Source organism: Hyla sarda, chromosome 2, assembly GCF_029499605.1.
Source record: "Hyla sarda isolate aHylSar1 chromosome 2, aHylSar1.hap1, whole genome shotgun sequence".
In the NCBI taxonomy this organism is placed as follows: Eukaryota; Metazoa; Chordata; class Amphibia; order Anura; family Hylidae; genus Hyla; species Hyla sarda.
This window is the reverse complement of record NC_079190.1, coordinates 47,740,600-47,884,778: the sequence shown is the minus strand read 5'-3', so window position 1 is coordinate 47,884,778 and position 144,179 is coordinate 47,740,600. Positions and strand designations below refer to the sequence as shown.

Sequence of the window (144,179 nt, the reverse complement as noted above, 5' to 3'; positions counted from 1 at the left end):
GCTGCAGCGCAAACTCCTAGCAGGGAGCTCACTGTAAACCTCTGCCAGTGCGAACGTACCCTAAAAACACTACACTACACTAACACATAATAAAGGGTAAAACACAACATATACAACCCCTTACACTGTCCCCCCAATAAAAATGAAAAACTTATTGTAGTGTTTCCAAAACGGAGCCTCCAGCTGTTGCAAAACAACAACTCCCAGCATTTCCGGACAGCCACTGACTGTCCAGTCATGCTAAGAGTTTAACAACAGCTGGAGGCACCCTGTTTGAGAATCACTGGCGTATAATACCCCTATGTCCACCCCTATGCGATCCCTAATTTAGTCCTCAAATGCGTATGGCGCTCTCTCACTTCAGAGCCCTGTCGTATTTCAAGGAAACAGTGTAGGGCCACATATGGGGTATCGCCGTACTCAGGAGAAATTGCACTACAAATTTTGGGGGCCTTTTTCGCCTTTTACCCCTTATGAAAAGGAAAAGTTGGGGGCTACACCAGCCTGTTAGTGTAAAAAAATGAAAAAAATTATACTGACATGCTGGTGTTGCCCCACACTTTTCACAAGTGTTAACCCCTTAAGGACCAGGCCATTTTACACCTTAGGACCAGAGCGTTTTTTGCACATCTGACCACCGTCACTTTAAGCATTAATAACTCTAAGATGCTTTTACCGAATATTCTGATTCTGAGATTGTTTTTTCGTGACATATTCTACTTTATTTTGGTGGTAAATTTTCGGCGTTACTTGCATCCTTTTTTTTGTGAAAAATTCCAAAATGTCATGAAAATTTTGAAAATTTAGCATTTTTCTAACTTTTAAGCTCTCTGCTTGTAAGGAAAATGGATATTCCAAATACATTTTATTTTTATTCACAAATACAATATGTCTACTTTATGTTGGCATCATAAAATGGACATATTTTTACTTTTTGAAAAAATTAGAGGGCTTCAAAGTAGAGCAGCAATTTTCAAAAATGTCATGAAAATTGCAAAATCTGAAGGGACAGATGTTACAGAACTACAACTCCCAGCATGCCTGGGCAGTCTAGGCATGCTAAGAGTTGTAGTTTGGCAACATCTGGAGGGCTACAGTTTGGGCACCACTGTAACAGTGGTCCCCAAACTGTGACCCTCCAGATGTTGCTAAACTACAACTCCCAGCATGCCCAGACAGCCTTTGGCTGTCTGGGCATGCTGGGAGTTGCAGTTCGGCCTTCCTAGTGGTTGCCACAGTAAAAATCACTTTACTTTCAGTTTCATTTCTCCCCCCCACCGTCGATTCCCTACCTGAGCCGGGATCTCCGGTGAATATCTGCGATGATTGCCGGGCCCCACGAGTCTTCTCCTCCAGGTACCGACCTCCATGTTCTCCCCCCGTTCTGCCTGACATCCAGGGGTGGGCAGAACAGGGGGTTTCCATGGCAACCCACCGTCCTGCTCTGCCATTGGTCAGAATCAGTTCTGACCAATGGCAGGGGATGGGAGGAGATCGCAGCATTGTGACCTCACTCCTACCCTGCAGGATGCAGGGGCCTGTCACTGACAGGTCCGAGCATCCCTATTTTCCGGGTGATCGGGTCACCAGAGACCCGATCAGCCCGGAATAGGAGAAAATCGCATGTCTGAATTGACATGCAATTTTCTGCGATCGCCGACATGCGGGGGTCCCGGGACCCCCCTAGGCACTTGCATGGCATGCCTGCTGAACGATTTCAGCAGGCATGCCATTCCGATCTCGGCCCGGCGCGCGGCAGGGACCGGAAAACGCTATGGCGTGTGTTTACAAAGCCCCCATAGAGCCAGAACAATGGAACCCCCCCCCCACATGTGACCCCCATTTTGGAAACTACACCCCACATGTAATGTACTAAGGGCTACAGTGAGCATTTATGCCCCACAGGTGTCTAATAGATTTTTGGAACAGTGGTCCGTGAAAATGAAAAATTTAATTTTTCATTTGCACAGCCCACTGTTCCAAAGATCTGTCAAACGCCAGTGGGGTGTAAATACTCACTCCACCCCTTATTAAATTCTGTGAGGGGTGTAGTTTCCAAAAGGGAGTCACATGTGGGGGGTTCCACTGTTCTGGCACCACGGGGGGCTTTGTAAATGCACATGGCCCCCGACTTCTATTCCAACCAAATTCTGTCTCCAAAAGCTCAATGGCGCTCCTCCTCTTCTGAGTATTTTAGTGCGCCAGCAGAGCACTTGACATCCACATGTTGGGTATTTCCATACTCAGAAGAAATGGGGTTACAAATTTTGGGGGTCATTTTCTAAAATGTAAAATTTGGGGGAAAACCAGCATTTTAGTGAAAAATTTTTTTTTTTTCATTTACATATCCGATTTTAACAAAAAGTCGTCAAACACCTGTGAGGTGTTAAGGCTCACTGTACCCCTTGTCGCATTCCTTGAGGGGTGTAGTTTCCAAAATGGTATGCCATGTGGGTATTTTTTGCTGTTTTGGCACCATAGGGGCTTCCTAAATGCGACATGCCCTCCAAAAACCATTTCAGCAAAATTCGCTTTTCAAAAGCTAAATGTGACTCCTTCTCTTCTGAGCATTGTAGTGCGCCAGCAGAGCACTTGACATCCACACATGGGGTATTTCCATACTCAGAAGAGATGGGGTTACAAATTTTGGGGGGCGTTTTGTCCCATTATCCCATGTAAGAATTAAAAATTTGGGGGAAAACTAACATTTTTGTGAAAAAAAAAATCTTTTACACATCCAACTTTAACGAAAAGTCGTGAAACACTTGTGGGGTGTTAAGGCTCACTGGACCCCTTATTACGTGACTTGAGGCGTGGTGTAGTTTCCAAAATAGTATGCCATGTGGTTTTGTTTTGCTGTTCTGGCACCATAGGGGCTTCCTAAATGTGACATGCCCCACAAAAACCATTTCAGAAAAACTCACTCTCCAAAATCCCACTGTCGCTCCCTCCCTTCTGAGCCCTCTACTGCGCCCGCCGAACACTTGACATACACATATGAGGTATTTCCTTACTCGAGAGAAATTGGGTTACACATTTTAGGAAGATTTCTCTCCTTTTACCTCTTGTAAAAATTCAAAAACTGGGTCTACAAGAACATGCCAGTGTAAAAAAGGAAGATTTTGAATTTTCCCCATCAATTTGCTGCTATTTCTGTGAAACACCTAAAGGGTTAACAAATATTTTGAATGTCATTTTGAATACTTTGGGGGTGCAGTTTTTATAATGGGGGTCATTTGTGGGGTATTTCTAATAAGAAGGCCCTTCAAATCCACTTCAAAACAGAACTGGTCCCTGAAAAATTTAGATTTTGAAAATTTTGTGAAAAATGGAAAAATTGCTGCTATACTTTGAAGCCCTCTGATGTCTTCCAAAAGTAAAAACATGTCAACTTTATGATGGAAACATAAAGTAGACATATTGTATATGTGAATCAATATATGATTTATTTGTAATATTCATTTTCCTTATAAGCAGAGAGCTGCAAAGTAAAAAAAATGCAAAATGTTCAATTTTTTTCATGTAGTAAATTTGAGTAGCCATATTAGTCCAGTGATGCAGATGCAAATCAAAAAATGTTGCAGTATCTGTTAGTCCAATAAAAAAGGTATTACAAGATACTGCAACATTTTTTGATTTGCATCTGCAATTTTTTCATAAAATTTTGGAATTTTTCACCAAGAAACGATGCAAGTATCGACAAAATTTTACCACTAACATAAAGTAGAATATGTCACGAAAAAGTCGGAATGAAAGGTAAAAGCATCCCAGAGTTTTTAATGCTTAAAGTGAAAGTGGTCAGATGTTCAAAAAATGTTCGGGTCCTACAGTGAAAATTGGCTGGATCCTTAAGGGGTTAATATTAACAACATTTTGTAACAAGGGCTTGTGGGGGAGTGTTTTTTGGAATGAAAGTTTTTTAAATGTGTTTTTTTAATTTATTTTACAGGCTTAGTAGTCGAAGCTGTCTTATAGACAGAGTCCATTACTAAGCCGGGGCTTAGCGTTAGCCCCCAAAAACAGCTAGCGCTAACCCCCGATTATTACCCCGGTACCCAGAGCCAAAAATGACGCTCCTGGGCCTAGGCGGTAACAGGCTTTCATTAGTTAGGCTGGGGAGGGCCGGTAACAATGGTCCTCACCCACTCTGGTAATGTCAGGCTGTTGCTGTTTGGTTGGTATCTGGCTGAGAATAAAAATACAGGAAACCCTATGCTTTTTTAAAATTATTATTTAATTATTTACCCAAAAAAATACAAAAAACGCATTGGGTTCCCCATATTTTCTTTCTCAGCCAAATAAGAATGAAGCTGCAACAGCCTGACGTCACCAGGGTTGGCGAGGACCATTGTTACTTGCCCTCCCCAGCCTAGGCCCAGGAGCGCCATTTTTGATGCTCCGGGCCTGTTGGTACCGGCTCTACCCGGCACCCCTGTGGCGGTGGGTACCGGGGTAATAATTGGGGGTTAGCGCTAGCTGTTTTTTGTGCTAACGCTAAGCCCGGGCTTAGTAATGGATTCTGTCTATATGACAGCTTCTACTATTAAGCCTGTAAAGTTAATAAAAAAACAACATGTTTAACCCCTTAAGGACTCAGGATTTTTCCGTTTTTGCACTTTCGTTTTTTCCTCCTTACCTTTTAAAAATCATAACCCTTTCAATTTTCCACCTAAAAATCCATATTATGGCTTATTTTTTGCGTCGCCAATTCTACTTTGCAGTGACATTAGTCATTTTACCCAAAAATGCACGGAGAAACGGAAAAAAAAATCATTGTGCGACATAATCGAAAAAAATACGCCATTTTGTAACTTTTGGGGGCTTCCGTTTCTACGCAGTGCATATTTTTGGTAAAAATTACACCTTATCATTATTCTGTAGGTCCATACGGTTAAAATGATACCCTACTTATATAGGTTTGATTTTGTCGCACTTCTGGAAAAAATCATAACTACATGCAGGAAAATTTACAACTTAAAAATGTCATCTTCTGACTTTTTTATTTTTCCACGTACGGGGCGGTATGAGGACTCATTTTTTGCGCCGTGATCTGAAGTTTTTATCGGTATGAGTTTTGTTTTGATCGGACTTTTTTATCACTTTTTATTCATTTTTTAATGTTATAAAAAGTGACCAAAATACGCTTTTTTGGACTTTGGAATTTTTTTGCGCGTACGCCATTGACCGTACGGCTTAATTAATGATATATTTTTATAGTTCGGACATTTACGCACGATACCACATATGTTTATTTTATTTTTTTTTTACACTGTTTTATTTTTTTTATGGGAAAAGGGGGGTGATTCAAACTTTTATTAGGGAAGGGGTTAAATGACCTTTATTAACACTTTTTTTTTGCAGTGTTATAGGTCCCATAGGGACCTATAACACTGCACACACTGATCTCCTATGCTGATCACTGGCGTGTATTAACACGCCTGTGATCAGCATTATCGGCGCTTGACTGCTCCTGCCTGGATCTCAGTCACGGAGCAGTCATTCGTCGATCGGACACCAGGGAGGCAGGTAAGGGCCCTCCCGGTGTCCGGTCAGCTGTTCGGGACACCGCGATTTCACCGCGGCGGTCCCGAACAGCCCGACTGAGCAGCCGGGTCACTTTCAGATTCACTTTAGAAGCGGCGGTCAGCTTTGACCGCCGCTTCTAAAGGGTTAATACCGCACATCGCCGCGATCGGCGATGTGTGGTATTAGCCGCGGGTCCGGGCCGTTGATTAGCGCCGGGACAGACGCGATATGATGCGGGATCGCGGCGCGATCCCGCTTCATATTGCGGGAGCCGGCGCAGGACGTAAATATACGTCCTGCGTCGTTAAGGGGTTAAAAAAACTTTTATTCCAAAAAACACTACCTCACAAGCCCTCATTGACCATTTTATTAACATTAAACAAAAACGAAAAAAAAACTGGTGTCATCCGGAATCTCAATTTCTTAAGGTCCCAACCACTGTCAATCTCTAAGAGACTGTTCCTGTATAGAGACTGTTTCATTTATGAAACTTGCATAAAATCTTCAGTTAAATTTCCGAATGTTTCAGCAAACTCTCCACATTCAATTATTCCCTACCTCCCTATCGCTCTTGGGAAGGGCGGCGGTAGGACAAGCATTGCAGAGGAGCCCTCACCCTGGCGTCACGAATAGAAAGGGTTAATCACCCTTTAATTACCGCACAGCTACACCCCATATACCCTACTCCCCCAGGCTATCACACTTACACTTGCGACTTTTTAAAGGGGGTTTGTGACTTCTATTTGCTTACGTGCGACTTTCGCAATGATAAATCCTGGACCACTGCAAAGTAAAAACTGAAAATTGCTTAGTTAGGGCAGATTGATATTTTTTTGCTTACCCACAAAAGTCGGACAAAAAATTGCTTAGGCACACGTGTGACTTTTTGTGCGACTTTTTTAAGCAAAAAAAGATGGTTTAATCCCTTGATAACTCTCCCTCATAGACCATTGCAGAGTGGTAACATTTATGCAGATTTTATCTAAGGTTCCAAATAGGTTTCAGCACAAAGGTTGTGCAATCCCACTGGCAAGAAGCATTTTACTGGCTCCTAACCCTGACATTTCAATGATGGTGCAATAATATTACACAATTTTGGATTACTTAAATTGTAAGTAGTATACCATCACATACTTTATCATAAAAGTGGTATCCAGTGCATTCCAAAATAGAAAGGTCAGGGTATCTGAGAATAATAAACTATACATAATGCATGCAACTCTCCATCTTGGCATGTCAAGTGGCCATTAATAGTAAACGTATGCCAATGTAAGATCACTTTTGAGCACCATTTTATAGTTTACCTGTAGATTTGAATAAATAGTTAACCCCTTAAGGACTCAGCCCATTTTGGCCTTAAGGACTCAGACAATTAAATTTTTACGTTTTCATTTTTTCCTCCTCGCCATAACTCTTTTATATTTTCATCCACAGACTAGTATGCGGCTTGTTTTTTGCGCGACCAGTTGTCCTTTGTAATGACATCACTCATTATATCATAAAATGTATGGCGCAACCAAAAAACACTATTTTTGTGGGGAAATGAAAACGAAAAACGCAATTTTGCTAATTTTGGAAGGTTTTGTTTTCACGCCGTATAATTTATGGTAAAAATGACATGTGTTCTTTATTCTGAGGGTCAATACGATTAAAATGATACCCATTATTATATACTTTTATATTATTGTTGCGCTTAAAAAAAATCACAAACTTTTTAACCAAATTAGTACGTGTCACGATTCGGCTTACAGGTTGTGGATCCACTGTGTCAGCGAGGGATTGGCGTGGCTACTGGTGTTCACCAGAGCCCGCCGCAAAGCGGGATGGTCTTGCTGCGGCGGTAGCAACCAGGTCGTATCCACTAGCAACGGCTCAACCTCGCTGACTGCTGAGAAGGCGTGGGACAGAAGGATTAGGCAGAGGCAAGGTCAGACGTAGCAGAAGGTCGGGGCAGGTGGCAAGGTTCGTAGTCAATATGGATAGCAGGAGATCAGGTAACACAGGCTTGGACAACACTAAACGCTTTCACTGGCACAAGGCAACAAGATCCGGCAAGGGAGTGCAGGGGAAGTGATGTGATATAGCCAGGGAGCAGGTGGAAGCTAATTAAGCTAATTGGGCCAGGCACCAATCATTGGTGCACTGGCCCTTTAAGTCTCAGAGAGCTGGCGCGCGCGCGCCCTAGAGAGCGGAGCCGCGCGCGCCAGCACATGACAGCCGGGGACCGGGACGGGTAAGTGACTTGGGATGCGATTCGCGAGCGGGCGCGTCCCGCTATGCGAATCGCATCCCCGCCGGCAATGTCAGTGCAGCGCTCCCGGTCAGCGGGTCTGACCGGGGCGCTGCAGGGAGAGAGATGCCGTGAGCGCTCCGGGGAGGAGCAGGGACCCGGAGCGCTCGGCGTAACAGTACCCCCCCCCCCCTTAGGTCTCCCCCTTTTTTTGTCCGGCAACTGCTTTACCTGGGACGAGGACACCGGGAGTGAATGTAGGGTTTCCTCAAAGGCAGGCAGTACAGCAGGAGTGGGAATGGGGAGGGAGGGCAGAGGGTGAAGCTTGGCACGGGGCAGGGTGTCACCAGGACGGGGGCCATGAGGAGGCAAGGCACAGTCCAGATAAGCCTTGGGGGGACCAGGTGTAGGAGGAGGCACTGAGGCTTGCCTGACGGGACTGGGAGGGGGGGAGAGGCATCTCTTGTGGCAAGCAGAGTCCCAGTTCTTGATCTCCCCGGTGGTCCAGTCAAGGGTGGGAGAATGAAGCTGGAGCCATGGCAGACCGAGGAGGACCTCAGAGGTGCAGTTGGGAAGGACGAAAAATTCAATCATTTCGTGATGGGGTCCAATGCACATTAAGAGGGGTTTTGTGCGGTAACGCAATACCAAATATGTCTATAAAATTTTTTTTTACGCTTTCTGGGGGTAAAATAGGAAAAAACAGACGTGTTACTTTTTTATTGGGGGAGGGGATTTTTAACTTTTTTTTTACTTTTACTTTTACATTTTTTTACATTTTTTTTTTTTACACTTGAATAGTCCCCATAGGGGACTATTCATAGCAATACCATGATTGCTAATACTGATCTGTTCTATGTATAGACGAACTGCTGTAGCTGGAAAAGTCACCAATAGCTATGAAAAAAAGATATCAGAACACATAGGGCATCACAGCTTGCTGTGTATGGGGCTTCATAGTTACAGACTGGTCAGAGTCCCCATACTGACCGCTGTCTGAAAGTATCTATATTAATAGGACCATGGTGCAATAGAAGAAGGTGGCCTAGTTTGATGAATCACATTATGTGGACAGCCAGATGCTCGCGCTTTGCTTACTTGGGAAAGCAATGACACCAGGTTGCACTATAGGAAAAAGACAAGCCGGAGGAGGCAGTGTGATGGGAAACCTTGGTTCTTGGCATTCATGTTTGTGTTAAATTGACATGTAATGTACCACCAAATTAAATATTGTATCGATTAATTATTCAGCTGCATTCTCTAATGGGACACACTGCAAAAAGTTGTTCAGGAATGGTTCCCAGTCTAAAGCCAATGTAACATCTGTGGAATGTCCTAGGAAATCAAGTCCAATCCATAGAGGCTTCACCTTACAACTAAGAGGGCTTAACCCCTTAACAACCAATGGATTTACATGCATCTTAAAGCTGTTAAAGGTGCATGGAGCGGACGTGGCACTCAACTCCATACTTGGAAAGACCCGTCTCGACTGGAGTCCCTAATAACCGGCATTGAGCAATCTCTGCTGCCAACTTTTTTTTATTTTTTATTCTTTATTTTTACAATATATAAATCTACATTCTCAAAGTTTCATTCATAAATTATTAAAATACATTGATTAACCCCCAGTCCCTGTCCCTCCCACATATATATCCTAATTCCTTTAATTATAAAAAAAAAAATTCCATTCCCCTTCTCTTAGTTGTCCTGACTTGAGTACCTGAAATATATTTTCATAGTTTCCTTTAATATTTTCTATTATGTTCTTAAATAGCCCAAATCTTCTCCATTCCACCAAAAAATACATTTGAATTGCTAAATAGCATCCTTGTATATCTGGGAAATTTAAACCACCCTTTTCTCTCTCCTGACACAAATAGTCTATTTTTATTTGTGTTCTTTTCCTTCCCCATATTAGGGCATTAAACATGGCTATTATTTTACTAAAGACCCCTTTCTCACACCAGAGAGGGGCTGCTCCAAATATATACAGAAATTTTGGCAACACTATAGTCTTAATCATAACGATCCTGTTACGCCTAGCGCTCCGGGTCCCCGCTCCTCCCCGGAGCGCTCACGGCGTCTTTCTCCCTGCAGCTCCCCGGTCAGTCCCGCTGACCGGGAGCGCTGCTCTGTCATGGCCGTTGGGGATGCGATTCGCACAGCGGGACGCGCCCGCTCGCGAATCGCATCCCAGGTCACTTACCCGTTCCCGTCCCCTGCTGTCATGTGCTGGCGCGCGCGGCTCCGCTCTCTAGGGCGCGCGCGCGCCAGCTCCCTGAGACTTAAAGGGCCAGTGCACCAATGATTGGTGCCTGGCCCAATTAGCTTAATTGGCTTCCACCTGGTCCCTGACTATATCTATCCTCCTCCCATGCACTTCCTTGCCGGATCTTGTTGCCCTTGTGCCTAGTGAAAGCGTTTTGTGTGTTTAAAGCCTGTGTACCAGAACTTCTGCTATCTCCCCTGACTACGAACCTTGCCGCCTGCCCCCGACCTTCTGCTACGTCCGACTTTGCTTCTGCCTACTCCCTTGTACCGCGCCTATCTTCAGCAGCCAGAGAGGTGAGCCGTTGCTAGTGGATACGACCTGGTCACTACCGCCGCAGCAAGACCATCCCGCTTTGCGGCGGGCTCTGGTGAAAACCAGTAGTGTCTTAGAACCGGTCCACTAGCACGGTCCTCGCTATCCCTCTCTGGCACAGAGGATCCACCTCCTGCCAGCCGGCATCGTGACAGTAGATCCGGCCATGGATCCCGCTGAAGTTCCTCTGCCAGTTGTCGCTGACCTCCCTACGCTGGTCGCCCAGCAAGCTCGTCAGATCGCCCAACAAGATCACCAGCTGTCGTACTTGACCACCATGACACAGCAACTCCAGTCACAACTACAGCAAGTACAGTCACAGCTACAGCAGCAACAACCATCTCCTCCGCCAGCTCCTGCACCCCTTCCGCAGCGAGTGGCCACTCCTAGCCTCCGCCTGTCCTTGCCGGACAAATTTAATGGGGACTCTAAGTTTTGCCGTGGCTTTCTTTCGCAATGTTCCCTGCACATGGAGATGATGTCGGACCAGTTTCCTACTGAAAGGTCTAAGGTGGCTTTCGTAGTCAGCCTTCTGTCTGGAAAAGCTCTGTCATGGGCCACACCGCTCTGGGACCGCAATGACCCCGTCACTGCCTCTGTACACTCCTTCTTCTCGGAAATTCGAAGTGTCTTTGAGGAACCTGCCCGAGCCTCTTCTGCTGAGACTGCCCTGCTGAACCTGGTCCAGGGTAATTCCTCCGTTGGCGAGTACGCCATACAATTCCGTACTCTTGCCTCTGAACTATCCTGGAATAATGAGGCTCTCTGCGCGACCTTTAAAAAAGGCCTATCCAGCAACATTAAAGATGTTCTGGCCGCACGAGAGACTCCTGCTAACCTGCATGAACTCATTCATCTAGCCACTCGCATTGACATGCGTTTTTCTGAGAGGCATCAAGAGCTCCGCCAGGAAAAAGACTTAGATCTCTGGACACCTCTCCCACAGTCTCCACTGCAATCTGCGCCTAGGCCTCCCACCGAGGAGGCCATGCAAGTGGATCGGTCTCGCCTGACCCTGGAAGAGAGGAATCGCCGTAAGGAAGAGAATCTTTGTCTGTACTGTGCCAGTACTGAACATTTTTTGGTGGATTGCCCAATCCGTCCTCCACGTCTGGGAAACGCACGCTCGCACCCAGCTCTCGTGGGTGTGGCGTCTCTTGATGCTAAGTCGGCTTCTCCACGTCTCACGGTGCCTGTTCGGATTTCTACTTCAGCCAGCTCTTCCCTCTCAGCCGTGGCCTGCCTGGACTCTGGAGCTTCTGGGAATTTTATTCGGGAGTCCTTAGTGAATAAATTCCGCATTCCGGTGACCCGTCTTGTCAAGCCACTCCACGTTTCCGCGGTCAACGGAGCCAAGTTGGATTGCACCGTGCGTTTCCGCACGGAGCCCCTCCTAATGTGCATCGGACCTCATCACGAGGAAATTGTATTTTTGGTCCTTCCTAATTGCACTTCTGAAGTTCTCCTTGGACTACCCTGGCTTCAACACCATTCCCCAACCCTGGATTGGTCCACTGGGGAGATCAAGAGTTGGGGCCCCTCTTGTTCCAAGGACTGCCTTCAACCGGTTCCCAGTACTCCCTGCCGTGACCCTGTGGTTCCTCCTGTATCCGGTCCCCCTAAGGTCATTAAGGACTCTGCCTGCCACAGGAAATGCCTCTCCCCCCCTCCCAGTCCCATCAGGCAAGCCCCTGTGTCCCCGCATGGCCCTCGTCCTGGTGTCACACTGCCCCGTGCCAGGTCTCGCCCTCTGCCCTCTCTCCCCATTCCTACTCCTGCTGTTCTGCCTGCCGTTGAGGAATCCCTCCATCCTTTCCCGGTGTCCTCATCCCAGGGGAGGCAGTTACCGGATAAAGAGAAGGGGAGACCTAAGGGGGGGGGTACTGTTACGCCTAGCGCTCCGGGTCCCCGCTCCTCCCCGGAGCGCTCACGGCGTCTTTCTCCCTGCAGCTCCCCGGTCAGTCCCGCTGACCGGGAGCGCTGCTCTGTCATGGCCGTTGGGGATGCGATTCGCACAGCGGGACGCGCCCGCTCGCGAATCGCATCCCAGGTCACTTACCCGTTCCCGTCCCCTGCTGTCATGTGCTGGCGCGCGCGGCTCCGCTCTCTAGGGCGCGCGCGCGCCAGCTCCCTGAGACTTAAAGGGCCAGTGCACCAATGATTGGTGCCTGGCCCAATTAGCTTAATTGGCTTCCACCTGGTCCCTGACTATATCTATCCTCCTCCCATGCACTTCCTTGCCGGATCTTGTTGCCCTTGTGCCTAGTGAAAGCGTTTTGTGTGTTTAAAGCCTGTGTACCAGAACTTCTGCTATCTCCCCTGACTACGAACCTTGCCGCCTGCCCCCGACCTTCTGCTACGTCCGACTTTGCTTCTGCCTACTCCCTTGTACCGCGCCTATCTTCAGCAGCCAGAGAGGTGAGCCGTTGCTAGTGGATACGACCTGGTCACTACCGCCGCAGCAAGACCATCCCGCTTTGCGGCGGGCTCTGGTGAAAACCAGTAGTGTCTTAGAACCGGTCCACTAGCACGGTCCTCGCTATCCCTCTCTGGCACAGAGGATCCACCTCCTGCCAGCCGGCATCGTGACAGATCCTTTCTGCCCTTGATAGATTAATCTCATTCCACACCCTGACCTTATTTTCCATCTTTTTTTTTATTAGAGGAAGGGTATTTATTTTATGGTATTCCTTTATTACCCCTGGTATTTGGATACCCAGATAGGTAAATCTCTCTCCTCTCTCCAGGACCCTTAAATCTTTCACTTGCCCTATTTCCCCTTTTCCAATGGGTAACAATACTGATTTTGTCCAATTTATAACCAAGCCCGCATATGTTCCATATTCTCCAATCACCTTCATTACTCTATTCAAGGATTTTCCTGGGTCTTCTAAGAAGAACAATATATCATCGGCATATAGGGCTATTTTATTCCCTCTACCCCCTATACCAAAGCCATCAATCTGTTGGTCTGTTCTGACTCTTATTGCCAGCGGTTCCACTGCCAATGCAAATAACGGGGGGAGAAGGGGCATCCCTGTCTTGCGCCTCGTGTCAACTTGAAATTTTTGATGTTTTCCCCTCAATATTTACTTTTGCCTCTACCCCTGTGTATAACAATTTAACAAGGTCTATATATTCCTTCTGAAACCCACATCTATCAAGTACTCCCCATAGAAATTCCCACTCGACCCTGTCAAACGCCTTGCTTGTGTCTAATGACAGGATGGAGTGGGTCCCTTCATTACCTTGAATATATGTTGGCCAGGGTTCTGTAGATGTTATGTTTGGTCATCCTGTTTGGGATTAATCCACATTGATCTTCATGTACCAGATCCCCGATTATACTTTGCAAACGTGTTGCCAGAACTGTATTGCTTCTCTCATTGATTTAGGGGGAATTCCTGCTCTTAAAGAACTATTTATGGTTCTGAGTAATGCCGGTAGTAGTATTTTTTTAAACTTTCTGTATATTTCAAAGGGGAATCCGTCTCCCCAAGGAGACGTATTTACCTTTATTCTATCTAGTGTCATTTCTAGTTCGCCCAACGTTATTGGTTCGCCCAATGCCTTTTTTTATTGTTCTGTCAGCCTGGGTAGGTCCAAATCCCCCAGATGTTTTGTTATATCTTCTTTTGAGTGTTTTATTTCTGATGTATATAACTTTTTATAGTATTGTGCAAACTCCTCCCTGATCTCATTGGGGGTCTTTACATATCCTCCCTGTTCCACTTTATATTTTTGCAATATAAGATTTATTTTGTTGATTTTGAATTATATTCATCAATCACCTATTTGGTTTACCAGAATCCAGTATCTTTTGTTGTCCCAGGAATTTTATCTTGTTTTTGCTTTTTTCTATTAGGTATCTATTCAAATTGTCTTGTTTAACCCTCCATACTTCCTGCTTTTCAGTTTTAAATGGATCTAAAGTATGATTATCTTCCGCCTCCCTCACCTCCGATGTTAATTCTGTTTCCCTTTTCCTGAATTCCCTTCTCTTCTTTGATATAGCCCACATTACTTCTCCCCTTAAAAATGACTTTGCTGTATCCCAGACCATCTGATCTGATGCTGTGTCCCAATTAAATCGGAAAAACTCTTCTAGATGGTCCTCTATCATTTTTAAATCTATCAGTTCTAACCAATATGGATTTATTTTTTTCTTTCCATTAATTATCATTGTTTGGGTATTAACCATCATTTCTAATGGTGTGTGGTCTGATATACAGCGATTCAAATACCATATATTTTCTATTTTTAAACATCCTTCTTTATTCGCAAGACATAGATCTATCCCTGATAGGGGTTGACATGTTTTGTTCCAGCAGGAGTAGATTTTCTTCTCTTGATTTTTCATTCTACACCAATCTACCAGTCCCGCTTCTTGACAATATTTAAATAAAGGTGAACCCCTATAATCCCCTTTAGTGAAATTAATTCTAAGCCTATCTATTTTTACTTCCATTACACAATTCATATCACCCTGTATAAATATTGGACATTTATTTTTCCTTCCGCAATATTCAAATATTTCTTCCAAAACCCTATGTGAATATGGGGGTGGTATATACACAAACTCCATTATACATATTAAACCTTCTAAATTACCGTGCAATATTACATATCTTCCATATTTATCTATACATTTACCAAATAATTCCCATTTTATCTTTTTGTGTATCAGTACTGACACTCCTCTAGCATGTGATGTAAAACATGAGTGAAACCACCAATTCTTTTTTAATACGTGTGTTGTTTCATTTGTTAAATGTGTCTCCAATAACCCTATAACCCCTGGTAGATGACTTTTTATAACCTTCATAATTGCTATCCTCTTTACCCTATATCCCAATACTCTAATATTCCAGGTCAACAATCGTGTGCCCATCTGAGTTTCTTTAATTATCCTTTACTGGGGGGAGCAATCTTTACAAAGAAAAGGAAAAAAGGTGTGAGGGGTTGAGAAAACGGGAGAGAGGAGAAAAAAAAAAGCGGGGTACCCCAATCCCTCCCCCCCTTATGACTTGCCCCAAAATTGGCAAGTCTCTTGCCTTTCATGATTCCTGGTGGTCGGCCCCATCTCTATTCTACCAATGTATTTTTAAGGCCTTGTTTATCCATCCATTCGGATGCTTCCTTTATTTCATTAAAGAAAAAATTCTGCTCATTGTACCTGATGCGCAGTCTTGCTGGGAATAATAGTGAGAATTTGACCCCATTTTGGTGCAATCTTTTTTTAACCTCTTTATATGTAGCTCTTTTCCTCTGTGTCTCCACTGTATAGTCGGGAAAAACCATCATTCGTCTATTTTCATACATTACCGTATTTTTCGTCCTATAGGACGCACCGGCGTATAAGACGCACCCAATTTTTAGGAGCAAAATCTAAAAAAATAAAGATTTTGAACCCAATAGTGGTCTTCAACCTGCGGACCTCCAGATGTTGCAAAACTACAACTCCCAGCATGCCCGGACAGCCGTTGGCTGTCCGAGCATGCTGGGAGTTGTAGCTTTGCAACATCTGGAGGTCCGCAGATTGAAGACCACTGCATAGGATTTAATACTCACGTGTCCCCGCCGCTCCGGACCCTTCACCGCTGCCCTGGATGTCGCTCCATCGCTGTCCCCGTCGCTCCGGAACGTCTCTGCTGCCGGCCGGGTATCCTCGCTCTCCGTCGCCGTCATCACGTCGTTACGCACGCCGACGCATGTACGCGACGACGAGGAAGGAGAGCGCCGGCCATACAGGGGATCCCTGAACGGAGAAGACACCGAGGAGGAAGGTAAGGTCCCTCCCGGTGTCCTGTAAGCACTAACCCGGCTATTCAGTCGGGCTGTTCGAGACCACCGCGGTGAAATCGCGGCGGTCCCGAACAGCCCGACTGAACAGTTAGTGTCACTTTCCCTTCAGACGCGGCGGTCAGCTTTGATCGCCGCGTCTGAAGGGTTAATACAGGGCATCTCTGCGATCGGTGATGTCCTGTATTAGCCGCGGGTCCCGGCCGTTGATGGCCACAGGGACCGCCGCGATGGGGGTGTATTCGCCGTATAAGACGCACCGACTTTTTCCCCCCAGTTTTGGGGAAGAAAAAGTGCGTCTTCTACGGCGAAAAATACGGTATATCCTTTATCTGTAAGAAAATATCCCTATCTCTGGCATTTAACAGCTTTACAATAATTGTCCTTGGACGACTTCCAGTTTGGAGAGGCTGGCTGGGTACTCTATGTGCCCTTTCTATATGGAAAAAATTACGAACGTTTTTGCTCTCCACAAAGTGATAGCATCCATTTTTGCAAGAAATTTGCTAAATCGTTGCCCTCAACTCTCTCTGGAAGTCCTATAATTCTCAGATTGCTCCTTCTGGAGCGGTCTTCTAAATCTGTTGTTTTTTCTTTCAGGGCTTTATTTTCACTTATCATTTTTGCTACCTGATCTTTCACAAGTTGCATTTCATCCTCTACTGAAGATATCCTTTCTTCCATTTCAGAACACCTCTCTTTGATGTTTTTCAAATCATCTTTAATTATAGTTATATCTCTAGTTGCTGCCAACTATTTTATCTTAAGATGTCATTATCAAAGCTGACCATTGTATTTAAACGGCCAAAATAATACCATTCTTGGTGCAGTGATTTCGGATCAGCTCCCCACGATGTGATCGCAGGGAGCTGACCCATTGTCTTGGCCTAACTGCTTAGACTCTGAACGGAGATCTGATGCGCAAATTTAATACATGGCTCAAAAAAATAAATAAAGGGAACACAACTCAATGTAACTCCAAGTCAATCACACTTCTGTGAAATCACACTGTCCACTCAGGAAGCAACACTGATTGACAATCAATTTCACATGCTGTTGTGCAAATGGAACAGACAACAGGTGGAAATTATAAGCAATTAGCAAGACACTCCCAATAAAGGAGTGGTTCTGCAGGTGGTGACCACAGACCACTTCTCAATTCCTATGCTTCCTGGCTGGTGTTTTGGTCACTTTTGAATGCTGGCGGTGCTTTCACTCTAGTGGTTGCATGAGACGTAGTCTACAACCCACACAAGTGGCTCAGGTAGTGCAGCTCATTCAGGATGGCACATCAATGCGAGCTGTAGCAAGAAGGTTTGCTGTGTCTGTTAGCGTAGTGTCCAGAGCATGGAGGCGCTACCAGGAGACAGGCCACTACATCAGGAGATGTGGAGGAGGCAGTAGGAGGGTAACAACCCAGCAGCAGGACCACTACCTCCGCCTTTGTGCAAGGAGAAACAGGAGGAGCACTGCCAGAGCCCTGCAAAATGACCTCCAGCAGGCCACAAATGTGCTTGTGTCCACTCAAACGGTCAGAAACAGACTCCATAAGGGAGGTGTGAGAGCCCAACACAATGCAGGACGTTTGTCATTTGCCAGAGAACATCAAGATTGGCAAATTCGCCACTGGCGCCCTGTGCTCTTCACAGATGAAAGCAGGTGCACACTGAGCACATGTGACAGACGTGACAGAATCTGGAGAAGCCGTGGAGAACATTCTGCTGCCTGCAACATCCTCCAGCATGACCGGTTTGGCGGTGGGTCAGCAATGGTGTGGGGTGGCATTTCTTTGGGGGGGGCCGCACAGCCCTCCATGTGCTTGCCAGAGGTCGCCTGATTGCCATTAGGTACCGAGATGAGATCCTCAGACCCCTTGTGAGTCATCCCGGCTAGCTTAGTGGGCTTTTCGGAACTGCCACATTGAAATCACAAACCACTGAGAGGACGGCGGGAGGGCCCTTACCTGCCTCCTCGCCGTCCAATCGATGCTCTTGTGCTCCATTCAGCCATGGTAGGCTGGAGCAGTCGAGCACTGATAACACAGCATTGTTTAGTGTATGCAACTTAAGGATTGCATGTAACATTCCCCTATAAGGACTAAAAAATAGTGTAAAAAAAATAAATATGATTTAAAACCTTCTATAATAAAAGTATGTGGTTGCCCAGTACAGGAGTTGCACCCCTGTACCCTTGCTGCCCTGTTAGGCAGCCTCCCTACAGTGTCTCCTTGGCCCCCTTGCACCTTTTCCCCTTGTACAGTTATCTTTATGCTGTGTATTGTATATAAAAGTGTTATGCCTTTAAGAATAGTTAACATGTGATTAACCTGTTGTCATGTGATTGTAACCCAGTGAGATATCAGTGACCATGTGACCTAAGGATACCTATGGGACCAGGGGTCAAGTCCTGGGAACAAAAGTGTGGGAACTCACCCAAGATTTCCACTTAAAGGGGTACTAGACATCTTATACCCTATCCAAAAGTGCAGATTTCAAAGGATAGGGATAAGATGTCTGATCCCGGGATTCCTGCTGCTGAAGACCCCCACATTCTCCCTGCTGCACCCGGCGTTCGTTTAGAGCATTGGATGCAGCACCGGAGGCTCATGACGTCACCCCCCTCCCATAGACTTGTATTGACAGGGCATTACTGGGACATCATGAGCCTCAGCCCCGCATCACCAGTCATCCGGCACGGAGCGAAGCTCGCTCCGTGCACCGGATGTCTGGGGTGCCGCAGCCGAGATCGTGGGGGTCCCCAGCAGCGGGACCCCGCGATCAGGCATCTTATCCCCTATACTTTGGATAGGGGTTTAAGATGTCTAGGGGCGGAGCACCCCTTTAAGGGTATGTCCTGCAGGACTCCTACTAATGGGAACTGTGTTCCTGCTCTGCAAAAAGTGCAAGAACTCTGTTCCCATGAATTCCTGCAGGACTTGAGCCCTGTATGGGACCCCTCCTAGTCTCCCCCATATAAGCCCTGGGTGGAGCTAGCTCTCTCTCTTCCTGCAAAGCTGAGGAACAGTGAGGTCAAGTCTTAGGTGTGTGTCTGGAGTCCAGAGGAGGCCTAAAGTCAGTCAAACAGCCACGGATTCTCAAGTCCATTGACCCACAGGTCAAGTCAAAGCCTGGAAAGCTACAGAAGGGGTGAAGTCAGTCATAGCCTGTCATAGTTAAGTCAGTCCAAGTCATCCTGTCTCAAGTCAGCGTGGCCTGAATCCAAATTGTCCAAGTCCACTATAAGTCCTAGCAAGCCCTAAGGTCTCTGAAGTATTGAATTGTATGTAATAAAAGTAATTTTTTAGGGAGGGCACATTGTAGGGGTATAAGTCACTCCGGGCTTCGTATTGAAGACCTATCAAGGAAAGGCACCGTTCGGTCGCGCCAGGCATGTACCAGACTGTCAAGAAAATGCTGGCCGACATGAAAGAGGCAGACGTGATCCAAGAAAATCAGAGTCCCTGGGCGGCGCCACTTGTCCTGGTCAAGAAGAAAGATGGAACCATCCGCTTCTGTGTCGACTACAGGAAACTGAACAATGTCACACATAAGGACGCTTACCCTTTGCCAAGGATCGAGGAGCCATTCACGGCCCTCGGATCAGCTGCTTACTTCTTCACCCTGGACTTAACCAGTAGATATTAGCAAGTGCCCAAGGCCGTGGAGGATCGGGAGAAGATCGCCTTCGTGACACCCATGGGGTTGTTCGAGTTTAAAAGTATTTCGTTTGGGCTATGTAATGCCCCCGCTACGTTCCAGCATCTGATGGAAAGGTGCCTGAGCCATCTGAATTTTCAAAGTGTCTTAGTGTACCTGGACAATGTCATTGTGTATTCCAAGTCCTACCAGGAACACCTCAGTCATCTGTCAGACGTCTTTCAAGTTGTAATCATGCATGGATTGAAGATTAAACCGTCAAAGTGTCATTGGCTGAAACCTCAAGTCCATTACTTGGGTCATGTTGTTAGCGCAGAGGGAGTCCAGCCAAATCCTGAAAAGGTGGATGCTGTCAAGAACTGGCCTACCCCACGCACAGTGAAATATGTCAGGAGCTTCCTGGGATTTGCCGGCTTATGCCGCTGCTTCATTCCCCACTTTGCCCAGATTGCGGAACCCCTCACAGCTCTCCTACGGTCTAGGGCGAAGGAGAATTATAATGGAAGACTTCCTATTGAATGGGCCAAAGAGCAAGAGACAGCGTTCCAAGCACTTATACATTTCTTGATAGAACCACCCATCCTGGCATATCCAGACTACAATCAGCCATTCAGGCTATACACTGATGCCAGTTTTGAAGGTCTGGGAGCTGTCCTGTCCCAAGTCAAGGATGGACAAGAGCGAGTAATTGCTTATGCCAGTGTGGTGTCCCGGTACAGGACCTGGTCCTGTCCCTGTCTAAAGTCCCCTCAGCCAGAGTCCCTTCATTTCCATAAGGCTCTCCGATGTTGATATATTATTTAATGTATAGGAAATATAAATGTATAGGACCTTTCCCGGGTCATGTGATGTACAGTTGTGATGTATAATTGTTTAAGGACCTTACTGGGTCATGTGATGTACCCAGAGTTCACTGGGTTCAGGACTTACAGGTTTGCTGGCCAATGAACTTAGTTCCTGCTCTTGAGACCTGGACACTAAAGAAACACAATCAGCATACCTTAATTCAATTCATCTAGGCCAAAGCCTGAAAGAACCAGCAGCCACTAAACTGTGAGTTACAAAGCTCAACCTATCAAATCCTGTGTGACTACTACCAGCTAATCTTATAATTAGTAGCACAGTGGCCTGCATGAAAAAGCTCATTATTTCAAGTCCCAGCAAAACCTGTGAGGAACCTGCATCCTCCGAAAGACTGCATAATCTCTTGCGAAGAATAAATGACACTCAGAGTAGCTTTGAAAAGCAAGCCAAAGAACTCACCACACGACTGCCAGAAAGAGGTTATCCACCTCTGATTCTACAGACAGCTTAAAATAGGCCCAACAGACAAAATAGAAATTTCCTTTTACAAAATAGTGGTTCACAAAACTCTAAAAAAAAGCCAGCAAAAATTAAAAAATAACAATAGAAGATTTTGCTTTACATTCACACATAGCCCGATGGCTGAGAAGATAAAGCAAAGTATCCACAAGCATTGGTACCTAATCCAGAGTGACCCTATTCTTGTCACGATGCCGGCTGGCAGGTAGTGGATCCTCTGTGCCAGAGAGGGATTGGCGTGGACCGTGCTAGTGGAACGGTTCTAAGTCACTACTGGTTTTCACCAGAGCCCGCCGCAAAGCGGGATGGTCTTGCTGCGGCGGTAGTGACCAGGTCGTATCCACTAGCAACGGCTCAACCTCTCTGGCTGCTGAAGATAGGCGCGGTACAAGGGAGTAGACAGAAGCAAGGTCGGACGTAGCAGAAGGTCGGGGCAGGCAGCAAGGATCGTAGTCAGGGGCAACGGCAGGAGGTCTGGAACACAGGCTAGGAACATACAAGGAACGCTTTCACTGGCACAATGGCAACAAGATCCGGCAGGGAAGTGCAGGGGAAGTGAGGTGATATAGGGAAGTGCACAGGTGAAGACACTAATTGGAATCACTGCGCCAATCAGCGGCGCAGTGGCCCTTTAAATCGCAAAGACCCGGCGCGCGCGCGCCCTAGGGAGCGGGGCCGCGCGCGCCGGGACAGGACCGAGGGAGAGCGAGTCAGGTACGGGAGCCGGGGTGCGCATCGCGAGCGGGCGCTACCCGCATCGCGAATCGCATCCCGGCTGGCAGCAGAATCGCAGCGCCCCGGGTCAGTGGATCTGACCGGAGCGCTGCAGCGGAGAGAGTGTAGCGAGCGCTCCGGGGAGGAGCGGGGACCCGGAGCGCTCGGCGTAACAGTACCCCCCCCCCTTGGGTCTCCCCCTCTTTTTAGGGCCTGAGAACCTGAGGAGCAGACTTTTATCTAGGATGTTGTCCTCAGGTTCCCAGGATCTCTCTTCAGGACCACAACCCTCCCAGTCCACTAAAAAAAAAGTTTTCCCTCTGACCTTTTTAGAGGCTAAGATCTCTTTGACAGAGAAGATGTCCGAGGAGCCGGAAACAGGAGTGGGAGGAACAGATTTGGGAGAAAAACGGTTGAGGATGAGTGGTTTAAGAAGAGAGACGTGAAAGGCATTAGGGATACGAAGAGAAGGAGGAAGAAGAAGTTTGTAAGAGACAGGATTAATTTGACACAAAATTTTGAAAGGACCAAGATAGCGTGGTCCCAACTTGTAGCTAGGGACACGGAAGCGGACATATTTAGCGGAGAGCCATACCTTGTCTCCAGGGGAAAAAACGGGAGGAGCTCTTCTTTTCTTATCCGCGAACCTCTTCATGCGTGAAGAAGCCTGTAAGAGAGAATTTTGGGTCTCTCTCCATATAATGGAAAGGTCACGAGAAATTTCATCCACAGCGGGCAGACCAGAGGGCAAGGGGGTAGGGAGGGGGGGAAGAGGGTGACGGCCGTACACCACGAAAAATGGGGATTTGGAGGAAGATTCAGAGACTCTGAAGTTATACGAGAATTCGGCCCATGGAAGGAGATCTGCCCAGTCATCCTGGCGGGAGGAAACAAAATGTCGCAAATAATCACCCAAGACTTGGTTAATTCTTTCTACTTGTCCATTGGACTGGGGATGATATGCAGAAGAAAAATTTAATTTAATCTTGAGTTGTTTACAGAGAGCCCTCCAGAATTTAGACACAAATTGGACGCCTCTATCCGAGACGATCTGCGTAGGCAACCCGTGAAGACGAAAAATGTGTACAAAAAATTGTTTAGCCAACTGAGGCGCTGAAGGAAGACCAGGAAGAGGGATGAAATGTGCCATTTTGGAGAATCGATCAACGACCACCCAAATAACAGTGTTGCCACGGGAAGGGGGTAAATCAGTAATAAAATCCATACCAATCAGAGACCAAGGCTGTTCGGGGACAGGCAGGGGATGAAGAAAACCAGCGGGCTTCTGGCGAGGAGTCTTATCCCGGGCACAGATAGTGCAGGCTCGCACAAAGTCCACAACATCCGTCTCCAGAGTCGGCCACCAATAGAAGCGGGAGATGAGTTGCACAGATTTCTTGATGCCCCCATGACCAGCGAGATGGGAGGAGTGACCCCATTTGAGGATTCCGAGGCGTTGGCGTGGAGAAACAAAGGTCTTTCCTGGAGGAGTTTGCCTGATGGAGGCTGGAGAAGTGGAGATCAGGCAGTCAGGTGGAATGATGTGTTGCGGAGAGAGTTCAACTTCTGAGGCATCCGAGGAACGAGAGAGAGCATCGGCCCTAATGTTCTTATCGGCAGGACGAAAGTGAATCTCAAAATTAAATCGGGCAAAGAACAGAGACCACCGGGCCTGGCGAGGATTCAGCCGTTGGGCAGACTGGAGGTAGGAGAGGTTCTTGTGGTCGGTGTAAATAATAACTGGAAATCTTGATCCCTCCAGCAGATGCCTCCATTCCTCAAGTGCTAATTTAATGGCTAGAAGCTCTCGATCCCCGATGGAGTAGTTCCTCTCCGCCGGAGAGAAGGTCCTAGAAAAAAAACCACAAGTGACAGCATGCCCGGAAGAATTTTTTTGTAAAAGAACAGCTCCAGCTCCCACTGAGGAGGCATCAACCTCCAATAGGAAGGGTTTGGAAGGGTCAGGTCTGGAGAGCACGGGAGCCGAAGAAAAGGCAGACTTGAGTCGTTTAAAGGCGTCTTCCGCTTGAGGAGGCCACGACTTGGGATCGGCATTTTTTTTGGTTAAAGCCACGATAGGAGCCACAACGGTAGAAAAATGTGGAATAAATTGCCTGTAATAATTGGCGAACCCCAAAAAGCGTTGGATAGCACGGAGTCCGGAGGGGCGTGGCCAATCTAAGACGGCAGAGAGTTTGTCTGGATCCATTTGTAGTCCCTGGCCAGAGACCAAATATCCTAGAAAAGGAAGAGATTGGCATTCAAACAGGCATTTCTCAATTTTGGCATAGAGTTGATTGTCACGAAGTCTCTGAAGAACCATACGGACATGCTGGCGGTGTTCTTCTAGATTGGCAGAAAAAATTAGGATATCGTCCAGATATACAACAACACAGGAGTATAACAGATCACGAAAAATTTCATTGACAAAGTCTTGGAAGACAGCAGGGGCGTTGCACAGGCCAAAGGGCATGACCAGATACTCAAAGTGTCCATCTCTGGTGTTAAACGCCGTTTTCCACTCATCCCCCTCTCTGATGCGGATGAGGTTATAGGCGCCTCTTAAGTCCAATTTAGTAAAGATGTGGGCACCTTGGAGGCGATCAAAGAGTTCAGAGATGAGGGGTAGGGGGTAGCGGTTCTTAACCGTGATTTTATTAAGACCGCGGTAGTCAATGCAAGGACGTAGGGAGCCATCTTTTTTGGACACAAAGAAAAATCCAGCTCCGGCAGGAGAGGAGGATTTACGGATAAAGCCCTTTTTTAAATTTTCCTGGACATACTCAGACATGGCAAGAGTCTCTGGGGCAGAGAGAGGATAAATTCTGCCCCGGGGTGGAGTAGTACCCGGGAGGAGGTCGATAGGGCAATCATAAGGCCTGTGAGGAGGTAGAGTCTCAGCTTGTTTTTTGCAGAAAACATCCGCGAAGTCCATATAGGCCTTAGGGAGACCGGTTACTGAGGGAACCACAGAGTCACGGCAAGGGTTACTGGGAACCGGTCTTAGACAGTCCTTGGAACAAGAGGGCCCCCAACTCTTGATCTCCCCAGTGGACCAATCCAGGGTTGGGGAATGAAGTTGAAGCCAGGGAAGTCCAAGGAGAATTTCCGAGGTGCAATTGGGGAGGACCAAAAGTTCAATCCTCTCGTGATGAGATCCGATGCTCATTAGAAGGGGCTCCGTGCGGAAGCGTATGGTACAGTCCAATCTTTCATTGTTTACACAATTGATGTAAAGGGGTCTGGCGAGACTGGTCACTGGGATGTTGAACCTGTTGACGAGAGAGGCCAAAATAAAATTTCCTGCAGATCCAGAGTCCAAGAAGGCCACGGTAGAGAAGGAGAAGGCAGAGGCAGACATCCGCACAGGCACAGTAAGACGTGGAGAAGCAGAGTAGACATCAAGGACTGTCTCTCCTTTGTGCGGAGTCAGCGGACGTCTTTCCAGGCGGGGAGGACGGATAGGACAATCCCTCAGGAAGTGTTCGGTACTAGCACAGTACAGGCAGAGGTTCTCCATGCGGCGTCGTGTCCTCTCTTGAGGTGTCAGGCGAGACCGGTCGACCTGCATAGCCTCCACGGCGGGAGGCACAGGAACAGATTGCAGGGGACCAGAGGAGAGAGGAGCCGAGGAGAAGAAACGCCTCGTGCGAACAGAGTCCATATCTTGGCGGAGCTCCTGACGCCTTTCGGAAAAACGCATGTCAATGCGAGTGGCTAGGTGAATAAGTTCATGTAGATTAGCAGGAATTTCTCGTGCGGCCAGAACATCTTTAATGTTGCTGGATAGGCCTTTTTTAAAGGTCGCGCAGAGGGCCTCATTATTCCAGGACAATTCTGAAGCAAGAGTACGGAATTGTACGGCATACTCGCCAACGGAAGAATTACCCTGGACCAGGTTCAACAGGGCAGTCTCAGCAGAAGAGGCTCGGGCAGGTTCCTCAAAGACACTTCGGACTTCCGAGAAGAAGGAGTGTACAGAGGCAGTGACAGGATCATTGCGGTCCCAGAGCGGTGTGGCCCATGACAGGGCTTTTCCGGACAGAAGGCTGACTACGAAAGCCACCTTAGACCTTTCAGTGGGAAACAGGTCCGACATCATCTCCAGATGCAGGGAACATTGGGAAAGAAAGCCACGGCAAAACTTAGAGTCCCCATCAAATTTATCCGGCAAGGATAGGCGTAGCCCAGGAGCGGCCACTCGCTGCGGAGGAGGTGCAGGAGCTGGCGGAGGAGATGACTGCTGAAGCTGTGGTAGTAACTGTTGTAGCATAACGGTCAGTTGAGACAGCTGTTGGCCTTGTTGCGCTATCTGTTGTGACTGCTGGGCGACCACCGTGGTGAGGTCAGCGACAACTGGCAGAGGAACTTCAGCGGGATCCATTGCCGCATCTACTGTCACGATGCCGGCTGGCAGGTAGTGGATCCTCTGTGCCAGAGAGGGATTGGCGTGGACCGTGCTAGTGGAACGGTTCTAAGTCACTACTGGTTTTCACCAGAGCCCGCCGCAAAGCGGGATGGTCTTGCTGCGGCGGTAGTGACCAGGTCGTATCCACTAGCAACGGCTCAACCTCTCTGGCTGCTGAAGATAGGCGCGGTACAAGGGAGTAGACAGAAGCAAGGTCGGACGTAGCAGAAGGTCGGGGCAGGCAGCAAGGATCGTAGTCAGGGGCAACGGCAGGAGGTCTGGAACACAGGCTAGGAACATACAAGGAACGCTTTCACTGGCACAATGGCAACAAGATCCGGCAGGGAAGTGCAGGGGAAGTGAGGTGATATAGGGAAGTGCACAGGTGAAGACACTAATTGGAATCACTGCGCCAATCAGCGGCGCAGTGGCCCTTTAAATCGCAAAGACCCGGCGCGCGCGCGCCCTAGGGAGCGGGGCCGCGCGCGCCGGGACAGGACCGAGGGAGAGCGAGTCAGGTACGGGAGCCGGGGTGCGCATCGCGAGCGGGCGCTACCCGCATCGCGAATCGCATCCCGGCTGGCAGCAGAATCGCAGCGCCCCGGGTCAGTGGATCTGACCGGAGCGCTGCAGCGGAGAGAGTGTAGCGAGCGCTCCGGGGAGGAGCGGGGACCCGGAGCGCTCGGCGTAACAATTCTATCCGAACAATTTGACAATAAACCGCTCATCTCCTACAAAAGAGTCACAAATTTAGGCGACATCTTAACCAGTAGCAAATACTCCAGTAAGGAGAACATGAGCTGGCTAAGTGGCCCCAGAACGTGCGGAAATTTCCGCTGTGGGAACTGCAAATGGTGCCCTAAACTCAAAGTAGGAAAAATCTTCACTATTGGAGGCATACAAATTAAAGTGAGGGAATTTATCAATTGTAAAATGAATCATATCATTTACTGTATGTTTTGCGACTGTGGTCGCTACTATATAGGTAGCACCACAAGATCGCTAAACATCAGATTCAGAGAACATCTTTATTCAGTTCGTTCAGGAAAGGGGTGCCCTCGGGTCCTGGAACATCTCAAAACTACCCATAATAATGACCCGGCTGCATTAAAATTCTTTGGGATAAAGAGAATAATGCCCAAAGATGGGATTGATAGGAAAAAGCTATTACTGCGCACGGAGGCGGAGTTCATCCTGCGCACGGATGCCCAAGGTAATCTTGGACTTAATGACAAGCTAGATTTTAGTGTATTTCTATAAATAGTAGTTGTAAGTTCATATATGTCATCGATTTTTGCAGAGAGTTGTTGATTTTAAAGGTTTTTCTACTTTTCTAAGGTTTTAAGTCACTTATCTGTGTGCAACGCTCCTCTGCTGACGTAACTGTGGGTGTGTATATAACCTGCGACGCGTCATCAGGGGGGCGTAGTCTGACGAAGCGGGCTGCGTTCCTGTGAAACAGCTGTAACTACACCTCCTGTCCCCTGGCGTTCCTGCCGACCACTAGTCCTTCTGTGTTCAACGTTTTATGTTCAACGGAATAAAGAAACCTGTGCACGTTGATCGGGTGAGTGCGGTCTATTTCTACATTGTTCCGATTCTGTCAAGCGATATGTGCTTTCCTAACCAACACCCCGACATAGCACACACCGTCTATTCTCTACCTATGCCTGACATAGCGGATACCACATGACTCAGTATATTGCCTTCACCTGCATAGCAGTGCCGGACTTATACTCTTTCTACTTGATCTAATTGTAAAGACTGTTGCATACCAGTTAAAGTAAAGTTTTTCTTGTTACTTCATAAAATCTGTTGTGAACATTCTGTTTATTATCCCTGCCATCTGTGGGCAGGAACATTACTATCAAGCAAACCCCACCCTGGCTTCACGACGATTAAGGGTTAATATCACCAGACCCTTCATTCACCATTGCAACACCCCAGTCACCACACCAGTCATAAACTGCGAGGAGCAGAGAAGAACAATGCTAATTACAGCTCATTCACATTGGAACTTCTCGTCCTGGTGTGGGCCGTGACTGAAAAGTTCAAAGACGATTTGGCTGCCACGCCATTCACTGTCTACACGGATAATAATTTTTTGGCCCACCTGAACACTGATAAGTTGGGTGCCATTGAACAGTGATGGGCTTCAAGATTGGCCAAATACAGCTTCACTATCAAGTACAGAAGAGGCAAGTCAAAGGTCAATGCCGATGTATTATCGCAAATGACTCCCGGCGAAGAACCACCTGTCGAAGACTTGTGGGAAGACGTGGAGATGACCCCATTTTATCAACGGTTTGTGCACCAGAATATTGTGACCGCCCTGATGGACCGTGAACCCAGGTCCGAAAGAAGACCTATACACCTGGAAGACTCTTCAAGATGAAAGTCGAGTCATGGGGGATCTGTTGGACTACCTTCCGGCGTAAAAAGGTACCAACCCGTCTACGCCAGGCCCAGTGTGACTATGAGCTGAAAGATCTTTATGCTGTGTATTGTATATAAAAGTGTTATGGCTTTAAGAATAGTTAACATGTGATTAACCTGTTGTCATGTGATTGTAACCTAGTGAGGTATCATTGACCATGTGACCTAAGGGTGACCTATGGGACCCCTCCTAGTCTCCCCCATATAAGCCCTGGGTGGAGCCTCTGCTCGCTCTCTTCCTGCTAAGCTGAGGAACAGTGAGGTCAAGTCCTAGGTGTGTGTCTGGAGTTCTCAAGTCCATTGCCCCACAGGTCAAGTCAAAGCCTGGTAAGTTACAGAAGTGGTGAAGTCAGTCATAGTCTGTCATAGTCAAGTCACTCCAAGTCATCCTGTCCCAAGTCAGTGTGGCCTGCATCCAAATTGTCCAAGTCCATTTTAAGTCCCAGCAAGCCCTAAGTTTTCTGAAGTCACTGGTCACCTCCTTTGGCTTAGCCAAGCTGTATAGACGGTTACATCTATCTAACTCAGTAAAGCTGACGTTGTTCCGTAACTTGGTGTCGGAGTCATTATTTGCCCCTGTGCCTAGCCCAGGATCCAGCGGTATTCCTTCGGGTGGTGTAGAGAATAAACCATGCCCTGGTGTCACGAACACAAAGAGTTAATGTCATCTGCCCCTAGGGTAGTTCCATCTGCCTGCATCACACCCTCATCACAAGTATGAAAACCGCAAGTTTTCCCATTAAAAAAAACTAACAAAAAATAAACAAAATTTTAGAAGGTGAGGAGGAAAAAAACAAAAAGTGTAAAAATGAAAAAAAAAATGTTGTTTTTTTTAAGCAGTACAATAATAGTAAAGCATGTAAACATGTGTATCTTTTTAATCGTGCTGACCCACAGGATACAGAGAACCTGTCAGTTTTACCGTGAAATACAGTATGTAAACACAAACTACCCCCCCCCCCCCCCCAAAAAAAAAAAAAAAATTATAATAATAATAATTTGCAAAATAGCGGTTTTAATTTCCCACCACAAATAATATTTTTTATGGTTGTGCCTTACATTTTATGGTAAAATTTGTGATGTCATTACAGAGTATAATTGGTCGCACAATACACAAGCCCTCATATGGGTCTCTGGATGGAAAAATATAAATTACCTGAGGAAAAAACAAAAACGCAAAAATTCTAATTATTTTTTTGCTGTAAGTTTATTGTCCCACTAGATAAAGTGTTTTCCAAACAGAGTGCCCCCAGTTGTTGCCAAACTACAACTCCCAGCATGCCCGGACAGCCTTCGGCTGTCCGGGCATGCTGGGAGTTGTAGTTTGGCAACAGCTGGAGGCAGCCGGGCTAGGAAACACTGCACTAAAGGACTATCGATGTGCAGTCAATAGGTAATTCCCGTGCATACAGTGCCGAGTGTCACTAGTACACCGTCAAGCTATCAGGAAAGCACAGCCTCACTCCTCACACACACGTGACTGATCACATGGTCATGACATCAACGCAGGTCCTTCATCTTTCTCCACAGTCCAGCGCAACCCTCAGTCAGGGCCCCGCCCCTTGTGAGCCTCGTCCAATCGTCGCCAGGCAGTGAGATGACGCAGGGAGCACTGGACACGTGATCGCAATGGAATGCAAACAATGCGGTGAACGTCCAAGTCCGTCCTGCTGTTGTGTGTGCGCGCTGTGGGGGGAGAGCAGAGCGGAGACCCCCGGGAGCCCGGAGCCAGCGGCGGCAACAGCAGCAACGTGGACCGTAAGGAGCAACGGCCGAGCTGCCGGTAATAACCCGCGTCCCCTCCTACTTTACGGCGGACTCATGTACGGCATGCACGGGACACGTAATAGCAGGGAGGACGTGCGGCATGGATCATGGGGAGCAATGCTGGAGGGGACATGGAGTATAATACTGGGGAGCAATACTGGAGGGGACATGGAGTATAATACTGGGGAGCAATACTGGAGGGGACATGGAGTATAATACTGGGGAGCAATACTGGAGGGGACATGGAGTATAATACTGGGGAGCAATACTGGAGGGGACATGGAGTATAATACTGGGGAGCAATGCTGGAGGGGACATGGAGTATAATACTGGGGAGTAATGCTGGAGTAGACATGGAGTATAATACTGGGGAGCAATGCTGGAGGAGACATGGAGTATAATACTGGGGAGCAATACTGGAGGGGACATGGAGTATAATACTGGGGAGCAATGCTGGAGGGGACATGGAGTATAATACTGGGGAGCAATGCTGGAGGAGACATGGAGTATAATACTGGGGAGCAATACTGTAGGGGACATGGAGTATAATACTGGGGAGTAATGCTGGAGGAGACATGGAGTATAATACTGGGGAGCAATGCTGGAGGAGACATGGAGTATAATACTGGGGAGCAATGCTGGAGGGGACATGGAGTATAATGCTGGGGAGCAATACTGGAAGGGACATGGAGTATAATACTGGGGAGCAATACTGGAGGGGACATGGAGTATAATACTGGGGAGCAATACTGGAGGGGACATGGAGTATAATACTGGGGAGCAATACTGGAGGAGACATGGAGTATAATACTGGGGAGCAATACTGGAGGGGACATGGAGTATAATACTGGGGAGCAATGCTGGAGGAGACACGGAGTATAATACTGGGGAGCAATGCTGGAGGAGACATGGAGTATAATACTGGGGAGCAATACTGGAGGGGACATGGAGTATAATACTGGGGAGCAATACTGGAGGAGACATGGAGTATAATACTGGGGAGCAATACTGGAGGGGACATGGAGTATAATACTGGGGAGCAATACTGTAGGGGACATGGAGTATAATACTGGGGAGCAATACTGGAGGGGACATGGAGTATAATACTGGGGAGCAATGCTGGAGGGGGCATGGAGTATAATACTGGGGAGTAATGCTGGAGGGGACATGGAGTATAATACTGGGGAGTAATACTGGAGGGGACATGGAGTATAATACTGGGGAGCAATGCTGGAGGGGACATGGAGTATAATACTGGGGAGCAATGCTGGAGGGGACATGGAGTATAATACTGGGGAGCAATGCTGGAGGAGACATGGAGTATAATACTGGGGAGCAATACTGGAGGAGACATGGAGTATAATACTGGGGAGCAATGCTGGAGGGGACATGGAGTATTAATACTGGGGAGCAATGCTGTAGGGGACATGGAGTATAATACTGGGGAGCAATACAGGAGGGGACATGGAGTATAATACTGGGGAGCAATGCTGCAGGGGACATGGAGTATAATACTGGGGAGCAATGCTGCAGGGGACATGGAGTATAATACTGGGGAGCAATGCTGGAGGGGACATGGAGTATAATACTGGGGAGCAATACTGGAGGAGACATGGAGTATAATACTGGGGAGCAATACTGGAGGGGACATGGAGTATAATACTGGGGAGCAATGCTGGAGGGGACATGGAGTATAATACTGGGGAGCAATGCTGGAGGGGACATGGAGTATAATACTGGGGAGCAATACTGTAGGGGACATGGAGTATAATACTGGGGAGTAATGCTGGAGGAGACATGGAGTATAATACTGGGGAGCAATGCTGGAGGAGACATGGAGTATAATACTGGGGAGCAATGCTGGAGGGGACATGGAGTATAATGCTGGGGAGCAATACTGGAAGGGACATGGAGTATAATACTGGGGAGCAATACTGGAGGGGACATGGAGTATAATACTGGGGAGCAATACTGGAGGGGACATGGAGTATAATACTGGGGAGCAATACTGGAGGAGACATGGAGTATAATACTGGGGAGCAATACTGGAGGGGACATGGAGTATAATACTGGGGAGCAATGCTGGAGGAGACACGGAGTATAATACTGGGGAGCAATGCTGGAGGAGACATGGAGTATAATACTGGGGAGCAATACTGGAGGGGACATGGAGTATAATACTGGGGAGCAATACTGGAGGAGACATGGAGTATAATACTGGGGAGCAATACTGGAGGGGACATGGAGTATAATACTGGGGAGCAATACTGTAGGGGACATGGAGTATAATACTGGGGAGCAATACTGGAGGGGACATGGAGTATAATACTGGGGAGCAATGCTGGAGGGGGCATGGAGTATAATACTGGGGAGTAATGCTGGAGGGGACATGGAGTATAATACTGGGGAGTAATACTGGAGGGGACATGGAGTATAATACTGGGGAGCAATGCTGGAGGGGACATGGAGTATAATACTGGGGAGCAATGATGGAGGGGACATGGAGTATAATACTGGGGAGCAATGCTGGAGGAGACATGGAGTATAATACTGGGGAGTAATGCTGGAGGAGACATGGAGTATAATACTGGGGAGTAATGCTGGAGGAGACATGGAGTATAATACTGGGGAGCAATGCTGGAGGGGACATGGAGTATTAATACTGGGGAGCAATGCTGGAGGGGACATGGAGTATAATACTGGGGAGCAATGCTGGAGGGGACATGGAGTATAATACTGGGGAGCAATGCTGGAGGAGACATGGAGTATAATACTGGGGAGCAATGCTGGAGGGGACATGGAGTATAATGCTGGGGAGCAATACTGGAGGAGACATGGAGTATAATGCTGGGGAGCAATACTGGAAGGGACATGGAGTATAATACTGGGGAGCAATACTGGAGGGGACATGGAGTATAATACTGGGGAGCAATGCTGGAGGGGACATGGAGTATAATACTGGGGAGCAATGCTGGAGGGGGCATGGAGTATAATACTGGGGAGTAATGCTGGAGGGGACATGGAGTATAATACTGGGGAGTAATGCTGGAGGGGACATGGAGTATAATACTGGGGAGCAATGCTGGAGGGGACATGGAGTATAATACTGGGGAGCAATGCTGGAGGAGACATGGAGTATAATACTGGGGAGCAATGCTGGAGGAGACATGGAGTATAATACTGGGGAGCAATGCTGGAGGGGACATGGAGTATTAATACTGGGGAGCAATGCTGGAGGGGACATGGAGTATAATACTGGGGAGCAATGCTGGAGGAGACATGGAGTATAATACTGGGGAGTAATGCTGGAGTAGACATGGAGTATAATACTGGGGAGCAATGCTGGAGGGGACATGGAGTATTAATACTGGGGAGCAATGCTGGAGGAGACATGGAGTATAATACTGGGGAGCAATGCTGGAGGAGACATGGAGTATAATACTGGGGAGCAATGCTGGAGGGGACATGGAGTATAATGCTGGGGAGCAATACTGGAGGAGACATGGAGTATAATGCTGGGGAGCAATACTGGAGGAGACATGGAGTATAATACTGGGGAGCAATACTGGAAGGGACATGGAGTATAATACTGGGGAGCAATACTGGAGGGGACATGGAGTATAATACTGGGGAGCAATGCTGGAGGGGACATGGAGTATAATACTGGGGAGCAATGCTGGAGGGGGCATGGAGTATAATACTGGGGAGTAATGCTGGAGGGGACATGGAGTATAATACTGGGGAGTAATGCTGGAGGGGACATGGAGTATAATACTGGGGAGCAATGCTGGAGGGGACATGGAGTATAATACTGGGGAGCAATGCTGGAGGGGACATGGAGTATAATACTGGGGAGCAATGCTGGAGGAGACATGGAGTATAATACTGGGGAGCAATGCTGGAGGGGACATGGAGTATTAATACTGGGGAGCAATGCTGGAGGGGACATGGAGTATAATACTGGGGAGCAATACAGGAGGGGACATGGAGTATAATACTGGGGAGCAATACAGGAGGGGACATGGAGTATAATACTGGGGAGCAATACTGGAGGGGACATGGAGTATAATACTGGGGAGCAATGCTGGAGGGGACATGGAGTATAATACTGGGGAGCAATACTGGAGGAGACATGGAGTATAATACTGGGAGCAATACTGGAGGAGACACGGAGTATAATACTGGGGAGCAATGCTGGAGGGGACATGGAGTATAATACTGGGGAGCAATGCTGGAGGGGACATGGAGTATAATGCTGGGGAGCAATGCTGGAGGGGACATGGAGTATAATACTGGGGAGCAATACTCGAGGAGACATGGAGTATAATACTGGGGAGCAATGCTCGAGGGGACATGGAGTATAATGCTGGGGAGTAATACTCCAAGAGACATGGAGTATAATACTGGGGAGCAATGCTGGAGGAGACATGGAGTATAATGCTGGGGAGCAATACTGGAGGGGACATGGAGTATAATGCTGGGCAGCAATGCTGGAGGGGACATGGAGTATAATACTGGGGAGCAATACTGGAGGAGACATGGAGTATAATACTGGGGAGCAATGCTGGAGGAGACATGGAGTATAATACTGGGGAGCAATACTGGAGGGGACATGGAGTATAATACTGGGGAGCAATACTGGAGGAGACATGGAGTATAATACTGGGGAGCAATGCTGGAGGGGACATGGAGTATAATACTGGGGAGCAATACTGGAGGGGACATGGAGTATAATACTGGGGAGCAATGCTGGAGGGGACATGGAGTATAATACTGGGGAGCAATGCTGGAGGGGACATGGAGTATAATACTGGGGAGCAATGCTGGAGGGGACATGGAGTATAATACTGGGGAGCAATGCTGGAGGGGACATGGAGTATAATACTGGGGAGCAATACTGGAGGGGACATGGAGTATAATACTGGGGAGCAATACTGGAGGGGACATGGAGTATAATACTGGGGAGCAATGCTGGAGGGGACATGGAGTATAATACTGGGGAGCAATACTGGAGGGGACATGGAGTGTGAATACGAGTAATTCCAGTTGACTGTCTGCTCGCGGTCATGGCAGCTCGTGTGTTACAGCGCGACTACAGTCCCTTTAAGGAATTGCTATACAGGAGCGCCATGCTGCGTTAGTCCTGGCCCTGATCACATGTCATTGTCATTTTGTGCTGTTTTTGCTTAAATTGTTGTCAATCGGAAAATGCTGCAGTTTGGTTGTGATGTTGCGAAAGTGGTGGGAAAATCTCTGCGTCATGACTGATGGGCGACTATGGGGGATAGTCGTCATAACCTGTGAAGAGGAAGAGTGGTGCAGTTGCCCATAGCAACCAATCAGATCGCTGCTTTCATTTCTAAATAGGACTCACAGGAAAGAAGCAATTTGATGGTTGCTTCCCCAATATCTTTAGCCTGTGTACGTTCACGCTGGACCCGTCTCCACCACAACTTACCGTCGTCGGTGATGTATTTTGCCGCACTGTCGTTTGCTAATATTACGTGCCACGTTGCTATGCGATTGTTTGTGCATTTTTTAACATTGTGTAGATATTGGATACATACTTACATGTTACTTAGGTATTGTATGGATCCGTATTCCTTAACCCAGTGTTTCCCAACCAGGGTGCCTCCAGCTATTGCAAAACTACAACTCCCAGCATGCCCAGACAGCCTTTTGCTGCCATTGACTTCAATAGGTCTGAAGGAAAATCTGCAAATCTGCCTCTATAACAGATTTTTTGCTGACACATTGAAGTCAATGGTAGTAAAATCCGCGGTGGATTTTCCTCAGTAAATCCGCAGCGGAAAATCTGCAGGTAATCCATCCGTGTGAACGTACCCTTAAAATGTACCCGTCAGATCAAACAACAATTTTTTTTTTTATATATCACTCAGTACCTAATCCTGACCATGTACATCTAATTTTTATGTGTCTAGCAACTTTATTTATTTATACATTTTTTATTACATTTTTAATTTAGTTCACTAGTCTGAATTCCTCTCAAAGCGAGGGGGGTGTGGCCTCACTGTGCAGGTCTCCGCCCCCTCCCTCAGTATGCTGTCTGCTCACATCTCCCCTAGAGAGGGGCGGGGGGAGAGATATGAGGGGCGGGGGGAGAGATATGAGGGGCGGGGGGAGAGATATGAGGGGCGGGGGGAGAGAGGGGGGGGGCAGAGATATGAGGGGGGGGCAGAGATATGAGGGGGGGGGGCAGAGATATGAGGGGGGGGCAGAGATATGAGGGGCGGGGGGGAGAGAGGGGGTGGGGCAGAGGCTGAAAGTGAGTGGCAGAGCGGGCAAAGTGAAAGTATAGTTTATTTAGTAGTAGAGTGTCAGCCCCGGCATAGGGATACAGTATAGAGTGTCAGCCCCGGCATAGGGATACAGTATAGAGTGTCAGCCCCGGCATAGGGATACAGTATAGAGTGTCAGCCCCGGCGTAGGGATACAGTATAGAGTGTCAGCCCCGGCGTAGGGATACAGTATAGAGTGTCAGCATCGGCGTAGGGATACAGTATAGAGTGTCAGCCCCGGCGTAGGGATACAGTATAGAGTGTCAGCCCCGGCGTAGGGATACAGTATAGAGTGTCAGCCCCGGCGTAGGGATACAGTATAGAGTGTCAGCCCCGGCGTAGGGATACAGTATAGAGTGTCAGCCCCGGCGTAGGGATACAGTATAGAGTGTCAGCCCCGGCGTAGGGATACAGTATAGAGTGTCAGCCCCGGCGTAGGGATACAGTATAGAGTGTCAGCCCCGGCGTAGGGATACAGTATAGAGTGTCAGCCCCGGCGTAGGGATACAGTATAGAGTGTCAGCCCCGGCGTAGGGATACAGTATAGAGTGTCAGCCCCGGCATAGGGATACAGTATAGAGTGTCAGCCCCGGCGTAGGGATACAGTATAGAGTGTCAGCCCCGGCGTAGGGATACAGTATAGAGTGTCAGCATCGGCGTAGGGATACAGTATAGAGTGTCAGCCCCGGCGTAGGGATACAGTATAGAGTGTCAGCCCCGGCGTAGGGATACAGTATAGAGTGTCAGCCCCGGCGTAGGGATACAGTATAGAGTGTCAGCCCCGGCGTAGGGATACAGTATAGAGTGTCAGCCCCGGCGTAGGGATACAGTATAGAGTGTCAGCCCCGGCGTAGGGATACAGTATAGAGTGTCAGCCCCGGCGTAGGGATACAGTATAGAGTGTCAGCCCCGGCGTAGGGATACAGTATAGAGTGTCAGCCCCGGCGTAGGGATACAGTATAGAGTGTCAGCCCCGGCGTAGGGATACAGTATAGAGTGTCAGCCCCGGCGTAGGGATACAGTATAGAGTGTCAGCCCCGGCGTAGGGATACAGTATAGAGTGTCAGCCCCGGCGTAGGGATACAGTATAGAGTGTCAGCCCCGGCGTAGGGATACAGTATAGAGTGTCAGCCCCGGCGTAGGGATACAGTATAGAGTGTCAGCCCCGGCGTAGGGATACAGTATAGAGTGTCAGCCCCGGCGTAGGGATACAGTATAGAGTGTCAGCCCCGGCGTAGGGATACAGTATAGAGTGTCAGCCCCGGCGTAGGGATACAGTATAGAGTGTCAGCCCCGGCGTAGGGATACAGTATAGAGTGTCAGCCCCGGCGTAGGGATACAGTATAGAGTGTCAGCCCCGGCGTAGGGATACAGTATAGAGTGTCAGCCCCGGCGTAGGGATACAGTATAGAGTGTCAGCCCCGGCATAGGGATACAGTATAGAGTGTCAGCCCCGGCGTAGGGATACAGTATAGAGTGTCAGCCCCGGCGTAGGGATACAGTATAGAGTGTCAGCCCCGGCATAGGGATACAGTATAGAGTGTCAGCGCCGGCGGCCGCAACAAACAGGAGGACGAGGAGGGCAGCGCTTGCGGATGACGTGATGGGGACAGTGCGGTGCTGGGCTAATAATTAATTTTGGAGGAGGGGGGGAATACCTTTATATACCGTGGAACCGCCATAAGTTACAAAAATACTGCGATACACCTATTTGGCCATACCGCCCAGCCCTAAGAAATATTCTACACTTTTTTTTATTCTATTTTAGGCTATAATGTCTATTATTATTTTTATTCGCTCAGTATCCCGGCCACAATCTTCTATCCGTAGTTTGCGGTTAAGAAAAAACAAACAAACCCCCAAAAATTATAATAAGCGGCCTCGCTTCTCTCTTTTGGGCCCAGTTCATTCCTGCAGCATGAGATGCACATGGGGATTTTTTTTCCCCTTTCCTAAGACTCTCTGATCGGACTGTAAATTCTCCCCAGCTTGGAATGCGCCTCTGTGACTGAGTAGTTTGACGCCAAGAGGAAAGAGGAGGAGGAGGAGGTGAAGGAGGAACTTTAAGCAACTTCCCAAAGAGAAAAGGAGGTGTCCTATTCCTCTGAATTTTTTTTATTTATTTTTATTTATTTATTTATTTTATTTCCACCACCCCCCCCCCCCCCCCCCCCACTACTTGTCACATAGAAGTCTCGAAACAGTGTCCCTCTATGAAGGAAGACTAAGCATGCTATTAAGGGGAAAGTGGCGCAGCCAAGACTGGGAGGCGAGCCAAGGTAACGCGTACGAGGTAGCTTCGCTGTTCGCTATGTTTTTTAGGGCCAATTTGTCAACACGCCGGACACGTCCTCGGACTTCTCGGCCATGGGTTAACGGAGGGGTGTCACGAGGCCACTTTTTATGTGGAGCAGAGTAAACAGGTCGGGGTTGTTTAAGGCTGGTGCGTGACGGTCGTGAACGCTACGTAAGGTGACGAGGGAGGAAAGAGGAGGCTTTTTATGGGTCTGGTTTTTACTGTGGGAAAAGGTAAAGTGGACTTGGTACTTTTTTATGATCCTTTGGTGTTTCTCAAGCAGTGTACCTCCAGCTGTTGCAAAACTACAACTCCCAGCATGCCCGGACAGCCTTTGGCTGTCCGGGCATGCTGGGAGTTGTAGTTTTGCAACAGCTGGAGGCACACTGGTTAGCAAAACACTGCTGTAGAGGAACTGCATAGTAAGAAAACAAGGGTTGGAGAATTGCCTCATGCTGGGGGTTGTAGTTTTGCAACAGCTGGAGGCACACTAGTTAGCAAAACACTGCTGTAGAGGAACTGCATTGTAAGAAAACAAGGGTTGGAGAATAACCTCATGCTGGAAGTTGTAGTTTTGCAACAGCTGTAGGCACACTGGTTAGCAAAACACTGCTGTAGAGTAACTGCACAGTAAGAAAACAAGGGTTGGAGAATAACCTCATGCTGGAAGTTATAGTTTTGCAACAGCTGGAGGCACACTGGTTAGCAAAACACTGCTGTAGAGTAACTGCACAGTAAGAAAACAAGGTATGGAGAATTGCCTCATGCTGGGGGTTGTAGTTTTGCAACAGCTGGAGGCGCACTGGTTAGCAAAACACTGCTGTAGAGTAACTGCACAGTAAGAAAACAAGGGTTGGAGAATAACCTCATGCTGGGGGTTGTAGTTTTGCAACAGCTGGAGGCACACTGGTTAGCAAAACACTGCTGTAGAGTAACTGCACAGTAAGAAAACAAGGTTTGGAGAATTGCCTCATGCTAGGGGTTGTAGTTTTGCAACAGCTGGAGGCACACTGCTTGGGAAACACAGTTTTTTTTAATTTTTTTATCATGCTCGAAATTGTAGTCGTACTGCATCTGTTTTGCAGGTTTATCGTCCTGTTATGGCGGGTTTCGTACTCGCTTGTGAAGCAGATGTGCATTTTTTGTTCATAGAAAAACAAAAAAGACAAATATAACATATGATTCACTGGAATAAGACTTTAATCATCCATCTGTTGGAGTGGCGACCCCTCTGTGACCACATGTATGTGGACTACCCAGACCCTGCAGAATGCTGCCGAGTTCATTTGTCAGAATCCTCGGGTTCTCTTTGGGCATCTGATAATGTTTTTATTTGGGTTTTAATCATTTATGCTGCGTTACCTGTTCCCATTGGGGCTCACAAACGAAATCCCAAAAGTAGCCTATCGGTAAGTTTTTGGAAACTGGAGTACCTGAGGGGAAATCCCACACAAAGATGGGGAGAACATATACAAACTCCATGCAGGTCAAAGTTCAAAAAAGGACCCCACCGCTGCAAGGTGATGGTGCTAGCTACTGAGTTGCAGAAAATACAAATTGTAGAAGGTCTATTCTAGAGATGAGCGAAGTTACAGTGATTCGATTCGTCACAAACTTCTCGGCTCGGCAGTTACTGACTTTATCCTGCATAAATTAGTTCAGCTTTCAGGTGCTCCGGTGGCTGGAGACTCTCTCCTAGGACTGTATCCACCTTTTCCAGCCCACCGGAGCACCTGAAAGCTGAACTAATTTATGCAGGATAAAGTCAGTAACTGCCGAGCCGAGAAGTTTGTGACGAATCGAATCACTGTAACTTTGCTCATCTCTAGTCTCTTCTTTCTCTAGGCTTTTAAAGGGGTACTCTGATGTTAAACTTATCCTCTTTTCACAGGACCTCTCAAGCCTTCGGAGACACGCTTGTCCTTTAACATTAGTGATGACCCGCTAAGCAAATGACAGGTTGGGATGGGCCCCATCTCAGCCGGTGATTGACTGAGCAGGGCATCACTCCTGGTCATCACGAGTACATCTCCGAAGTTAGGGGGAGAAGAAGATGCGACTGGTGAGTTGAGTGGACAGAGAAGGGGCTCCGTTCAAGAGATCATTGAGGGTCCCAGTGGTCACCCCCCTGTGATCAGACACTTATCCCCTATTCTGTGGGTTGCCCCTCCCGCGATCAGTCACTTGTCCATTATTCTGTGGATCGGCCATCTGCAATCAGACACTTATCCCCTATTTTGAGGGTCTGCCCTATGCAATCAGTCACTTATCCCCTATTCTGTTTGTCGACCCTTCAAGATCAGACACTTATCCCCCTATCCTGTAAGTCGGCCCCTCACATTCAGACACTTATCCCCCTATCCTGTGAGTCGGCCCCTCACATTCAGACACTTATCCCCCTATCCTGTGAGTCAGCCCCTCACATTCAGACACTTATCCCCTATTCGGTGGGTCGACCCCTCGCTATCAGACACCTATCCCCTGTGGATAGGGGATAGGTTTTTCTAAATCGGAGGACCCCTTTAATGTGGGGGATGTAGGAGGCCTTGGTATCCAGGTTTTTATCATATTCCAGCCCAGATGTGCTTTTAACCCGATTCCTTGACCCCTTAACAAGTGAGTGAAACACCGCAATCGGTTGTAATTGGAAGAAGATGCGCCTGCGCTTATCTCCGCTGTCTTGTACTGTAGGATTCCTGCAGCATATGTTCTTGATATTTCCTACCAAAACTTCAATTAAACGTTTCCTTGCAGGGAAGCCGCCCCCGCAGTGCTTAAAATCCTCCCCCCCTACCCTGACACTGCTGATATCATTTTATTATTTATATTATTTATAGGGCACTCATTGAAAACAGGAATTCGGGAGCAGTGACTGACAGGGTCAGACTTCAGTGTTCTATTTTTATATGCAAAACTATAGAGCAGAATTTACCAACCATTGTGCGTCCAGCTGTTGCGAAACTACAACTCCCAGCGTTGGTTATCTGTAAGTCGGTAAGTTATCCCCTACCAACAGTTTTGAACTTGACAATGGTGTAAAGTCCCTTAGTAAATGAATGGAGCATCTCCTTTCACACAGGGGACGAGGACATTCTTGTGATCGGTGGAGGTGCCAGCAGTCAGACCCCCACCGATTAGCTAGGTATCCCCTGTTCTGTTGCTAGTGGATAACTTTTTAAACGTTTTTTAACCTATGAAATAGTCCTGAGGGTAGTAAACTAGACCATTCAATTCTTTGTTTTATGGAAATGAACCTTAAAGGGGTACTCCGCTGCTCAGAGTTTGGAACAAACTGTTCCGAACGCTGGAGTCGGCGCCAGGAGCTCGTGACATCATAGCCCCACCCCCTCAATGCAAGTCTATGGGAGGGGCCGTGACATCACGAGGGGCGGAGCTATGCCCGCCACGCCCCCTCCCATAGACTTGCATTGAGGGGGTGGGGCGTGACATCACGAGGGGCGGAGCTATGACATCACGAGCTCCTGGCGCCGGCTCCAGCATTTGGAACGGTTTGTTCCAAACTCTGAGCAGCGGAGTACCCCTTTCAAACTCTAAATGATATTTAGTGATGTTAGTTCATCATCATCATTATTATTATTATTTTATTAATAATTATTTTTATTTTTTTTGTGTCTGTATGTGTGATACCTTTTATTTGGAGTTTTTACTATATAATTGGACATACACTTAATATTGCTTTGCACTCCCAAGTATCGCAATCTAGCTTTATAAGTATATTTTTATGTCTGGGACATTGTACAAGCAGGGTTAATAGTGCTAATATATGATGAGTGGCTCATGACTAGTCTGGTTTGGTGGCATGGCTATGTCATTAGACCTAACCATAAGACAGCCCCGTTTTTGGTATTCTTGTAGTCACACCTGAAACTAGGTACTTGAGGGGAGACAAATTTTTTACTCCTCCTTCCGTGCTTCTGCTCAGATTTTGTTTTGCTAAGATGCCAGTGGATTTTTTTGACACTTAGCAGATTCAACGTGGTGCCCCAGTAATCCGCAGATTCGCTCCTTGCCGGGTTACTGTCGACCATAGCATGAAGCGGTGGATGTCCAGTTCTGAAAATATATTTTCAATTACCCTATTTAAATCTGAGTAATTGGAGGGGTTCTGTGCAAAAATCTTTGAATATCAATAAAAGGAAATATAAAAATGTAAAATGTAAAATTTTATTTTATTTTTATTTTTTTTAATATGACTTCTATGCTGCATCCTCTTGCTTTGGAGGACTAATCCAGTCCTACATTACTCAGACAATATACAGTATTAGGGATCGACCGATTATCGGTTTGGCCGATATTATCGTACGATATTCACGATTTTGGACGTTATCGTTATTGGCAATTACCTTGCCGATAATCCGATAATGCCTTCCCCATCCCTGGTTTTATAATTACCTGTTCCTGGGGTCCACGCTAATTCTGGCTCCTGCGGCGTCCTGTGCTACGCTGTGCGCTGCGCAATGACGAGTGACGTCCTCAATGCGACATCACCGTCAGTGCGCACAATGACAGCTCAGGAGGACGCCGCCGGAGCCAGAATTAGTGCGGACCCCGGGAACAGGTAATTAGAAAACCGGGAATGGGGGAGGCAATGGGGCAGCGGCGGAGGTGGTCTCTCACCGGTGCGGTGTGGTGGTGGGGGGGGGGGGGGGGGCGGTGGCGGTGATAGGACTCAGGAGGACCCCAGGACAGGCAGGGGGAGAGAAGCGGGTGGCGACGGCGGTCTCTGGCACTGCAAAAGCCACTGCAGTTCATTGATTTAAAGCGCCCGCTTTGCAGCAGCAGTGTCGCCGGGGGGGTTGGGGAGGGGGGGCATAAATAGGCGATAACTTATGCCGATATTCTGGTATAAGTTATCGGCTATCGGCCCTAACCTCCACAGAGTTTCGATATCGGTCGATCCCTATACAGTATGCAATGCTTCAGAGAGATGGTACACCTACCACAGATTACAGCTGATCACTGGGGATCCCATCAGGACACTTCATGATCCGCTTCTTCTCAAGGGTGTAGGAATTTGTTGTTGGTCGGAGAACCCTTTTAAATGTTGGGTATTTTCGATTTTCTCTCATGTCTGTGATTGCGTGAATTTTTTTTTTCTTAGGGTAAAATGTTTATTGTAGTGTTTTCCAACCAGGGTGCCTCCGGCTGTTGCAGAACTACTGCCCCCAGCATGCCCGGACAGCCGTAGGCACACTGGTTGGGAAGAACTGATTTTAATATAATTAAGATCTTGAATTTCATGTAAAAAAGGACTGCCCCTCTTGGACTGCGTCCTTCTAAAGATTATTTCTGTTGCTGAAATCCCATTCTAATGCTAGAAGATAGAGACCTAATACCGTCCTAAGCAACGTCTGCCTTGGGTAGAGGTTAAACAGATTGCATGCTTGGAAGGTTTAGTTTAGTATAAACACACAAGATATTTCAGGTATGTTATTAAGCACATTGGAATACACAGACTTGGCTTTACTTGCTCTTTCCTATTCCTGAAGGCATGTATGGGAATCCTTTAACATTCCACTGGCTGCAAATATCATTGGGCTGCTCAGCGTGACAACCCCTCTTCTGTTCGTGAAAAACGGCGAGAAGTCACTGTTCCTAGCGTCGGTACATGGTGTCCCTGTCTTCCATTGTTGCATACTCTGCCTTGACATCAGCCCTTCATCCAATACAATGCCCCCTCAAGTTACAATACGAATTGGTTCCAGGACAACCATTGTATGTTGAGACCAGAACTGTATGGAAACCTGGTAATTGGTTCTGAATCCCCAAAATGTCATCCAAAAATAGGAAAAAGTGAGGATTAAAGAAAAATAAGTAGATAACTAATACAGATAACTAATCCAGTCTATGTAGAGGACAGGAGCTTCTTCAGGGTCCTGTACAGTACATTCAGTGTCCTAAAAAAGTAACATGGAGCCGCCCTCACCTGGTGTCCAAAGGAGCAGCTAAGGCTGGGTTCACACCATGTTTTTGCAATACAGTTCCCATATACGTTTTCAATGTGAAAACTGTACGGAACTATATTAAAAAAACGTATGCCAAACAATGCATCTGTTTTGCGTCTTGTACGGTTTTGTGCATTTTTTTTCCCCCGTACCCAAAACCGTAGCCTACCACAGTTTTTGGTCCGGGTGAAAAACCCGTATTAAACTGTATGTTTATTAATTTTTTTTTTTTTTAACATAGGAGTCAATGGGAACCGTACAGAACTGTATGTGCGTAAGGTTCCATCCGGTTTTCACCATAAGTTTTTTGACTTTGCACCGTTTTTTTTTTCTTGAAATTTCAATCAAACAAGTGAAACTTTATTCATAATGGAGTGAAAAGTTTAAAAACGTTTGTGTTTTGTTCTTAAAAAACGGATGCAACCGGACATCATTTTTCAAACCGTATACGTGTTCAAATTTGTACACATGTTTTGATACAATTAAGGGTGGGTTCACACCATGGTTTCTCAAGTACGTTTCCCCTATACGTTTTCATTATTGAAAATGTATGGAACCGTATTGAAAACCATATACATAGACAAATAATTGAAAACCGTATGCATCCGGTTGCGTACGGTTTGCTTGCAATACAGTTTTCTCCCGTTTTGTCTCCGGCTTAAAAACTGTACTGCAGCCGCATACGTTTTTTTTTAACATGGATGTCAATGGGAAACGCACATGTATACAGTTCCATATAGGAAAGCATGTATGGTTTTTACTTTGCACATGCGCATTTGCATCCTAAAGTCCCCACTTAAGACCCCTCCCATTATAAATGGACAAAATTTTCAAAAAAGTTTATTCTTTTTTTTTTTATAAATAAAATGGACGGAACTGTACGCACTAAAAACAGTATATGGTTTTAAAACGCATATGCTTTACTTTTTCCCATACTGTTCCATCAGTTTTTTTGCCATACGGTTTTCTTTAGAAAAACGGATTGAAAACGGTAATGGCAAAAACGTGATGTGAACCCAGCCTTAGTCCAGTTTTTAGGAATCCGGTATTTAATCAAAAACCTGATACGGGAACTGTATTGCTAAAACGTGGTGCGAATGCACCCTAATTCTGGCTCAGGTAAAGAGTAGTACAGAACATGTAATACCTCCCTGTACTGTAGGGGGCGCTACCAGACACCAGTCAGTGCATACACTTCAGTAATAAAGGTGTTTTACCAGTAAATTTCCATTCTGATTGGTCAGATCCTCCAGCCATGGACATGTTTTGCAGATCTGGACTGTCTGTAGCATTGTATGGTGATTATCAAGTTGCAATGGTCCAGAAAAGACCATTGTATGTGGAAAATCTTACCAGACGCCATTGTTAGCAGAGAGATCACTGTACATCTGTCCTTATTCTACTAGTGTCTTCCTCCTCTATTCCGTGCTGTACTTTCTTCTTTCTAGAGGATAGCTCATTTTCATACTCCCCCCCCCCCCCCCCCCAGATTATTGACTAAAATACTCTATACACAATTAGATCTCCAAAATGAGAAACAGTACCCCAAAACCCAATCAGAGCCATCTTATCGTGCTACCGGCACCCTTCTCTGTACTGATGAGCAGCAAGTACCCCAAAATGATTGTGTGCTAATGGAGGTCTCTTCTGTTTGGAGGATCTGGGTTGACCAGTATTCCTAGTCATGTTTTAAAGGGGTATTCCTATCTATGAATGCTCAATAGATGTGGGTCCCCGCGCTTCCCTTTTGGCCGTCTTGCATTAGTGAAGTTAAAAATGGACTGGGTGTATTTACATTTGATACACAGGATTTGAAGCTGCAGATTTGAAGCTGTAGATTTCATTGTAAACGAAATGACTGAACACAGCTTCGAATATGTGCAGGATACTGTACGTGTGACCCTACACTTAAGCAGTTTAAGTCGCTCACATAGAAGTTAACTGGAGTTGCGGAAACTACATAGCACCTCCTAGCTACAAGTTACGTACACAGCGTAAGCTTGCGGTTCTACACTGTTTAAGCAATTATTTCCCAACCAGGGTGCCTCAAGCTGTTGTAAAACTACAACTCCCAGCATGCTGGGAGTTGGTTTTGTAACGGCTGGAGGCACCCTGGTTGGGAAACAATAGTTTAAAGGGATATTCCAGGGAATTATTTTTTTTTTTTATATCAACTGGCTCCAGAAAGTTGAACAGATTTGTAAATTACTTCTGTTTAATAAATCTTAATCCTTCCATTAGTTATCAGCTGCTGAAGTTGAGTTATTTTCTGTCTGACCACAGTGCTCTCTGCTGACACCTCTGTTTGTTCAGGAACTGTCCAGAGTAAAAGAAAATCCCCATAGCAAACCTCTAATGCTTCGGACAGTTCCTGAGACGAGCAGAAAAGAACCCAACTTCAGCAGCTGATAACTATTGGAAGGATTAAGATTTTTTTTAATAGACGTAATTTACAAATCTGTTTAACTTTCTGGAGCCAGTTTTTTCCTGGAATACCCCTTTTAAGCAGTTGCCATTATTGTGAGTTACGCAAACTGTTTAGAACAGCTGCCTCAGCAGTTTTTGGCTTCTCTGGGGGACAAATAAAGGCTGGAGTGGGCAACAGGGGGTCCACAATCTCGAGATCGGTATGGGTCCCATAAGTGGGACCTGCATCTATTGGAAATTTATGGCGCATCCTGTGGGTATACCTTAAATGTCCAGATAAGAGTAACTCTTTAAAGGCGTACTCCGGTGGAAAACTTTTTTTTTTTTTTTTTTTAAATCAACTGGTGCCAGAAAGTTAAATCTATTTGATAGATTTGTAAATTGCGTCTATTAAAAATTCTTATCCCTTCCAGTACTTATTAGCGGCTGTATACTACAGAGGAAATTCTTTTCTTTTTGGATTTCTTTTCTGTCATGACCACAGTGCTCTCTGCTGACACCTGTGCCCATTTTAGGAACTGTCCAGAGCAGCATATCTTTGCTATGGAGATTTTCTCCTGCTCTGAACAGTTCCTGACATGGACAGAGGTGTCAGCAGAGAGCACTGTAGTCGTGACATGAAAGAAATCCAAAAAGAAAAGAATTTCCTCTGTTGCATACAGCCGCTAATAAGTACTGGAAGGGTTAAGAATTTTTAATACAAGTAATTTACAAATCTGTTTAACTTTCTGGCACCAGTTGATTAAAAAATAAATAAGTTTTCCACCGGCGTACCCCTTTATGTCTCTGATATGGGTCAGACATTGACTTTCAGGGTGGCACTGCAAGGAGAGCAGGTTGGCATAGTTTATTTTTTTCAATGGATCAGTGCCTGTAGGACTCTCTACACACCTGGATCTTCTTCATAGATACAGTGCTGTTGATAGTTCTTCTCTTCTGGTCCCCGTTTCATATGTTTGTCACAAAATCTGCTACTATGACATTTTCTCTATACTGACGTCATGTAATGCGGTTGATGATTGGTTGCCAATATGAAGTGCCACCAGAGACAGAAATTTAAAGGAGTAGTCCAGTATTAAAAACGTATCCCCTAACCTAAGGATTGTGCAGTAAGTTTCAAATCTCGGGGTTCCGACCGCTGGGAGGCGATCTCCCGTACGGGTCTGGTCTTGGTTCTCCGGCCAGATGGTGTGTGTCGACCACCGCATTAACCAGCGACCGCCCCGCCCCCTCAATACAGGGCTATGGCAGAGCCAGAGATTGCCGAATGTAGCGCTCCGGCTCTCCCATAGAGTTGTATTGAAGGGGGCCCCGTACGGGAGATTGGGGGGGGGGGGGGTCCCTGCGGTTGGACCCCCTGCGACCTGAAACTTCTCCTCTATCCTTAGGATAGGGGAAAACATTTTCAGTACTGGAGAACTCCTTTAATCTTGCCTCCATGTTTCTGCACTATTACTGTTGGATTGCTTACACCTCTTCATTTCTATATCTTCCCTTCCAGGTTGAGAATGTTGATCTCTTCACTGTTTGGGAATGGTTGCACCATAATACATGGAAACCCTTTGGTAATCAAACCTGATAAAGCAACTACCTGCTAAACACCATAAACTGGATTCACCATGAGGCCAAAAACTTTCCCCACAACCACATACTCCGGAAACAGCAGGCAAAGACTGCAGGAAATCCGCGAGGGATTGAAACAGCCATCCAAACCATTGGCTCAGGGTATATCTGTGGGACCTGCCAATGATGGTTTAATGGACTCTAAGGTTCTTCTTGGCAAAGATGCAGGAAGACAGCAACAACAGCAGCAACAGCTGCGTCAGCCGGCCAAGTTTGCACCCTACCAGAAGGCTCTACGGGAGATCCGCTACTCCCTTCTACCCTTTGCCAATGAATCTGGAAACTTGGCAGCAGTGGAGGTGAATAGACAGATGCTGCAGGACCTGGTGAAAGTGGGTTGTGATCAGGTAGGTGACAGAAAAATCTAGGATAAAGAATAATGATATCCAGACAGGGATTGAGTAAATTTGACTTCTTTAAAGGGGTACTCCGCTGCTCAGCGTTTGGAACAAACTGTTCCGAACGCTGGAGTCGGGAGCTTGTAACGTAATAGCCCCGCCCCCTCAATGCAAGTCTATGGGAGGGGGCGTCACGCCCCCTCCCATAGACTTGCATTGAGGGGGCGGGGCGTGACATCATGAGGGGGAGGGGCTATGGTATCACAAGCTCCGATGTTCGGAACAGTTTGCTCCAAACGCTTAGCAGCGGAGTACCCCTTTTAAGGTCTGTAAGTTACTTGCTGGAAGTTTATGATGACTGGTGGTCATGGGCCAACAGGCAAACTTCCCAGTAAAGCTCTACGATCCAGCTGGTTAATGAACTAAGGTGTATTGGGGCACGATTCTTGGTTCAGGGCTGTCCGGCATTGGCTTTTGCTGATTCGAGAGTGCGTGTTTATGGAGTTTATGCACTAATGGGTAAATTAAAGGAACTGAATAGAATTAGAAAAACATGGCTGCTTGCTTCCATACATCAGCACCACACCTGACAACAGGTTGTTTGTGGTATTGCAGCTTAGCCCAATTCATTTCAGTGGTGCTGAGCTGCAATAAAAAAAAAAAAACTTTTAACTCTTTCCAATTCCTTTAAATCGCCTATTAAAGGCAATCTGACAGCAGGGTCTCTGGCACTCACCTGAATATACAGGTATATAGTGCAGGTAACCCTGTTTATAACGCTGCTTACTGGGCGACAATCTGTGCAGCCATTCCGACAATATTCCTTTGGTTACTTATATGTTAGTATCTTGTTCTGTACAATGGAGATGGGCCACTGCAGCAAGAGCAACACTTTTGCACGCTGCCTCCAGCTGATGTCGCCGCCCAATCCCCCCCCCCCGCCCCCCCTGTTGTCGACCCTGATTCACTCACTGCATGATGGGGTGGGGGGAGAAGAAAGTGTTGCTCATAATGCGGCGGCCCACCTACATTGTGCAGAACCTACCTATGTTGATACGTAGAGTAAATTTATTACGTTAAGATGAAAAATCTACCTTTTTGTGTATGTCATTTATAGTCTTTAAAGGGGTTATCCAGGTTTTACTAACATTTCACTATTGTGCCCGTGATGCAAAGTTATGTCTGAAGTGCTTTACTTGCCTTACATGTGCGGGGTGGATTGGCCCATTTATTGAAATGTCATGGTTCTCTCAGGTTCAGCATTCCTCCAGTGTCTGGTTGACTGTTGTCTCAAGCTTTCCCAGGATCCTGTTCGAGACAACAGCTGATCAGAGGGCTTGTCTTCTTCTTGTCTTCCATGACCTGCCAGCCCCCTGATGACATGTACGGTCTAGCTGTACGTACCGCCACCCCTGTGATCTGCTGTTTAGGATCCTGGGAAAGGCTCAAGACAACAGTCATCCAGACACTGGCGGAATGCTGAACCTAGGGGGACATTGGAATCACACACAAGGGATCGATCCACCCTACTCATGTAAGGCAAGTAAAGCACTTAAAGGGGTACTCCGCTGCTCATCATTTTGAACAAACAGAATGCTGGAGCCGGCGCCAGGAGCTCGTGACCTCATAGTCCCGCCCCCTCATTACATCACGCCCTGCCCCCTCAATGCAAGACTATGGGATCCTATAGACTTGCATTGAGGGGGCGGGGCTTGACGTCATGAGGGGGCGGGGCTATTACGTCACGAGCTGCCGGCTCCAGCGTTCGGAACAGTTTGTTCCAAACTCTGAGCAGCAGCGTACCCCTTTAAGACATAACTTGACATCACAGGCAAGATAGTGAAAAGTTAATAAAACTCGGATAACCCCTTTAATAATCTACAATCAGGCACTCAAGTCATATCCTGAAAGAGCGAGTTGCAGAACTGGTCAGTAGGGTTATGGTTTCCATTGGAAAGTGTCACCATCAGCTAAACTCACTGCGGTGATGTCTTGTCAAGGATATATAAATATATGGACCAGATTGTGGAAATTCTCTTCCAAAGATAAAGCAGTCGCCCTCCTAACCGAGCTAATCCCGCTGCATTCCACAGATCAGTGTATTTAGAGTCTGAGGTCTCCACACAGTCTTCAAGAGGAATCTAGAATGGCCGGGATGTTTTCATGCTAAGCTGGTCTGCACCTACTAGGTCTTGTCTTGTGCATTACATGTTGGTCTTGGAATTTAAGTGTTGGCTTATCTTTCTTTTTATTGATTGCATTCCTCGATCCCTTTGATCTTTGTGGCTTGTGTTGCATTTTTTGAAGTTTTTTCACTTGATTGGAGTCTTCAAGTGCATCGCAGAGTTAATAAGTAAACATAGATGCAGCCGATGGCCATGTTCTGTATAGCGCCTCTTCACTTCAGAACAGGGGTCTGCGGCCTGCGGCTCTTCAGCTGCTGAAGAACTAGAACTGCCGGCGTGCCTTGACACCTAGAAGTCATGTTTTAGTCGGAGAGTCACAGGATGGAAACCACTGCTTTAGAAGCTGCATGGTGACATGAACCACCTGGTGCAAAGATTGGGGGGGCGCAATATACACCCAGAAGAGGACCTTTTTTGTTGTAGGGATAGTTGGACAGACATTGATGGCATTTCCAAGTAGTATGCCATTTTATCGGTTAGATTTTGAAATACCCCTATAATATTAACAAAAACCAAGAAAGTAAGGAGTGGAGCACTCACCCTGTAATGTGTCCCCGGTTTGCAAAGCATTAGATGAAGCGCCGATTGGCGTGATATGTTCCGTGGCCGGCGTCTGAGCTCACCCCATACCATCCACCGCCTCCCTGCCGAAGATTAACAGAGTGTTGATAACGCTTTGCCAACCGGGGACACATTACCGGGTGAGTGCTCCGTTCCTTACTTTCTTGGTGTTTGTTATGCATTGGATTATCTTTTTTTCACGTGAGCTCCTCCCTCTCTCCCAGCTTATAGACAGCTTATCCTATTGTTGGCTACTAGGCTAGCAAAGGCAGGTTAAGGTCCAGTTACCGATTCGTAATCCTCCTCCTTTTTCTGTTGGTCCCCTATAATATTACTTTGAAGAATAAAAAAAATACATGTTCAAAAGAATGCACTGCTCCTCAAGAATGCATAATGATTTTAGTCATAAGCTTTCCCGTAACCCCAGTTATGGGAAAAGAGACCGTAGGTGGCATGAACCTTCAGGCCCAGACTGAATGGTAAGGTCTCTTCATCCAAGTCTTTGGGCGTTTCGGAAACAGTCAAGTAAGCGTTGTCTGCTTTGGAAAGCCCCTCTCTGTAGTCCTAATTTGCAGATCTGAGTTGGGGTTTTCCATACAGAGCAAGACCTGTAATTTCGAGTAAACCTAATTTCAACCTATTGCTTTTGTTGGGTAGATGCCGTATTTTAATTTCTAGTCTCTTTAATATCCTCCATTGCATGTTATTATATGCCGCCTAAAGATATGGAAGATTTAGCTCTGGCACGGAATCGGGGCTAATGCATTAATCCACATTCCCAGTGGTTGGGGTACGTGTTCTCCTGCAAGGCTATAGTGACTTATTAAGTTTTGAGTGAGTAAGAGAGGAAGGAATAGCACTACTTGCGATTAATTCAGAAAAGACGGGGTTAAAATCCAGTCGAACAGCTCACACGGAGGCGGGTCTGAAAAAGCCGTCAGCTATGGTGGTGCTGGGAAGATCCGAAACATAGGAAAAAATCAATGTGCATAGAAGATAAGCTCAGAAGCAAAATACCCGCACTCGCCATTAGATTAGCGACAGCTGGCTCCTAGGAATATATGATGGTTAGACCAACGGAACGGGGACCATGCTGTAACGGGCGCCCGTTACAGCATGGTCCCCGTTCCGTTGGTCTAACCATCATATATTCCTAGGAGCCGGCTGTCGCTAATCTAATGGTGAGTGCGGGTATTTTGCTTCTGAGCTTATCTTCTATGCACACTTATTAAGTTTTGTTCACACAAAGTAAAAAATATGCTACGAGCTAAAGAAATCCAAAAAGTTGCCCTCTTGTTTCCAATATGTATTTCGCCTTCTATTGCCATGGATTTTAGAGACGTTTTGGACACAGATGAGTCCCATTTGACGGGCTTGACTCCTGGCCAAGGCAATATCTATGCGGTATACAGAACACGTGATCCATGCAGTGTGAAGACAGACAAGATCCAAATACGGGGGCCACAAGACTTTGCCTGTAATGAGGCAGATTTAGAGCCAGAATTGTTCAGCCATTGGTTGCTGCATGTGGGCCTTGTTTTGTTCCCATGGGGGACCCTATACTTTTCAGCTGTTTTGGTAGTCGGCTATGTTCCCTCGCCCCCCCATAAATAAAAATAAACTTATTCACAATAGTTATTTTTACATATGAGATTTTTTAATGTGCACTTTTTTGTTTTTGTTTTTTTATTTTATTTTCATTTTGACTTACAGACGCAGTTAACCACATGGCTGTACAGCAACGCTATGTGTGCTGCAGATTTGAGAAATGACAAAAATTCTTCATGGCTTTCAGATGTTCTTATGCAGCCCAGGATAGCTAGCGTCTAGTTATTGCAGGTTTTCCAGTGCACCATTAAAGTACTCTGCTATATATTGCACAGAATGGGTCAGAGACGAATGGGTTAACCAGATCCTGCATTCCAGAGTGGAAATACTGGAGCAGTGTGGTCCGGGGGGGGGGGGGGGGGGGGGGGGGGGGGGGGGGGGTCGGCCTGAGTTTCCTCGCAGTTTCTCGGGAGAGGAAATGTGTCAGGATAATTACAAGCATTCCAGGCCTTTTCCAGGGGGTGTTGTCTCTTCCTTACCATTGAATTGGCTGCACAGGACAAAGCACGTAAAGAGAATTATTACTGCCTGCAAACATGAAGAAAATGTAAAGTATGAACTTTGGGAATTCTCGATTGTCTATAAATGTATGTGAATGGAAGATGATCTTTGTTTCGCAGTCATTGTGTCATGCGGAGACCTTGAGCGTTTCTTTGATTGCAAGAAAAGTGTCGTCTTCTTTTTTTTCTTTTTTCCTGCGATGAAAAAACTAAAACTGTGTAATAAACAAGGAAATGTTGAAAATGTTACCTCCAAAGAAGATCTCATGGGCCACCACTGTATGGACAGAGGGAAGAATTTACTAACCAGTCTAGGCCTCGTTCACATCTGCGTCCCAGTCTGTTGAAATAGCGGGACTTGAGCAGGGAAAAAAATGGCAGATTATTTATTATTATTATTATTATTATTTTTTTTAACTCGAGTGAAACAACGGATGCCAGGCTGAAACCCAACGGACCTCATTCAACCTGTGGGGCATCGGACCGGCCAGCTTGTTGTGCAATAGTTTTCCATCGGAGTACCCCTTTAAAGTGGGCAGGAGATTTAGCAGAAAGACTTCTCTTGCTAGGCATTTTTTACACTCTCACGGCACAGGGGTTGATGATGACATCGTTCCCCTCCAGCTTGCGCTCTCCTAAATGGCGCCCTAATCTGTAAGGCAGCAGCGGAGACAAGTTTACTTAAAAGCTAAATTTTGGAACCATTTTTATTGCACAAAAGGCACCCCACATTTTTCATGAAGTTAAAGGGGTACTCCACTACCCCAGTGTCTGGAACATTTTGTTCCGAACGCTGGGTGCAGTCAGCGAGGGTCGTGACATCATGCACATGCCCCCTAGTGACGTCACGCCATGCCCCCTCAATGCAAGTCTATGGGAGGGGGCGTGCAGCTGCCCCCCTCCCATAGACTTGCATTGAGGGGGCGTGACGTCACTTAGGGGCGTGTGCATGACTTCACGACCCCAGTGGCCTGCACCCAGCGTTTGAAACAAAATGTTCCAGATGCTGGGGTCAGTGGAGTACCCCTTTTAAGATATGCCCATTAGAGGGGTATTCTGTAATTGCAGCTATACTTGCCTAGCCTCAAATACCAGCCCCCCCCCCCCCCCCAGCTCCTGTTTGGCTTCTTCTGGTCCCCCGATCTCCCTTCTTCTTGCTTCTGAGATAAGAGCTGTGTGCAGGATCTGCTGGACCAGCCAATCACTGGCTGAGAGGGAACATGCTGTGGCCAGTAATTGTCTGATCCGGCAGGTCCTGCGCGGATTATTATTATTATTATTATTATATTTTTTATTAATAATAATAATAATAATAATAATAATAATAATAATAATAATAATAATATATATATATATATAAAAAAAATTTTATCTTCTCAGCAACATGTTGAAAATGTTTTTAAAATGCCGGAATACCCCTTGCCGAGAGAGCCACATTTTGGTGCATTTGCAGTAATAAATCTGCCTCTAGGTTTTTTCCTGGAATGTTCATTTTAAAGGCCATTTAATCCTAGGTAACAGGTTAATGCAACATTCCTGCTAAAAGATAAAAAGGAATATAAAGACTTAAAAGTGCAAAACCGACAGCTCTTTACAATAAATTACATGTAACAGTAAGAGCATAATTGATAAGGTTTTTGTGTCCTCTATGGTGGCTGTCAGATCCGGCATACTGGTGCATGTTTCATAGAACAGTCAGTATTTGCCTTCCTATCTTGTGTGCGTGTTAGGTTTCTATCGCTTCTATTATATACCTTTTTATAATATTGTATCTCCTATGAAGGATGCAGAGAAAATGTCCCGCTATGGAGTTCCTCTCACTCCTCTCTCCCCTGGTCAATGTGCTTGGTAATGATTAATTGCAGGAAGAAGCTTGGTGAGACACGCCAACCACCTGGCCTTCCTCTGGACTGGCACTGTCAGAGTAGGGAAGGATAGGGAGTGGAAGTATCCCTTCCCTTGCCCTGAATATGATCATGGTATAAATCAATGGTATGTCAAGTCTTATAAAAATGTTACATCCACTGCACTGTTGTTTTTGGTACTACAGCAATGTTTTCATTAAAGGGTTACTCCCATTTCATTAAAGTGTACCTATCATTTCAACAAACTTATGACGTGTCACACTGACATCATGGGATGTAATTGGTGGGGGTCCAGGTTCTGAGACCCTCACTGATTTCTGGAATGTAGGGGCAGAAGTACTTGACTGAGCCCTTTTTTTCCCCCGGGGCAGCTCTCCTGGGAAAGCCAAGCCAGCCATTTACGGATTTGCATATAATCTTTCAATGAGTTTGTATACCACCGGCTAGGTTTTCCGAGGAGTTTTGTGTAGAAACAAAGGGCTCTGTTGAGCCAAGCGCTTCTACCCCTTTGTTATATTGATCATAGGGGTCCCAGCATGTGCACCTCACACCCATGACAACTTCTGATGTCACTATGTCATGTCAGTGTAATTGAAATGACAGGTACACATTAAGTGATGGTGTGTTGCTAGTATATGCCGTCAGTATATGATTTGTAGGGTTCCGACTGCTGACTTTTATATAGTAAACTTCCATAAATCCAGCAATCAATAATCCAGAAAGTCTGATAACATTTTATTTGTTTCCTCTACAGAACTGGGCTATAGGGTATAGAGCCATCAAGAACACTCGAAATAAAATGTTTACACTAATACACTACTATAAATGGGTTTTAGTGCTATAGCCTGATCTCTGCTCTCCCTGGCAGCACCCATAGACAATGGGTTGCATGCGCAACTTCCTGCTGCTCTGGTCCCACGGGAGACTAGGGTCCCTGTTTTAGAGATTGTAGAGGGTCCCAGCAGTCACACACTTATGCCTTATCCGGTGGATAGGGAATTATTACTAATCGTGGGACAACCTTTTTAACAGTGCTTTTACATACTATGCTAGCGGTCTTGTCTAGCTCTTAAGATCCCGATAATTGCCAGGCCTTGTGACGCACCTGGGTGGAGGCTGTCACGGAGCTGGATGTGGATCCTCCACCTGTGTGGCTGATGACTCGGACTGTTTCGAGGATTGGAGTCTAAGGTGTCGCTGGTCTTCACCAGAGCCCGCCGCAGGGCAGGATGGGCTTGCTGCGGCAGGTGACACCCAGGTCGCTACCCCCGACACGGCTCGACCACACAGGTAACTGGGCAAGGCGAGGTACAGAAGGATGAGGCTGTAGCGTAGTCAGACGTAGCAGAAGGTCAAGGCAGGCGGCAAAGGTTCATAGTCAAAAAACGTAGCAGGAAGGTTTGGATACACAGGAATGGCAAACAGGCAATGGGTATGCTTTCTCTCAGGCAAATGGCACTGAAGTGTGGGAGGTGCAGAGACTTTATAAGGTAGTGTCAGGTGCAAACAGTAATTATGGGCGTACTAGCCCTTTAAATCTCAGAGCTCCGTCGCGCGTGCTCTAGGAGGCGGGGGCGCGCGCAATGGATCCAAGACACAGGAGAAGAAGCGGCAGCAGTACAAGGTGAGTGACGGGCCGGGATTCGCATGCGGACGCGTCCCGCGATGCGCATCCCGACCCCGCCAGGAGTAGGGACAATGTGCTCACGGCCCGACATGAGTCTGTAACAGGCCTCACCTGGACTTGCTTCCGATACAGTGCAGCCCGCGATTTCGGAGATCCGCAAGTACTAGCAATGTCTAAGAGTGCCATAAACCTAGTACAATGGGCTTTCCAGCTCAAGTCTGACTGAGTCTCAATTCTTTGTCTAGAAAATAGGTCTCCAAACTAGGGACCTTCAACTAATGAAAACTACAACTCCCAGCATGCCACAGTTTAGAGATCTAGGTTCTAGACCGAGAAGGAGATATAGAAAATCTCTCTAGCTTTTAATGGAGGATAATTTAAATTTATTTTTTAAAGGAGAAGGCTGTGCTAAAATAATGAGCATTACTTAGTCTTCCTGATCCGCTGCCGCTGCTGTTCCATTGCTTTTTGGTCCCCAGTGATCTCCATTTCTTGGTCATTTCGCGACACACAGGAGGAGGTTGAAATACCCGCCCAGACAATCTATGGCTGCAGCGATGATGACTTTTCCTGTGTGCCAAAGTGAGGACCTAATGCGGGGGCAGGGGATCTCTGCCTGTCCCTGTTTTTTAAACCATTTTATCCTGCTGGACGACCCCTTTTAAGCATTAGAAAGCGGGACCCTCCCTGCCAGTGATTTTTGCTATTGCTGAATATTTTAATCCATTATGTCAAATAGTTTGTGCCAGGAAAGTTGCTTATTATTAGAAAGCCATATATTTTGGGTGTAGACATATAATCATTGCTCAGTAATTGCTGAGGAAGGATAACAACATGACTGTTAAATTTGGCAACGTACGCAGTCTACAACCATGAGTGGCAGGATGAGTGTCCACTCCGGGGGTATATCCCGTATTACCTGCAATTTATGGGAAGAAACCAGACTTGTCACACATTCTTGTCTTGCAGTGCTGTCTTCCTGTTGGATGTCGTCCAGATCTGCAGGACAAGTGTCTGGTTTTAGCTGTGTTTTAGATTTTGCATTTTGTGTGCCTCGATATTTCTCGCCATGTTTTTATGGTTAAAGAGAACGCCTCATCCTGTGTGCTTGTGGAGGTGATCTTCCTTGGTGCAACATACAAAAGCTGGTAAAACGGGAGCCGAGTTGTCAGTCTAAATCCATAGAAGAGTCCAGTTGTTGTCTTATTTAAAGGGGTACTTCACTGGAAAAAAAAATTTTTTTAGAAATCAACTGGTGCCAGAAAGTTAAACAGATTTGTAAATGACTAAAATCTTAATCCTTCCAGTACTTATCAAATGCTTTATGATCCACAGGAAGTTCTTTTTTTTTTTTCCTTTTTGTCTGACCACAGTACTGTCTGCTGACACCTCTGTCCATGTCAGGAACTGTCCAGAGCAGGAGAGGTTTGCTATGGGGATTTGCTTCTACTCTGGACAGTTATTAAAATGGACAGAGAGCACTGTGGTCAGACAGAAAGGAAATTAAAAAAGAAAAAATATGCTGTGGAGCATATAACAGCTGATAAGTACTGGAAGGATTAAGATATTTAAATAGTAGTCATTTACAAATCTGTTTAACTTTCTGGCACCAGTTGATTTAGAAAAAAAAGGTTTTCCAGTGGAGTACCCCTTTAATAAGTAGTGATAAAGATTGTCTATACCAGTTGTCTCAAACTGTGGCCCTCCAGATGTTTCAACTCCCAGCATGCTCAGACAGCCAACAGCAATAGTATATGGAGCCCCTAACAACTGAGTAGCCATCAGTTGATTCAGAGACAACGTTTGTGGATGGACCGATGGGTCTACATCAGTGGTCTCAAACTGTGGCACTCCAGATGTTGCAAAACTTCAACTCTCAGCATGCCCAGACAGCCATTGGCTGTCCGGGCATGCTGAGAGTTGAAGTTTTGCAACATCTAGAGGGCGTCACTTTGAGACCACTGATCTATACAGTATCAGCATTTATTTTTTTTTATTTTTTTTAGCACATGTACCACATATGTTACAATATTCTACTTAAAGACATCCTAAGATATACACCCAACTGTGTAAATTCACATTTTTGATCTATAATTTAAAAAAATGTATGCTGAATGCCATTTGATAACTTCATGTACTTGAAGACTGCACTAAATGTAACCGTAAGGTAGAGTAGTGTGAACCTAGAATTACTGCAGTACTTTACTTCCTCCCTGCCCTTGTGAGATATACCTAAAATAACTGGAGTATCTTGAAGGGGTTCTCCCACAAACCTTGTTTGTTTTCTATTCACCATATAGCGGATAAGTGTATGATCGTTGGGAGTGTGACCCCTGGCACTCCCAGCAGTCATGAGGACAGATCATTGGTCATGCATGTGCACTGTGTAATGAGTACATCACTCTGCTATTTCAGGCAGTCCTGTAGACAGTGAATGCAGTAGCAGTGAGCACATGTCATTGCTGATCCATTTAGACTTAAGACCCCTGTGATCATGGTTGCATAGGTACTCAGCAGTCAGCCTTAAAGGGGTTATCCACTATAAGGTGATTTTAGTATTTACTTGCCAGACAATAATGGACATGCTTGGAAAGGATCCGTGCTTGTCTTGGGGCTAAATGGCTGTGTTGTGAGTCCACTATAATGCTCCTTTCCTTTTGTGAAATGGCTATATCCTGTTGGAGTTCCCTCCCTCCAACTACAAGTCCCTGGATCCCTTGTTTGTAAGTGTGAGTTCATTTTTCTCCCTCCCACACATCAGCCACCCACCCTTGATGGACACCCTTGATGGACATTCCCTGCAGCATTGTGGAGATTGATCTCCTTTCCACTTAGTGGTTGCCCCACCCATTGAAGAAGACAGGCTCCCTTTCAACATCTGACTAGTGATGTAATGTCTTGGGCTGTATTGCAACCTGGGAGACTATACTCATTTGGTATGCTGTTAAAAATAAACATTGGGGTAAAGATCGTATAAAAATTGAGAGACCAGCGATCAAAAAGAGGTACAGACTTTATATTATGAATTACACTAACATTACTGCCCCTGTAGCATAGTCAAATAAAAAAAAAAATCCTGGAATACCCCTTTAACAGGCCCTCAGCAGTCATATATTTTTTATTTATCATGTGAATAAAAGATAAGTGTTAGTAACTGAATGCCCTTTACCTTTCCCAGCGGTCTGTGTGGCTGTAGGGTAAACTAGATAACAAAGTCCTGTGCTTACAGCAGCATCAGCATTGATCTCAAGCAGGCAGTCACGGCTCTGTAAGAAGTTTATAGATCGGATTTAAAGGAGTATTCCGGGCAAAAACATTTTATCCCCTATCCAAAGGATAGGGGATAAGATGTCTGATCGTGGGGGGCCCTTCGCTTTGACCCCCCCGTGATCTCAGTGCAGCACCCACATTCTATGCGGGAGCTGCGTCTCCAGTTCCGGAAACCACCGGGTTTCGGGGACGTGACATCGCGCAACGCCCCCTCCATTCATGTCTATGAGAGGGGGACGTGACGTGACGTGACGTCCCCAGTCCCGGAAACACAGAGTCTTCCGAAACTGGAGACGAAGCTCCCGCATAGAATGCGGGTGCTGCAGGGAGACCACGGGGGGGGGGTACCCAGCGGCGGGCTCCCCACGATTAGACATCTTATCCCCTATCCTTTCGATAGGGGATAAAATGTTTTTGCCTGGAATACCCCTTTAAGCTTGTAGAATTCAAAGAGTAGAAACCCACCGAATGTTATATTTTATAAAATCATTTTGTCCAGCCATTAACTAAAATTCTTCTCCATTTTCAATATTCACGTAATCTTCCAGACTCGGACAAGTATTTATTTATTTTTTTGATACTGATAAGAAGAGTGGTGCTAGACCGGGAAGGTTTGCTGAGGATTTTGGAACAGACAGTATAATATAGATCGGTGGTCTTCAACCTGCAGACCTCCAGATGTTGCAAAACTACAACTCCCAGCATGCCCGGACAGCCGTTGGCTGTCCGGGCATGCTGGGAATTGTAGTTTTGCAACATCTGGAGGTCCGCAGGTTGAAGACCACTGATATACATAATGTAGACCAGCGAGGAAGCAGCACTTGCATAGTTTAAAATGTCTCCAGTGAATTATTGACTCAGTAGTGTAGCTGCCTCCTGTGAAGGTATGAGCAGTATGTATATCTTACACATTCCTGCTCTGACTAGACGTGTTTTTTTAATTTTTAATTTTTTAATTTTTTTTTCCTTTTCTAAATTCCTAAACTTTGTAACTAGAAAATGTATTTCTCTGAGCATTTTAAAGTGCATTGTATCTGCTGGTAGGAACCTGGATATTTAGACGAGGTGCACTATGCCACAGTCTTCTCGGCTCACAAGGAGTACACTTAGGCCATATACATATATACGGACACTTATCAACGGGTTTAGTCAGGTTTTCTTTACTAGAATTGTCGCAAAATTGTCTCAATTGCGACTACGCGATTTTTCGTGCGACATTTTGACTGTAAAGCGAGAAAAGCAAGTTTTCCAAAAATTAACTACGTCGTAATAATTTTTTAAAATGGACTACGGGTGGCCAGGTATTTATTAACTGCGACAGTCGCAACTGCGCAAAGAAAAGTCGCAACAGGGTTACAAATTGACTAAATTTACTCCAGCTCAAACATGGAGCAGAAAAAGCTACTACCAAAGTAAAAAAGGAAAAATTGCTTACGTGAAAGAAAATTATCAACAGGCGGAAACCAGTTGATAAATGAGCAAAAAAAAAAGTAAGGAAAAAATTACTAAAAAAAAAAGAATACATAAGCAAACATTGATAAATGTCCCTCATATTCATTATCTATACGGCAGGGGACACTGGAGGAGATTTATGAAAACCTGTCGAGAAGAAAAGTTGCCCAGTTGTCCATAGCAACCAAGTCGCTCGCTTCTTTAATTTCTAACAAGGCCTCTGGAAAATGAAAGTAGTGATCTGATTGGTTGCTATGGGCAACTGGGCAACTTCTTCTTTGCACAGGTTTTGATAAATCTCCCCCCACTGTGCCTATTGGGGTGCATGTTTTTTTATGGGTTAGGGGTGTCTGTCCTTTTTGAGCAGTTTTTTGATAATTATGTAAAATGTTATTTAATGAAGTTTTTGGGATTTATGATAATTGAGTATATCTTTATTGGTAGCAAGTGTAGGTTTATTATGTTGTAGTTGTTGCTATCTAGTGGTAAATGAGTATTTTACTCATAGATGATACATATACATATGGCATCTTTACTGCTCCATATTATACAATTATATTAGCTCATCCCTAGAGGGGCATGCTTCTGATTTCATACAGGTCAAGCCTCATATTCTTCCCTAGATGGAAAGCTTTTACATATGGCACCCAATGGAGCATTATATCTGCAGTGCGTGGAGATCCATCAGGTTCATAGTTCAGAGCCACAGGATACTTTGTATGTTGCCGTACATGACTCTGCTTGATGCCTTAGGGTAAGTTCACTCTAGAAAATTCTGCCACTGATCTAGGGTCATGGACATTTTTAGGGGGGGTTATTTTCATCTGAAACTTATCAGGGATGTGGAAATCATATCACCCGACGCCCGGGACAAGTAGTTTTAGGCGCCGGGCAGGTGAATTTTTCGTAGATTTAGCCCTGTATCGGGCTAGCAGGGACAGACCGACTTCCCCCTTATTTTTCTTTAATGTCGGTGTGAGGCGCAGGAGCCGATGCAAGTCTACACCTCACACCGGTGCTCAGAGTGTATGGAGGGGGCGGCGGCCTCCAGCTGATTTCAGTAGCCGGGGGCCGCTACTCAGAATTATATCCATCCCTGGTGGTCTAGTGAGGTGAATCGTACTATTTTGGTTGACATTATTTTATCTACCAGGACAAGTGGATTTTCTTGAGGGACAAGTAGGTTGTGTTCCGCTTTAGTCCCTTGGACAAGTAGTTTTTTTTTTTTTTTTTTCAAATTTCCACACCCCTGCTTATACATATCTTAAGATTGATCCCTCTGGCCTGGTTCCGGCTGCTGGAGCTAGTCACAAAACCAGAATTGGCCAAATTAACAATTTTACGCAGTGTATATAACTCCCAGAGAAGTTATTGGGAGTTGTGCAAACAGTGTAACACTGCTAGCTGTACAGTGCCCATAACTCAGAGTTATGGATAAAGCGTAGCTCACGGTGCTATGCTGTGTGCAAAACTCCTATTAAAGTGGTTGTCCGCCCCAAAATGTATACCCTATTGACAGGATAGAGAATAAGTATCTGATCACGGGGGTCTTTACCACTAGAACTCCCCATGATCTCCAGAATAGGGCCCTGCTTTCTACGCATCCTGGAGCTTCAGATGCTACGCCTTCTAGTAATTTCTATAGATATCCGAGGACATTCCCTTTAACCTCTTTGGGAGTGATACAAACTGTGTGAAACTGCTGTTTCTTGCTGTGTTCAGCTTACTGACCATCTCCAGTGTCCACTACCAGTCCCAAGGGGGTCAGTTGGCTCTATATCTCAATATAAGCTTAGGCCATAGAGGTGGACCCCACATTACATATACTGTGGATATGTCATATATGTTGTGATGGGAATTACCTTTTAAGGTGTCCCAGGATGGCATATTAAAATTTTCATTAAAATAAAGCTAACCTATCTGGTCTCCTATTTTAGCCTATTTGATGGCAGTGAAAGAAGAAATTCAGTGGTAGGCAACTTATCCCCTATTCGCAGGATATCCTGCAGATAGATAAGTGTCTGATTGTGAGGGGTCCGACCGCTGGGGACCCCCCCCTGTAAGGGGCCCCGACACGGTCCCAGCTCATCTTCCGGAAGTGACCCAGCACTGACACTTGTCGAAACCCTACTCCTCCATTCATTTCTATGGGAGAGGCGGAGACATGCGAATGCTGTGTCTCTGTCTCTCCCATAGAAATGAATATGGGGGGGGGGGGGGGGGGGAGAGTTTCTACTTCATCAGTGCTGGGGGCAACAGTCAACCTAGGGGTCAGACCCCCCTGCGATCAGACACATCCCCTATTCTGCGGATAGGGGATAAGTTGTCTACCACTGGATTTCTTCTTTAATGGTCTATTCACACGTACAGTATTCTGCGCAGATTTTATGTGCAGGATTTTTTGCTGCAGATCTCAGTGTAAACTGAATGACTGAACACAGCTTGAAATCCTGCGCAGAATACTGTACGTGTGAATCGACCCTAAGGGTAAGTTCACATGTACGCAGATTTGATGCGCAGGATTTTCTGCTGCAGGTTTCAATGTAAACTAAATGACTGAGCACAACTTCTAATTGGCAGCTACAAATCCTGCGCATCAAATCTGCACATGATCCTGTACGTGTGAACGTACCCTAAAAAGGACATGTTGAGCCTGAGGATATATCACAATATAAGAGATTTTTGAGTAGATATTTTCCCCCAAGAAGTGTGTAAATGCTGCGAATCTGGGAAAGCCCTGCTGACCTCACCCCCACACACAGTGATTGGCATCTCTTTATATAGCTGTGTTTCCCAACCAAGGTGCCTGCAGCTGTTGCAAAACTAAAACTACCAGCATGCCTAGACAGCCTTTTTTTGCAACAGCTGGAGACACCCTGGTTGGGAAACACTGCTGTATACAAACACATACATGAAAAGCTGCCAGTCGCCGTATATGTGCAGGTAGGACTCACAGGCGATCATGAAAAATTAACAATTGATTGTCCAGAATGTCCAATAATCTAGCAGGAAGTCATCCAGTGATTTGGCATTTCCTTAAACTTTTCCTCTTGAGATTATAAAGAATGGGAGTGCACTTGGCAGCAGGATGCTGTCCATCACGTATATGCTTGTTCTGCTGGATTCTCAAGATTCCAGACCAATAAAAGTCTACCTGCCATGAGGTGAACTTTGCAAACTTTTTATTATTGTTGTCAATCTGGTGAAATGATCGGATCAGAGTAACCTGACCAATCCTGATTCTTATATTATTTCTTTGTGCACATGTATGATGTCCTCGAGCTCTTGTTTGCTGTGCTCGGTTATATTTGGAGCCCTGGTTGACCCTGACACAGCACAGCTAATGTCCTCCATGGGTTGCCCATGCTTTATCCAGTCCAGACACATTATTTTTGGAGTGGGAATCCAGAATTAGTTCTAAACATTGCTGGTTCGACACATTCTGCGCATTGCTAGAAGGCCATAGCGGCTGAATTCGTAAAGTCAGACTGTAGGAAAAGAGATTCCTGACATAATACGTGATTCTTTTTTTGGAGGAAAACAGGTGAAGGTTAAACTAAAAAAAAAAAAAATTCCTATCACGTGTCCGTAGCGCATAGGATATTGGTTTGTTAGATCAGCTAGACTCCCACTGGTGACCAATATTTTAAAGGGAACCATCCCTGCTCCATGTTGTCTGGCATTCAGGAAAAAATAATATCCTGCTGGTGCCAGGAAAAAAAAAATCTATACTTACCTATCCCCCGCAGCTCCCATTTGGTGCCATCCAGTAATCTCTCAAACATCTGTCTTCTTCCTGCCTCTGAGATGAGCTTGTGTTGCAGGACCTGTCGGGAGATTTAGCAAAACCTGTTCAGAAGAAAAGTTGAACAGTTGCCTATAGCAACCAATCAGATCGCTTCTTTCATTTTTCAGAAAGAAAAAAATCTGGTTGCTATGGGCAACTGGGCAACACTTCCTCTGAATAGTTTTTGATAAATCTCCCTCCAGATCAGATTTACCTCCATGTGACCTGACCCATGCGGCGACCAGCTGAAGGAGCAAATTGGCAGCCAGTGAGGGAGTCGCCAGAATCTAAATTAACATTTAAATTTGAGTTTGTTAGAGAATGTCCAATATGTACATACTTATTTTTTTGCTGCCCTATCACTTGAAAATGCCTGATATTTAATGAAACTCTGGGTTTCATGTTTCGTGGAAGCATTTGATGGATCGTTTTTCACCCGCAGCATTTCTTAGAAATCTGTCTTTAATAAGCAGGTATGAAATGTTTACATTCTCCAAAGAGAATGGCAGGAATGATGACTTGTAGAGAGCACGTTCCATAAAAATGCATTACACCCCTCCGACTCTGCGTTCCATATGTTTTCAATCTAGGTGATCTTTTGTGGTGAAAGTGAACGGGTAATATTCAAATGCTGCTGTGTCCTCAGTAGCCAGAAAGAGTAAAGCCAAACTAGGACTAGAACATTAATATGCCAAAGGATTATTAGGAAGGGCATATCTGTATCTTGCAAATCACTGAGGGTGAAATTTTATATTTCTCATAAACACAGTCATGGCCGTAAATGTTGGCACCCCTGAAATTTTTCAAGAAAATGAAGTATTGCAGTAACTCATTTTGCTATACACATGTTTATTTCCTTTGTGTGTATTGGAACTAAACCAAAAAAGGAGGAAAAAAAGCAAATTGGACATAATGTCACCAAACTCCAAAAATGGTCTGGACAAAATTATTGTCACCCTTCCAAAATTGTGGAAAAATAAGATTGTTTCAAGCATGTGATGCTCCTTTAAACTCACCTGGAGCAAGTAACAGGTGTGGGCAATATAAAAATCACACCTGAAAGCAGATAAAAAGGAGAGAAGTTCACTTAGTCTTTGCATTGTGTGTCTGTGTGTGCCACACTAAGCATGGACAACAGAAAGAGGAGAAGAGAAATGTCTGAGGACTTGAGAACCAAAATTGTGGAAAAATATCAACAATCTCAAGGTTACAAGTCCATCTCCAGAAATCTAGATTTTCCTTTGTCCACAGTGTGCAACATTATCAAGACATTTGCAACCCATGGCACTGTAGCTAATCTCCCTGTGCATGGATGAAAGAAAAAAAATGATGAAAGGTGTCAACGCAGGATAGTCGGGATGGTGGATAAGCAGCCCCAAACAAGTTCCAAAGATATTGAAGCTGTCCTGCAAGCTCAGGGAGCATCAGTGTCAGAGCGAACTATCCATCGACATTTAAATGAAATGAAACGCTATGGCAGGAGACCCAGGAAGACCCCACTGCTGACACAGAGACATAAAAAAGCAATACTACATTTTGCCAAAATGAACTTGAGTAAGTCAAAATCCTTCAGGGAAAACGTCTGGTGGACAGATGAGACCTTTTAGACAGAGATAGAGCTTTTTGGTAAAGTACATCATTCTACTGTTTACTTAAAACAGAATGAGGCCTACAAAGAAAATAACACAGTACCTACAGTGAAATATGGTGAAGGTTCAATCATGTTTTGTGGTTGTTTTGTGGCCTCTGGCACTGGGTGCCTTGGATGTGTGCAAGGCATCATGAAATCTGAGAATTACCAACGGTTTTTGGGTCGCATTGTACAGCCCAGTGTCAAAAAGCTGGGTTTGTGTCTGAGATCTTGGGTCTTCCAACAGGACAATGACCCCAAACATACGTCAAAAAGCCCCCAGAAATGGATGGTAACAAAGTGCTGGAGAGTTCCGAAGTGGCCAGCAATGAGTCCAGATCTAAATCCTATTGAACACCTGTGGAGAGATCTTTAAAATTGCTGTTGAGAAAAGGCGCCTTCCAATAAGAGAGACCTAGAGCAGTTTGCAAAGGAAGAGTGGTCCAACATTCCGGCTGAGAGGTGTAAGAAGCTTATTGATGGTTATAGGAAGTGACTGATTTCAGTTATTTTTTTCCAAAGGGTGTGCAGCCAAATATTAAGTTAAGGGTGCCAATAATTTTGTCCAGACCATTTTTGGAGTTTGGTGTGACATTATGTCCAATTGGCTTTCTTTCCTCCCTTTTTTGATTTTAGTTCCAATACACACAAAGGGAATAAACATGTGTATAGCAAAACTATACTGCAATCCTTGTCTGTTATAAATACTTCAATTTCTTGAAAAATTTCAGGGGTGCCAAAATTTACGACCATGACTGTGTATATATGTGTGTGTATGTATGTATGTGTGTGTATATATATATATATATATATATATATATATATAAATAAATATAATACATTTTTTTTTTCATCTCACTGCTTTATATGAGCCTGGCTTTCCGTTCCCTGTGCAGCCTTTTTCTTTGTTTTATTAGTTTAGAAAATGGGTTATCTACCTACATGACCATCGATCACTCTACTTATATTTCTGCCTTCTGTCTTGAGGCAAAGGTCATTGATGACTTTTATGTAAATTGTTATTAGTAAGGAGAAGTGGGAATACAAAATGCAGGTTGGTGTGGGAAAGGAGAGAGGAGGAGAACGTAACTGCATATCAGCTAAAATCTGCTAGATAGTTTATGAAATCAACATTTTACAATTCTTCCCAGTCCCAAAGAGTGAATGCTTTCAGCTACTAAATACACTGAAGCAAAATTGTGCCTTGGTGCATGAGTGGTCCCAAAGGTACCTCTATCCCATTAGAAGACACCAGTATGTTGTAAGTTTTGGGGCCGAGGAGGATGTTTAGGATGTTGTCCTGGTGGTAATCATAGAAATGTGAAGTGCCTTTGGAGAGTCTGGTATGGAGAGACCAGAAGACATTGGTCGAATATCATGGTACAGATTGGTGTTGGTGTTAATGGATATATCTCTCCTTCACCTCAAGTTGCTCAGGGCCTCTCTGATTTACTCTGAGGCACCTCCTCTAAAATGTTGTAGCCGTTATAAAACCTAATCAGGAGATATGTTACATATAAAACCATTTACCGTATTTTTCGCCCTATAGGACGCATCGGCATATAAGACGCACCCAATTTTAAAGGTGCAAAATCTAGAAAAAAAAGATTCTGCACCCAACAGTGATCTTCAACCTGCGGACCTCCAGATGTTGCAAAACTACAACTCCCAGCATGCCCGGACAGCCGTTGGCTGTCCGGGCATGCTGGGAGTTGTAGTTTTGCAACATCTGGAGGTTTCGCAGGTTGAAGACCACTGGATAGGAGGTAGTACTCGCGTGTCCCCGCCGCTCCAGACCCGTCACCGCTGCCCTGGCTGTCGCTCCATTGCTGTCGCCGCGTCCCCGGGGTGTCCCCGACGCTCCGGACGTCTTCTTCCCCGGGATCCACGCTCTCTGTCGCCGTCAACACGTCGCTACACACGCCGCTCCTATTGGGTTACGGGACGGCGTGCGCGATGACGTTGAAGGAGAGCGCCGCCATGCAGGGGATCCTGGCACGGAGCAGACACCGAGGAGGCAGGTAAGGTCCCTCCCGGTGTCCTGTAAGCTGTTCGGGACGCCGTGATTTCACCGCGGCGGTCCCGAACAGCCCGACTTTTGCTTCAGACGCGGCGGTCAGTTTTGATCGCCGCGTCTGAAGGGTTAATACAGGGCATCACCGCGATCGGTGATATCCTGTATTAGCCGCGGGTCCCGGCCGTTGATGGCCGCAGGGTCCGACCCGATAGGTGTGTATTCGCCGTATAAGACGCACCAACCAAAGATAAAGTGCATCTTATTAAAAAAATACGGTACTTTGCTAATTTCTGGGATAAACAATACATGTTCCCGATTGTTCTACCTCTTGGTTGTTTACTGCTGCCTAGGCATGCTCCTCCAGCTTTTGTCATGGTTGAGAGTACTTCCATCTGTATGGTGAAGGGTTCATACAAAGAGCAGTTTGATGTCCATCTTTTTGCATTGCGTCTCTCATGATGCTCTGCCACAGCTGGAGGTTACTTATAATCTCAGCCATGAATCTAAAATTCTTTTCCGAATTCTTAGAAGTCAGATTAGCCCGTCTTTCTTCTCAGCAGTGACTTCAAGTAATCCTTTGCGTGAGATTCCCTGCTAGACAGGTGGATTCCTGGAGTCTCATTAATTTATTGAACTATGAAAATAATAGACTTCTGGCCTGTCATGTGGCCCGTTTTCCTACCAGAAAGTTCTTTTGGTTTTCCTTACAGTTTTCCTTTACAGAACATCTTTATGCTTATCCGGAATGAGACTTGTTTGTGTTGGCATCTGCAGATTAGGCTGGGCTCGTATCCTGCAATTCTGCTAAGATCCATCTTGTGATATGATTATGATGTTGATTATCAATCTGGTTATAAAAAGAGGAGATTAAAAAAAATAAAAAGTTCAGACAAAACAAAAATTCTAAAATTGATCAGAATTTGCCGTGGGATGGCAGTCATTACATTGCTTTGGTCTTAAACAGCTTTGTTCACATGCAAGAGACCTGGGGGGGAACTGGTTAGCATTGGTTTGCATTGTAGAGAAGCCTACTGGTGTTCAGGGTCTTACAGGCAAGGCTCCATGGGAAACAAGGTATGCAAACCCTCCAAAAGTATAGTACCATTTATAGGTAGCCATATGGGTTGGTCATTGACCTAAATGGTATATACTTCTAGATGGCATTGGAGCAGTGTTTCTCAAGCGCAGTCCTCAAGTCCCCCCAACAGGTCATGTTTTCAGGATTTCCTTAGTCTTTCACAGGTGATATAACTGAGGGGATGCCAGATTCACTGACCAGAATTATATCACCTGTAGAAGACTAAGGAAATCCTGAAAACATGACCTGTAAACTGCTGGGCAACCATACTGCTCCCGTTCTCTGGTATTTTCTATTTCTGGGTGCTGGGGTTCAATACGTCAATTGCCACAATCCAACTAATTGGGCCCCAGCACCAGGAAGAGAACCTTGGCTGGGCCCAATACTTTACCTTCCTGTTCAACCAATCACTGGTGAGAAACTGCTGCGGCCAGTGGTTGGCTGAGCGACAATTGACGTATTGACCTTCAGCACACTGAAGCATTACCAGAGGCAGCAGGCACACTGCAGGAGGTAGGTCCAGCTTTGTGGTTTGTTTTTGTTTCCGCCCCCCCCCCCCCCCCTCTGGATTACCCCTTTTAAGCATTTCACAATGCTTTATGAAATTTGTGAGCTGCCTGTATAATGCATGGATTTCCCCAAGTATATAGATATATAATATGCTGTTGTCAATGGGATGGCGCATATGTCCGCGGCAAATTGCCATAGACATTAGCCAATTTATGACATTTTTAACAGCGTGGATCCACTGAGAAAATTCAATAAGGAAATTCCTTACCAATGGGCTTTTTTCTTCTTCTTCGTCTTAGTAAAAACCCCTGCGGTGATTCGGTTTTATAGACCAGACGCAAGTTAACTTCTAGAAAACTACATTTGGGTGGGATCGCTGTGGGGGATGTAATTGATGGTTACAGTAAAACTGCTCATGACATCAATGAAGTGTCAACCAGTCACACCACCTCTTATTTTAGCTGCTGCGGTGCTAACAAAATAATTTTAATCCATTCTGATTCAGAATGGAAATCTGAAGTCATATTATAAGTCAGTCTTGGTATTTGTTGTCGTTGCTTGGTTTCGTTGGAAGACCTTTCTGTAGATTTCCTTCTAGATAATTTTTTTTTTCTGGGTTAGGGTGCATGCACACCACATTTTTGCTATACAGTTCCCGTATACGGTTTCAAGTTAAAAAAACGTATAGAAAACCGTATGCATTGACTTAACATTGTAAACCGTATGTCAAATGCATCAACCGGTTTAGTCCGTTTTGGGTCTTATACGGTTTTGTCCGGTTTTTTACCCGAACCCAAAAACCGTAGTCTACCACGTTTTTTGTCCAGGTGAAAAACCATATTAAACCATATACGTTTTTTTTTTAACATGGGAGTCAATGGGAACCGTACAGGACCATATGTGCGTATGGTTTTCACCATAAGGTTTTTGACTTTGCACAGTTTTTTTTCTTGGAATTTCAATCAAACAAGTGATACTTCATTCAAAATGGAGTGAAAAGTTAAAAACATATACTTTTTTTTTCTTAAAAAACGGATGCAACCTGACATAATTTTTCAAACCGTATATGTTTTTTAACCATATACGGGTTGAAATTTGTACACATATTTTGATACAGTTTAGGCAGGTTTTGAGGAATCCGTTTTAATGAAAAACCTGAAGCGGGAACTGTATTGCAAAAAGGTGCTGTGCATGCACCCTTAAATGTTCACACCACTTTTTATTCATAACTAAGTGTGTCTGCTAGAGTAAACTTGAAAACTGTAAATTAAGCAGATATAACATAATGGAAGGAGCTGGGGTGTCTACAAGAGGAGCCATGGATTGGGCTTATTGAAACCCTAAGTACTAGCCCAGATTTCCTCCAAATTGCTGATACACTTTAGATTGTTGATGGATCCCACCAGGTGACGTTTATAGAATTGATATTTGGTTTTGCATATTGGAACAATATTGCCTTTCTTATTTTATAAATCCATGTAGAAAACACAGACATGGCCGTACATCCACAATTTTGTATTTTGACCTAATTGCTTCTCAGCATAATTTCAAAAACTAACAGGTTGTTAGTATACATTTTGATCAAAAGGTACAAGCCCACTCGCCACGTCAAGGCCACCTATTAAGAGTGGTTCCATAACGTCCCTAGCATAAAATGGCGTAGCATTGGGCGGTGTCCACCACCTCCCCAACACCAGTGCCCACAGGGGGAATGACCCACTGGCAGAGCGGCCCCAATGCCACTCAAACCAGTCACCTGGCCGCACCCCCCACAGACACGGCGCCGCGGCAGCAACGGACGCCGCACAGCACCACACCAGTGTGAACAAGGTGTAAGAGCTCACTTACCATGTGCTCCCAGTAAGACTGTGAGGCTGCTAGAAAATGAAAGGGCCTTGTGTGTTGGGCTGAGGGGGTGGGGCTTATTATATAACCAACAGTTGGGTCACTTGTGGCATCTATAAGTGCATTGAAGAAGAAATAGGCAGCACTCGTCAGCACAGTCCTTGTAATTCTTCTTTATTTCAGTACAAATAGTAAGTAGAATATATCCATCGGACTAGGACACAATACATCAGATCAGCATGGGTGACAGCTGTTGCGCGCATGTATTGTGTCCTGATCCGATGGATATTATATTACCTACTGTTTGCACTGAAATAAAGAAGAATTTAACTTGCACTGTAATGGTGAGTGCTGCCTATTTCTTCTTCAATGCATTTATAAGGGACACTTTGTACTCTGGGGTAAGAGCACCCAAATAACATTGCGGGAATAAGGCCCGAAGAGGAAACTGCTCATTAGCCGAAGCTTCCGGCATTTGTTTAACCAGATGTGGATTGGGGCTTTGTGCCGGCCGCTGTGTCTCGCTATTGATCACTTGTGGCATTGTTGACCCTAGTGCTGGCAATGGACATGGCAACACAGAAGAGAGAAATACCGTAGAGGCATTTTATTGCAGCTGTTTGGTAGTGATCACATACTGGGCCATAACATTGTGGAAATTTCAGTCCATTTGCTGTAACACCATAAGGATGGTAAAATTCATACCATATTCAAGTAATTTGCGATCACTGCGCCGCATTTGTATTTACTTACACCTGTTGTTATATTATTGTATTTTTCAGTCAACCTACAACTCTCCTCATTCCCCATCTCAATATCTAACATTGTTAATTATAATAAATCAAAGACCAGTTATCATTGATCTTACCATGTTTTCTTTGCAAATAGGAAATGGCAATAAGAGCTTTGAAGCAGACCGGAAGTCGGAGCATTGAGGCTGCACTGGAATTTATCAGTAAGATGGGATATCTGGACCCCCGAAATGAGCAGATCGTCCAAGTGATCAAACAAACCTCACCAGGTAAAATTCCTTATTGATAATCGATTCACTTTTAAAATTCTGTCATAATTGTAATTATTTACTGATTCCTTATTAGGCCATGTTCGCACAGCAGAATTTCCCTGCGGAATTCCGCTAAAGAACTCTGTTGGAATTTCTGCCGAAATTTACTGCCTATTGATTTCAGTGGGATTCAGCAGTCCCATTCAGACAGTGGAATTTCTGCCGTGGAAATTCTGCTTTCCGCAAAAATATAAGACCAGTCTTATATTTAGCAGAATTTCGTGGCGGAATCCTATTGAAGTCAATAAGGCTTGAATTTTTGCAAAATTTTGTGTCCTGCAAACATAGAAATTCCACAATTCCATACAGCAAGCTTTGCTGAACGGAGTTTGTGCTGAATTGCGAATATTCCGACATGTGAACATAGCCTTAATTATTTACTAATCACATCGGGGGGGATTCATCAATCTATATAGAGTCATTTTAGGTGTATTTTCTTGCGCAAAATCTTGCGCAAGGATATGTCCTGTGTTCTTTTTGTACGTCTTTTTTGGTGGAACTTTTTCTAAAGATGTCACCCTTCAGGTGTACCGTAGAGCCGTTTTTCCTGTAGACAACTAACTGCGCTTTTTTTTTTGCGCAAAAAAAGGACGCAAGTGTCATTTTCTTGCGCAAATATACACCTGCTCCGAGCACACGTACAAGTCTGCCTTATATTTTTTTCAATAGCTGAGATGGGCTGGATTCTATTACTGCACATGATTCACAGAGACCCGTGCGCAAGTTTAGTAAATTTTGCGAAGGTAAATGACAAATACACGTAGCAGAAAGGGGTAAAAAAAAGCTCTACCATACACTGATGTTGATGAATCCCCCCCATCATGTTTATTGGCTACATAAGTAAACTACATTGGGATAGGGAAGTATCCAAACATACAGTATAGACCTTTTTAATAGGTCTGGAGCATATGCTTGGTGGCATTCTTCATGCGTAACAAAGCCTAAACGCAACATGAATAGAGCCCAAAAGTATAATTTAAAACTAAGTTTAAGGGATATTCAGAGTTAAAGGGGTTCTCCACCATAAGGTGATTTTAGTACGTACCTGGCAGACAGTAATGGACATGCTTAGGAGGGATCTGCTCTTGTTTTGGGGGTAAATGGCTATGTTGTGAGATTACCATAACACGGTGACTAGCTTTTTGTGAACTGGTATTTCCTGTCTGACTTTTCTTTTTTTTTTTTTTTTTTTTACTACAAATCCCATACTTCCATTTTCCTCCCTTTCACACATCAGCCACCCCACCCATTGAAACATAAATGAGCTTCATCCATTCAAAAGACCTGTGGTTTTCAATCAGGATGCCTACAGCTGTTGCATTAGTTGGAGATTGATCTCTCTCCACCATGCAATCCCTCCACCCACTGAAGCAGATAGGCTCCCTGTCATCAGCTGACTAGTGAGTCAGGTCTCGGCCGCATTGCAACTGAGACAACAGTCCTTTTGTATGCTGTTAAAAAATCACAGAAGAATTGTGAGAAAACGGTCACACACCGGTACAGACACTATATTATGAACTACACTAACTTTACAGCCCCTGTAACATAGTCAAATAAAAAAAAATCCTGGAATACCCCTTTAAATTACTTTATTCTATATCCACAGGATAGGGGGTAAATGTCAGAGAGCAGGATGTCCGACCACTTGGACCTATCCTATGGATAGTGGATAACTTGATTTAATTCAGAATTTGTTTTAATGGTCAAAGAGTGCAGGGGAGACCTGAAGAGTATCAGAATTGCTCAGCTGAGGTCCCAAATCAATATGAGTACCAAGAGTTCAAAATCTGAGTTGGTGCCTGGTGAAACTTACCCTATGGTTTTCTGTATGTAATCTACTAAGTTCAGAAGCATAATTTCAGTTGTGGTATGGTCATTTTTTCTATTAATGTGTTTTTGTGTGTCTTATTTTTTTTTAAGGGAAAGGTCCAGCTCCAAATAATGTTCTTCATCGGTCAAGCTTTGAAGGACCAAGTGAGCCTTTTCCACCCTATCACCCCATGAATAATGCAGCCTATGATGGGCCTAGCTTTCCTGTAGAAGGTGGCAATGTTCTCAACGATGTTCCACGGCAATACATGGACTATTTGCTTTCTGCACCCCAGCCAGGAGCAATGAATGGACCATCTTCAAGACCTACAGCACATACTAGTACTGGAAGTCATCAACACCAACAGAAGGCCTATGCTACTAGTGTAGAGTCTGTTACAATGAATTATAGTATTACGAACCAGGGTCTACCGATGCAGCCTCCACATACATCAAACAGCCCTCACTATGCCCGTCAGCATCTTATAGTACAGGGTGAGCCGATGGGTTATGGGGTGCAAAGAACCCCATCATTTCAAAACAAAATGCAGCAAGATGGTGGCTATGTAAATATACAGAACAAAGGACCAGTGGCACAAAACAGCCCAGGCCATACATTTCAACAAGCACCAGCTGGTTTGTACATGCCACACCCTCACCACAAGCAGTCAAGTCCTTCTCACCAAATGCTTGTCATGTCTAGGGGGTCTCCTTATACAAATGATTTTCCTGACACGCCACAGAACCTCTTGAATCCAACACAAACTAGCATGAATATGGAACTGTATGATATGGGAAGTGTGTGTCAATGGCAAAATTCACAGTCACGCCGTGATTCTCTACAAGGTCCTGTAATGGAGTCTTCAGCTCGGCAACATGTCCCCTTTAGACCAGAGTCCCAGGTACCGAGCCGCACAAACTCCTTCAATAACCACCAGCAACAAAAGCAGGTGCAGATGTGGCAAACGCCTCAAAACAAAGCAGATACTTCTATGGCCTCCCCTACCATCACGGCTGTGACAGCTGCTCACATACTTCAGCCAGTCAAGAGTATGAGGGTGATGAGGCCAGAACCTCAGACTGCGGTAGGCCCTTCTCATCCTGCCTGGTTAGCTGCACAAACAACGGTTTCTGACAATCTAGAGAAGATTGAGCCTCATCCATTATCTGTCAGTGGTCCAGGTGCATATGGGATGGATGGGGATTATAACAGTCAAGATATGCGATTTCCACCACCGCCTTACCCAAAACACCTTCTGCACTCGGAACAACATGAATTAAACTCCATATGTAAGGGAGTAGAACAGAATCTGCGGGTTGTGGACAACGCAACGAGTAATCCAATGGAGGAAGTAAGCGGTGACGTAAAACAGGAAAAAGCAAGTAAATCTTCCAAAACCAGTAAACCTGGGAAAGATAAAAAGCAAATACAAACCTCCCCTGTTCCAGTGCGTAAAAACAGCAGAGATGAGGAAAAGAGGGAATCCAGAATCAAGAGCTACTCACCATTTGCCTTCAAGTTCTACATGGAACAGCATGTGGAGAATGTTCTCAAAACCTACCAGCAGAAGATCAACAGACGGTTACAGCTGGAGCAAGAGATGGCTGAGGTAAATGTCTCTGCTTTCTGGATGATTTTTAATAGTTAAAGGGGTACATCACGGTCACTCCCCGCTCTTGATCTCACGGCCATGCCCCCTCAATGCAAGTTTTTTTTTTTTTTTTCCCGCATATCAGGCTGTTTGAGGGCTCATTTTTTGCGCCATAATCTGTTTTTCGTATCGGTACCATTTTGGTATTGATCTGACTTTTTAATCGCTTTTAACTTTTTTTTCTGGGATATTATAAAAATTGCAATTCTGTGGTTTGGTATTTTTTTTTTTACATTTACCGTACAGGATACATAATGTAATATTTTAATAGGTCGTACATTTACCAAATATGTTTATTTCTATTATGTTTGCATGTTTTTATATAGGAAAAGGGGTTAATGTGTGTCTTTTAAACTTTTATTAAAACTTTTTTTTTTTCACTTTATTAGACTTTTAGGAGGACTCATTAGATTACAGATTAATAGATTCTATTGAACTCCTTGATCTGTTTGCTCTGTGATCCATTGATAGAGCCTAGTCCAGCCAGGATCTATCAATGACAGAGCTACGGGACGGCAGGGAACAGAGGTAAGTCCTCCGGCTACCTCTATAGTGGATCGCCCCCCCTGCGATCACTCTGTGTGGGGGGGGGGGGGGGGGCGATCCACACCACTAGCCCACCAGGGAGCATTCACATGTCCCTTTAGACCCCGCTGTCAGCTTTGACAGCGGCGATCTAAAAGGTTAATAGCCAGCCGCGGCAATCGCCGCATGCTGGCTATTAGCGGCCCCCAGCTACTGAAAACAGCGGGCAGGAGTCGGGAGCCTGCTCCATACAGACTGCTGAGCGCTGCATACTGGCTATTAGCGGCGGTGTGAGGTGGAAACTTGCGTCCCGTGCAGACTTGCGTCCGCTCCTACCCTCAGCTCTCCGAAGCTAGAGCTGTGCGGAGCGAAGGCAGAGGATGCAGGTCTGTTCGGAGGACGCAAGTTTCCACAGCCGGGGGCTGCAGAGTACGGCGCGGGCACGAGTCTGGAGCCCGCTCCACACAGACTGCAGTGTGCCGCATCGCATGTCAGGTCTGGCCCTGCTTGCCCGAACCCGGGCTAAGGGACGGAAAAATTCACCTGCCCGGCGCCCGGAACTGCATGTCCCGGGCGTCGGGCGATAGGAATTCCACATCCCTGCTACTAGTGGGGCTACAAAAACATTAAACTTTAGAAAGGGGAGGTAATACTTCAGTAATAAGAGTACACAAGCAAAAAGGGAAATTTTTAAGATGTTGAAAATGTGTTAGAAATAGGAAAAAATCTATGTGATTAACCAAAAGAGTTAGGGATGAGCTATAAGAAAGGGGAAGCATTTAGATTACTGAAACAAAAAGTTTGAGAAGCAAAATAAATTATGTATGAAACAAATAAAACTAAGAGAGAGCAATTGCAACAGAAAGTAAACAGAACCAAAAAATATTCTTCACCTACATAAATAATCAGATACTTAAAACTGATAATGTTGGCCTCTAAGAAATAATCTGGGTGTAATGGTAGAGGAAGAGGAGCAAAATGCCTCAGATGACATGGGAAAGGGATAATGTAACAGTACTAAACTGGGTTAGGTGATCACCACAGAGGAGGATATCCTAATATTACAGAGGGATCTGGGGGAAGCTGGAGGCTTGGGCACAGACATGGTAAATGAAGTTTAATGTGGATAAATGTACGGTAATGCACTAGGGCCATAAAAACAAAATGTACCTAGAGATGTGCTGAATAATAAAACATTTGGGAAAACTGCTACCAAAAAGGACTTTGCGATACTGGGGACAGTAAACTCCACTTTAGTGACCAGTGCCAGGCAGTTGCTGTAAAGGCTAACAAAGTCTTGGAAGGTATGAAGAGAGGGATTGTGAGTCGTGACAAGGACATAGTTTTGCTCTGTATAAATCATTAGTCAGACCACATGTGGAGTATTGTGTCCAATTTTGGGCACTTGTATATAAGAAGCACATGACTGAACTGGAGAGAGTGTTGAGGAGGACAACACGGATAATTGGTGGTAGGGGAGGATTACAGACCAAGACGGGTTATCAAGCTTGGGGTTATTTAGTTTAGAGAGAAAACGTCTTAGGGGCTATCTGATCACAATGTACAAATATATGAGTGGACAGTACACAGATCTTTCTACTGATCTTTTTATACCTAGGCCGGTAACTATGACAACAGGGATCCGCTACGTCTAGAGGAAAGAAGGTTTTACCATCATCACAGACAGAGATTCTTTACTGTAAGAGCAGTGAGACTATGGAACTCTCTGCCACATGATGTTGTGATGTCTGACTCTATAAACAAATTCAAATGTTTTTCTGGAGAAATATAATATTACAGGTTATGGATACTAAATTTATGGGGATAGAACGTTGATCCAGGGATTTATTAGCTTCATGGGTGGTTTTGCCTTTCCCTTAAGGGTTTTAGGTTGAACTTGGACTCTTGTGTTTTTATTTATTTATTTTTTTTAACCTTTATAAACTATGATAACGATGAGACCTGGTCTTTTATTTTTTGCGGTGAGTGGAATTTCTGCGGCAAAATGCCTGCTGCGGGAATTCCGCTGTCTGAATGGGACTGTGTAATACATTAAATGCATAAAATGATGGCGGAATTTCTGACTGAATTCTGTACGGAAATTCCGGCGTGTGAACATACCATTACACAACTTGTGCCACATTTAGACTCTTGGTAAGCCAAATAACAGTTTGGCTAAACTTAGACTAGACAGTCTTTATATACACCAGATGTATCAGCCAGCCTGATACACTTTTGATAAATCTGGCACATTTATCTTTATAACGTTGTACTAAGAATTAGGCAAGTTTTGTAAATCTGGTCTATTGTATTTGAAATCTTCAACAAAAAACTGTGGATTTTTTGCAGATTTTATTACACCCCATTAAACTCCGATGGAAAACATTTATTTTTTTTTTTTAAATCAACTGGTGCCAGAAAGTTAAACAGATTTGTAAATGACTTCTATTACAAAATCTTTACCCTTCCAGTACTTTTTAGCAGCTGTATGCTACAGAGGAAATTATTTTCTTTTTCAATTTCTTATTTGTCTGGTCCGCACTGCTCTCTGCTGACACCTCTGTCCATGTCAGGAACTGTCCAGAGCAGGAGAAAAATACCCATAGCAAACCTATGCTGCTCTGGACAGTTCCTGACACGGACAGAGGTGTCAGCAGAGAGCACTGTGGACAAGAGAAAAAAGAAATTCAAAATGCAAAGAATTTCCTCTGTAGCATACAGCTGCTAATACGTACTGGAAGGGTAATGATTTTTTAACCTCTTAAGGACCCAGCCATTTTACACCTTAGGACCCGGCCATTTTTTGAACATCTGACCACTGTCACTTTAAACATTAATAACTCTGGGATGCTTTTAGTTATCAATCTGATTCCGAGATTGTTTTTTCGTGACATATTCTACTTTAACATAGTGGTAAAAAAAATTTGTAACTTGCATCCTTTCTTGGGGAAAAATTTGAAAATTTTATGAAAAATTTGAAAATTTTGCATTTTTCTAACTTTGAAGCTCTCTGTTTGTAAGGAAAATGGATATTCAAAATATTTAAATTTTTTTTTCACATATACAATATGTCTACTTTGTGTTTGCATCATAAAATTGACAAGTTTTTACTTTTGGAAGACACCAGAGGGCTTCAAAGTTCAGCAGCAATTTCCAATTTTTCACAAAATTTTTAAACTCACTATTTTTCAGGGACCAGTTCAGGTTTGAAGTGGATTTGAAGGGTCTTCATCTTAGAAATACCCCACAAATGACCCCATTATAAAAACTGCACCCCCCAAAGTATACAAAATGATATTCGGTCAGCCTTTTAACCCTTTACGTGTTTCACAGGAATAGCAGGAAAGTGAAGGAGAAAATTCACAATCTTCATTTTTTACACTTGCATGTTCTTGTAGACCCAATTTTTGAATTTTTACGAGGGGTAAAAGGAGAAAATGTATACTTGTATTTGTAGCCCAATTTATCTCGAGTAAGCACATACCTCATATGTCTATGTAAAGTGTTCGGTGGGCGCAGTAGAGGGCTCAGAACCGAAGGAGTGACAAGGGGATTTTGGAGAGTACGTTTTTCTGAAATGGTTTTTGGGGGGCATGTTGCATTTAGGAAGCCCCTATGGTGCCAGGACAGCAAAAAATACCCACATGGCATACCATTTTGGAAACTAGACCCCTTGAGGAACGTAACAAGGAATAAAGTGAGCCTTAATACCCCACATGTTTCACGACTTTTGCATATGTAAAAAAATAAAATAAAATTTCACTAAAATGTGTGATTCCCCCCAAATTTCACATTTTTGCAAGGGTTAATAGCAGAAAATACCCCCCAAAATTTGTAACCCCATCTCTTCTGAGTATGGAGGTACCCCATAAGTTGACCTGAAGTGCACTACGGGCGAACTACAATGCTCAGAAGAGAAGGAGTCATATTTGGCTTTTTGAGAGCAAATTTTGCTCGGGGGCATGTCCCATATAGGAAGCCCCTATGGTGCCAGGACAGCAAAAAATACCCACATGGCATACCATTTTGGAAACTAGACCCCTTGAGGAACGTAACAAGGAATAAAGTGAGCCTTAATACCACACACGGGTTTCACGACTTTTGCATACGTAAAAAAAAAAAAAAATTTTTCATTAATATGGGTGTTTCCCCCCAAATTTCACATTTTTGCAAGGGTTAATAGCAAAAAATACCCCCCAAAATTTGAAACCCCATCTCTTCTGAGTATGGAGGTACCCCATAAGTTGACCTGAAGTGCACTACGAGCGAACTACAATGCTCGGAAGAGAAGGAGTCATATTTGGCTTTTTGAGAGCAAATTTTGCTCGGGGGGCACTTCGCATTTAGGAAGCCCCAATGGTGCCAGGACAGCAAAATAACCCCCACATGGCATACCATTTTGGAAAATAGACCCCTTGAGGAAGGTAACAAGGGGTACAGTGAGCATTTACCCCCCACTGGTGTCTGTCAGATCTTTGGAACAGTGGTCTGTACAACATTTTTAATTTGCACAGCCCACTGTTCCAAAGATCCGTCAGACACCAGTGGGGGGTAAATTCTCACTGCACCCCTCATTACATTCCGTGAGGGGTGTAGTTTCCGAAATGGGGTCACATGTGGGGTTTAGTTTTTTTTGCGTTTGTCAAAACCGCTGTAACAATCAGCCACCCCTGTGCAAATCACCTCAAATGTACATGGCGCACTCTCCCTTCTGGGCCTTGTTGTGCGCCCCCAGAGCACTTTGCGCTCACATATGGGGTATCTCCGTAGTCGGGAGAAATTGCGTTACAAATTTTGGGGGGCTTTTTTCCCCTTTACCTCTTGTCAAAATGAAAAGTATAGGGCAACACCAGCATGTTAGTGTAAAAAATTTATTTTTTTACACTAACATGCTGGTGTAGACCCCAACTTCACCTTTTCATAAGGGGTTAAAGGAGAAAAAGACCCCCAAAATTTGTTAGGCAATTTCTCCCGAGTACGGCGATACCCCATATGTGACCCTAAACTGTTGCCTTGAAATACGACAGGGCTCCAAAGTGAGAGCGCCATGCGCATTTGAGGCCTGAATTAGGGATTTGCATAGTGGTGGACATAGGGGTATTCTATGCCAGTGACTCCCAAACAGGGTGCCTCCAGCTGTTGCAAAACTCCCAGCATGCTTGGACAGTCAACGGCTGTCCGGCAATACTGGGAGTTGTTGTTTTGCAACAGCTGGAGGTTCCATTTTGGAAACAGTAGCGTACCAGACGTTTTTCATTTTTATTGGGGAGGGGAGGGGGGCTGTGTAGGGGTATGTGTATATGTAGTGTTTTTTACTTTTTATTTTATTTTGTGTTAGTGTAGTGTAGTGTTTTTAGGGTACAGTCACACGGGCGGGGGGTTACAGCGAGTTTGAGCTGCCGCGCAAAATTTGCTGCATCGCAAACTTGCAGCCTGATACTCACTGTAAGCCCCCTGCCCATGTGAATGTATCCTGTACATTCACGGGGGGGGGGGGGGGCCTCCAGCTGTTGCAAAACTACAACTCCTAGCATGCACAGTCTATCAGTGCATGCTGGTAGTTATAGTTTTGCAACAGCTGGAGGCACACGGGTTGGGAAACACTGAGTTAGGAAACAGACAATGTTTCCCAACCAGTGTGCCACCAGTTGTTGCAAAACCACAACTCTCAGCATTCTCAAACATGCTGGGAGTAGTAGTTCGACAACATCTTTACAGCCAGATGTTGCCGAACTACAACTCCCAGCATGCTTGGAGTTGTAGTTTTGCAACATCTGGAGGACTACAGTTTGCAGACCACTAATACAGTGGTTCCCAATCTGTGCCCTTCCAGATGTTGCAAAACTACAACCCCCAGTATGCCAAAACTGTCCAGGCATGCTGGGAGTTGTAGTTCTGCAACATCTGAAGGGCCAGATGTTACAGAACTACAACTCCCAGCATGCCTGGACAGTAAGGGCATGCTGAGGATGTGTAGTTTTGCAACATCTGGAAGGGCACAGTGGTCTCCAAACTGTGGACCTCCAGATGTTGCAAAACTACAACTCCCAGCATGCCCAGACGCCAATGGCTGTCTGGGCATGCTGGGAGTTGTAGTTTACAGGGTCCCAATACAGCAATGCATGTCGCTTTACGGCGACGTGCATTGCTGTAAAGGGCCCGACCGCGGCTGAAGATCTACTCACCTGTCGCCGCCGCCGCCGTCTTCCTCGCCGGGATCCGGGTGTTCAGGGACGAGGTAAGTACCGGGGCCGGGCCCCAGCACTCCCCCGTCCCCCGCTGCGTCCTCCGGTCTTCCTCCCGTCCTCTCCGGACTTTCAGGGGCCGGGCAGGGCGGGAGGAAGTAACCGCCCCCCCTCCTGCGATTGGTCGGTTAACTAACCGACAGATCGCAGGGGGATCGGAGGAGGTGGCAGGCTTGCCACCTCGCTCCTATACGTTAGCATGGTCCTGGCTGTCTGTGACAGCCGGGATCATGCGAAATTACCGGGCGGTCGGGTCCCAGAGACCCGATCAGCCCGGTATCGCCGCAGATCGCAAGGGCGATTTCCCTTGCGATTTGCGGCGATCGCCGACATGGGGGGCCTACATGGCCCCCCTCAGCGTTTGCCCTGGATCCCTGCTGAAGGATTTCAGCAGGCATCCAGTTCCGATCTCTGCCCGGCGCGCGGCAGAGACCGGAAAACGCCAGGGCGTACTAGTACGCCCTGGGTCCTTAAGGCCCAGGGTGTGAGGGCGTATCCATACGCCCTGGGTCCTTAAGAGGTTAATAGAAGTCATTTACAAATCTGTTTGACTTTCTGGCATCAGTTCATTTAAAAAAAAAAAAGTTTTCCACCGGAGTACCCCTTTAATTGACAAACTGTATGCAGGACACATTTTGTCCAGATTTTCAGTGGAATCTTTCTTTTTTTTTGTTGGTGTGGATGACGTTTAAAACTCTTTTTTTTTTTTTTTATTTAATTAAATTTAAATGACAATTTATGCAAATAGATCTGCAGTGGGAAAATGCGCAGTGTGTCCGCCCTGTGTGTACATACTCACTAGAGACCTGGCTTTGCACTTGTGACTAGAGATGAGCGAACTGACGGTAAATTCGATTCGTCACGAACTTCTCGGCTCGGCAGTTGATGCCTTATCCTGCATAAATGAGTTCAGCTTTCAGGTGCTCCAGTGGGCTGGAAAAGGTGGATAAAGTCCTAGGAGACTCTTTCCTAGGACTGTATCCACCTTTTCCAGCCCACGGGAGCGCCTGAAAGCTGAACTAATTTACGCAGGATAAGTCATCAACTGCCGAGCCGAGAAGTTCGTGACGAATCGAATTTACAGTCCTAGGAGAATCTTTCCTAGGACTGTATCCACCTTTTCCAGCCCACGGGAGCACCTGAAAGCTGAACTCATTTATGCAGGATAAGTCATCAACTGCCGAGCCGAGAAGTTCGTGACGAATCGAATTTACCGTCAGTTCGCTCATCTCTACTGGTGACAATAGCGTGTAGGTAAGAATAATTTGAATACATTAGAACACTGTTTCCCAACCAGGGTACCTCCAGCTGTTGCAAAACTACAACTCCCAGCATGCCCGGACAGCCTTTGGCTGTCCGGGCATGCTGGGAGTTGTAGTTTTGCAACAGCTGGAGGCACCCTGGTTGGGAAACACTGCATTGGAATATGCGGTTAGAGTGCAGACAGTTGGATGGGTAATAAGAGCTGGTGTCACATTCCCTGTATCAGACATATAGACAGCTCACAGGCTCCGCTCAAAAATAAATCCCAGATTAGATGAAGCGCTCACTTATTTCCTATCTTTAGAGAGCTTTTAATGAAACCTTTATTTAGAGATTGTTTAATTGTGACTGTGGATGTGACAGCTGGACACGGAGAACTGGCTATTTTCGATTCAAGGAGTTTTCCTTCTGTCTCCAGTGTATAAAATTCATGAAATGTTCCCTTCAGTGCTGCGTGGATATACCAGACACTAGGGGAGATTTATCAAAACCTGTGTAGAGGAAGAGTGGTGCAGTTGCCCATAGCAACCAATCAGATCGCTTCTTTCACTTTCAAACAGGCCTCTGCAAAATGAAAGAAGCAATCTGATTGGTTGCTATGGGCAGCTGATCAACTTTTACTCTGCACAGGTTTTGATAAATCTCCCCCAGCGGTATAGAGAGGCGAGGTGTCCTAGAAGAAGTATTCCCTATAATCAGTATAGTTGTGGATAGAGATGAGCGAACTTACAGTAAATTCGATTCGTCACAAACTTCTCAGCTCGGCGGTTGCTGACTTTTCCTGCATAAATTAGTTCAGCCTTCAGGTGCTCCGGTGAGCTGGAAAAGGTGGATACAGTCCTAGGAAAGAGTCTCCTAGGACTGTATCCACCTTTTCCAGCCCACCGGAGCACCGGAAAGCTGAACTAATTTATGCAGGAAAAGTTATCAACTGCCGAGCCGAGAAGTTCGTGACGAATCGAATTTACTGTAAGTTCGCTCATCTCTAGTTGTGGACATTGATAAAAACTTGTGCAAAGGAAAAGTTGACCGGTTGCCCATAGCAACCAATCAGATCGCTTCTTTCATTTTGCAGAGGCCTGTTTGAAAGTGAAAGAAGCGAGCTGATTGGTTGCTATGGGCAACTGGGCAACTTTTCCCTCAAGACAGGTTTTGATGAATCTCCCCCTGTATGTGTACACAATGGGGGAGATTTATCAAAACCTGTGCAGAGGAAGAGTGGTGCAGTTGCCCATAGCAACCAATCAGAGTGCTTCTTTCATTTTCCACAGGCCTCTTTAGAGGCCTGTGGAAAATGAAAGAAGCAATCTGATTGGTTGCTATGGGCAACTGCACCACTCTTCCTCTGCACAGGTTTTGATAAATCTCCCCCAATGGCCCTTATTTACTAAGAGTGTTGTGTAGGTTTCTTTGTGGGTTTTAATTCCCTACAATTTATTTCCCACGGTATTTACTAAGGTTTCCCTACATTTTCCACTTTCCCTACACTTGGCTTTTTTTTTTTTTTTTACACATTCCCTGATCTGTAGGGTTTTCCTCAGCTGAAATCCACCACATTTTCTGTGGAAACTTTAGTAAATATGTCGGGATTTTGTGAAAATGGCAGGAACACGCCCCTTTTTGGTGACCACGCCCCTTTTCATGATGGCCATGCCCCCTTTTTCGGGTTTTCTTAGCAAAATGGAGAGTTGGTCGGGGTTTTTTCAATTCAGGCGCAGACAGAATTTCAGGCGCAATGCGCCCGAAACTGGCGCACAACCCGACAAAACATGTCGGGTTTGCAATAGTAAATGAGGGACAGTGGGTAGAATTAGTATATTAGTGATGAGCTTTTTTCCCCCAGTAAATTCTCATTTGTTATTTTAATATATATATAATTTTTATTTTTTTTTTCAATGTATAAAATGTGTTTATTGTCTCAGTCAGCCTGATAATCTTACACTATATTAGTGAGGTACAAGTTTTTTTTTCATAATCCCTCTATAACGCTAGATGTTGTCAATACGGTGCATGGAGAGGCACAATGCCCCCTCCACCATAAGTCTATGCCGTAGCGAGCATGGCCTATAGGGGGGGGAAACCAAAAGTCTGAGGGGGAGATTTATCAAAACCGGTCCAGAGGAGAGGTTGCTGAGTTGCCCATAGCAACCAATCAGATCGCTTCTTTCATTTTTCAGAGGCCTATTCAAAAATGAAAGAAGTGATCTGATTGGTTGCTAAGGGCAACTCAGCGACTTTACCTCTGGACCGGTTTTGATAAATCTCCCCCTGAAACTTTTAGATTACTCTTAATTTTTAGGGTAATTATAGTTTAAAAGTTCCACTAGGACCCTGGTGAGTAGTTGTGAAAGCTGCTCCCTGCGGCTGGCTGTTCTGTGCTCAACCAGTACTGAGGGATGTGTCTCTCCCTATACAGCGGTCCCTCAAGTTACAATATTAATTGGTTCCAGGACGACCGTTGTATGTTGAAATCATTGTATGTTGAGACCATAACTCTATGGAAACCTGGTAATTGGTTCGGAAGCCACCAAAATGTCATTAAAAAATAGGAAAAAGTGAGGATTAAACAAAAAATAAGTAAATAACTAATAGAGATAAAGCAAATCCTTACATATAAATGTAATAAAGATGTAGAGGACAGGATCTTCTTCAGGGACCTGTACAGTACATGCAATGTCCTAAAAAAGTAAAATAGAGCCACCTCTACTAGGTGTCCAAAGGAGAAGCTAACTGTGGCACAGGAAAAGAGTGCAGAACATGTAATTACCTCCCTGTACTGTAGGGAGGTGCTACCAGACATCAGTCAGTGCATGCACTTCAGTAATACAGGTGTTTTACCAGTGAAATGCCCATTCTGAATGGTCGGTTCTTCCAGCCGTTGACACGTTTCACAGATCTGGACTGTACGTAGTATTGTATGGGGAGTCTGGTTTCAAGTTACAATGGCCCAGAAAAGACCATTCTATGTTGAAACTATTGTATGTTGAGGCCATTGTAAGTTGAGGGATCACTGTACACAGGGCGGAAAGCAGCAACCGGGACCCACGCCCCAAGAATAGTTACCCGTGTCCTTGCAGCATTTTTAAACTATGAATACTCTAAAAAGATCCAAGAGTATCAGAGTAATTTATAGTGAACTGGTATCATGACCACAGTGCTCTCTGCTGGCACCTCTGTCCATTTTAGGAACTGTCCAGAGCAGCATAGGTTTACTCTGGACAGTTCTTAAAATGGACAGAGATGTCAGCAGAGAGCTCTGTGTTCCAAAAAGAAAACCATTTCCTCTGTAGTATTCAGCAGCTAATAAGTACTGGGAGGATTAAGATTTTTTTAATAAAAGTAATTTACAAATCTGTTTAACTTTCTGGCACCAGTTGATTTAAGGGAAAAAAAAAAAAAAAAAGGTTTCCACCGGAGTACCCCTTTAATACTGATTGTATAGCTTCTAAATTGATCTATTTTATTCCAAACAATTGGGAAAGGAAAGTTGGATCATCTAGGGCGCTTGTATTAATGCAGACTCTTAGGTCCGATAGGTTCTAGGTGTTTTATTATAAACAACGTGCATACAGATGAAACACAGTCTGCTACATGAACACATGAAAAGGTCACATTAATCATAATATTCTCTAATAGCACAGATCTGGGTAGATACATTAGTTTAGGCTTTCATTGTGTGAATACAGATTAAGATTCTCCCGTAGTTCAGTTGATAACTGCAGTTACTATTTTATCCCAAAAGCAGATTTGTTGTGACCTCTCAGGATTCACAAATGTTTTGTGACCACAATATGTGCAGATGTAGCACAAGTTACTCGTAGGCAGTCAGTCACTTCTTTGTCCGTGCTACATATTTCTTGAAGTGTAGGAAGTTTGACTTTCTATGTGTTGTCGAAGTAATTAGAACAAATTGTCTCCTATCTGTGCTAAAATCTTGAATATGTAGAATTTGTGATATATTTTTGAAGGAAATATTTTCGCACAGATGTTCTATACACTGTGCGGATTATGTGAATCTACGTGTTCATATGTTAAATAGAAAGCCTTGTTAGATTTCTGGAAATGAGACCTTGATCCACCGATTTAATTAAAGGAGTACTGTGGCGCACTATGTTATTAACCCAAAATGTTCCCCACGGCTGTACCTTTCTATCCATGTCCTTCTTTCAAAAATCGGTCCAGCCGTTTTCCCACTGCAGGGCCATGAAGTTCCCGATACTTCCGGGTTATGGTGGTGTGGAGGATGACGTAAAAATAGTCATCCCCCATGCTGCTATGCTCCAGCTTCCTGTCCCTCCGTGCCTCACATCTAGTCACCCCCTCCCCTACCTCATCCTTTCCCCGCCCTAGTAATTGTAATAAACCCGCCCCCCCAACCCCCCTCGCAGCCTCGCTTCCCCGCTTCTGTACAGAGCTGACAGTGGAGGACACGGCTTGTACCTACATCTTCTTTGCAGACTTCCTTAGTGGTTTTGAGAATATCCCTGGTAGTTACGGCAGCGTAACTATTAGGGATAGCATTGGCCTAAACAGATCACATGTCCGGTCCCGGGAAAGGAGGACTGCGCAGGCGCGTTCGGCTTGCGCTGATAGGCTGGAGGCACTGTGACGCATTTGCACAGCTGTCTTTCGCTGGGCTGTGCAATAGTGGGAGTGAACTAATTGTGGCTGGGAGGCCGGCATACGGTGGGGAGGATCTTGAACATGGTGACGTTTCGTTACCAAGATGGCCCCGGCCCTCAGCATGCATGGGGTATGAAATTCATAATCATCGCAGACAGCCTGTACTTCCGGAGTTGGGAAAAGTCAGGGATGCTTTCAGGTAAGGCAACTGAGGTAATTGAGTTTATTATATAACTTATTGCTGGCTTTACAATGGGATAAAAAAAAGTTTGCTTCGGAGTACTCCTTTTAAGAAATGTTTTTTTTCCCTATCCTGCATAAAATTTGCCCTTTTATGGAAGTTTTTTTTTTGCCTCTTTCTTGATCCACAGTATAGGTCAGTGTTTCCCAACCAAGCTGCCTCCACAGGGGTGTGGAAATGTATAAAGAAAAAGACGACTTGTCCACGGGACTAAATTGGAGCAAAATCTACATGTCCCTCATGACGATCCACTTGTCCGGCCAATTTTCGCTTTTACACTCTCGTTTTTCCTCCTGGCCCTATAATAGCCATAACTACCTACTATAATGATACCTTTTTAGTTTTTCAATAACATATTCTCCGAACCAAAAAAAAATAAAATATATATATATATATATATATATATATATATATATATATATATATATATATAATTGGTGAGGTGAAATTGAAATAGTAAAAGATAATTTAGCAGATTTCTTTTCTACACCATTTACCTTGTGGTTGAGCTAACACGTTGTTTTGATACTTTAGGCCGCCTACAGAAATACCAGATTTGTATAGTTTTTTGTTTGTTTGTTTTACACTTTACTAGACTTTTAGGAGGAATCCTTAGATTCCTCATACAGATCAATAGAGATCCTTTGAACTCCACTGATCTGTGTGCTCTGCGATCCATTGATAGGCGGGGGCGATCCACCCACTAGCCTATCAGGGAGCATTCACATGTCGCTTTAGACGCCGCTGTCAGCTTTGACAACGGTGATCTAAAGGGTTAATAGCCAGCCGCGGTGATCTTTAGCAGCTCTTAGCTGGCTATTAGCGGTGGCCCCCAGCTACTGAGAACAGCCAGGGGCTGCAGAGTACGGAGCGGGCATGAGTCGGGAGCCCGCTTCATACTGACTGCTGAGTGCTGCCGTGCTTGTTGGGTCCGGCCTTGCTTGCCCAAAGCCGGGCTAAGGGCCGGAAAAATTCACCTGCCCGGCGCCCACAACTGCATGTCCCGGGGGCGTCGGGCGATAGGAATTCCACATCCCTACTCCATCTGTTACAGAACTACAACTCCTAGCATGCCTGGACAGCCTTTGGCTGTCCGGGCATGCTAGGAGTTGTAGTTCTGCAATAGCTGGAGGCACCCTGGTTGGGAAACACTGGTATAGGACGATGAGCTGAGATAGTTGGACTTATATCTTCTTTGTACCTTGCTGACCATGTTACTAAGTATGTTCTATGTCTTATATTATCCAGGCTGGGCTTTGTGAAGCCGTTCAAGAGCAGATGAGAAAAATCCTTTACCAAAAGGAGTCCAACTACAACAGGCTAAAAAGAGCCAAAATGGACAAGTCCTTATTTGTGAAGATCAAGACGCTGGGCATAGGTGCTTTCGGAGAAGTGTGTCTGGCCAGTAAAGTGGACACCAAAGCTTTATACGCAATGAAGACCCTGAGAAAGAAGGATGTCCTTAATAGAAACCAAGTGGCCCATGTAAAAGCAGAGCGGGACATCCTGGCCGAGGCTGATAATGAGTGGGTGGTGAAACTCTACTATTCCTTCCAGGATAAAGACAATTTGTACTTTGTGATGGATTACATCCCCGGAGGAGATATGATGAGTCTTCTTATACGCATGGAAGTATTCCCAGAACACTTGGCCCGGTTTTATATTGCGGAGTTGACTCTGGCCATTGAAAGCGTCCACAAGATGGGATTCATCCACAGGGATATTAAACCTGATAACATTCTCATAGATCTAGATGGACACATAAAGTTAACAGATTTTGGACTTTGTACTGGGTTTAGATGGACACATAACTCAAAGTACTACCAGAAAGGTAAGCAAGAATTTATCATTTGTAATGCTTGTCCCACAAGACAAGTGGTATCACTGAAACATAGTGGGGGAGATCTGTCAAAACCTGTCCAGAGGAAAAGTAGCAGAGTTACCCATAGCAACCAATCAGATCGCTTCTTTCATTTTTGAAAAGGCCTCTGAGATATGAAAGAAGCGATCTGATTGGTTGCTATGGGCAACTGGGCAACGTTTCCTCTGGACAAGTTTTAAAAAATCTCCCCCAGTGTCCGTCTCAATCCCTGGGGCACCCATGCTTCTCTACATGAGGAGTGTTCTGTATCTCCTATCCTTCTCTAATTTTTCCCTATCCTGCAGAAAATTTGCCTTTTTATGGAAGTTTTTGTTTTTTTTTCCTCTTTCTGGATCCACAGTATACAACATTGTTTTCCAACCTGGGTGCCTCCACAGGGGTGTGGAAATTTTATTTAAAAAAAAAAAACTACTTGTCCGTGGGACTAAAACGGAGCGAAATCTACTTGTCCCTCATGACGATCCACTTGTCTGGGCCAATTTTCGCTTTTACACTCTCGTTTTTTCCTCCTCGCCCTGATACCTTTTAAGTTTTATAAAAACCTATTCTCCGAACAAAAAAAAAAAATATAGATAGAGATGTATACAAAGAAGATTGCAGCACTCAAGGTTCAGGTGAAAAAACTTAGAGTGGTTTTATTCCATCCAAAATGCGACGTTTCGGTCGCCACATGCGACCATTTTCAAGCATGCTTGAAAATGGTCGCATGTGGCGACCGAAACTTCGCATTTTGGATGGAATAAAACCACTCTAAGTTTTTTCACCTGAACCTTGAGTGCTGCAATCTTCTTTGTATACATCTCCAACTGTAGCAGTGACCCGGCTTTTTTGGATTGCGCGCACCTGCATCTATTCATATCGGTAGTGCTGCTCTAGAACCTCTTTGCTAAAAAAAAATATATATATATATATATATATATATATATATATATATATATATGCTGTGAAGTTAAATTGAAATAGTAAAAGATAATTTAGCAAATTTGGTGGTTTTCTTTTCTACGCCATTTACCTTGTGGTTGAGCTAACATGTTGTGTTGATACTTTAGGCGCCTGATTACAGCAATACAGATTTGTATAGTTTCCGTCATGTTTTACTCATTTAAAAAAAATTCTTAACTTTTTTGAATTTTTGGAATTGCCATTTATTTTTAATTTTTTTTTACCCCTGTAGCTTTTTATTTAATTTTTTTCGCATACCATTCTCTAGCTCCCTTTGGAGAAGGTGAAGGCAATAATGCACATCTGTCAGTAAAGATTGAAGGTGTTGTCTGGTAGGATGATTTTATATTTAAAAGGGGCAGACTGGGTTAAAAAAGAAAATAAGGACAGCTTACTTACTCCCTGATCCCCCTGCTACTGCCAGTTACTGGGTCGTCACCGGTCTGCGCTTTTCTGTCCCGTTGTGACACACAGGAAATTAAAGAAAATACCGGTATCCGCTCAGCCAATTGCAGCATTACCCCTTTTTTCCTCGGGGCACAGCAGGACGCCTCACTTTACTATACGTGAATCTTAAGAGAAGGCTTTACTGTCCCAATAGTCACTGTAGATTTAATTTACTCGGCGGCCAGCTACTCCCACTAATATTCAGAGTACTACTCTCTAGCACAGATATAGTCCTACCCCTTCTCTGTGGTGGCTCATTTGTCCACTTGCCTTGCTGACACAAATATTTGTAGTTAAGCTGAATTTACAAGAATCAAGCATAGCTCATAAGGCATTAAAGGGGTACTCCACTGCTCAGCGTTTGGAACATAGCCCTGCCCCCTCATGATGTCATGTCCCGCCCCCTCAATGCAAGTCTATGGGAGGGGGCGCCCCCCACCTATAGACTTGCATTAAGGGGGCCGGGCGTGACGTCATGAGGGGGTGGGGCTATGACGTCACAAACTCCCGACTCCAGCGTTCGGAACCGTTTGTTCCAAAAGCTGAACAGCGGAGTACCCCTTTAAGGGTGCATTCACACCACGTTTTTGCAATACAGTTCCCGTATCAGGTTTTTGATGAAAAACTGATTCCTCAAAACCTGACTAAACTGTATCAAAACGTGTTTACATTTTTATCTGTATACGGTTTGAAAAATGATGTCCGTTTGCATCCGTTTTTTAAGAAAAAAAGTATCCGTTTTTAACTTTTCACTCCATTTTGAATAAAGTTTCACTTGTTTGATTGAAATTCCAGGGAAAAAAACTGCGCAACGTCAAAAATCGTATGGTGAAAACTAGGGATGTAAGAAAAAATCGATTCTCGCGATAATCGCGATTTTTCATTTGCCGATACAGAATCGATTCAAAATATTTTTGAATCGATTCTTTTAGGGATGTGGAATTTTTAATAAAACGCACTTTATCTTACCTGCCAACGAGCCCGCGGAGCTCCGGTACAGTCCGGTACAGGTGTTCGGTCCCCGGGCTGTATTCTTCTTACTTCCTGTTAGTCCGGCACGTCACATGGAGCTTCAGCCTATCACCAGCGGAGGCGGGACATCGCTGCGGCCAGTGATAGGCTGAAGCTCCATGTGACGTGCCGGACTAACAGGAAGTAAGAAGAATACAGTCCGGGGACCGAACACCTGTACCGGAGTGTACCGGAGCTCCGGGGGCTCGTTGGCAGGTAAGATAAAGTGCGTTTTATTTTATTTTGCAGCCCGGACGGGATAACATGAGAAAAGTGAGCACCGGAGTACTAGATCGCCGCTGTCAAAGCTGACAGCGGCGTCTATTGGGATCTATGAATGCTCCCAGGTGGGCGATATATCGCGATGTATCGTCACCTAGACGGTATCGCGATATATCGCGATATATCGAATCGCCACACTGGTATCGCGATTCGAATCGAATCGCCAAATTCTTGGCGATTCACACCCCTAGTGAAAACCGGATGGAACCGTATGCACATAGCGTTCTGTACAGTTCCCATTGACTCCCATGTAAAAAAAAAAAAACGTATAAGGTTTAATGCTGGGAAAAAAAATCCTGACAAAACCGTATCGGATGCAAAATGGACACAACCTGATGCATCTTTTGGCATACGGTTTTCAATACGGTTCCATATGGTTTTCACATAGAAAACGTATACGGGAACTGTATTGCAAAAACGTGTTGTGAATGCAGCCTTCGTTCAGCTCCAACTAAGGTCCCTATCACATTGTCGTTACTTCCTGTCAAGAACTGCCGTAAAAGTTAGAATTTTTTTTTATTTTGACTGGAATAGGAGGAGGAAAAGATGGCGCAAGCAGTAGTTTTTCTCCCACTATTCTCCTTAGCTTCCCTGACGGCTGTCACACTACCGTGTCTTAACGGTAGTGTGAATGTAGCCTCAAAGGGGTACTCCGGTGGGAAAACTTTTTTTTTTTTTTTAAATCGACTGGTTCCAGAAAAATAAACAGATTTGTAAATTACTTCTATTAAAAAATATCTTTACCCTTCCAGTACTTTTTAGCAGCTGTATGCTACAGAGGAAATTCTTTTCTTTTTGAATTTTTTTTTTTGTCTTGTCCACAGTGCTCTCTGCTGACACCTCTGTCCGTGTCAGGAACTGTCAGGAGCAGCCTAGGGGATTTTCTCCTGCTCTGGACAGTTCATGATACGGGCATCAGGTGTCAGCAGAGAGCACTGTGGACAAGACAAAAAAAAAATTCAAAAAGAAAAGAATTTCCTCTGTAGCATACAGCTGCTAAAAAGTACTGGAAGGGTAAAGATTTTTTAATAGAAGTCATTTACAAATCTGTTTAACTTTCTGGCACCAGTTGATTTAAAAATAAATTAAATAAATGTTTTCCACCGGAGTACCCCTTAGAAGTAGAATATATTGTATATGTTACTATATGCACATCTATTACAAGTCTGTAGAAATGGTTACCTATTACGGTTAAGACTCACTTTTTAGTCTGGGTTTACATCACGATTCTACAGTACACTGCACATAAGTCAGTAACCTGTTAAAATGGGATGCTGAACTATATGTGCACGTACTGGCACAGGCGTAGTTAACTAGTGACTACTTTGGGGTTTTCCAGGGTTCAAAAACGCCACGCTTTTGAGTTCCAGAACATACATGTAAACATTTGGGGAAAAAAAAATAAGAGCCTAGAGGGAATTTGTCATTGGCCTCTTTAGTACAGCCGTTCTTGTGCATAACCTCTCATCTAGCTAATACATGGGGTAAAAAGATAAAACTACTTTGCTCATTTTAGATCTCTAATTCTCTATCCTAAGGGAATCACATTCGGCAAGACAGCATGGAGCCTAGTGAGCATTGGGACGATGTATCCAACTGCAGATGTGGAGATCGCTTGAAGACCCTGGAACAAAGAGCTAAAAGACAGCACCACCGATGTCTGGCCCATTCACTCGTAGGGACCCCTAACTATATCGCCCCAGAAGTCCTCCTGCGTAAGGGTGAGTAGCCTCAGAGAATATACTCAACGGCCTCTCTTCTTCTGATATCTGAGCTTTCTGTACTTGGAGCTATTCAATTATAAAAGATACAGTAACTGACTACAACTCCCAGTATACCCCGACACCGCCTATGGCTCTTCAGTAACTGCAACATGCTGGGAGTTGTAGTTTTGCTTTGGGCCAGCTGCAGAGTTATACGCTCTATACCAGCGTTTCCCAACCAGGGTTCCTCCAGCTGTTGCAAAACTACAACTCCCAGCATGCCCTGACACTGCCTATGGCTCTTCAGCAGACCCAAACTAAAACTGCAACTTGCTGGGAGTTGTAGTTTTGCTTTGGGCCAGCTGCAGAGTTATACACTCTATACCAGCGTTTCCCAACCAGGGTGCCTCCAGCTGTTTCAAAATTACAACTCCCAGCATGCCCGGACAGCCTTTGGCTGTCCGGGCATGCTGGGAGTTGTAGTTTTGTAACAGCTGGAAGCACACTGGTTGAGAAACCCTGCTCTATACATCACATCCCAATGTGGTGGCCCAGATATATCCGGACATGGCTTAGTTTTCCTGGCACCAGTCCAGAGTGGAGGTCTGGGGCTCCTTCTAGCCGAACAGAGCCATGGTTCTGCTGCCTGTCACAGGAGGCCTGGAGGATAGATTGGGCCCAGACCACACCAAGCAGGTGGTGATTGGCGGCTATGACAACCGGAGAGGCTTGGAAATTGTGATATTGAGCGGGGCTATCCTATAGTTACTATGAACCACGAGCAGGAGGTTTGTACATGATTCACAGCCAGTGGCCAAAGATCTCCCCACACAAGACTGTGGTGCTGCGCGGCACCTCCTGCAATAATTCTTCCACGCGAGTAATTTGTGCAGAAGCCACACCCCTTACTGTAAACCATGCCCACCCCCCGTTTTTAGGAAAGCAAAAACGACCGTCCCTGGCGCTGGTCTGCTGAAGATGATAGGACTAGGACATCTGGTATTCTTTTTTAAAATGGGTTTATTACATAAGCATACAAGCAACGCGTTTCTGGTCCGTACCGGACCCTTCGTCAGGCAAGGTGTATGACAACAGTGTGAACAGGTAAAAATCCACTCAGTACACTCCAATAAAGGTTACGTTTATTATGGGATTCATGAACAATATACGCAATGTGCGCAGTTACTGTCACTGGGCAAACTGCGTGTGAGAAGTTTTGTGCACGTGAAATAAATACAAGAGAATTAGGAATTATCCTATGTAATATCAAACATATGTCAGATGTCTGGTTAATCCAGGCAATACATATGGGTCATTCCGTTATAAAAGCAGCCTCCTTGTATGCGAGCCAGAGTTGGCGATCCATTGAAGTAATAGTTACATAGTTAATACGGTCGAAAAAAGACATACGTCCATCAAGTTCAACCAGGGAATTGAAGGGTAGGGGTGTGGCGCGATATTGGGGAAGGGATGGGATTTTATATTTCTGCATAAGCATTAATGTTATTTTGTTCCAGGAATGTATCTAACCCTGTTTTAAATTTATTAATCGTTCCTGCTGTGACCAGTTCCTGATGTAGACTGTTCCATAAATTCACAGTTCTTATGGTAAAGAAGGCGTGTCGCCCCTTTAGACTAAACCTTTTCTTCTCCAGACGGAGGGAGTGCCCCCTTGTCCTTTGGGGGGGTTTAACCTGGAACAGTTTTTCTCCATATTTTTTGTATGGGCCATTAATATACTTATATACGTTTATCATATCCCCCCTTAAACGTCTCTTCTCAAGACTAAACAATTGTAACTCCTTTAATCGCTCCTCATAGCTAAGATGTTCCATGCCCCATATTAGTTTAGTCGCGGGTCTCTGCACCCTTTCCAGCTCCACAGTGTCCCTTTTATGGACAGGTGCCCAAAACTGAACAGCATATTCCAGGTGAGGCCGTACCAATGCTTTATAAAGGGGGAGTATTATGTCCCTGTCCCTTGAGTCCATGCCTCTTTTGATACATGACAATATCCTGCTGGCTTTGGAAGCAGCAGCCTGACATTGCATGCTATTTTGTAGTCTGTGATCTACAAGTACACCCAGATCCTTCTCTACCAGTGACTCTGCCAGTTTAATCCCCCCTAAGACATACGACGCATGCAGGTTATTAGTACCCAGATGCATAACTTTACATTTATCCACATTGAACCTCATTTGCCAAGTGGATGCCCAGACACTTAGTCTATCCAAGTCATCTTGTAACTTATGCACATCCTCTATAGACTGTACCGTGCTACAAAGCTTGGTGTCATCTGCAAAGATAGAAACAGAGCTGTTAATACCATCCTCTATATCATTGATAAATAAATTAAACAACAGCGGTCCCAGTACAGAACCTTGGGGTACACCACTAATAACCGGGGACCAATCAGAGTACGAATCATTGACCACCACTCTCTGGGTACAATCCATGAGCCAGTGTTCAATCCAGTTACAAACTAAAGTTTCCAAACCCAAAGACCTTAACTTACCTGTCAGACGTCTATGAGGGACAGTATCAAATGCTTTAGCAAAATCCAGAAACACTATATCCACAGCCATTCCTCTGTCAAGGCTTCTACTCACCTCTTCATAAAAGCAAATTAGATTGGTTTGACAACTTCTATCCTTAGTAAACCCATGCTGGCTATCACTTATAATACTATTATCCCTATGTATTCCTGTATGTAATCCCTTATAAGTCCTTCAAACAATTTACCCACAATGCACGTTAAACTTACCGGTCTATAGTTTCCTGGGGAAGACCTAGAGCCCTTCTTGAAGATTGGCACCACATTCGCCTTGCGCCAGTCCCTTGGCACAATACCAGACACCAGAGAATCTCTAAATATCATGAACAGGGGTACAGATATTACTGAACTTACCTCTCTAAGAACTCTTGGGTGTAGTCCATCCGGTCCTGGACATTTGCTTACAATTATATTACTTAACTTACCTTGTACCATCTCTACATTAAGCCAGTTCAGTACATTACATGATGTGTTACCAGCAATGACCTGGCCAATGTCAGCTCCTTTTTCCATAGTGTATACAGAACTAAAGAACCCATTCAGTAGCTCCGCCTTCTCTTGATCGCCTGTGACAACCTCCCCATTATCATTATTAAGGGGTCCTACATGCATTTATATATCTAAAAAAATATTTAGGATTAGTTTTGCTTTCTTTGGCCACCTGTCTCTCGTTTTGAATTTTTGCTGTTTTTATTACATTTTTTACAGATTTTATTAAGCTCTTTGTACTGTTTAAATGTTATCGCTGACCCGTCAGATTTGTATTTTTTGAAGGCTATTTTTTTGTTGTTTATTGCTCTTTTAATATAATTTGTCAGCCATGTAGGATTTAGTTTTAATCATTTATATTTGTTCCCCTTTGGTATATATTTAGCTGTATAGTTATTTAGAGTTGATTTAAAGATGTCCCATTTACCTTCTGTATCAGTATTTGAGAACATCTCCCCCCCAGTCTATGTCCTGTAGTGCAGCTCTCAGCCCAGGGAAATTTGCCTTTTTAAAGTTATATGTTTTTGCCTTCCCCGCCTGTCTTTGTTTTCTACATTTTAAGTCAAAAGTAACTATATTGTGGTCGCTATTCCCAAGGTTTTCCCGCACAGTTACATTACCAACCAGCTCTGTGTTGTTGGAAATATTCAGATCCAACAAGGCATCACTTCTTGTTGGGTCCTCCACAAACTGGCCCATAAAATTATCCTGCAATAAATTTAGGAATTGACGCCCCTTTGTAGTTTTAGCCAGCCCCCGGCCCCAATCTATATCTGGATAGTTAAAATCTCCCATTATTACCACTGTACCTGCCCGGGCGGCCCTCTCTATTTGTTTATGCAGCCGAATTTCTATCTCTTCAGTGATATTAGGGGGTCTGTAGATTACCCCAAATATTATTTTTTCAGTATTTCCCCCCTTTTGTAATTCTACCCACAGTGATTCCACCTCCTCAGAATCATCACACACTATGGCATCGTTCACACTGACTTTCATACCACTTCTTACATACAGACAGACTCCACCACCTTTTCTGTTCATTCTATCCTTGCGAAACAATGTAAACCCCTGCAGATTGACAGCCCAGTCATGCGAGGAGTCCAGCCATGTCTCAGTGACCCCAACTATATCAATATGTTCCTCCAGTATCAAGGCCTCAAGCTCCCCCATTTTATTTGCTAGGCTTCTGGCATTTGTGAACATACACTTTACATTTCCATCCTTTATGTTATTGGGGTTAATGGGATTCAATGGTGTATGTTTTATTTTCCTATGAAGCCTATTCCTATTAACTATTCTAACCCCTCCCTCCGCTCCACCTCCAGGTACATTTATAATTCCCACCTCTCTATCTACACTATCTTCCCCCTCTTTGCTGTAGGTTCCCTCCCCCCAAGTCCCTAGTTTAAACACTCCTCCACCCTTCTAGCCATCTTCTCCCCAAGCACAGCTGCACCCTCCCCATTGAGGTGCAGCCCGTCCCTACGGTAGAGCCGGTAACCGACAGCGAAGTCAGCCCAGTTCTCCATGAACCCAAACCCTTCCTTCCTACACCAGCTTCTGAGCCACTTGTTTACCTCCCTGATCTCCCGCTGCCTCTCTGGTGTGGCTCGTGGTACAGGTAATATTTCAGAAAATACTACCTTGGAGGTCCTTGCCTTGAGCTTGCGGCCTAAGTCCCTGAAATCATTTTTAAGGACACTCCACCTACCTCTTACTTTGTCATTCGTGCCAATATGTACCATGACTGCTGGGTCCTCTCCAGCCCCACCCAGCAACCTGTCAACCCGATCCGCGATGTGCCGAACTAGAGCGCCAGGTAGACAACACACTGTTCGGCGATCCCGGTCTTTGTGACAGATCGCCCTGTCTGTCCCCCTAATAATTGAGTCCCCCACCACTAATAGACATAGTTGATCCGTGTGCATGTGCGCAGACGGGGTTAGTAGCGCTGGTTAGCGGAACGCTATATTGTGCCATGGCGAAGTTTAGAAGGGGCGGGGTTATCAACTTGGTAAGGTGATAAACTGACTTCAATGTGTATTCATGCAACCGGGATACTATTTTGTGCCGTAGCGGAGTGTGGAAGAGGCGAGACTCTAAATTGGGTAGGCTCGGGCTGTATGCGTAGAAGGGATAGAATGCGCAAAAGACCTGAGCGATATATTGTGCCGTGGCAGAGTTTGGAGGAGGTGGGGCTATGGACCTGGTGGGCTGAACCTCTGAGATGTTGGATGCTTTATTGATGTTGAACATTATCAGTTGATGGTGGTCCTGGATGGGAAGATAGAAGTGCGGTGGGCAGTATTATTGCAGGGGAAGCTCGGAGATAGTATCCCTATTGCATGAATACACATTGAAGTCAGTTTATCACCTTACCAAGTTGATAACCCCGCCCCTTCTAAACTCCGCCACGGCACAGTATAGCGCTCCGCTCTCCAGCACTACTAACCCCGTCTGCGCACATGCACACTGATCCACTACGTCTATTACTTCAATGGATCGCCAACTCTGGCTCGCATACACGGAGGCTGCTTTTATAACGGAATGACCCATATGTATTGCCTGGATTAACCAGACATCTGACATATGTTTGATCTTACATAGGATATTTCTTAATTCCCTCGTTTTTATTTCACATGCACCAAATTTCTCACACGCAGTTTGCCCAGTGACAGTAACTGCGCACATTGCGTATATTGTTCATGAATCCCATAATGAACTTAACCTTTATTTTTAGCGTACTGATTCTAGAGGACTGTGGCTGCAGGTCTGGATATTATATGTGTAAAGCCCACTGAGGTGTTGTGCTCTAAGCGCAACCCTACTTGGTGAGTAATACTCCTAACCACCACTGATACCCTCCACATGAACGTACTTCACTAGGGGTGGAATCCCCCTCTTTTTTTCCCTTCTCACCCCCCGTTTTTGACATCCTTTTGGCAAAATGTAGATCATGCTTTTTTGCTGGATAATTGTCAGCTACCAAAAATGTCTGTGCATCCCTATAAATAATACAGGATATGACACTTTTAAAACATTGTAAAAGTACTGATAGGAAACTTTCTGCTGTCATTGTGCAGGATACACTCAGCTCTGTGACTGGTGGAGTGTGGGCGTCATCCTGTTTGAGATGTTGGTGGGACAGCCTCCTTTCCTGGCACCCAACCCAACCGAGACACAGCTGAAGGTAAGAGCCAAGACCTTCTTACATCTCCTACTGAAAAGTTATTTTGTGAATTTTAATAAAAAATCCATCCACGTTAATACAAGTCATGGCCACTATTTGCTAGAATATAAATTCTTACTGCAAAGTGAGAAACTGATATTGTCATAGTGAAACATATGAAATCCAAACATTAATTTATTTGGAATTATAGATCTAGATTGTAAACTCTTGTAAAAAGGGCCCTTACTCTGTAGTGTTTGCCCTCTGTGTGCACTCTGTATTGTAAATTGCTGCACAATATGTTGGCGCTGTGTGTATGTATGTATATATGTGTATATATATATATATATATATATATATATATATATATATATATATATATATAGAATATTGATGCTTGGGCTTCATGTTGGCATACATGTGATGAGTGGCTTTCAGTATGTGCTGATATGAGGTTTCATATGGTGTCCTTTTGACTTCTTTTTGACTGGTATATTTCAGTGTACGAAGGTGGCCAGTCTCTTAAAAAAAAAAAAACACAATGCTTCCTGAAATAACTTTAAAACTGACAAAATTAATAATGAGTAAAATTTACTGAACATTAACTGATGTAGATCAGGCTTCTGAATTGTGGATCAACAGAAACATTGTGAAAAATATAATAAACTGTCCTGGACACAAATGATGGTACCTATCTTGGCCCACTCCGCATAAAATCCAGTTCCAGCTGTCTCAGGTGTAAAGGTGTCTTCTCCAGACTGCAGGTATCTTGGCCCACTCCTCATAAGATCCTGCTCCAGCTGTCTCAGGGGTGAAGGTGTCTTCTCCAGGCTGCAGGTATCTTGGCCCACTCCTCATAAGACCCTGCTCCAGCTGTCTCAGGGGTGAAGGTGTCTTCTCCAGACTGCAGGTATCTTGGCCCACACCTCATAAGATCCTGCTCCAGCTGTCTCAGGTGTGAAGGTGTCTTCTCCAGACTGCAGGTATCTTGGCCCACTCCGCATTAAATCCAGTTCCAGCTGTCTCAGGTGTAAAGGTGTCTTCTCCAGACTGCAGGTATCTTGGCCCACTCCTCATAAGATCCTGCACTTTTTAGGCAAAATTTTTTAGCCTAAAGTCTATGTGCGTGTTATACGCCGATAAGTTGCTGCAGTGCAATGATTTAAAGCGGGCGCTTCAAATCAATGAACTGCAGCGGCTTTGCAGGTGCAGAGACAGCCAGCGCTGCCGACTTCTCTGCCCCTGCCTGCCCTGGGGTCTAGAGCCCTGCTGCCGGCCTTTCTCTCCCCCTGGCTATCGGCGCCGCTGCCCGTTCTCTCCCCCTGACTATCGGTGCCGGCGCCGATAGCCAGGGGGAGAGAAGCGGCGCCGACAGACAGGGGGAGAGCTTCAGGCCTCCGGTGTTCGTCCCCTGCCTCGTTGCTATGCGCGGCGCATGACGTCAGTGCGCCGCACCGTGCAGTGCATAGCAACGACGCAGGGGACGCACACCGGAGCCCTGAAGCAGCGCGGACCTGATCCTGGCAACAGGTAATTATGCAACCGGGGTGCCACTGCCCCTTCTCTCCCCCTGGCTGTCGGCGCCGCTGCCCCATTGCTGGCGCTGCTTCTCTCCCCCTGGCTATCGGCGCCGGCAATGGGGCATCGGCACCGATAGTCAGGGGGAGAGAACGGGCAGATAGCCAGCGGGAGAGAAGCGGCGGCAGCAGGGCTCTAGACACCAGGAAAGGCAGAGGGAGAGAAGCGGGCAGCGACGGCCTCTCTCCCCCTGCCTTTCCTGGGGGTATATCGGGGTATACACGCGCACACACGCACCCTCATTTTACCATGGATATTTGGGTAAAAAACTTTTTTTTACCCAAATATCCTTGGTAAAATGAGGGTGCGTGTTATAGGCCGGTGCGTGGTATACCCCGATAAATACGGTAACTTATAAGGAGTGGGCCAAGATACCTACAGTCTTGAGAAGACACCTGAGACATCTGGAGCAGGATCTTATGAGGAGTGGACCAAGATACCTGTAGACAAGTACTGAAGTCTCATTGAGAGTTACAGCAATTGTTGTTTTGCAGTGACTCCCCCACAAAATACAAAGTTCAGGGAACATACAATTTTTATTTTTATTTTTTAACTATTCTTTTGAACCTCAATTCACAAGCAATGTCTGATTTTCATCAGTAAATTTTTATTCATTATTTTTCTAGTTTTAAGTTATTTCATGGAGCATTCTGGGGTTTTTGGTCTTTAACCCCCTTAAGGACCAAGCATTTTTCTGTTTTTACACTTTCGTTTTTCCTCCTTACCTTTTAAAAATCATAACCCTTTCAATTTTGCACCTAAAAATCCATACGAGGGCTTATTTTTTGCGCCACCAATTCTACTTTGGAATGACATCAGTCATTTTACACAAACATTTATGGCGAAACGGGAAAAAAAATCATTGTGCGACAAAATTGAAGAAAAAACACCATTTTGTAAATTTTGGGGGCTTCTGTTTCTACGCAGTACATTTTTCGGTAAAAATGACACCTTATCTTTATTCTGTAGGTCCATACGATTAAAATGATACCCTACTTATATAGGTTTGATTTCGTCATACTTCTGGAAAAATTCATAACTACATGAAGGAAAATTTTATACATTTAAAATTGTCCTTTTCTGACCCCTATAACTTTTTTATTTTTCCACGTACAGGGTGGTTTGAGGGCTCATTTTTTTGCGCCGTGATCTGAAGTTTTAATCGGTACCATTTTTATTTTGATTGGACTTCTTGATCGCTTTTTATTCCTTTTTTTATGGTATGAAAAGTGACCAAAAATACGCTATTTTGGACTTTGGAATTTTTTTGCGTGTACGCCATTGACTGTGCGGTTTAATTAATGATATATTTTTATAGTTCAGACATTTACGCACGCGGCGATACCACATATGTTTATTTTTATTATGATTACATATTTTTAATATGGAATTTGGGAAAAGGGGGGTGATTTAAACTTTTAATAAGGAAGGGGTTAATGTGTGTGTTTTTAAACTTTTTTTAAACTTTTTTTTTTTACACTTTTAGTCCCCTTATGGGACTTTTAGGAGGAATCATTAGATTCCTCATACAGATCATTGTGGTTTTATAAAACCACAATGATCTGCGTGCTCTGCGCTCGATTGATAAAGCCTGGTCCTGCCAGGCTTTATCATTCAGAGCACCGGAGCCGCCGCAGCAGGAGAGGTAAGCCCTCAGGCTACCTCAGTAGTGGATCGCTCCCCGCGATCGCGCTGCGGTGGGGGCGATACACCCCACTGGACCACCAGGGACTTAATACAGGCACCTTTAGACGCCGCTGTCAACTTTGACAGCGGCGATCTAAAGGGTTAATAGCCGGCATGTTGGCTATTAACGCCGGCCCCCAGCTACAGGAATCAGCTGGGGGCTGGCCGGTATGACGCGGGCTCGAGTCGGGAGCCTGCGCCATACCCCGGTAACGGCCATTGGACGAGTATAGACGTCCATGGTCGTTATCGGGTTAACGGAAGGTTACCAACAACTTTATGTCTCTATACAGGTGGCTGGTCAGGAAGGGTTATCTTGAATTAGAAAACAGCCTCCGTTTGTCTGTGCTATTGTAGTTTATTATCGTTGAAGTTGTAATACCATACAGGTCCTGGGGCTTCAGTCAGCTTTTGGAAAGAAAGCAGCAACATTTTTGCATTTCTGGAAAAATCTTTTTTGTGTTTGTCCGGGGTAGCAAAAAAAAAAAAAAAAAAGTCTTATCTGTTCTGCTCCCTAGTGCTCACTTCTGCCCTCTGCATATATCAGAAGTATGCCTTCCGAGTCAAGATAGGGCAGGTGGCAAGTTGCGATCATCCACGCCTATACATAATGTCTACACAACATTGTGCAACCATCAATTGCAGATGTGACATCACCTGGACGTAATGAACACATCATGGCACCCGCCCCCTTTTGTCTAGGAAGGTATTCTTTCAATTGGGCAAAAGTGAGCACCAGGGAGCAAAACAGGCAATACCCTTTTCGATATGTGTGTACTACCTTGTGTGTTTTTAAAATAAGCTTTTGTTTTTTCTTTTAAAAGGTAATAAATTGGGAGAACACGCTTCACATTCCCTCCCAGATCAAGCTTAGCCCAGAGGCGACCGATCTGATCACCAAACTCTGCTGTGCTGCAGAGAACAGACTGGGTAGAAATGGGGCAGATGAAATAAAAGCTCACCCATTCTTCAAGTCCATCGACTTCTCTTTGGACATTCGACGGCAACGGGCACCTTATGTTCCTAAAATCAGCCACCCAATGGACACGTCCAACTTTGATCCGGTGGATGAAGAAGGCCCTTGGAATGAGAGTGGGGACAGCACAATGGCTTGGGACACCCTCATGTGCTCTAATAACAAACATACAGAGCATGCTTTCTACGAATTTACCTTCAGAAGATTCTTCGATGATAATGGTTATCCGTTCCGCTATCCAAAGCCATCTCGGTTGGAGCCTTCCCCATGTGAGGAATCTAAGGAAGAAAATCAAGAGACAAAGTCAGGCGAGACAGAGAATTGCCAACCGGTCTATGTATGAAATGGCTCACTCCTAGGGTGTTGAAAATCCTACCCATGTGTACCCATGACTGATGCGCACTTCTGTTCTTAAGATGGGATTCCTGCAGCTGGTTCTCAGCCTATTGCCATAATGCCAAGGCATTGAGAACATGGCCTTCTCAGGATGGATGTTGAGTATTGGATGTGTTTGGTGCTTCTTGGCATCCCACCATTTGTACTTTTTAATATGAGAGCCATTTCATATCATGAGCTTGTATAGATTATGAGCTCGCAGCAAATAACCAAAGACCGTGGTACCTGTACCATGTGGCACCTTCTTGGCATTACCCCTGCCGAGTAACAGGAGATCATTACAAGTGGATTTCTACTTGACTGTAGAACTGTGCCCTCTGATGCAGCACAATTTATTCTTTTTTTTGCATAGCAATAACCTATTGTGTTTATTTTAAGACAACTTTATCTTCTTCAGCTCTGGACAATATACTTGATAGAAGATTGTCTTTGAAACTTAGTGACTGCATTTTGGTTCCTTTTTATGAAACTTTTGGGAGGTCCAGCGTTTTCAAAAAAAAAATAAAAATTCTATGTATGACTGAACTGTGACGTGCAGGTGGCGCCCATGGCCAGGGTGGACTGCAGTGTGGGAAGCGCTACATCCGCTGCTATACTTATTTGTTCAGAAATATTTTTACGGATATTGAAGGAGCTTATTCTGCATATATATATATATATATATATATATATATATATATATAATTTTTTTACTTTTTTTTTTACAAATTTTATATATCTATAAGACTTCTGTAAATGTGACTGACAACCTCAACAATTATCCATATATTTTTCCAAAACAGCACTTATATATTTTCTAATACCTGTTTAACCCTTGTAGAGTTTTATGACAGCTTAACAAGCTGCTGTTTATTGGCTGTTGTGCAGACTATTACTTTTAGAAGTCAAATGTACTAGATGGTGACATGAATTTAGCAATGGGGGAGTGATTTGGGGATATGAAACTTAATATGCTTTTGCTTTCAAGGTTATGTTATTTCTTGATGGCAAGAATATCACAGTCTGCAACCTGATGGACCTAGTAAGTCAATAGGATCTGAAAAGAGACCCGCCCCAGCTGCCATGGCTGTAATATGAATAGAAGCCATGATGTTAGTGTGGGGAGAGCCTAAGGGGCATTCAAACTACGGAATTTCCGAGCTGAGAAAATCTGCTCGAAAATTCCGGTGGAGCAACTTCCCATTTTTCCAATGGGATTTTGCTGAGATTCAATTAACATGTTTGTGCTTTCGGTGGAATCCGCTTGGATATTCTTTGCTGCCAGTGGTGACGACGCATGTTCAAATAATCCTAGCGCGGACTAGTCGGCAACTGCTGTGCATGGAATGTCCGTCTGGAATTTTTTCCATGTGGACATTCTATAGTGTGAATGTGCACTGTCATAAAGCAGTGGTCTCCAAACTGTTGCAAAACTACAACTCCCTGTACTGCCCAGACAGACATTTGAAACTACAACTCACAGCATGCCCAGGCTGTTGGCGATTTGGGCATGCTGGGAGTTGAAGTACAGCTGGAGGTCCACAGTTTAGAGACCACTGTTTTAGAGGGTTGGCTGCTTTCTCCCAGTAACAGTGCCGCATCTGTCCACAAATTGTGTGTGGTATTACAGCTCAGCTCTGGTGAAGGGGTTGTCCGGCCATAAAAATCTAGTCCACGAGCTCGGGCTGGCAAAAAAAAAGGATAAAAAAGCTATACTCACCCACTTCCCTAATCCCCATCATATCGATCCTGTTGCTGCCTGGTCCCATCTGAATTGCACTTTGTGTTTTCATCCAGCTACACGGGAAGTACCCGTTCAACCAGTATCCCACACAACATGTGGACTTGTGAGGCACTGTTACTTTACGCTCTGAAGTGAATGCTGGATTTTGTTTCCTATTTTTCATCATTACTTCAGTTTTACAAGGAAGCGACGAAGCTGATCAGCCATTTCTTGTGCCTTAAAGCAGTGTCGTAAAATACTTAAAGGATAAGCCATTATTTTCTACTGTGCTCTCCAAATGGACTACTTAGGCGTTGTCCTATTGACAGCTCACTAGCAACACTTATCCTCCATGCTAGTGTTTTCCTACAGGGTGCCTTCTGCTGCTGCAAAACTACAACTCCCAGCAGGTATAAGGGGTTACGCATTTGATTGTGAGGGGTCCAACTGCTGGGACTCCCTGCAATCTTCCCCTGATCATACACTTAAAGGGGTACTCCAGTGGAAAAATATATTTTTTAAATCAGCTGGTCCCAGAAAGTTAAACAGATTTAGTAAATTACTTCTATTTGAAAATCTTAATCCTTCTAGTACTTATCAGCTACTGTATGCTTCAGAGGAAGTTATTTTCTTTTTGAATTTATTTTTTAAGTGCTCTCTGCTGACACCTCTGTCCATGTCAGGAACTGTCCAGAGCAGGAGAAAATCCCATAGCAAACTTGTCCTGAACAGTTCTTGACGTGGGCAGAGGTGTCAGCAGAGAGCACTGTGGTCAGACAGAAGAGAAATTCAAAAAGAAAAGAACTTCCTCTGAAGTAAACAGCAGCTGATAAGTACCAGAAGGATTAAGATTTTTAAATAGAAGTTATTTACAAATCTGTTTAACTTTCTGGCACTAGTTGATTTAAAAAAATGTTTTCCCACTGGAGTACCCCTTTAAGCAGCAGATAGAACAGAAGTGTTGCTAGTGAGTTTGTGGTGGTACAACCCTGTTTATATAACCTTGGGTCAACACATGTACTGTACCCCATAGCACCCAGTAAACCTCCCCGTGTGGTTTTATTATCTGATAAAAGCAAAATTTATAGAACATATATATACTGCTCAAAAACATAAAGGGAACACGAAGATAACACATCCTAGATCACAATGAATAAACTAATCGTATGAAATACTTTTGTCTTTACATAGTTGAATGTGCTGACAACAAAATCACACAAAAATTATCAATGGAAATCAAATGTATCAACCCAGGGAGGTCTGGATATGGAGTCACACTCAAAATCAAAGTGGAAAACCCCACTACAGGCTGATCCAACTTTATGTAATGTCCTTAAAACAAGTCAAAATGAGGCTCAGTAATGTATGTGGCCTCCACGTGCCCGTATGACCTCCCTACAACGCCTGGGCATGCTTCTGATGAGGTGGAGGATGGTCTCCTCAGGGATGTCCTCCCAGACCTGGACTAAAGCATCCACCAACTCCTGGACAGTCTGTGGTGTAATGTGGCGTTGGTGGATGGAGCGAGACATGATGTCCCAGATGTGCTCAATCGGATTCAGGTCTGGGGAATGGGCGGGCCAGTCCATAGCATCAATGCCGTCCTCTTGCATGAACTGCTCACACACTCCAGCCACATGAGGTCTAGCATTGTCTTGCATTAGGAGGAACCCAGGGCCATCCGCACCAGCATATGGGCTCACAAGGGGTCTGAGGATCTCATCTCGGTACCTAATGGCAGTCAGGCTACCTCTGGCACGCACATGGAGGGCTGTGAGTCCTCCCCCAAAGAAATGCCACCCCACACCATTACTGACCCACCGCTAAACCGGTCATGCTGGAGGATGTTGCAGGAAGCAGAACGTTCTCCACGGCATCTCCAGACTCTGTCACGTCTGTCACATGTGCTCAGTGTGAACCTGCTTTCATCTGTGAAGAGCACAGGGCGCCAGTGGCGAATTTGCCAATCTTAATGTTCTCTGGAAAATGCCAAATGTCCTGCACGGTGTTGGGCTGTAAGCACAACCCCCACCTGTGGATGTCGGGCCCTCATACCACCCTCATGGAGTCTGTTTCTGACCGTTTGAGTGGACACATGCACATTTGTGGCCTGCTGGAGGTCATTTTGCAGGGCTCTTGCAGTGCTCCTCCTGCTCCTCCTTGCACAAAGGCAGAGGTAGCGGTCTTGCTGCTAGGTTGTTGCCCTCCTACAGCCTCCTGCACATCTCCTGATGTACTGGCCTGTCTCCTGGTGGCACCTCCATGCTCTGGACACTACGCTGACAGACACAGCAAACCTTCTTGCCACAGCTCGCATTGATGTGCCATCCTGGATGAGCTGCACTACCTGAGCCACTTGTGTGCGTGGAAGACTCAGTCTCATTCTACCACTAGAGTGAAAGCACCGCCAGCATTCAAATTGACCAAAACATCAGCCAGGAAGCATAGGAACTGAGAAGTGGTCTGTGGTCACCACCTGCAATACCACTTCTTTATTGGGGGTGTCTTGCTAATTGCCTATAATCTCCACCTGTTGTCTGTTCCATTTGCACAACAGCATGTGAAATTGATTGTCAATCAGTGTTGCTTCCTGAGTGGACAGTGTGATTTCACAGAAGTGTCATTGACTTGGAGTTACATTGTGTTGTTTAAGTGTTCCCTTTATTTTTTTTGAGCAGTGCATATATATATATATATATATATATATATATATATATATATATATATATATACATATACATTTTTTTTTTGCCCTCATGCAAATCCCCCTCTTACACAAAAAAGCTACTTTTTTTTTAGTGCCTTTTTTTTTTTTTTATCACTATAAATGGAATTTACTAACGCTAGGAAAACTTAATACAAAAAAGATTGTAAATTGTAAATTAAAATAGATTTATATATAAAGTTTTATATCTATATATCGATAAATATATATATATATATATATATATATATATATATATATATATATATATATATATATTGTAAATTAAATTGCACCTAAATAAAAAAAAAAACAGTAAAAGAAAAAAAAATTGCAACCTAACGTAGGAATGGCCTTTATCCCCAAAACATGTGACATCTTTCTTGTGCAATATGAGTACAATATTATTGTTTTTATTCTTGTGTGTTTGTGCCATTTATACAGACTTTTCTCCTTTTTATTACTTGGCTGCTCTGTATTAATTGCCTGGTTGTTTTTTGTTTTTGTTTTTTTGAGTAGAACGTGTGAGGAAGTGTTTGCATTCTGCGTGGTTTTGATTCTTAGGTTTTACTGTCCCCAGATTCACAGGCCGGTTCTGTGAGACTGTAAGAGAAAGTAGGAATTGTGATGTGTATAATCATTGTGTGTTTGTCCGTGCAAAGAGGGGGAGGGGGACCGCGGGATCACAAGAGGGGGAGGGGGACCGGAAGATCTCCATTTTTTTTCCCTATGTACTTGTCTTCTGCGTCATGTCCAGCTTTCCTGTCCGGAGAGAGAAAAAGGAAGATGGCGGCTCTCTGGGGCTTTGCAAGAGAATGTTGATGTATAAGTATTTTGGGTAATATATTCTGTTAAAAAGTAGATTGTTCTGTATGTATCTATATAACCACATTGAACTGTACTGGTCACCTACATGCAGAGTTGTAAGTTGTTTCTGGCTGGGGTTGAACCTAGATCCTATCGGTGGTTTAAAAAAAATAAAAATGGCTGCCTCCACCGTTGGCTGGTGATGCGTACACTGCAATAAGTGAATTATTTTGATCCGCACCTCTCTAAGGCTTTTTTTTTTTTTGCGTTGATCAGTTTTAATATATTGCTTATGTGCAAGCTGCTTATTCACTAAATGTATTTTCGATTTTCAGATTTTTTTCCCCCCATGAATTCTAGTGGATCAACGTTAATTCGGAATGTACAATGGGGGTTATTCTGTAAGAATTATGGGGGCAAAGTGGGATAGAAGAAAGGTGCTGCATTAGTGATTTTCTTTTTTTATTTGTTTTATTTTTTAAATACAGATGCAGCAGTGCCGAGTTTGCCATTTGGCGCAACACACTGTGGTGGTGTGATGTGTGATCCTTCCAAAGGCTGCAGAAAAATGTAAGAGACAGGTCACAGGAAAACATAGATATAGATCAGAACTGGAAGTTATGTCCATCGCAGCCATTCTGATTACAATTGGAAATTTTGGCTAGTTGCAAAAATTTCAGGCATTGTCTGCACAATTTATATCCACAAGGCTTACAAATGGCTTACGTAGAAGAAGGGGGGGGGGGGGGGGAGTGCTTTATAACAAGTATCAAAAAGGCCCCACTATTATGATGCCAGGTTTTGCTACCCATGCACAGTTACACCAGAAGGGTACAGTTTGGGTTGGGTATTTATGTTCCCAGGTGGCCCAGTGGGTAGGGCTTAAAAGTCCCTGTATTGTGTTGCCAACTATGCCCAGGAAACAAGAGCTTGGTGTATATTCCCCCCTTGAAGCAATTCTCCAACCCTTGTTTGCTATGAATGCAGTTCCCCTAGAGCAGTGTTTCCCAACCAGTGTGCCTCCAGCTGTTGCAAAACGACAACTCTTGCCATGCCCGGAAAGTCTTCGGCTTTCTGGGCATGGCGGGAGTTATCGTTTCACAACAGCTGGAGGCACACTGGTTGGGAAACACTGCTCTAGAGTCTTGAACAGGATCTAGATACATGGTAGCAAGAAGGGGTAAAACAAACTAGGGCTGGATCCCCTCTCAAAAGGGTCCCACTGCAGCCACATGAGCTGCCAATATTGTGTACGCCCTGGAGCACCACAAAGTTGTAACACACAGCACTGCTGCATCTGTGTAGGTCATCTACAGTATCACTCATTTTTACAGAATAGCCCTCATTGTCTGCCCCGTGCCTAACCTTAATCCATTGTACGTGCCATACGCAAACATCAATAACTAACAGCATTGAGGAAGAAGAGAATGTATCACACTATAAATAATTTGTATCCCCATCCTGTCAAGTTGGGCTTAAGGGAAACACAATTATTTACAATAAATAATAAAATATATAATTTCTATGTATGATACATTGAATAAATCTCTTTATTTTAACATAAAAATTTGTACTTGTTATTCAACACCTTGTAAGATCCAATGCCTGTATAATTAAGAAAATGCTACATCCAATGGCGCCTCTCCAGGTAAGGAATGAAATTGATGATTTTCCTATCCTTGGTCACGGAAAATATTGATTTTATGAAGACGGGAGGCTGGTATTATTGCATTAATCTCTCTTTAATGCTCAAATAGCAATATATATCAGTGAACACATAGACAAAAAACAGAAATCTGCAAGGTAACAATATGCAAATAAGTAACTGGTGCATCCAATCATTAATGATCATAGTCTATATAAACTGCCAGCTTGAGTGACTCCTCCTCTTTCGAAATGCGAATCACGAACATGAAATATAATTATCCGAACCGTCAAAATTCATCAGGATCGTGGTCGTAGACAATTGAATAGATGATCTCAGGAGCAAGAAATAAAATATCTTTCTCGAAGTTAGCGTCCAAAAGGTTTGTATCTAGAATCCTGAAAAAGAAAATAAATAGAAATAATATAAGGATGGGTTAAAGGGAGGGATGATACTCTCCTCCGGTCTTCATAAAATCTATATTTTCCGTCACCAAGGATAGGAAAATCACCAATTTTATATCACACGTGAGGCTACTATCATTGCAAGTTCAAAGCTAATACAATATATGATATAAAATAAAATATTACACATTAGAAGGTAATATAGACATGGAAATGTGAGATTGGGGTCTGAAATAGAAAGTCCTAAAGGTAGAATAAGAAGACCATTCTGCCGCTTTGAGAATATCTGATAAGGAACCTCCTGACTGGCTTTAGTTGACATGGCACTTCGAGTGGCGTGCGCGCCAAATACAGATACATCTATGTCAGCTAGTGACACTGTCTGTTTGACCCAACGAGCTAACGTGGAAGAAAGAGGTAAGGATGACAAAAAGAAATAAGTAATTGGGAAGAAGAAGAATTAAGAGAATTAGTTCTTTGTTCATATGATTTTAAAGGGGTTATCCAGAAAAAAACTTTTTTTATATACGGTATATATCAACTGGCTACAGAAAGTTAAACAGATTTGTAAATTACTTCTATTAAAAAATCTTAATCCTTTCAGTACTTATGAGCTTCTGAAGTTAAGGTTGTTCTTTTCTGTCTAAGTCCTCTCTGATGACACCTGTCTCGGGAAACGCCCAGTTTAGAAGCAAATCCCCATAGCAAACCTCTTCTAAACTGGGCGTTTCCTAAGACAGGTGTCATCAGAGAGCATTTAGACAGAAAAGAACAACCTTAACTTCAGAAGCTCATAAGTACTGAAAGGATTAAGATTTTTTAATAGAAGTAATTTACAAATCTGTTTAACTTTCTGGAGCCAGTTGAAATATATATAAAGTTTTTTCCTGGAATACCCCTTTAAACATCTAACCACACAAAACTTAGGATGAAGAGGAAAATTTGGATAAAAAGAGTGAAGGTTCGTCTTGATACAACAAGAAATATTAAAGTGAACGCCGTGGGGAGAGTATTGTCTGTTAGATCTGTCTAAGGCTTGTACGTCAGAAATTTGTTTAATGGAAATAAGACATAGCAAAACGGTAAGTTTAAGCGTTAGGTCATCATTGACTTCCCAAGAATTGAAAAGATTTAGCAAAAGAGATACATCCCAAGTGGATATATACTTCGGTAAAGGAGGGCATCTAAAACGAATATCTTTCATAAGAGGACAAACTAAAGGATGTTTGCCAATTGGAATAGACTCGATAGGGTCATGAGTCAAAGATATAGCTGATCTATAAACATTAATTGTTCTATAGGCCTTACCTGAATCAAAAGCATCCAAAAGAAATTTTAGGATGTAGGGTAAAGGTGCATATACAGGATCCAGATTCTGTTGTGAGCACCAATTAGCCCAAGATGGAATAATTTTTGGGATATCTATAGTCATTCCCAAAATTTGAGGGAACCAAGTCTGGTTCGGCCACCATGGAGTGATCAGTACTATTGTCGATTCCTGTGACCATGTCTGAAGAATTACTCTTGGAGTTAGGGAAAAAGGAGGAAACGCGTACAGAGTCTTGAGGCCAGATTTGACTAAATGGGTCTACTCCCAGAGCCTCTGGATCTGGACGCCAACTGAAAAATAGTGGAAGTTGACGATTGAGGCAGGAGCCAAAAAGATCTCTGTATGGGACCCCAAAAAGAAAGGATCTTCTGAAAAATGATCAGATTTAGCTTCCAATCACTGGAATCGGATAGGTAACGGGAATTCCAATCTGCCACTGAATTGGAAATGCCCGGAATGTATTCGGCCTTCAAGACACTATTTTTTGTCTAGACAGAAATGCCAAAAATCTCTGGCAAGCTCTGCCAATTTCTTCGATTTGGAACCTCCCAGACGGTTAATGTATTGAACCGCTGAGATATTGTCTAAACAAAGTTATATACAACAGTTTGATCTGCGTTTCGCGAAACTCTTGAGAGCAAAAAAAGAGCTGCCCAACAATTCTAAGCAACTTATATGAAGGGAGGATTCAGTCTCTGACCATCTCCTTCCTGTGGAAAAATGGCCGCATCTGGCACCCCAACCTGAGAGACTTGCGTCTAATTTTATCACTAAGTCCGGTTTGGAATTGAATATGGTCTTTCCATTCCAATTCAGTTCTTCTTTGGCGTAGGTCAAGAGGGGAATTTAGTCTGAATAACGAGTTGAGTCTTTACAGGGCTCTGTAGCGTACGGGTACTGGAAAAATTGCTTGAATCGAAGCAGAGTAACCCTACGATTCGAGCCAGTCTTCTTAAAGATATAAACTGTTTTGAAAGAGCAGAGTGTATTTCTTTGCGAATCATATGCAATTTTCTGGTGGGAAGGCTCAGTAGAGCTGATTGAGTATTTATTAGGAATCCTAAGAATTCCACTTCTTTGGAAGGAATTAATACTGACTGTTTGAAATGAAGGCATGTAAACTGCCATTTCTGATTCTTCCAAATAAATTGCAGATAATGATGGAAAGAAGGGTGAATTGGGAATGTTAGGTAAGCGTCCTTTAGGTCTATTTTCATCAACCAATCATTTTGTTGTAAAAGATGCCTAAAAAGATGCATACTTTTTATCTTGAAATGGTGATATATGAGGAAATCGTTGAGTATTCTCAAATTTTGACTGGTCTGTGACAGCCCTCTTTCGTTTTGACCAAGTATATATTGCTTAGGAAGCCTGGAGTTTGGGAAGGAACTGGAGCTATTGCTCCTTTTTGGAAAAGTTCCTCTATTTCTGTTTTGGATGAAATTTTCGGCTGACATTGAAAACCTGATAGGATGGGGAAGATGAAATTGAATAGGCGGGGTTACAAAATCTAGTTGGTAACCTGCTACTGTATTGTATTGGTAACCTGCTACTGAATCCATGAATCTGAAGTTATCATGGACCAAGCGGGGAAAAAAATTTGAAGTCTGCCCCCAGAGGAATTTGGTGAGATGGGGAATCATTTAGACTTACCTGTAGAAGGCCTGTTTCTTGGGTATCCTTGTTGTCCTCGTACTCTCCAGGGTCTTCCCTGTGAAGAGAAGAAGGGGGGGGGGCTTGTAAGTTGTAGGCGTGTATTGAACCCTTTCTTGAGGGAAGGTAGGGCCTCTATTAAATGGATGGGAAGAGGAGGCTCGGCTGGGAAAACGGCCCTTTCCTTTCCCAGCCTTGCCAAAAACTCTAGGGTTGAAAACCAGTTTCAGTGAAGTTTGTGCTTTTATCTAGGTTTGTGAATAAACCTACAAATGTATTGATATCTTTTAGGAATGAATCTCCAAACAAGAAGCCTTCAGCCGAAGGACCTGGTTCATTAGGTGCTAAATGAGTTAGCTGGGAGTCAACTCGCATCAATATTGATCTGCGATGTTCAGTGCAAATTGCAGCATTTGCATTGCCTAGCATTGCCTAACCACGTAAAATTTCTGTGTCTACAGGTTCACCAGATGTAGCTGCCTGTTCTGAAAGATTAATAATCTTGGTAAGAGGACCGAGTAGGTCTTACAGTTTGTCTTGAACAGATTTAAATGATCTGTCAATACCCTTTTTAGGGTGTTTTCCTGATTTAAGAAGATACTTAATCAGAACAGGATCAATGTCCGGAGTAACTGCAGCCTTTTGAGGAAGAATAGGCCGATTGGCATTCAGCCCGTAATTTATTTCTGTTAACCTTGTCTAGGTTTTTTTTATTTGAAGAAGCCACGTATTTAGCCACCTGGGGTAGTGGTGTCCAATCACCCAATCTGGGGTGTCTTATTTGCTCAGGAGAGAAAAATGGATCTCCTTGTGTATCTAGAATAGTAGATCCAGAATCCTCTGGAAAAGGGAATGTATCCCCATGGCTATCCTCTTGATCCTCACTTTCATAACAATCCTCCATATCGGAGGTATGAAGAAGATTCCTGACAAGAGTCTACAAAGGAATCCGTTTTGTTCCTCTTTGAGGATTTAGGAGCCCGCTTGATAATCTCTCTTCCCCTGGGGAAGAGTCCTGTGTGAGGTAAGGGATTGATTAGCCTGACCGCCATGTTGAGAGGGGGTCTTAGGAATATTTATACTTTCTCCTGGTTTAGTAGAAGACTCCAATACAGGATGTTTTACAGGAGAGTCATGTGTATTCACACAATGATGCCTCTTCTGGGTGGATTTTCGGGGTCTCTTAAGGCCTTTGGCCATTTGGGTGGTTGTCGTCCGCTGACCAAAATTGGTCAGAGGGTGTCGACGGGTGAGGAGTAATTAAATGACCAGAAGGTTTTTGAGACATAGTCATGGCTATTGTTCTGGCAAAATTATCTTGCATAGAAGACATTGCCATTTGGATGGCAGATTGAATGGACCTGGACACTGACCTGTCCACCAATTCTTGTATTGGGATAGAAGAGGCCCTGTCACCTGACTGGGGAAACTCTCCTTCAAACCTAATCTCCATACCCTCATCAGAGATAGTGTGTGTATGGTAATGTAAATTAATATAATATATGACCAATATATAAAATTAATAAATTGTGACTATAATAATATTAGGGAATGGAACAAAGAACAGAAGAGACAAGGTAAGGACTGTTCACTCTGTGCTCCGTCCGGCATCTGTGGCAGGAATGAGAGCCCGCGCTGTAGAGCAATAGCTTGTATTGCGTTCCAAGTCTCTGAGAGTTCGGGTAAATCTCCTGAACAAAGCTAACAATGCCACAGAACCAGGTAAGAAGTACGGAGCTGCTGGGGAAGCAAAATGGAGTATAAAGGTACCGGGGAAAGTCTAAATTGTAAGAAAAAATTCTAATATAAAACAGAAGCAGTATAAGAAAAAAACTACATGAGAGATAAGAGTGTAAGAATGATGTAAGATTACAGGAATAGCAGTAAAATAAGGAATATGGGGACAATAAGTAATTATGATAAATACAATGCTATATTATGAGGTAAAGTCAGTAGTGATACGTATCTTTCTGATGAGCAATAAAGAAAGAGGAGGAGTCACTCAAGCTGGCAGTTTATATAGACTATGATCGTTCATGATTGGATGCACCAGTTACTTATTTGCATATTGTTACCATGCAGATTTCAGTTTTTTTTCTCTATATGTGTTCACTGATATATATAGATTTAATATTATTGCTATTTAAGCATTAAAGAGTGATTAATGCAATGATAGGAGTCTCCCGGACAGAGAATAAAAAAATTAATAAAAATAATAATGCACTGGGATAGAAATGTAGGATTGCTGAAAAACTCAAGCACGCAGTTATGATTTAGGAAGCTATGTAAATGATTCCAGGTGTGGTCCGGTTTTACAGTGGGTCTTGCCATGAGAGGGAGTAAAAGTGCTTCCCCCGCTGACCTATAAAGAAAAAAAAAAAAGCTCTCCAAGGCTCTTTTTGGGTAGTGTAGTTTTGGTAAGAAAACATTGACATACCTCTATGATGCATGGGAAAGCATTATGCCCAGTTGACAGACTTTGACAGAAGCAAGACTTGGAGAAGAATAGTCATTTGGTCGAACGGACCGCCATCTTTGCCTTTCTGACCAAGCTGTTGGGAGCAGTAGATACATGAGGGCACACACACACATGACAAACAGGCAATAGAGAGGATTAGAGGATTGTTTGATCTGCTGCCAATCGTGCAGATCCCACAGTTTTCATGTCCACCATCCAGATACAGGTGGCACCTTCATTACACACCTGTGTCTCTCTGGACCATTTCCAGGCTGTTTGCAGAAGAAATATTGGTGTCACGGAGCCCATTACAATCCCTGCCATTGACAGCCACCATTACCTTTGTTTGCATTGATGTCATGACTGCCTGCCTACTAAGCATAAAACATGAATAAGGCTTGTGTTGTCTTTTGGGGGGTAAGGGAGGAGGTGGTAGGTAGTGCAGACAGTAAGAAGCAGTGCTTAGGCCTCCAATTCAAGTGATCAGTGGGGGTCCCAGCAGTGGAGGAGTAAAAAGTTATTGTCCTCTTTAAATTGAATTTTTATCTTTTATAATCATTTTTCAGATTTTAAAATTAATATTTTTTAGTGCTATTTTAAATTTTTTTTTGCTTTTTTTTATACAGAGCTCCAAACTGTTTGTATAGCTACATATTTAAGAGTTGGCGCTGTAGCTAATTACAGCTGCTTGCATACTTTAAGGCTATGTGCACTAAATTTTATTAAGTGGTGGCATGTTATAAATAGGGAGCTAGTACACATTTTGTGAAATAACACTTCAGGAAACCACTTTGTATGATCCTTTTGCTGCAACAAATTTTGCAACTTATTAACCCATTACGACAAAATGTGTGACTTTTCACCAAAAGTTGTTCATGTAGAATTTTTGTCCACTGTAGAAAAAAACTTTATTTTGACATACGTACACAATCATGAGAAAATTGTCTACTCGAAAAGTTGCAAAAAAACTCCCGACAAATTCTCCCGAGAGAAAAAATGTAGTGTACATACAATGATCATTTCTCCCATTGTGTTTAACCTGTCCAGGACTCAGGGCGTTCCTGTACGCCCTGGTCCCGTTACCGGCATTTAAAACACGCTCATGGGCTGAGCATGTGTTAAACCGGTGGGTCCCGACTGCTATCAGCAGCCAGGACCCAGGGTTAAGGCCGGGCATCTCCAATTGGGCCGTTGACCGCCATTAACCCAACTTTGATTGCGGCGCCTAAAATGAACGTGAAAGCATCCTGGCAGCTCAGCGGAGATGATCGGGACTGTTGCGACAATAATTGTGGTGTCCCAATCAGCTGAGAGGACGGCGGAAGGGCCCTTACCTGCCTCCTCGCCATCCAATCGGTATTCCACTGCTCAAGCCTGCCATGCAGGCTGAAGCAGCAGAGCACTGATCAATGCTATGCTATGGCATAGTATTGAACAGTGTATGCAATAAAAAGATTGCTGTACGCCGTATAGAGATAGCTCTGGCCTTTGTTACTGCACATGTGCCGATCCCTTGCTACACCTGGAAGTCGGGAGTAGCGAGGCTTCAGTGAGAGGGTGAAAGCTATAGGCGCATGCGTGCTGCAGACAGCGCTGCGCTCACGGGGCATGAGACTCCTCATCACTAGGACGTGGATTTGAAGGCAATGATTATGCTAAGTAAGGGGGTGAGCTTAGGACGCGTCAGAGGCAGACAGCCGGCGGGAGCCCCCGCCTTGAAGCACAATGCTGGGGACAAACAACGGAACTTTACCGGGGCATAACCAAGCAGCAATTGGAGGGAGAAAAGTAAGTGACCCCTCATTGGATTCCTGTTCACCCACACTATAACCCAGGTTTAGGTTTAGTGTGGGTGAACTTGGTGACAGTTTTCCTTTAAGGTGTTAATTGACTAAATGTAATCAACTAGTAATTACATTCAGTTAATTTCCCTAATGTGTATGTTCATTTTGTGGGATCCAGGACGCAGCCGGCCACTTCTGACATTTTTGAGCACCTACTGAGTGGTCTAGAGAAGGACAGTTGGAAAGGTGGCAACATGCTCATGGTTGCACAGGAATGTGGAAATCCAATCGCCCGACGTCTGGAACATGTAGTTCCGGGTGCTGGACAGGTTAATTTTTCATACATTTTAGCCCTTATCGGGCAAGCAGGGCCGGACCAACTGCCATCTTTTTATATTTATAATGCCGGTGTGGGCTGCAGGAGCAGACACAGACTTGTATGGGGCGAAGTCTGCACCTCACACCAGCGATCCATACCAGGCGGACCCCGGCTGATTTTAGTAGCCAGGGGCCGCCGCGGCCGGCTATTAACCCTTTAGATCTCCGCTGTCAAAGTTGACAGTGGCGTCTAAAGGGATCTTATAACCATCCCTGGTGGTCTAGATTACCCCCACAGTGCAATCGTGGATGGGTTATCCACTGTGGAGGTAGCCGGAGGGGTTCCCTCTGCATCCATGGCTGCCCCCTTGGATCTTCATTTGATTGAGCCTGCCTTGGGCAGGCTGCCCAAATGAACACAGATCAATGGAGTTCAATAGAACTGTATTGATCTGTATGAGAAATTTAATGATTCCTCCTAATAAAGTGTATTTAAAAAAAAAGTTTAATAAAAGTAAAAAAAAAACAACCATTAACCCCTTCCATATTTAAAAGTTCATATCACCCCCCTTTTCCATTTAAAAAATATGTAATGAACATAATAAAAATAAACATATTTGGTACTCTGGCGTGTGCGTATTAGTCGGAACTATTAAAAAAATAAAATGTTATATCCCATACAGTCAATAGCGTTAACGTAAAAAAAATACCAAATCACAGAATTGCGTTTTTTATGTTTATAACCTCATATACCAGAAAAAATGAAATAAAGTGTCCAAAATGGCACCGATACATACAGCAGATTATGGCCTAAAAAATTAGCCATCATACAGCCCAGTATACAGAAAAAAAATGCTATAGGGGTCAGGAATAAAAAAAATTAAAAAAATTTTAAAGTTAAGAAAAAATTTAATTAGTAAAACATGACGGAAACTAAACAAATTTGGTATTGGTGTAATCAGGCTGACCTAAATTATCAAAATAATATGTAAGTTTGACCACAAGGTGAATGGCGATAAAAAAAGAAAAACACCAAATATGCATTTTTTTCAATTTCACCTCACAAATAATTTTTTTGTTTTGTTTCAGAGCTCAAGTTATGGAAAAATGAAAGGTCATTACAAAGTATAATTGGTCACGCAAAAAACAAGCCTCATATGAGTTATGGCTATCAGGACGAGGAGGAAAAAACAAAAGTGCAGAAACTAATAAAATATTACCAAAAAGATTCGGTCTCCGGGCAACTAATAATCAAAACAAAATTCCTTGAGGAAATAAATGCCCTCAGGGATAACCCTGACTAAAGGTACCCAAAAAATTTTTGGGGATAAAACTTAACTTTTATTCTAACAAAATTTATAAAGAAAATTATGCTCAGTGGCCACTAGGTGGCAGTGACGTATTAATAATACAGCACTGTGTATGGACTTTGTTGAATATATTTATTATGCTATATAGCATGTATAGGTGAATGAGCTGATTTTATTCTGGTTTTATTATTAGTCAGCTAGCTGGCTTCACAAGCCAATATTTTCACTATCAAAAAACCCTGCATCCAGCTTTGGTATAAGTTAGCTGGCTATTTTTTAGAGATTTTTGCTGCTAGCTGTTATTACAGCCTCCTATACATCTCTTAGATCCAATATTACAGTGCTGAGCTAAAATGTATGTCCCTCCTGTCTGACGTTTCACCATTGTCTGGCTTTTTCAAAGCGCGAGGCTGTCAGGATATGGACGTAGTGCTTTTTTATAAGTTTACTGGTTAATTGCTTAATTGCTCTGCGTTCTTTACGTCCAATCAGCTGTCGCGTATACTCATGACGTTGTTCTCTGCATGTCCATTGGCGCTCGTCACATCTGTGATGCGCCAATGAACATGCCAGTGTGGCGCATGTCAGTGGACTTATCATTTGGATGAGCTGATTCGCTTATAGGCGCATGCGTTGAATCTCTACGCTGCTCTATGCGTGTCTGTATTCCATTCGCGCATGTTTTCGGACTTATACTCCGATTCAGTCCTCTGCTCTGTCTGCGCATGTTTTGGAATTTAGAAGTTCCTACATGCTGCTGTGTCATGTTCTCATGTGAACATTCTCAATGAGTAGGGTTGTTTTTATTCCTGTATAAATATCTGAATGTTTGATTTGTTATTATAGGTAAGTATTCCTTATCCAGGTCTATGTATACTTATTACCTGTTCTTGATCTGGCATCATAATATAAATACAACGATAATAGGGTTCTTATCCTGTTTGCCTTTGCACCCGTCCTTGCCAATAAAGAAGCCGTGGATCACAGTGAGTTGCCGTCCGCTTCACTTCTATCTACTTAGATATTACCAGTCTATTATCTACGGGACTGAGCACCGCTTCACGGGCTGCGGGAAAGTAGCGATAGCAGTGCATCGGTGGGGAACTTGTAGCTTGTCGGCAAGCAAAGGTGGTAGTGCAAGCTGTATTTATCCAGGATACTATATGATGAACTACACTAACTTTACAGCCCCTGTAGAATAGCCAAATAAATAAAAATAAAAAATCCTTGGACTTACGGATCCGGTGCCATGCTGTGAGGGAGCAAAGCATGGTAGCGCCGTCCCTGTTCGTGAAATATGGCTCATATACCCGCAGATTTTACACAGGAGCTGCCCTCCTGTCCCTCATCGCTTGGGGGACACACTATGGAATTGTATTTAGTGAGGAGGGGCCGCAAAAACAACCCTCAGAGAGATAACAGCCAATCCCCAACACGCTGCAGCAGCAGAACAGGCATGGCGGCTTCCCCTGCACCCAGTAGACAGCCTTCCCCGTCCCGATCGGAGACTGACCTCCGCGATCGCGGTTTTTAAGATCTCCCGCAAGGACTAGACTCCGCGTTACTAGCGGCTGCGCTGGCCAGGCACATTGCTCCCGCGGTACAAGTTTACAACCCCTCGGCAATACTGCAGGAACTGCAACAGCTACAGACCACTGTGACGCAACATGGCATGCGCCTTACTGCGCTAGATTCCAAGGCGGAGGCCTCGGAGGATCGTGAAGATTCTCGTGCGACTAGACTGGCGGCCCTGGAACAGGAGTTCATGCGGCTGTGGGATAAGGCGGAGGACCTAGAAAATCGGTACCGCCGAAATAACTTGAGAATAGTGGGCATTCCTAAGCGGGTTCCGGCTCGCGAACTTCTCCACTTCTGCGAAATTACCCTGTCTCGCATGCTAAACATTGGACACTCCTGTAAGGTTGAAAGGGCTCACAGACTGGGCCCTGATCTTTGCCCGGGCAGGGAGGAAGGGGTGTCACCGGAGCTGGCTCATCATCCCAGACCTCGTCAGGTCATTGTGAAGTACTTAGATTTCACGGATAAAGTATCTATCCTCCAGGCTTTCAGGCAACAATGAGAGGGCCTTCAATATGAAAATGCACGACTCTTAATCTTTGATGACTTTTCCTCCGAGGTAACCCGAAAACGCAAACTATTTGAACCTGTGTGTTCTTACTTGGTGCACAAAAAAGTGCGGTTTGCCCTCATGTACCCCGCGGTGTTGCACATTTTCTTCCCCGATGGCTCCATGGCTAATTACCATACCCCGGAGGAGGCTTCTTCAGGATTGGATCGCCATCTTCCGTCATCTAGAGTACAGACATCTTCACCGTCTTCAGCTGCAACTCCAGCCCTCTCATCTCAGAGGGACGTATCACTGAGAAGTTTTCCGGAGGCTGGTGTCCTCAACTTCACAAGCTCCAAGGGACTGGTTGCTGACCCCCGTGATCCTCAAAGTCCGGCAGTTTCCCTGCGACGACATCCTTGAGGACAACGGTCCCTAAACACATGAGATTGCTTCTGCAGAGACTTTGACAGGGCTATGAACACTGTGGCCTACTATTCATGCCTGGCAATTACTGTTTTTGTTCCCAGCATGATCCCAGAGACATGGGGTATTTTGTAGGGGGGGACAGGGGGATGTTTAACTATTTCATGCACCTTTGTTACCGAATTATATCACTTAGGGACTGGGGTGGGTATTGGGAGGTTTCGGGGGGGGGGGGGGGGTTTGCTTGGGGAGGGTTCCAGTAAGATGACTAAGGGGCTATTGTAGGGGTAAGAGGGGGGAGAAAAGGGTGGTTTATAGAACTCCTGCCAATAGTTTGGCATATTCTCGAATTTTTCAGGCTACTACTTCATGGGGCTCGCTTAAGTTTCTGTCCCGCCTGGGTCTCTAGGTTTAGCTGGGAACATGCTCTATGTTGCGTTTCTTGTACTTTATTTTACAGTCCGGTGGGATCCAGTCTTCGAGGGATCAAGTCTCCTCGAAATCTGTTATTCTTAACATGAGTCATTACATGGAATGGGAAGGGGCTTAAGTCCCCCCGTAAAAGGGTCATGGTATTGAGACATCTTAAGCGCCGGTCACCTGATGTAGTATTCTTGCAGGAAACTCAAGTGGTTGTGGAGTATTTTGTGCATATGCGTAAATGGTGCGTGGGTCGGGTGAAAGGTTCTCCTGCTGTGGATGGGAAAGCTGGGCTCTTAATCCTTTTCCATAAAGCTTTCACATGTGATATCTCGGAGGTCTATCATGATAATGAGGGACAGTTATATGTACTGCTAGAATTCAGACCGCATCTGAGGATCTGTGAGTATGCAATGTCTATGGTCCAAACACGGGGGGAGGGCGTTTTTGCGATCTTCTACGCCCCATAACCTTAACTTCAGGACCCTCTCCTAAAATCGTGGCGGGTGACTTTAATCTGATGTCAGAATTGGAGGACAGGTGCAAGAATAGCAGGCCTGTAGGACATGCAAGGCATGCTCACTCTATATAGTGGGCTTCTGAGACACACCTGCTAGATGGGTGGAGAACTATTCACCCTGATGAACAACAATACACTCATTATTCACACGCCCATGACTCTTGGTCTAGGTGGGATCATTGCTTTATAACATCTGTGCTTTTTTCTAGGCTGAATTTAGTGGACATTGAGGATATCGTGATCTCTGCCCACGCCCCCGGTGTCGCTGACTCTTCATGATACCATCCCGAGAGGGACAGATGTGCTATGGTGTTTTCCGATGGGATTGGCCACAGATGAACGATTCCATGAGTTACTAAAAGGTTGGTGGCTGGAATATGCGAGCGACAATATAGAGGGATCATACAGATAATCCTCAACTATTTTGGGATACGGCCAAGGCAGTTTTGAGGGGCTGCATTATATCTCACACTAGCTCCCTAAAAAAATAAAAAAAAAAACATTTCCACTCAAATGCTCTCCCTGGGTAAAAATCTCCAATCAGCTTACACTACCTATTTGTCTGCCCCTTCGGAGGTTTCCAAGAGAGCTTGGGCACTGGCGAAGTCGGCATACAAGACATGGCTTGATCGTAAGGATAACCTAGCCGGGTCTCATTTTGAGGTGAAGCTTTTTAGGTACGGGAATAAACCTGGGCGTCTGCTAGCTCGCTTCGCTAAAGGTCGGACACCCCCTAGTCTCATCCCAGTTCTCAAAGATAGGTCAGGGGTTCCTCAGCGGGACCCTAAAATAATTAACAATACCCTTTGTGAATACTTTGAGTACCTTTAATCCGGTCCTCTGTCCAGGGAGTGGTTGGCCTCTATCCACCTGCCGAGTCTTTCCGATGAGGATCTCTTGTTACTTAATGCTCCAATTGATCAAGAGGAGTTGTCGGGGGTAGTGAAGGGGCTGAAAGAGCAAAAGGCACCCAGCCTGGATGGGTTTTTCTGGGATTTTTTTCAAGATACTATTACCTGAAGTCTCTCCCACCTTATTGACCTTATATAACTCCTATGTCTCCAGAGCATCTATTCTTATCCCAGACTTTTCTTCCCCAAAAAGGCACCCACCAGGGGTGTCCCCTATCACCCCTTTTATTTAATCTAGTTATAAAACCATTGTCTAGGGGACTGGCTACTTTGAACTCTGTGGAAGGTATCACGGTGGGTCGTTATCATATCTGTCACGCACTTTTCGCAGCTGATCTGCTGATCTTCCTGTCTAATCTGTCCGGGGACCTGGGAGTCTTATTCCATTACTTATCTACTTTGGGGAGCTTTCTGGGTTTAGGGTGAATGTGACCAAAAGTGTATTATTTGATCTCTCATCATTGGGAAGAGCACTGCGTTGTTCGCTTCTATCGATTCCGATCATGGTGACTAGAACCTCCATAAAATATCTGGGCATTTGGATTAGCCACACTCTATACCTCTCTATACCTTGAATTACCCTCCACTTTTCCAGAAAATCATGGACGAACTAGATAGATGGGGGTCTTTGCCTCTACCTTTCCTGGCTAGGGAGCACCTGCTCAAAATGATGAGCTTCTTCAAGTTATTGTATCCAATGCAAACTATCCCATTATTACTTACACATAAAGACATTAATCTTCTTAATTCCGCCTTTACGAAGTTAATATAGGCACGCAGAAGTCCTTGCATTGCCTTATGTAAACTGATGCTGGCAGTAGAGAAGTGGGGAGATAATTTTTCTGACAACCTGCATTACAACTTGGCATGTCTCTTCCACCATGGTATAGACTGGATACGGGGTTCCAGCAGGTACTCTAATTTTGACCTAGAATCGGATATGGTGCACCCTTGGTCCCTCTCCGCATTGTTACATACTAAATTTGGGGCGGTACCCGCTCAGATTAAACACAACTTGATGTTGAAGGATACCATGGCTGTGCGGCGGGCATGTCGGGCAGTAATGAGTCTACCATTTTTTCTAAGCAAACACATGCCACTCTGGACTCACCCGGAGTTCTCCCAGGGAAGGGTGAACCGCCTGTATGCTAGGTGGAGGGAGGTGGGCATCACTAAGGTAACTCATCTCTTACATTCCTCTGAGACTAGTGTTAGGATTCGGCTAGCTGGATGTGGATCCTCTGTGTCAGTGAGGGATTGGCGTGTCGGTGGACCGGTTCTAGGGTTACTACTGGTTTTCACCAGAGCCCGCCGCAAAGCGGGATGGTCTTGCTGCAGCGGTAGCAACCAGGTCGTATCCACCGGCAACGGCTCAACCTCGCTGACTGCTGAGAAGGCATGGGACAGAAGGACTAGGCAGAGGCAAGGTCAGACGTAGCAGAAGGTCGGGGCAGGCGGCAAGGTTCGTAGTCAAAGAGGATAGCAGGAGATCTGGAACACAGGCTTTGGACAACACTAAATGCTGTCACTGGCACAAGGCAACAAGATCCGGCCAGGAAGTGCAGGGGAAGTGAGGTAATATGGACAGGGAGCAGGTGGAAGCTAATTAGGCTGATTGGGCCAGGCACCAATCATTGGTGCACTGGCCCTTTAAATCTTAGAGAGCTGGGGCGCGCGCGCCCTAAGGAGCGGAGCCGTGTGAGCCAGGACATGACAGCTGGGGGCCGGGACAGGTGAGTGACTTGGGATGTGATTCGCGAGCGGGCGCGTCCCGCTATGTGAATCGCATCCCCGCCGGCAGTGTCAGTGCAGCGCTCCCGGTCAGCGGGTCTGACCGGGGCGCTGCAGAGAGAGGAACGCCGCGAGCGCTCCGGGGAGGAGCAGGGACCCAGAGCGCTCGGCGTAACAGCTAGGTATTTGACATTTCCAGAACTTTGTACTACTTACGGGCTGAGTGGGTCTCACTTTTTACAGTACCAACAAGTGATCGCATTTTTGAGACCACGACTGTTAGACCTTTCTAAAGAAGAGCTCCCTACAACTTTTCATAATCTGATATCCTCTGATGTCTCCTGCCATTCCCTGTCATTACTGTACCGTCATCTTCGTAGTCGCTGTAGTGGTATCGAAGTTGGAGGGCTGGGCCAAAGTCCGCAAGATAATCATAAATGAGACTTGGCGCGAAACACAATTTAAAATCATGTATCATGCAGTTTATGGCTTCTCATTACCTAAAACTCCAGAGAGGCCCGACCGGATTGAGCACTGTCTGAATTGTGAGGAGTGGGCCACACATTGTGGGGGTTGGTATATCGTGACCACACCAAACGCTTTTGGATGGCTCTGTTCACTTTCCTATATAGAAATTTGAACGTTCGCTTGTCTATTGACCCTCTTCTCATAGTTCTACATATTGCTCCTGATGGCTTGGAGGTTACCTTGCTATTGCAGGCATTCGTTCTGGTGGTCAAAAGGTGTTGGCACACTGGCAGACTCAGAATATGCCCACAGTTGAGGAGGTTTTTGACTGATGGTGAGGTTTTTTATTGTGAACCCATGACATGTACTCCAAACTTTAATCTCTTATTCACCTGTATCGGTTCTTTCTTTTCATGCTGGGGAATGCCCTGGCTCATGATATTGTAAAAAGATATTTGAAAATCCAAATAAAATGTTTAAAAAAATAAAAAAATCCTGGAATACCCCTTTAAGGGTGCTATATACACCTGGGTCCAGCCTGGTGAGGCATGCACCCATATGATATGTTGGATTATCTTGTGTTGCTACTAGTTATTACTTTGTGTGATCACAGAGATCAGTGCTTGTCATTGGGGCTTGCGCAGCCTGTCTACAAGGGCCTATAAACATAGATCGGGTCATGCCTGTCAGGCCTTTCATTAACTTCAGGGGAATTCTTTGCAGCAGAAATATCTCCAGAATACACTCCATACTTTCATGTTTTTTATGCCATCTGAATGTTGCAGCTTGAATCAAAACTTATCAGACCAGACAACATACTTCCAGTCCTCCGTTGTCTAATTTTGCTTGTTGTAGCCTCAGTTTCATGTTCTTAGCTAACAGGAGTGGCACCCGGTGTGGTCTACTGCTGCTGTAGCCCATGTGATTCAAGATTTGACGTTTTTTGTGTTCAGAGATGGAATTCTGCATACCTTGGTTGTAACAAGTGGTTATTCAAGTTACTGTTGCCTTTCTGCCATCTTGAACCAGTCTACCCATTCTTCTGTGACATTAACAAGGTATTGTCAAGCACAACTGCCATTCACTGGATATATTCTCTTTCTGTAAACCATACAGATTGTTGAGCATGAAAATCCCCATAGATCAGAGGTTTCTAAAATACTCAGATCATTTTGGCACCAACAATCATGCCAAGTTCAAAGTCACTTAAAGGTGTACTCTGATGGAAAAAAAAATTTAATCAACTGGTGCCAGAAAGTTAAACAGATTTGTAAATTTCTTCTAATTAAAAATCTTAATCCTTCCAATACTTCTCAGCTGCTGTATGCTCCAGAGGAAGTTGTGTAGTTCTTTCCAGTCTGACCACAGTGCTCTCTGCTGACACCTCTGTCCATGTCAGGAACTGTCCAGAGTAGGAGCAAATCCCCATAGCAAACCTCTCCTGCTCTGGACAGTTCCTGACATGGACAGATGTGTCAGCAGAGAGCACTGTGGTCAGACTGGAAAGAACTACACAACTTCCTCTGTAGTATACAGCCTCTGAGAAGTACTGGATGGATTAAGATTATTAAATAGAAGTCATTTACAAATTTGTTTAACTTTCTGACACCAGTTGATAAAAAAATATATAGTTTTCCACCAGAATACCCCTTTAAATCCCCCTTTTTTTTCCATCATTCTGATGCTCAGTTTAAACTTAAGCAAGTTGTCTTAAACACGTCTACATGCCTAAATACATTGTGCCATGTCATTGGCTAATTAGCTATTCGTTTTAAGCAATTGAACGGGTGTACTTAATAAAGTGGCCAGTGAGTGTATATTTAAAGTTTACAGTCATTAAAAAAAAAATCTGTTTTTGACATGTCACATAGACATATCAAAAAGTTCTCATTGATTGGGGTCTCAGTGCTGAGAACCACACTGATCTCACTTTACTTCTTGGATCTCAGCAATTTCTGTTTAGCTTCACTAAATGGCCACAGAAACATATAATGAGCCCCTGTCACTTTAAACTAAACATTACTGAATCAATTTGTGCAGAATGAAAATAAAGCAGCAAAATAAACATTTAGAATTGCAGGATAATGCAGACTCGTCTAGTGTTTTGAAATATATTATTTTATAGCACCATCTAGTGTTAGTTTGATGATACTTGAAGAAACTGCTCTATAAACTTTCAATAATAAATCATAGTAAATGTAATAAATCTAGTAAATGTGAAGAAAAAAAACATTCCTCATAAAAATATGAGATGATAAAAAAATGTTTTCACTTATTGGGGGTAAAATGGGAAAAAAGGACAATTTACATTTTTAATGGGGGGAGGTTTTTGTTCAAATTTATTTTTTATTTTATTTTATTTATTTTTTTACTCTTTAATAGTCCCCAAAGGGGACTATCTATAGCAATCACTTGATTGCTAATACTGTTCAGTGCTATGGATAGGGCATAGCATTAATAAGTATTATTGGTAATCTTCTACTCTGGTCTACTCGATTTCAGACTAGAGCAGAAGACCCCTGGAGACGGCCGGAGGCAGATGAGGGCGAACCGATCATCCATTTTAGTGACCGCACTGCCACAGATGCCGTGACCTGTATTGATCACGGCATCGCTGATGTGCGCCGTTACCGTCGGTTCGATGCTCGTGGTTATGTATAGGACGTAAATGTATGTCCTGGTGCGTTAAGTACCACTGCACCTGGATGTAAATTTACATCCTGCGTCGTTAAGGGGTTAAAGAAGGTCTAACTTTTTAAACAAAATAAGTATATTTAAAATTGCTGTATTCTGACCCCAATAAGTTTCTTTCTTTTTTTTGTATACTGGGCTGATCTTTAGGTTTTTTTTTCCGTACCACTTCTGTGCATATATGACTTTTGGACCACTTTTTATTCAAATGTTTTTTGTGGGATGTGATGTTACCAAAAAATCAGCAATTCAAAGGTTTGGTGGGCCTTTACGTTTATGCCATTTAATGTACGGGATCATTAATATTATATATACTGTATATATATTTTATACTAAGTGCTATTACATACCAACACATTAAGATATATATATATATATATATATATATATATATATATATATATATTACAATTATTACAACTTAAAGGGTTCTCCACCATAAGGTGATTTTAGTACGTACCTGGCAGACAGTAATGGACATGCTTAGGAAGGATCTACACTTACCTTGGGGCTAAATGGCTATGTCATGAGATTACCATAACACTGTGGCTAGGTTTTTGTGAACGGGTATTTCCTGTTTTGTTTGTATTTGCCTACAAATCCCATGATTCCATTTGACTCCCTCCCACACATCAGCCACCCCTCCCATTGAAACATACATGAGCTGCATCCATTCAAAAGACCTGTGGTTTTCAATCAGGGTGCCTACAGCTGTTGCATTAGTTGCAGATTGATCTCTCTCCCACCAAGCGATCCCTCCACCCATTGAAGCAGACAGGCTCCCTGTCATCAGCTGACTAGTGAGTCAGGTCTCGGCCGCATTGCAACCTGGGAAAAATCTGGAACAACAGTCATTTTGTATGATGTTAAAAATAAATATTGGGGTAAAAATCACATAAGAATTGTGAGAAAACCGTCACACACAGGTACAGACACTATATTATGAACTACACTAACTTGACAGCCCCCCGTAGCATAGTCAAATTTAAAAAAAAATCCTGGAATAAAGCCAACCCACATGCCCATCATGGGATAAAAAAAAAAACATTCATACACATGTCTTATTACACCCAATATGCCCAAGTACCCTTAAAGAGTATCTCTGATGATCTTATTCAATTTTATAATCCTCCCAGTTCACTGCCCCCATCATGATAAACCACCCCCTACCTTTATTTTTATAATTTTATAAACCACCCCCTAACCTTGATATTGCTCTGTATTTTCTGCTCAGTCTCATTCAGATTCACAGACTGGGTAGCATTACCCAGCAGGCGTGACATCATCTGAAGCCATACATGGGAGAACTTCCTCCCTCACTCTGCTACACACAGCCCAGTTCAGTGTGAGATGAGTTATGATTGGCTAAGGCTGCAAACACACCTCTCAGCATTCCAGACAGCATTTCCTGATTTTTTACTTCTGCCAGGCCAGCAGGAGTCCAAAGGCTGTGCAAGAGATGAGGGGAAATGTGCTCTGGACAAGTAGGGAGACACCTAGTGGCAGCTTTTTTAAACACAAATAAAACATAGAAAACTTCATATTTTAGAACAAAGTACATTATAAAGATTTTTTATTTGCCATAAGGAGTGCAATAGCAAACATTGAAGTTTGAATATGAAGTTTGAAGTTTTAATTACCGTAGTTTTAATGAGAGTGCCCATTTAAATAATTTAGCTTTCTTTTTAGATTCTCTATTCCTCCAGCCTTCATACCTTCTTTATCTTGTAAACCAAGTTTAACCATGCTTCTTTTCCTGGGGGGACTGGATTAAACCATCCCCTCAATACCATCAATCTTGCAAGAAAAAATAGGTTGATTAACAGGCCACCATACTTCTGTTCCTTTCCAATATCTTCCAATATACTATCCTTTCACATTCCCAAATTAAATCAAGAAAACTAGCACCCTCTTCCCCACGTTAATGTTATATTTTACTAGTTCAGACATTTCCGCATGCAGTGATACCACGGGACCCACACACATCAGGTGAGAAGACCTCCAGCATTCAAATGATCGGACCCCCAACATACATGTTGCAGGGGTGCCGATTGTTTAGGGGGACAGTGATTGCGGCTCTTAAGTGCCGTGATTGCTATTGATCACTGCACTTAAGGGGTTAATAATGAATAACGCTGTGAACACTGTTGTCTTTCTTTGACTAAGAGTACATGGCAGCTGATAGCAGCCATCACTCACAGTATATGAAGTGAGTGAAACTCCTGTGCTCGCTTCATAGTCAGAATGATGCTCAGGATGTAAATGTACATCATAGAGTGTTAAGTAACAGGGCACTAGAACTGACAATTATGTCCAATGTCCTAAAGGGGTTACATTTAAGACTATATGTCCCTTTTAAATATGGTGTAGAAATGTGGGTGTGTGTGAAGCACAACAAGGTCAAGAAGAATGCTATCGTGTTATCTCTAGCGCACATGAAGGTTACTGTCATTGAGGAAGTAATAAAACACCACAGAGGGTGTGATTTAATACAGCTGTATTGCAACACAAAAAGTTGAAAAGATTGTGTCATGGGTAATGTGAACATCACCCAAACTTAAAAAAGGGAGACTATAAGTTGACTTATTTAGGAGCTCACACAATTCTGTATTGTAATATAGTTTATGGTTTCAAAATATGATCACATTTGCAGCCTTTTTTTCCTATATATATATATATATATATATATATATAGAAGAACAGATTTGCTGCAGCACACAAAGTAGTATCAAGTGGTTTATTTCATTCCAATTGCTACGTTTCAACCGCACATGCGGCCTTTTTCAAGCACAAATGAACAGTGACCATCAAGCAAGTTATATATGGTGTTCAATAAGACATCAATTACATAATTAAGTGTTACAAATATATAAAAAACTTACAATAAAAGTGTACAGGAGATACAATACACATAGTATCATGATTCAGTGGGTATATAATATATGTACCCATAAAGTGCATAACAATACATATAAAATATACATATAAAGTGCATAATAAGTTAAATAGTGCACCAGGTTAAAGATAATTAATCAAACAAATGCAGGAAGGAGAGTAGGCGGAATCTCGAGGCACTCACCCAATCAAAACGAAGGATGTATAGATATCCTATAGGCATTGTCACGATGCCGGCTGGCAGGAGGTGGATCCTCTGTGCCAGAGAGGGATTGGCGTGGACCGTGCTAGTGGATCGGTTCTAAGTCACTACTGGTATTCACCAGAGCCCGCCGCAAAGCGGGATGGTCTTGCTGCGGCGGTAGTGACCAGGTCGTATCCACTAGCAACGGCTCAACCTCTCTGACTGCTGAAGATAGGCGCGGTACAAGGGAGTAGACAGAAGCAAGGTCGGACGTAGCAGAAGGTCGGGGCAGGCAGCAAGGATCGTAGTCAGGGGCAACGGCAGGAGGTCTGGAACACAGGCTAGGAACACACAAGGGAACGCTTTCACTAGGCACAAGGGCAACAAGATCCGGCGAGGGAGTGCAGGGGAAGTGAGGTATATATATGGAGTGCACAGGTGAACACACTAATTAGAACCACTGCGCCAATCAGCGGCGCAGTGGCCCTTTAAATCGCAGAGACCCGGCGCGCGCGCGCCCTAGGGAGCGGGGCCGCGCGCGCCGGGACAGGACCGACGGAGAGCGAGTCAGGTACGGGAGCCGGGGTGCGCATCGCGAGCGGGCGCCACCCGCATCGCGAATCGCATCCCGGCTGGAGGCGGTATCGCAGCGCACCCGGTCAGTGGATCTGACCGGGGCGCTGCAGTAACGAGAGTGTAGCGAGCGCTCCGGGGAGGAGCGGGGACCCGGAGCGCTCGGCGTAACAGGCATCGTCACACCCGCATGAGAAGCGGCGTGGTATAATGTATGTACAGCGGCATGGCGGCGCAGCAGCAGCGCACGCTTGTCGCTGTACTTCCGGGAATAGGGCGGCAGCCAATGGGATAACGCCACGTAGGGCCACATGATCAAAAGAAGAATGACGCCCCATGAAGTCACGTGACTAGAAAGATGTTCACGTGACATACACGGACGCGCCTGCGCACGGCAAAGAAAATAGAGCCTAAATCTAGTAGGTAAACAGACACCATCTTGTAAGTGGGCAAAAGTAAGGGCAAAATAGAATTACAAAATGAAAAATAAAAAATAAATGTGGAGGGATGATATAAGTTATATGTAAAGTAAAAGGGGTCAGCGCTTTAAATGCAGACATAGTAAAACAACAATCATTCCTGCACATAAGCCCAAAATATCCCGTGGGACTAACACTCCCAGCACACCTCGTCATCTACTTACATGGCGACAAATGTGTCACCCCAGTCGGACCCCCCCAGGTCAACTTAATGTACCGCAGGACAGTCCAACAGGTGGGAGAGAGTACCACACCTGGGACAATAGCAATCTTGAGGGCTGTGCAACAGCAGAATCAGTCACACACACAATAGCGCATAGACCCAGAGGTTGACTTATCAAGTCAGAGCGTATCTTTATTGGTAACAAGTATTACTCCACACAAAAGGAGGAAAATAAAATAAAATAAATAAAAAATAGGGAAAAAAAAATTTTAATAATAAAATTTTTTTTTCAAAAAAATGATTTTCAAAAAACATTTTTGGTGGCTCAAGTGTGGGAAAACCATTGGCTGTCGTACATAATCCGGAAGTAATGAGTAAAGAACTACAATATGGTTTTAAACAGAGTGAGGAATACGGGTGGTGTCTTCTTAATCCGTCGACTCTCCATTACTGCAAAATAAAAAATAAAAAAGGGAATATTAGTACAAAGCAAAAAAAGGTCACATTGTACTGATCAAATAAAAGATAGCCGTACTATAATATGACAGGGAGAGTTTATCTAGCATTATAAATGTCATTGGAAATGGTATAGTCTACATTGAGGCCAGTTGGACATAAAGATTTTAATTTAAAAATCCATTCCAGTTCTTTCCGTTTTAGTTTGCCCACTCGATCACCCCCTCTTTTTAATGGGGGGATGTGGTCGAGTAGGGCAAACTTGAGGTCTCTTTCTGTATGGTGAGCCTCCGTAAAATGTCTAGAGACAGGAAGATCAAGTCTCTGCTTCCGTATAGTATATCTGTGGTGATTGAAGCGTGTCTTGAAGTCCCATGTCGTCTCCCCCACATAGAGAAGGCGACATGGGCACATCAAGACATACACCACAAAGTCTGAAGTACACGTAAGGTAATGGCGCAATTTAAACATCTGGTTGGTTGCAGGGTGTACAAAGGTCGGACCCTTGAGCATATGCACACAATTTATGCATCGGCGACAAGGGTATGATCCCTTATTCTCAACAGATAAATATTTCTGGGTAGGTCTACACAAAGATACATCTGATTTCACAAGTTTGTCACGCAGATTACCAGCTCTGCGGTATGAAAGAAGAGGGGGACAATGAAATTCAAGTATGTCTGGATGACTACGTGTTAGTAATTTCCAGTGTTTGTTGAGAACACTGGAAATTCGACCAGACATATTTCCAAAGGTAGATACAAAGGCAATGCGTGAAGAGGTATTACGTAGTTTCTTATCATAAATCAACGCATGTCTATCCATAGTAAGTACTTTCTCTTTACTTTCTTGAAGAAGGGGCAAGGGATAGCCCCTCCTATGAAAGTTGTTAACCATCGTGTTCAAAGTAGGTTCCAAGTCGTCAGTCTCAGAGATGATGCGCCTTGCCCGAATCATCTGACTCGTGGGCAAGGACCGCACCATCGATCGAGGGTGGCAACTGGTATAGTGGAGTACAGAGTTGGTATTGGTCGGTTTTACATAAAGACCGGTGGTCAGCCTACCATCCCTAACATAGACCATTGTGTCCAAAAATTGTACATTGGAGGTTGAGGAGGTAAGAGTAAATTTGATATGGGGGGAAATAGAGTTCAAATAATCAAAAAAAGCCTGTAACTCAAGATCAGAACCAGTCCAAATCAAAAAAATTTCGTCTATGTATCTCCACCACCCCAGCAAAAAGCTGGAGTGGTGGGACACATAGACGAACTGTTCCTCGAGCACGGCCATGTACACGTTGGCATACGTAGGTGCCACATTCGTGCCCATGGCCGTGCCCGAGGTTTGTAGATAATAAACATCATTGAACAAGAAATAATTATTGCGTCCAGGATCACGATGGCACCGCCCTTGTCGGCGGGTTTTACCACCAAGTTGTGATCCTGGACCAAGTCATTCAGTGCCAACAGTTGGCACTGAATGACTTGGTCCAGGATCACAACTTGGTGGTAAAACCCGCCGACAAGGGCGGTGCCATCGTGATCCTGGACCGTAGTCAATATATTCGGGAAGCCAACAGACAGTTACATGATACATCTACCTATACTACTTTACCTAAAGACCCCACTGTTGAGATACAAACCCATATCAATAGTGTGTTGGAGGAGGCTTTTCATTCGGGTTTGATTGATAGACAGCTACGTGACTACCTGAATGTCACTTTTCCCATCACTCCCCTTCTATACCTGCTCCCGAAGATACATAAGTCGCTGGTGGACCCCCCCCCCCGGGAGGCCCATTGTCTCCGGGAGGGGTTCTGTCACCAGTCGGCTTTCTATCTTCGCAGATCAGGTTTTACGTCCCTTTGCCACTCAAGCTAAATCATATCTGAGGGATACTTCTGATTTTCTGCAGAAAATCGCCACCATACAGGTACCTGACCATACTATTATTGCTACCCTGGACGTGACTAGCCTCTACACCTCCATCCCACACGATGGAGGTGTAGAGGCAGTCAGGTCCACCATCACCGGTGTATTATCCCCTCACAAGGTTGATTTTGTTATTACATTGATTAATTTAATTTTACGCAATAATTACTTCTTGTTCAATGATGTTTATTATCTACAAACCTCGGGCACGGCCATGGGCACGAATGTGGCACCTACGTATGCCAACGTGTACATGGCCATGCTCGAGGAACAGTTCGTCTATGTGTCCCACCACTCCAGCTTTTTGCTGGGGTGGTGGAGATACATAGACGAAATTTTTTTGATTTGGACTGGTTCTGATCTTGAGTTACAGGCTTTTTTTGATTATTTGAACTCTATTTCCCCCCATATCAAATTTACTCTTACCTCCTCAACCTCCAATGTACAATTTTTGGACACAATGGTCTATGTTAGGGATGGTAGGCTGACCACCGGTCTTTATGTAAAACCGACCGATACCAACTCTGTACTCCACTATACCAGTTGCCACCCTCGATCGATGGTGCGGTCCTTGCCCACGAGTCAGATGATTCGGGCAAGGCGCATCATCTCTGAGACTGACGACTTGGAACCTACTTTGAACACGATGGTTAACAACTTTCATAGGAGGGGCTATCCCTTGCCCCTTCTTCAAGAAAGTAAAGAGAAAGTACTTACTATGGATAGACATGCGTTGATTTATGATAAGAAACTACGTAATACCTCTTCACGCATTGCCTTTGTATCTACCTTTGGAAATATGTCTGGTCGAATTTCCAGTGTTCTCAACAAACACTGGAAATTACTAACACGTAGTCATCCAGACATACTTGAATTTCATTGTCCCCCTCTTCTTTCATACCGCAGAGCTGGTAATCTGCTTGACAAACTTGTGAAATCAGATGTATCTTTGTGTAGACCTACCCAGAAATATTTATCTGTTGGGAATAAGGGATCATACCCTTGTCGCTGATGCATAAATTGTGTGCATATGCTCAAGGGTCCGACCTTTGTACACCCTGCAACCAACCAGATGTTTAAATTGCGCCATTACCTTACGTGTACTTCAGACTTTGTGGTGTATGTCTTGATGTGCCCATGTCGCCTCCTCTATGTGGGGGAGACGACATGGGACTTCAAGACACGCTTCAATCACCACAGATACACAATACGGAAGCAGAGACTTGATCTTCCTGTCTCTAGACATTTTACGGAGGCTCACCATACAGAAAGAGTCCTCAAGTTTGCCCTACTCGACCACTTCCCCCCATTAAAAAGAGGGGGTGATCGAGTGGGCAAACTAAAACGGAAAGAACTGGAATGGATTTTTAAATTAAAATCTTTATGTCCAACTGGCCTCAATGTAGACTATACCATTTCCAATGACATTTATAATGCTAGATAAACTCTCCCTGTCATATTATAGTACGGCTATCTTTTATTTGATCAGTACAATGTGACCTTTTTTTGCTTTGTACTAATATTCCCTTTTTTATTTTTTATTTTGCAGTAATGGAGAGTCGACGGATTAAGAAGACACCACCCGTATTCCTCACTCTGTTTAAAACCATATTGTAGTTCTTTACTCATTACTTCCGGATTATGTACGACGGCCAATGGTTTTCCCACACTTGAGCCACCAAAAATGTTTTTTGAAAATCATTTTTTTGAAAAAAAAAATTTATTATTAAAATTTTTTTTCCCCTATTTTTTATTTATTTTATTTTATTTTCCTCCTTTTGTGTGGAGTAATACTTGTTACCAATAAAGATACGCTCTGACTTGATAAGTCAACCTCTGGGTCTATGCGCTATTGTGTGTGTGACTGATTCTGCTGTTGCACAGCCCTCAAGATTGCTATTGTCCCAGGTGTGGTACTCTCTCCCACCTGTTGGACTGTCCTGCGGTACATTAAGTTGACCTGGGGGGGTCCGACTGGGGTGACACATTTGTCGCCATGTAAGTAGATGACGAGGTGTGCTGGGAGTGTTAGTCCCACGGGATATTTTGGGCTTATGTGCAGGAATGATTGTTGTTTTACTATGTCTGCATTTAAAGCGCTGACCCCTTTTACTTTACATATAACTTATATCATCCCTCCACATTTATTTTTTATTTTTCATTTTGTAATTCTATTTTGTCCTTACTTTTGCCCACTTACAAGATGGTGTCTGTTTACCTACTAGATTTAGGCTCTATTTTCTTTGCCGTGCGCAGGCGCGTCCGTGTATGCCACGTGAACATCTTTCTAGTCACGTGACTTCATGGGGCGTCATTCTTCTTTTGATCATGTGGCCCTACGTGGCGTTATCCCATTGGCTGCCGCCCTATTCCCGGAAGTACAGCGACAAGCGTGCGCTGCTGCTGCGCCGCCATGCCGCTGTACATACATTATACCACGCCGCTTCTCATGCGGGTGTGACGATGCCTATAGGATATCTATACATCCTTCGTTTTGATTGGGTGAGTGCCTCGAGATTCCGCCTACTCTCCTTCCTGCATTTGTTTGATTAATTATCTTTCACCTGGTGCACTATTTAACTTATTATGCACTTTATATGTATATTTTATATGTATTGTTATGCACTTTATGGGTACATATATTATATACCCACTGAATCATGATACTATGTGTATTGTATCTCCTGTACACTTTTATTGTAAGTTTTTTATATATTTGTAACACTTAATTATGTAATTGATGTCTTATTGAACACCATATATAACTTGCTTGATGGTCACTGTTCACTTGTGCTTGAAAAAGGCCGCATGTGCGGTTGAAACGTAGCAATTGGAATGAAATAAACCACTTGATACTACTTTGTGTGCTGCAGCAAATCTGTTCTTCTAGCGATACGGACCCGGGACCTGGAACCAGCCGCTGCATGCACCTATGTCCATACTTCTTTGAGGTGCAGCCCACCCTGCTTTTTCTATATATATATATATATATATATATATATATAGCTGTTTATGTAGAAAATGTATTTCTTCATTTCATAATTTCGATATAAAATATTCCACAATAGGGACCTCTCTCTTTCCGATTTCAGCTGGGAGGGCTTTTGCTCTGGGATTGATAGATCAGACACAGATAATTTGCTAGGCACAGTACAGCTTGCACACAAGCAGAAGAGCCTGTGTGAGTGAATATGTTTACATAAAGATAAGGAGGGACATTTATCATTGTGTTTCTTCAGAACATGTCTTGAAGTCATTTATTTTTGTTTTGGTTTTACTTACGTGCTACGTATTTATCATAATATCACATGGGAGTCCATAAATTTCGTGCACACAAGGAAAAAAAACACTTTGTATGATTCATCCTATGCAACTTTTTACCACATTGCTCTTCACAGCCAGGTTTGTAAGTCAGGTCTGAGTTGGTAGTATTGATTTGCGACAAATTGAGGACTTTCCGACAAACTTGCAAGTTTTTTCCACCAAAAAAGGCTCAAAGCGCGCTCAGCTCGTGTATATTAACACCCTCCGTCCTTAAGGTGATATGGGCGCACAAAGTGGACACTATTACTTTGTGGGGGAATAGAGATGGCGAGTTTGTAGAGGATGGTGCTGGAACGAGAAGACTAGTGACTGTATACACTATTTTAAAGGGACTGGACAACACAGCAATTGAGTCTGCTTAAAATTGCTCATACGGCACCTAGTGAATTTAAATGAATGGCATCTATTGCTTGCTACCACAGTATTTTTGGCCCTTGGAGATCCCCCAGGAACAATGTACAATCCAACAATGGCATAATATTTTTATATTCATGGAATGCAAATCTCAGGAATATTGAGGTCTACTAAGAATAGAAACCAGTTTGCCTAGAAAATCAGGTGGCATAGCATTTTTTTTTGACCGTTTATCATTATGACATCTCAAAGTCTTCTTAGGCTTCTTTCACACTACCTCTCTCATCTCCGTCTACCATCCTACACGTTCTCTCCGATCTGCTAATGACCTCACACTAACATCTTCTATAATCCGAACTTCTCACTCCCATCTCCAAGACCTCACTCGTGCTGCACCGGTTCTCTGGAATGCTATCCCTCAATCCCTCAGACTCAACAACAACATCCATAGTTTCAAACGTGGCCTAAAAACACATCTCTTCAGACAGGCCTATAACAGTCTCTAATTGGCCTCAACATATCCTCAACATATCCCCAACATATCCCGAAAATATTCCCAACATATTCCCAACATATCCTCAACATATCCCCAACATATCCCCA

The 144,179-nt window shown here is 44.4% G+C and overlaps 1 protein-coding gene across 3 annotated transcripts; it reads left to right on the top strand.

Annotated features, from left to right (window-relative positions):
* Positions 1–30,144: 30,144 nt before the first annotated feature.
* Positions 30,145–108,520, top strand: LATS2 (large tumor suppressor kinase 2). Of its 3 annotated transcripts, none has more exons than XM_056561729.1 (9): positions 30,145–30,462; positions 41,879–42,035; positions 48,936–49,404; positions 74,220–74,352; positions 76,315–77,813; positions 92,001–92,583; positions 96,855–97,037; positions 103,146–103,252; positions 107,320–108,520. In XM_056561729.1, the coding sequence occupies exons 3-9, from the start codon at positions 49,054–49,056 to the stop codon at positions 107,812–107,814; spliced, it is 3,351 nt and encodes a 1,116-aa protein (XP_056417704.1). In that variant the 5' UTR covers positions 30,145–30,462; positions 41,879–42,035; positions 48,936–49,053; the 3' UTR covers positions 107,815–108,520. The 3 variants fall into 3 exon arrangements, with proteins under 3 accessions (XP_056417704.1, XP_056417703.1, XP_056417705.1); XM_056561730.1 differs by lacking the exon at positions 30,145–30,462 and adding an exon at positions 40,966–41,103; XM_056561728.1 differs by lacking the exon at positions 41,879–42,035.
* Positions 108,521–144,179: the final 35,659 nt, after the last annotated feature.

What these genes read in the sequence shown, in the direction of transcription:
- LATS2 (XM_056561728.1), top strand. Translation starts at nt 49,054, where the DNA reads ATGAGGCCAAAAACTTTCCCCACAACCACATACTCCGGAAACAGCAGG. An exon ending in TGAAAGTGGGTTGTGATCAG is followed by an intron (nt 49,405 to 74,219) that starts GTAGGTGACAGA and finishes CTTTGCAAATAG; the next exon opens with GAAATGGCAATAAGAGCTTT. An exon ending in AGAAGTCCTCCTGCGTAAGG is followed by an intron (nt 97,038 to 103,145) that starts GTGAGTAGCCTC and finishes GTCATTGTGCAG; the next exon opens with GATACACTCAGCTCTGTGAC.